Source organism: Lepidochelys olivacea (genome assembly GCF_965140295.1).
Source record: "Lepidochelys olivacea isolate rLepOli2 genome assembly, chromosome: 1".
Lineage (NCBI taxonomy): Eukaryota > Metazoa > Chordata > Testudines > Cheloniidae > Lepidochelys > Lepidochelys olivacea.
Window position 1 is genome coordinate 239,356,383 of NC_140411.1, and position 144,179 is coordinate 239,500,561.

Genomic DNA, 144,179 nt, shown 5'->3' on the forward strand with positions numbered 1-144,179 from the left:
TCATTCTTTTCTGAAACAAAATCACTTTGCTTTGGGGGTGGGTAACAGGTTTGGCAAATGTCTGGACTGGTTTTTATTTTATTTGAACTAAATGGACCATCCCTAAGTTCTAGGTTAGTGATTTAAAAGAGTATTAAAAAACAGCCAGGCCTATGGAGCCAGATCCTGAAAAGTGCTGAATGTCTCCAGGCAGGGCTGACTGCCTTCAATGCACATAATCAGTAACATTGGAAGATGAGGGTGATAAGCACCTCAGGGTCAGGCCTGTGGTCCTTGGAGCAATTCATAGCTTTCAACAACATAAGAGTTCTATGGCATTTTATTATGTGTTAAATGATGGATAGATAGTCTTCTGGTGAAGGCGTTGGACGGGGAATCATGAGCAGAGTTTGAATCTCAGCTTTGCCACACTTTTCCTATGTGACCTTGGGCAAATCACTTAATCTCTCTGTACCTCACAGTAAAATGTGCCCATCTGTAAAATGGAGATAATGATATTTCCTTTCTCCCTGGATTTTTGTCTCTTGTCTACTTAGACTCTTTGGGGCAGGGCTTTGTAACTGTGACTGTACACCACTTAGCACCCTGGGGCTCTGATCTCAGCTGTAGCCTTTCCGTGCAGTTGTAATACAAATAATTAACAGGAATAGCCAACAGTCAATGGTGTTACACCAGGGATGGATTTGGCCCAAGGCCCATATAATTTTAAATATGATCGATTTTTAATTGATTATTTGGAAAGAGACCTTTACCCAGGTTCGCTAGCTCACTTAGACTCATACACCAGGTAGCTATATTTAGGGAGGAGGAGGCAGAGTAATTCTTAAAGTGCTGTGTGTGTCTAACAACTGAGTTGACTGACAGTCCTTAAGTGCTGCCTCTTTCAAAACAAAGATGACTCAGAGCCCTCAGGCAGAGAATATGCAGGTAGGAAACGTTCCTGAACTCTCTGTATTTGAGAAACAATGAAATTCAATATAATATCAACGAATAAAGTTTCATTTCTTTTATTAAATTCAGGCTAATACAATGGGAAAAGTATAGTTATAGCTGCAAGAAGTCTACAGTAGTGAAATGCAAAAAGACTATGTGAAACTAGCGTTAAGAGTTTAGCGTAAACTGGAGAAGCAAAGCAGTATTTTCACCTCATTCCATTGTGCTCAAAACACTGCAATGTACTATCAGGGTTCCAGTGATATGGTGTGTTCTGTGTAATCTATGGTTCTCTTTGTAAGAGTAATGGTTGTAGTCCGGTTGTTGTAGCTCAAGTCTAAGACCTCAAGTGTGTCTGGCTTTGCACATGGTATCACTGGGCTTTTTCAACCCGAGTGGCTAGTAAAAATTTGGGATCTGGACTGTTGCAATTGGGGTAGAAATTGATGATGGAGTCTAGCATTTTCTTTGATGCAGTCTTATTCACAAAGAATGTACAAGACCTTGCTTCTCCAAATGCCGGAGGAACCAGAAACAATAGTTTCTTAGATTGCAGCCCCAAGCAATTTAGCTCTTTAGCCAACCCCAGACCCAAAAAACTCATTCTCTAGTTTTTGCCACAGGCATACATCATGCTCACAAGCTGTTGCTTGGGTTTCTCTCTTGTTTCTGTATCTGTACCTGAGCTTGTCCTTTTTTTTTTTACCCCCCCCCCACACACACACACAGGCATGCACGTGGTCAGAAGACTATAGTGGAACCCTCCGCCACATGGTGCTAGTTTCTGGGTAGGCTTTATTAGGCCTTGTTTTAGGTGTGGACCCTTGACCGTCTCACAACCTTCTGAAGTGAAGGGTCAGTTTTAATGAAGTTTAACTTTTAACTCATAACAAGGTTTAACCCTACTCATAACAATTTGTTGCTATTTTACCTAGAAGAGAAATGGGCAAGAGCTTGTCTCCTTTTCTTCCCTTGTACACTTTCTGTCCCAAACAACAGTTTAAGACAGGAAGTGACAAATATATTTTCCAAATGACACTGCAGGCAGAATCAATCTATTACAAAGTGTACAAGAGAGAGTGGGAATACACCCCAACCCTCTGACTTCTGAGCAAATGTTAGCACAAACACAGTCCAGTGGGGCACAGAGGAGCTGGCATCCCAGTTGGAGGGGGGACACTACACTCTGTCCAAGGGTGATGCTGATGCTCTGCTTTACTTGTGCTCCTGGAGACACTGGGCCAGGTTCATTGTCACTCTGTGCCTTGCACAGTCATTTACGTCAGCACAAAGAGGATATACAATGCTACCACTGTGATAGGAAGATTTTGCATGGAGATATATGGACTACACACATTACAGGGCAACCGTGAATTGGTCCCATTGTGACTGTCTCATACACTGTGTCCAGAAGCTGCCACTGAAGCAATATCAATGTCATAAGAGCACAGTTCAGCCCAATCCATGGTAACTACCTTAGGCCCTATCCTGAGGTTTTGTTTCAATTAATATTTCTTTAGCTCTTATTTAGGCAGATTCCCACTGAAGTCAAAGGGGCTCTGCCTAAGTGAAGACCATGGCCAATTCTGCCTACTTACATTCTTACCTCAGTTTCACTGGAAATTATATTAATCACTTCCAGTCCTAGGCTGTTGATTGCTGTTTAGCTTCATTTCAGAGGTGGCTGCATTTAGTGGAGCCTGGAGTATATACGGTAGTTTAACAATTAGTGCAACACTTTGGAATAAAAGGAACTACGTAAATGCAAGGTCATGATCTTTAACTATCTCATGGTTGTCAGAACAGTGGTGATTTCACACCATGGGTGAAATCCTGGCCTCACTGATGTCAATTGCAAAAATCCCACTGACTTCAATGGGGCCAGAATTTCACCCTATGCTTATTACAACACCTAGGAACAATGGGCTCTTCTGAAGACACAGTAGCAGCTTTAGCTCTGAATTTCTTTGGTTTTGTCACTTTACAGCAAACTCAATATTGATTTTGTATTTACCTGGTAGTCTGTTTTCAACATTTAACCCAGTGAGAGGGCTATTGTGGTAGCTGGGAATAGCACCTTCATGCTGCTAAGCATACACCCATCTCTCCTACTGGTAATAACTAACCTTCCTCATGTCCTTTAGCAAAGGAAAAGTATTGGTAGACACTCTTCAGTGTCTTTTTTTCTCTTGGGTCTCACCAGCCTAGGAATCATGGTCTTAAAATTGATCTCTTGCATATTTCCATGTGGATTAAGGGTTCCTGAGAGGTGGCCTGGCGGACCCAAGGATTGGAGATCTCTGTTATCCATGGAACAGGGAGTGGCAGCAAAAGCTTCCCAGCCAACCCTCCAGTTTGCTGCTGTGTCTTCAACCTGATCTGAGTGGGCCTCCTCTTGAGGAAGCAGGGCACTTCAATCTACAGGCTCATTTAATCCTCAGCCTCCCAGTAAATGGGTGCATAGGAATTGCCATGCTTGATGAGACTCTAGGTCAGTCTAGTCCAGCATCTGGCAGTGGCCAATACATGTTGTTTCAGAGGAAGTTATAAGATCCCCACTACACAGGAAGCAGAAATGGGACAATTTGCCCCCACAACCTAGATCACATCTAATCTCTAACAGAGATTGGCCTAAGGCCTAAAGCATGAGGTTTACATCCCTTGCAAACATTTTTGTTAGCAATCACTCTGATAACTCTGGATATTCTTGTTAGCCATATAAGAATCCAATCCCTTTTTGAATCTTGCTAAGTTGTTGGCCTCAATGCCTTCTTGTCGCAATGAGCTACACAGTCTAATTATGTGTTGTTTGAAAAAGTATTTCCTTTCATTGGTTTTGAATTTGCTACCTCTTAAGTTCATTGAATGTCCCTTTTGTTTGGTTAGGAATCAGGGAGAAGAAAACTCTACATTCCACACTATTCAAGACAATCCATTTTATTTAAGACAGTCTTATTATCCTTATCCAAGACCATTTCTACACCAGATGAAGTGGTTACTAGATCAACTGCCCCCCAATTTTGTTTTGATGTCACCTATTTTTCTCCCTCTTACTAGCTGTAAGATATTACCACATGAGTGCCATCTATGACCTCTGCCTGGCCTCACTCCATCTCTATTGAGACCTCACCCCAAAGTCCAGGAAGTCAATGGAAAGACTCCCATAGACTCCAGTGAGCTTTGAATCAGGCCCTGGTGGTCATGTACCATTAAGGGGTCAGGAATAAGCCGTGTACCCCATAACAGCTTCCACTTTAGGGAGACTTAGGACGTGCGACTTTTAACTGTCAGTACATACCTGATGTTTGCAGTGTTGTAGCTGTATTGGTCCCAGGTGGACTCTGTGGCAGCTGCCAGCACTCAGCACCTGGTGAAAAAAAAAAATCATGCTCAAGTAGCATCCCAGTTTGGGCACACACAAAAATGGAAGCACTAAAGTTAAGTGCAGCTTTTGAAATGTTGGCTTTTACCCACCCGTCTGTGTCTTATTTCCCTGTGTCTAAAATGAAGATAATCACTACCTCACAGAGACATTATGAGGTTCAGTTGATAGATGCTTGTGGAAGGGGTATGTGAGGCTGGGTAATTAGTGGTTGCGCTTGGGACAGAGGATTTGACTGAGGCACTCCCTCCTTTTATACTGTCAAAGTCAGATTCAAGACTCACTGAATTTGTCAGACCACTCTGTTTATTAGCAAAGCGCTTTGCCAATGCACCCAGATATATGTGAGCCTCCTGCAAAAGCTCAAGCTAACTTATTTATACAGATAAGCCAAAGCCAATTTAACATAGGAGACAAAAGGAAGCAGAAACTGACAAATATACATACCTATCTTATTTGCATACTAACGTTTACCAATCTCCTAGCTCAGTAGGAGCTCTAAGTTAATTAGTTTGAGGACCCATTGTCTCACACTCTTAATGTTTCTCTTCCTGACAACTATATTTAAACAAACTCTTCAAGCAGCATTTCTTTAATGAATAATTTCAATATAATTCATTCTACTTTCACAATACGCAGCATCTTGTGAATAAGTACAATTTTAATATGTTGCTTATATTCAATGTTGTGAACTGACAAGTGCTTGTGAAGCATTATCTGCATCTAAATAAAACACCTTTCATCATTTTGTCTCAAAACTGGATCTTTTGCCACAATTAAGCAAAGTAGAGCCCATCACAGGTCACCCATTGATACTGTAAATGGCTCATTCATCATGACACAGTATCTCTGGAAACCACAGAATTTACTACAGTGTCGATAGAACCACTACAGTCCATGCCCTTGTAAATATGAGGCACTTCCACTGACATGCAATGAGATTCACAAGTCTGGATCCAGCACACGCACCATGGAAGTCAACAGGAAAGCCACAGTGCATTTTTAACATGCTCTCTACATTGATCTTGATGAAGATACAATTATTATGGAACTTAGCTACTGAGTGTGACTTAAGTAAATATTTCAAATAAATTCACTAAAAAAAATAGACTAAATGTACTCACACACTATAACCACAGCACCAAGTCTTTGATTTATTACTGTTCGTATTATTGTCCTTGACTGGGGCCTCCACATCCTAGACACTAAACAAATTCTCTTCATCAACAGAATAAGTACAGCAGTGAGTGCCCTTCTCTAAGGGGGAGAAGATGGGGTAACTTACCCTCATGGCTCATTGGGGCTTTGCCACTGCCAAAAAGGTGCTAAATTAGGGCTTGATCTGGCACAGCTGAAGTCAATGGGAGCCAAGCCATTAACTTCAGTGGGAGTAGAATGAAGCCCTCATTACTCATGGCTGAATTGATGTAGTGGATGTGGACACTTGACCTCCGGAAACCCCCGAGACTCTACAAGTACCTTTCTCCTTTTTTAAGGCACTTAAGGGGGAGAATGAGTAACTGTGGTGGGCTGTCAACTGTTGTGCCAACTTTCCTCCTAATGTGATTCATAAAATAGCTAAGATAACCTCTGTGGGGAGAAAGATGCTTTGTAATGGAAATAGCAAGTAATTCTTATTCTAATGAATGCAATGCTGTCATAAGTTTAAAGTTCAAGTCTGAGGTAGAGAGGCTGAAAAAAGCAGAACCCTTAAAATAAGAATATTACAGTGTGTGTGTTCATTGTCTGCACTCTATATAAAACAAGAGAAAGAGACAAAAACTGAATTTTCCCAAGGAGGTTTACAATATTTCTTATTTCTCAGCGGGTAGATATTTCACAAAATTAGAGTTTGCTTCTGCATTCCTTGTGCAACCCTGTGTGGGGTTTGTAGGCATTTTTCCCAGCCCACTTTTTGTGCCCTGCGGTCCTTCAGCATTATAAAACACACTATCACAATTGGTGCTAATTGACCCCTGGTTGGCAGTTTCAGCCAAGAGGCCAAAGACTGAAAGGGGTATGGAGATTAAACTACCCTTTACCTCTTTGGACAGTAATACTCAGACTGAGGCAAGTGGCCCTTTAATGTATCTCCTGCAGCTCTTTGCAGCACAAAATTAAAACACTGTGTGATTTAATTATTAGCCAATTAGGATGCTTTTACTATGTTATTAACCAATTGTAGCTGATAAAATAATAACACTTGGTCAATCATTTTTCTGGGAGAATTATATCAACATTGTAAATGAAACAACGACTTCACACTACGGTGACTCTTTTGGGCAATGTTGATTGCTAATTTCATTCCTGAATGACTGAGGTCTGAGGGCTAGTCTACACTACTGCGCTACATCGACGCAGCTCCATTGGTGCAGCTGCACCGCTGTAGCGCATCTGGTGAAGACACATTATGCTGCCGGTAGAGCGCTCTCCTGTTGGCATAATTAATCCACCTGAACACGAGGCAGAAGCTATGCCGGCGGGAGAGCGTCTCCTGCCGATTTAGTGCTGGTGTGGATAGTGCTTAGGTCGATGTAACTTGCATCGCTCAGGGGGGTGACTTTTTCACACCCCGAGTGATGTAAGTTACATGGACTTAAGCAGTAGTGTAGAAAAGCCCTGAGTATCACTATCTTAGAGTATGTCTATGCTGTAATTAGACTGTGGCTGGCCTGTGCCAGCTGACTCAAGCTCTCGAGACTCAGACTAAGTGGCTGTTTAATTGTGGTATAAAGGTTTGGGCTTGGGCTGGAGTCCGAGCTCTGGGAATCTCCCACCTCACAGCATCCCAAGCCCGAACGTCCACACTGCAATTAAACACCAGCCACAAGTTTTAAATTGCAGTATAGACATACCCCTAGAGAGGAGTCTCTCCTACCTAGGGTTGAGGTGCACTAGCCAGGGCTGCAAGAGAGAGCTTGTATTGTTGCTTCTTGTTCAGTTTAAAAACAAAGGACTTTTTTGCTAGCCATCCAGCTGCTTTCACTAGCACTTAACTCATTTCAGAAATGCTTTTAATAAATAATAATAATAATTTAAAAAAATCTTTTCCAGGAAAAGTTTCAGGCAGGAAGTCGGTTACTAGTAAAGTTTATAAATCAGTGGCAGGTTAACCTGCCCCTGAACTTAGATGACACATTTCTCCTGATCATAGCTATGCCAAACTGCATGAATGCAATTTAAGTATTCAGTGAACCATGATATCTGCAGGTTTGCTGAGGCTGATAGAAAAAAAGTCAGACCAACAGTAAAAAGCTGTCCCAAGGCTAAGGGTTGCACTAAATCTTCACCATCAGCTGTCTTAGAAACTATCTAGTGTGTGGAAAATAAACTTAACAGTTTTAAAATAGTTTGTACTAAATACTATATAGTTACTAGTCTGATTTTTCTAAGGATGCACCTGATGTCAAAGCACTAGGCTAGTAAAAATGTGAGTATTTTATTGGCCTCCTCTGGATGCCTGGAAGAATCTATGAAACGTTCCAGTGGTCTTTCATGAAACTCATTTATTCAGTGCTGGTCCCCTCCTCCAAAATAAGTCTTAGAAGGGCTGGAGACAGAGTTTTAAAAAGGGAGCTTTAGTGATCAGGCCAAATTCTGTTCTGTTATACCAGTGACGCACCACTGAAGTTTGCCCTGGTGTTGCCAAGAGTAGAGTTTGGTCCACTGTATTCTTTTAAAAACATCCTGGACCAAACTCTACTCTCAGTTATTCTGGTACAAATCCCAAGTAGCCCCATATAATTCAATAAAGTCACTCAAGGTCCCCCTCACCCCCACCCTCCAATTCAACAAGATACCGAAGTATGTGTATTTTAAGCATATGAATCACTGAAGTCAATAGGATTAATCAGGTGGTTAAAGTTAAGCACATGTTTAAGTATCATGTTGAATGGGGGCCTTAATACATGTTAAGTAACTAGAGTTTCTGCTTTACTGTTATTAGGTTGTTCAACTTGTGTTTGGGAGTAAAACAGACATTTTTATGGGAGGTCTTTCAGAGCTAGATTTTGTGTCACAGCACTCTGCTTTAGATTACAGATCTTTACTGGTATTTTACTCAAACCAGTATAAAGCTTTTTATATTTATTTCTATAGCATTTTTTGCATATATTGAGAAGGAGGGAACCAACTCTAACCATTCTAAAAGTTTTTTTTAAAATGAGCATGAATGAATATGAAAAGCTGTTGGATAGTATATGTTGATGATCAATACAGAAAATAGATTATGAAATCTTTAGGGCAGGGGCCATCTTTTTGTTCAGATTCTATCTCAGTGGGGTCCAAGTCTGATTTAGGTTTTTAGAAATAATCACAACACAAATACAGTGAAATAATAATGTTCTCTAACACAACCATAATCCCCTCAGCAGAAAAGGCTAAAGAGAAACAGGCATTACTAGCCTCACAAGAGAATGATCACATAATGCAATCCCCATATTTAATCTAAACCTGTGATGGACAAAATTTGGCTCTTAGATGCACATGATGTCTGTCATTGACTCAAGTGGGAGTCACATGTTCATATTGCAGGGCAAAATTTAGTCCTGTCTCTATTTTCTTAAGCCTAAATATTAACTGATCTGATGGATAACCAAAATATCCAGATAATGGCCAGATTCCACAAAGAGGTTGGATTTTCAGAAGGCTCCTACACGATCCTGTGAACATAGGAGTATGACCAAAGCCTATTATACTTCACCAATTCCCAACAGATGGTCTCTTGGCAGAGGCTCCTTTAACCAACTCTGGAACCAGACTGGCCATAGAACCTGACTCTAGATCAGGGAGAAGCCACCAGCTTCTTTGTGGCCCCCTCCCCTGCTGCACCCAGTGAATGGGTGCAGAGAATACAGCCCAGTGTCCCTTTCAAGAATAGTTTCTTGTGAACCATGCTCACTAAAAATTTGGTTTGAAGTCTTCCAGTGTCAAGACTTGTATAGTAGAGCTGGTTGGAAAATGGGGAGGAAGACAACAATTCTGGCAAAGTTTTTTGTTTCCTTTTTGAAGCAGACTTTTGTTGTGCCTAAATAAATAAATAAAATAAAATAAATCCACCCATCGCTACACTAAATACTGAACTCTAAACTTGTATGCAGTGTTGTTGTAGCCAATATTAGAGACACAAGGTAATATCTTTTATTGAACCAACTTCTGTTGGGGTGAGAGACACAAGCTTTCGAGCTACACAGAGCTCTTCTTCAGGTCTGGGAAAGATACTCTGATGATTACAGTTAAATACTAGATGGAATTTTTGCACAGGTAGTTAGCATACGTTCTACGGGATCATTCAGGGAGTGGCCCATTAACACTGCTGTGGTCATAGGGCAAAAAAAAGAGGGGTGGAAGGGGATTGGGTTACAGATCGTAATAAGCTATATATCCAGTGTCTCTATTCAGTCCATGATTTTTAGTGGCTAGCAGAGTTATGAATTTAAGCTCCCAGGCTTGTGTTTTGAAAGTGTTGTGCAGGTTTCCTTTGAGGATGAGGACTGAGAGGTCAGATATAGAGTGATCACTTTGTGAAAAGTGCTCACCCACAGGAGATAGGGTGTTTGTCTTTTATCATTTTCCTGAGTTCTTCTGAGAGCATAGTGATTGTCTGGCTTCGCCCTCATAACTAGCTCTTGGGGCATTTAGTGCACTGGACAAGGTACAGCACATGTTGTGATAGGTGTGTGTAGGAGCTATGGATCTTGAAAGGTGTGTTGTGTTGATCTTCGTAGCAGTAGAGATATGTCTGGAGGTTTTGCATCTATCGTCCTGACAGGGTCTGGTGCCTTTTTGAGTTGATGTGCCCTTGTCTGTGGGGGAGCTTGCTTCTGATGATGAGCTTGGAGAGTTTGGGTGGTTCTTTGTAGGCCAGAAGTGGGAATTCAGGAAAAAATTCTTTCAGGATGGAGGTCTCCATCGAGTTGGGTTTTAGCTGTTTAATGATCCCCTGTATGAGTCCCAGTATGGGGTGGTAGGTGACAACTGGGCTATGCAGTCAGAGGGGTTTTTATTTCTGTATTGAAGCAGGTTGTCTCTAAATTAGATTATAAATTCACTCTAAACTTGGTATAGAAGCACTTAGAACAATGTAGAAAAGCAGCTGCTCTGTGCACTTATCTCACTGTCAGCCCTGTGAAGCTTTGTTGGATCCCTATAGATATAGGGGCTGGCAGAATGAGGTGGTGAGCAAGCAGTGCTTTGGCATCAGGTAATGGTTCATGTGTTTGTGGGGTATAACCCTTCAATGGCAGCTGCGCAGAGTGGTAAATAAGGCCTTGACTACACATAGAATTTGTATTGCTTTAAGTAAGTGGTCCAGCCCTCTAGTGTGGATGCAGTTTTATTGGTATAAGAGTTTTTTTACTATTATAGTTATCCATGGATGGGAAGAAGACTAAACATACTGATATGTCACCTTTATCCACTGTGTCCACACTAAGACTTTTACTGGCATTCCTATATCATTTAAAAAAAAATTACACTCTTAACCAAAATGCTTATACCAGTAGAACTTTTATGTGTAGACCTAAATCAAAGATTGTGAGCTTCTTAGGGCAGAAACCATAGATAGTGTCTAGCACATTATAGGTTCTACTGTAAAATAAATACATAAATCATGAATGATATAGTAAGGCAAAATAGATTCAGGCAGGGAGAACAGATTTTTATGGTAATAGCAGCAGCAGCTGAAAGAAATGAACCATAGCAGAGAAGCATTTCCCCGAGATCTAAGTGCTATTCATCCAGATTAACAGAATTAGGGAGACCTTTTCCAATAACAGCATCTGATAACTTCCAATAATGTTCTAGAGCAGCTCCTGAGAATTCAGTGGGAATTGGTGTGATCAGCACCTTTTGAAAGGCATTAAGTACTTTGCAGGCTGGTGCACAGTATTTCCCCCTCTCTCCTGTCCCAGTCTTAAATCACTATTGGAGAAAACTTCAAATCAGAGGTTTGGGATCAGGGCTCTTTATTTATATTTTTGGCTCTATAACTTAGACTATGTGACCTTAGGTAATTTCCATAACTTCCCTGCACCATAGTTTACCCATCTATAAAATGGGGAAATACTACTACTTACTTACTTACCGGTCAGGAATTTTCTAGCCTTAATTAGCAGAGGACTAAAGTTTAAAAAATGACTATAGTGATTTTGGATGTTCAACTTGAGAGACCCTCTGAAAATCAGGCCCCTTTAAGGTCTCTCAAGGTGGGCACCCCAAATACAGAGGCACCCAAAATCACTTCTCACTTTAAAAAAATTTAGGCATATATGGTCATAAAATATTTTTAAGACCCTTCGGTAAGAGTTTCTATATGTAAGGACAAAGCTATAATATTTGAGAAGGAGGAAGTTACCCATCATTTTATATTATTTATCATCACTTTGGTATAAAGAAGTTCTGAAATGGAAATCTCCCTCCCTTCATCCCTCTCACCCAATTCAACATCTAAGATTTACAACCCTAATTAGTTTTGGGAGTTTTATTCCATCTTCCTCATTGTTGCGGGGGGAGAGGGAGATGGGGAAAATCTGCCAAACCCACCCAGAGCAACCTGCAAGATCCATAGAAGAAACAAACCACAGATTGTGAGAAGAGATCAGTTTAGGGAAACTCAATTTGATCACAGTTCCCCTCAGGATATGGCAACCTCGTGAAAGTACGGTACGTGACTGCCAAAGGCAAGTGGTTTTAATTGCAAAATGCCATACATCATCGTGTCATCACAAAACTGCCAGAACTTACTTGCACAGCACACATGAATGATACAGGGCTTAGCTTTCATTATGGATCTCTTGCTTGCTGACCCAGTTTTGACTGGCATCAATTCAGCGCTGCAGTGTAAATTCTTTTTGAATGACTGGACAAAATTCCACTGAAGTGTGTGAATAAACACAAGTTTGTTAGAGGCTGAGTTAAAATCTAACATCTCCCCAGTGGACCTACATAAACTACTAATTTTTTCTTATCAGTTGTCTGCATATTAATAGATCTTGTAACTGAATTAAAAACATCTCTCTTCGGCTTCTTGCCATCTAGTAGCTTATTTCATCCTTTCCTTGGAAGGAGCCAAATAACATCATGGAATATATTAATTATTATTAAAATACAATGTAACATTCAAGCATTAATACATGTTCATTTTGAAATCATGAGCACAAAAGTGAAGAGATTGTAAAAGCTACAGTGGCTTCTACCATGTTCGCTTGGCTGTATCACACCTCCTATATTATGTCATGGAAATACATTCATAACAAACCATAATATCTTAAGGATTAGATTTAGAAAACAGAAAACATATTACTTGGGGCAATGTGGCTGTGTAACAATATGGGGCAACCTTATTTTGAAACGTCACAACTTTTTAGTGTTTGACCTTCAACCTTGCATTCACATTTTTCTGTTTTTGTTTTGTCTTTTGGCCAGGGGTGAGGTGGTTGAGAAGGGAATTGCATTTTACTCTCCCTCTTTTTTTAAATGGAAAAGTAGTTAAATGAAATAGAGAAATAAGAATTTCTTTGGCTTGGAGAGCATACCAGTGAACAGAGCCAGGCAATGGATCTAGTCAATAAAGTCTTTAAAAAGTGCCTCTGAAATTTCTCCCTTTCTGCAGAAATTAGTATTTCAGTGTCCTGAATTCTAAGGGCCCTGGTTGTACTCAATAGTTGACCAAGTTTTCTTCCAAATTAAAAATCAGACAAATGTATGCAATCTTAAAGAAAATAACATGACTTGGGGAGAAGAAATTTCAGGTGTTCAGATGGGCCTGATAAGTTACATCTGTCCCAAATCATGTTTATTATCATTATTTAATATTTATATACCGGTAGTTCTGACAGTCACAAAACAAGATCAGGATCCCATTCTCCAAGGAACTTGCAATGTAAATATGCTTGAAAGTGAACCCCTGTTCACAATACCAATAACAGTTACAGTAGGCAACAGAAGCTTTCTGATCTACTTCTAAGAAAGTCAATCGTAAAGGTGTGAAAAGGTCTAGAAAAATCTTACATGTTGCTTGGTCAACAAACTGCAGCTGTTACTCCTTTTTTACCTGATTGGGTGCGTCCTTACAAGCACCACCAAAACCATATTGTTACTGGGTTCACTGGGTCAAATCACAGCAGGCTTTTACATAGGAGCTCAGGGAGCGAGGATGCTTTCGTACAATGATAAGTGTGATGGTTACCTGCAGTCAAACTCCCTTTACTGTCAAGCAGGGTGCACCATGCAGACAACCCAATGGTGACCTAACAGCTATGAAATGTGAGTAAGTCCTCAGAATGTTTCCTTCTCTCTGTGCTATAACACAGAGTCACTCTCAATTCAAGATATCTCTGATCTGCCACATTTGTAGAGAATGGGTAGTTTAAAATGTGCTAAAAGAAAACATTCTCTGCTGCTGTCCATGCTGAACCACAGAAGAACAGAACTAGCCCACTAGATAGGATGCTCAGGGTGGATTTGTCACATAAGACTTGGGTTTAGGATTTTAATCATAGAAATGGAGGGCTTGAAGTGACCTTGAAGTCATCAGGTCCAGCCCCCTGTGCAGAGGCAGGACCCAATAAACAGACCATTCATGACAGGTGTTTGTCCAACCTGTTTTTAAAAACCTTCAAGTATTCCACAGCCGCCTTTGGAAGCCTGCTCCAGAACTTAACTGCCCTTATGGTTAGAAAGTTTGCTAATATTTAACATAAATCACCCTTGCTGCTGATTAAGCCCATTACTTCTTGTCTTACCCTCAGTGGACATGAACAATTGACCGCTATCCTCTTCATAACAGCCCTTAACATATTTGAAGACTGTTACTAAGTGCCCACTCAGTCTTCTTTTCTCCAGGTTAAACATACCAAGTTTTTTTTAACCTTTCCTCATACATCAGGTTTTCTAAACCTTTTATCAGTGCAGCTCTCTTCTGGACTCTCCAATTTATCCATATCTTTGCTAAAGTATGGCACCCAGAACTGGACACCGTACTCCAGTTGAGGTCTCACCAGTGCCAAGTAGAGCAGGACAGTTATCTCCCATGTCTTGCATAGGTCACTCCTGTTAATGCACCCAAGAACTATATTAGCCTTCTCAGGGTTATTTTTGTGAGGGTGGGGAGGTTAAAATGTTTTCTCTCTAGTAGAGCTGGTCCAGTTTGTGATTCCTGTGTTTAAGATTGCCTGGCTCTTTCCAAGCACTGTGTCTCTGGGCACTGCAATGAAGAGCATGGAGACTGTCCATCCTGGGCTCTTGTTCCTCCACACAAGCAGCACGGAGAGTAGAGCTGGGAGGACAAAGGTAATTCCATTTTGGAGAGGATTTTGATATTTCAAAATTTTGTTTCATCAGAGTTTGAAATGAAAACCAAAAATTTTCCATGTATCGGAATGGAGCCCCTGCTCTGAGACAGTCATCATGGCAGGCTGCCTCAGGTATGTGGACCCTAGAAGCCCTGGGATCCCTGATCCAAAGGTAGCCCTACAGAGGGTTGTCGAGGGCTGGCAGGAACCAAGCAGATTTCTGATGCAAACCTGCCTGAGATCCGTCAGATCTTTGTTGAAATCAAACTGTCTCTGTGAAATGGTTCAAAGTTCAACAAACTGACAAAATCTGACCAAAGAATTATTGGAATTTTTTCAACTAGCTGTACTGGAGAAGAAGAAAAAATCCTGACAAACATAAAAAGGATGAGGACGATAGGGAAAAGAGGAAGAGATGCTGGCTGACCAGGTGCCAACTCATGCAAAGGCCCCTATGTCTCACTCACCATTAAAAAATTCATAGCTGGAAACCAGTCTGACTCACCTGTGTGTTAGCATTGTTATTATAAATGTTCAGTTATAAGAATGTGTTTAGTGGTTAGGCTTTATGAAATACTGGTTAGTTGCTGCATGCATTAATCTCACTAATAATATCTGTACCCTATATTATAAGGAAATATCTGTTTGTTTTGTAACTCTAAAAATGTTTGCTAAGACTGTAAACCTCCCCGCTCAGGGAAGAAGCATTAGCAAGTGAGAAATACTAGTTTACCACAAGAGATGTCATCTTCTCCCCAAGAAAAGAAGGCCAAATAGACATCAGACTAGCTATTGTGGAATATCAATGGACAAAACAACAACATTGTAGATTGCTCTCCTCACACCCATGAAGTGGAGATGTGGACAAACCCTCATCTGATCATAAAAACATAAGAACGGCCATACTGGGTCAGACCAAGGGTCCATCTCACCCAGTATCCTGTCTTCTGACAATCTCCAATGCCAGGTGCCGTAGAGGATATGAACAGAACAGGTAATCATCAAGTGATCCATCCCCTGTCACCCATTCCCAGCTTCTGGCAAACACAGGCTAGGGACACCATCCCTGTCCATCCTGGCATGAACTTTTCTAGTTATTTTTTGAACCATGTTATAATCTTGGCCTTCACAACATCCTCTGGCAAGGCGTTCCATCCACAGTGCATTTTGTGAGGAAATACTTCCTTTTGTTTAAACCTGCTGCTTATTAATTTCATTTGGTGAACCCTAGTTCTTGTGTTATGAGAAGGAGTAAAAACACTCCCTTCTTTGCTTTCTCCATACCAGTCATGATTTTACAGACCTCTATCATATCCCCCTTTAGTCGTCTCTTTTCCAAGCTGAAAAGTCCCAATCATATTAATCTCTCCTCATATGACAGCTGTTCCATACCCCTAATCGTTTTTGTTGCCCTTTTCTGAACCTTTTCCAATTCTAATATCTTTTTTGAGATGGGGCGATCACATCTGCATGTGGGCATACCATTAATTTATATAGAAAATATCATATTGCCTCTGTCTTATTATCTATACCTTTCTTAATGATTCCTAACATTCTGTTCGCTTTTTTGACTGCCGCTGCACATTGAGTGGATGTTTTCAGAGAACTATCCACAATGACTCCAAGAGCTCTTTCTTGAGTGGTAACAGCTAATTTAGACCCCATCATTTTAGATGTATATTTGGGATTATGTTTTCCAATGTGCATTACTTTACATTTATCAACATTGAATTTCATCTGCCCTTTTGTTGCCCAGTCACCCTGTTTTGTGAGATCCTTTTGGAGCTCTTTACAGTCTGCCTGGGACTTAACTATCTTTAGTAGTTTTATATCATCTGCAAATTTTGCCACCTCACTGTTTACCCCTTTTTCCAGATCATTTATGAATATGGTGAATAGGACTGGGCCCAGTACAGACTCCTAGCGGACACCACTATTTACCTCTCTCCATTCTGAAAACTGACCATTTATTCCTACCCTTTGTTTCCTGTCTTTTAACAAGTTATCAATCCATGAGAGGACCTTCCCCCTTATCCCATGACAGCTTACTTTGCTTAAGAGCCTTTGGTGAGGGACCTTGTCAAAGGTTTTCTGAAAATCTAAGAACTCTGTATCCACTGAATCCCCCTTGTCCACATATTGTTGACCCCCTCAAAGAATTCTAGTAGATTGGTGAGGCATGATTTCCCTTTACAAAAACCATGTTGACTCTTCCCCCAACAAATTATGTTCATCAATGTGTCTGACAATTTTGTTTTTTATTATAGTTTTAACCAGTTTGTCCGGCACTGAAGTCAGGCGTACCAGCCTGTAATTTCCAGGATCACCTCTGGAGCCCTTTTTAAAAATTGGCATCACATTACCTATCTTCCAATCATTTGGTACAGAAGCTGATTTAAATGATAGGTTATAGACCGAGGTTAGTAGTTCTGCAATTTTACATTTGAGTTTCTTCAGAACTCTTGGATGAACACCGTCTGGTCCTGGTGACTTATTACTGTCTAGTTTATCAATTTGTTCCAAAACCTCAATCTGGGACAGTTCATCAGATTTGTCACCTAAAAAGAATGGCTCAGGTTTGGGAATCTCCCTCAAATCCTCAGCCATGAAGACCGATGCCAAGAATTCATTTAGTTCGGGGGTTCTCAAACTGGGGGCCAGGACCCTCAGGGGGTCAGGAGGTTATTTCATGGGGGGTTGCAAGCTGTCAGCCTCCACCCAAACGCCGCTTTGCCTCCAGCATTTATAATGGTGTTAAATATATTAAAAAGTGTTTTTAATTTACAAGGGGGGGGAGGGTTGTACTCAGAGGCTTGCTGTGTAAAAGGGGTCACCAGTACAAAAGTTTGAGAACCACAGATTTAGTTTCTCTGCAATGGCCTTATTGTCCTTGCGTGCTCCTTCAGCCTCTCAATCATCTAGCAGCCCCACTAGTTGTTTAGCAGGCTTCCTACTTCTGATGTACTTAAAAAAATTTTTTTCTATTACTTTTTGAGTCTTTGGCTAGCTGTTCTTCAAATTATTTTTGACCTTCCTAATTATATTTTTACACTTCATTAGCCAGAGTTTATGCTCCTTTCTATTTTCCTCACTAGGATTTAACTTCCACTTTTTAAAGGATGCCTTTTTGCCTCCCATTGCTTCTTTTACTTTGTTGTTTAGCCACAGTGGCACTTTTCTGGTTCTCTTACTATGTTTTTTAATTTGGGGTATACATTTAAGTTGAGCCTCTAGTATGGTGTCTTTAAAAAGTTTCCATGCCACTTGCATGAACTTTTTGTGTTGTACCTTTTAATTTCTGTTTAACTAGCTTCCTCATTTTTGTATAGTCCCCCTTTCTGAAATTAAATGCTACAGTGTTGAGCTGCTGTGGTGTTTTCCCCGCCACAGGGATGATAAATTTAATTATATTATGGTCACTATTTACCAAGTGGTCCAGCTATATTCACCTCTTGGACCAGATCCTGTGCTCCACTTAGGACTAAATCAAGAATTGTTCTCCTCCTGTGGGTTCAGAACTAGCTGCTCCAAGAAGAAGCCATTTAAGAAACTTTATCTCTGCATCCCGATCTGAGGTGACATGTACCCAGGCAACATGGGGGTAGTTTAAATCCCCCATTATTATTGAGTTTCTTATTTTAATAACCTTTCTAATCTCCCTGAGCATTTCATAGTCACTATCACCATCCTGGTCAGAGGGTCGGTAATATATCCCTACTGCTAAATTCTTTTTATTAGAGCATGGACTTACTATCTAAAGAGATTCTATGATACATAGAATTTAAAATTTGGTTCATTTAAAATTTTTGCTTCATTTGAGTCTACGCTTTCTTTCACATAAAGTGCCACTCCCCCACCAACATGACCTGTTCTCTCCTTCCGATATATTTTGTATCCTTGTATTACTGTGTCCCATTGATTATCCTCATTCCACCAAGATTCTGTGATGCCTATTATATCAATATCCTCATTTAATATGAGGCACTCTAGTTCACCCATCTTATTATTTAGACTTGGTATATAAGCACTTTAAAAACTTGTCACTTTTTAGCTGTCTGTCATTACATGATGTAATTGAATGGGACTTCGTTTCATTTGACTGTTCTCATCAGAACCTACCTGTATTTTATCATCTTCCATCCTTTCCTCCTTACTAGGACATAGAGAATCTCCATTAATAGGTCCTCCCCTAAGGGATGTCTCTGTCTGAACCACATGCTTCTCTACACCTACTGGCTTTCCCCTATCTCTTAGTTTAAAAACTGCTCTATGACCTTTTTAAGGTTAAGTGCCAGCAATCTGGTTCCATTTTGGTTTAGGTGGAGCCCATCCTTCCTGTTTAGGCTCCCCCTTTCCCAAAAGTTTCCCCAGTTCCTAATAAATCTAAACCCCTCCTTCTATAGCATCATCTCATCCATGCATTGAGACCCTGCAGTTCTGTCTGTCTAACTGGCCCTGCATGTGAAACTGGTAGCATTTCCGAGAATGCTACCATGGCGGTCCTGGACTTCAATCTCTTACCTAGCAGCCTAAATTTGGCCTCCAAGACCTCTCTCCTATCCTTCCCTATGTCACTGGTACCTACATGTACCACGACCACCGGCTTCTCCCCAGCACTACATGCAAATCTATCTAGATATCTCAAGAGATCTGCAACCTTCGCACCAGACAGGCAAGTCACCATGCAGTTCTCCCAGTTGTCGCAAACCCAGCTATCTATGTTTCTAACGATTGACACACCCATTACTAATACCTGCCTCTTCCTAATAACTGGAGTTCCCTCCCCCAGAGAGGTATCCTCAGTGCAAGAGGATACCACAACAGCGTGAGCTCTGGGGGAAGGGGATAAAAAGCCCTGTCAAGAAAAAAAAATGCTATTCCTGTGCTGCTTGGAATTCAGGGAGGGCAATATTTCTAAGCATAAACAAGAGATCCCCCAAGCTGCTTCGATTAGGTTAGCCCTAAAGGACAGGTAGCGCTTGCATATTATAGCAGCTACTGTTACCTTTTGGAACGTAAGACTGTGTCTTATTTGTGTATGTTTACACGCTTTAACCTGGTAAATAACTCATTCTTCTTAGTTAATAAGTCTGTAGTTAGTATTATAGGATTGGCTACAAGTGTTGTCTTCAGTTTGAGATCTGAGGTACAATTGAGTGGGGGTAAGTTACTGGTGCCTTGGGACTGGGTGTAACCTGAATATTGTTGTGATGTTTGTTCTAAGGGACCATCTATCACCAAGGCAGGCTTGCCTGGGTGGCATGATAGACCCAAGTGCCCGAGGGGACTGTCTGTGACTCCATGGTAAGGCTGAAATAGTGCTTTAGGAGTTCACACTTGTTACTGGGTTGGTGAAATCTAAGTATAGAACATAGAATTTGGGGGTTGTGCCCTGCTTCTTGACAATCAGTCCTGAGGTTGGCACTCAAGGTCATGAGCCACACCAGACAGCCTGACAGATGCAAAGGGGCCGGGGGGGGGAGTGATAAGAACCTGGGATGGGGTAGGTGTTAGGTGCAGGAGCTCGGAGGGAGAACAAGAGCAGAAGCAGAGGTGGTAGAAGATGGGGGAATAGGAACAAAGGGGTGGAGGAACACATGGCATGGGGGAACATCAGAGCAGAATGGGGAGAGGTAAAAAAAGAGGCAGAAATTGGGGACACGGTCAGGATCCAAGGGGGGTAGGATAGGGTCAAGGGTGGAGCTAGAAGGAAGAGAGCAGTAAGGAGCAGGGGCAGCAGTAATTGGCCAGTGAGGGTACAGGCAGGAACTGGCAAAGAGGTAGCAACAGGGAAGGGGACACGGGCAAGAGCTGCAGGGGGACAGGGAACAGGAACAGAAGGGGATGGAGGTGACCTACTCGGAGTTGGAACTGATGTCCTAGGAATCTACCCCAAGTGTGAGCCACAGACTTCAAGGTTAGAAGGGACCATTGTGATCATTTGGTCTGACCTCCTGTATGACACAGGCCACAGAACTTCCTTAAACTAATTCCTCAAACACATCTTTTAGAAAAACATCCAGTCTGGATTTTAAAATCACCAGCAATGAAGAATCCACCATGACCCTTGGTAAATTGTTCCAATGGTTAAGTCATGGGGGCCTAGGGACAGGGAGAGAGGACTCTGTAGCCTGGTGATTAGGGTACTTAACTGAGATGTGGGAGACCCCAGTTCATGTCCTTGCCCAATGATTAATTAGTTATACAAAGTGGAGCAGCTTCACCTGGAGAGATTGGGCTTTGGGGTATGCTGGGGTGGAGCTTTCCCAAGGACTAGGGTAGTTAAGTTCAAGTCCTTTCTACTCATCAGGCAGAGGGGATTGATTCAGGGTCTCCCACATCCCAGGTGAGGGCCCTAACTACTGCGCTAAAAGTTATAAAGAGGACACAACTAACAACATTAGTCCAAACATTTGAGAATAGCTTTGGGTTGACCAAAACTGCATTTTTTGGTAAATATACTACTCAGGAAAAAAATTTCATTTGTGTCCTACACATACACACACAAACACACCCATGTTCTTAACACAATGAACATATCTGTACCTATCTATAAGTGTTTCTCTGGCTTCCTCTTCCTTTTTCTCCCATGTTGCCTGCTAAATCACTTCTTTATACGTTTTAGTTTCTTTCCTCCTTCTTTAACTTCCCCAATGTGTGACTGCATCAAATCACTGTGCTCCCACTCCATTCAGCTGCTCCTGAGTCTCTTCTAGAAAGGCACACCAGGTGTCATCTCTCACCCAGGTGGTGTGCTTACCTCAGTACTGACTTCACTGTTCTGGGGTTTGCACTGACTTTGATAGGATGACATCACAGTGTACAGCTGAAGTGCTCTCCTTACGATCTTTTCTTTCTCCCAGCGTTAGGCCATATTTTACTCCCCTGCTTTGTAAGGCACTTCCACAATCCCTGCTGTCTTGAACAGGGCAGCAGAAAATGTCCCTGAGTTTTCCCATCTGTCCTCTGTCACCTTCGTTGCACACACAATCATCTCTGAGATTCCACTAGGTTTGTAGTCTCCCTTTTCTTCTTTCAGATAGTGATCACTCATTCTATAATTGTAGGGCTCAGCTTCATTCCCTGTGGAGGGAATCTCCTAATATGAAGGGGCTTGTAGCGATTGTTGCTCCTGTTGAGCTTCGTTTATTGTCCTCTAATTCTGAATAGCATTAGCATTCTGAGTGTTTCAGAATCTGTCCTACACCAGCAGCCATCCCTGTATTTGTCATGTCCTGGCTCAGCATCAGTCCCATCACCACCAGGTGCCTGGCACTCAGTCTTCTTTGAATCGTAGAATCATAGAATATCAGAGTTGGAAGGGACCTCAGGAGGTCAGCTAGTGCAACCCCCTGCTCAAAGCAGGACCAATCCCCAACTAAATCATTCCACCATCTCCCTAGGTAACGCATTCCAGTGTTTCACCAACATTGTGATAAAAATCCACATTTTGTTTTAAAAAAATGTTCCTACTGTAATCTGCCAGACACATTTTGATCTCAGAACTGGAACATCACAGGGTTAATTCATGATATTTGCTTCAGATGCTCTTGCTATGGGTAGACAAGTTGGATCTGATTTTTCTTGCATTTACACTGGTGTAAATAATTAAGCAACTCTGTGGGACTACAAGAGATTACACTGGTAACATTTATGGAAGGAAGAATCAGGTTCATAATGTTTATATTGTTCTGGGTTGGTTAAACCTCTTTGAAACTGAGGGGTGTGCTGGCTTTCATTTAAGATAGTTGTAAGATACCATTAAGCTCCTTTATGGAACCAGATAGCTGAAACAAGAGTAGCCTCCACCCAAAATAAAAGGCGCATGCAAGCAGAGGGGTTTTGCAGGCTCTTGTTTTGTGAAGGTTCTTGTGCCTGTGAAAGAGGAGGAGAAATGGCAGAGAAGCTTCCTTGCTGCCTTCTCTCTCAGCACCAAACACAGCCTGAACAAGCACTGGGTCCATGCTCTGAGAAAAGCCTAGAGAGAGCTTTTTTGGCCCAGTGCTGGCTAAAAGGAGTTTGGAGCTGTGAGCAAAGAAACGCTCTCCTATTTGATTCCTCCTGTGTTATGGTAAACAGAACTTTATGTACATTCTTTGTCAATAAATATAATTGCATCAAAGAAATACCAACCGCATCATCAATTTCTCCTTCTAATGAGGCCAAGCCACAAGACCCCAGACTTTGGGTATCCACTCACTTCAGAACAGGTGACAATATTAAAGACCTAGCATTTTATAGAAGCTGGATTACTACCAAAAAAATCAAACATATGTAGTATTACACAATAAACTACATGAAAAGAACACCATGTTTGCAAAATCAAACACTCCAAAATTAGGAAATGTTAGAATAAAGGTTTCCTGTGCAACCTTAATTTGTCCCTGTTGTCTGTATGTATTATGATAGTCTATAATTACATGATCACACGCTATATTTTCCCACAGGACCCCTCCCTCATTCGGTGCACAGGGTGGACAATGCTCACTTAATGAGCACCTATTCAATATTGTTTTCACCTTGTTGTTCAAGTGTGGCCCCAGGACTTATTTACTGCACACCTTTCAAACCTTGCTCTGAAAATGGAACTATTAATTTCCTCCTGGGCTTTTCTATGGCACATTCTTGTGTTTCCCGCATACCGCTGAAATGATACTCAAAGCCTGCCATCTATTTTCCATGCTAGGAATGGCTCTCAGTTGGCCAGTTCAGATTTGGGATCTTGGCCAGGTCCATTCCCGAGACAGCAATGAACAGCAAAGCTCAGAGTGTGAATCCAGATGCAGACTTGCTCAGATCCAGGCTTTGGGTCCACCTCTGCTGTGAAAGTGACAAAGGTTTTGCGACTGCACAAACATTTGTATAGTTATACAGTGTAAGCATCTTGTACCAGCAGATTTTTATCCTTTACTCTTTCCAGTTGTCTTCTCGTCTCCATTTATTCATACCAGTCCTGCTTCTTATGCCATTATCAATTATGTTTTGACACCGTACTGTATCCTACCTAATCTCTCTGCTATCAGGAGTCCTTTGTCCTCTCTGTTTCAATACTAACTCTTCCTCTGCTAACCAGTCAAAAGAATTTTTTATTCTTTTACCTGTTGTGGCAGTCTGTAAACAGAAATGTACATTCTTAGAACCAACAGAGAATTGCTAAGTGTATAACCATTTGTAATGCATTTGCATTAAAAGCTTTGAATTGCTATCATATATTATCTATGATTAAGCCATTTAGTTTGATTATATGATTTTGGAACTACATATTCAAGTTTGTGTATGTTTTTGAAAAGTAAATCTGTTTCAAAATGTAGTATTTCTTGAAATGTCTTGATTTTTTCCCAAATACAGTACTGTATAATTTTGAATAAGCAATGGTATTTCTGACATCAATCCCAGCTCCCAGCAATTAAGAGTGGGATTTAAAGTTCACTGATTTTATCCTTCATTTAAGGATATTGCAGACATGGGGAAGAGAAATAATCTTGAAATTGTATGCACCTTCTCCAGAAAGATCCAAAAAGGCTTTATAGATTGTATATGTAGGGATTGCTCACCCACATTTCTTGAATAGAGCACAACATGTATTTTGCACCAACAATCGTTGGCAATTTGAAAATGGAAAGTGAAGAATATCTTCTTCCAAGTGAATACAGGGGAAACTTTTAGATCGGTAAAAATGTAATCACCCCGATTGGAATTTGGTCAGGGTAGTAAAGTAATACCACCTAACCTTTCAGAAATTCTGTGGGATCTTTAAATAACCATGAATGGTCAGGGACCTGAAGCATTAGATCAGTATCTATCTCAGTACCTTAGTTATTGATGTAACACCAACTGATCTGCTAGCTGTTGAATCTTCATCATCACTTCCTGCAGCACCCTGACTTTTCTTTGGCCATTGTGCATCCAGATACTTGGCCAGACCTTGCTTAGCTTATGAGAGTTAGACCGAGACTGTGTAGCTACAGTGTTTTTTAAAAAAAAAAAAAAAAGAGAGCTGAAAAAAACCTTCAAGAAATTCATACACACAAAGGTAATCTATAAACTATCTGGTGGGGGGGAACAGGGGGAATCCATTGTGTTTTGGTATACAAACTTTGGTCAGTTTTTCCACCTACATTGTTAAGTGGAAATACATTTAGGGTAGTTAGATATAAATTGAATAGGATTAATTTTTTTAAACTCAAGAGTAATTATAGAGTGCTGTGCATATCTTGAGCTGTAAACAGAGCACTCCCAACTTCTGTCAGTGTCAATAGATGTTGATCACCTGGCATCTAACCTGGAGTACTTAGCACCTGACATGATCAGGGTCTTTTAGACTTTTAAATCATTCTTCAGGGGCCAGATTTTAAAAAGGTGTTTTAGGTGCCTAACATCCTACTTTCACTCTCTTAACTGCTAACTTGACATCTGACCCTTTTTTCAGTGATTTCAAATAAGGAGATGATCATTATTCTTATTTTTTTAAGAAGAAGCTGATAACAATGATGGAACAAAGATTAAACTGGCCTAAGCATTTGAAACATGTGACAGGCACTGATTTAACTGGCCTCTGGAATTAAAACAACAACTTGTATTGTGACTTATCATGCTGAGAGACATCCCAAGGTGCTTTATAAAAAGCTTTGCAATGGTTTAATGATGCATTCTTCAGTGCCACACTAACAAGTCAAAGCCAGAAAGAAAACAAGTGTGTCTTGGGTTTTGTTCAGTTTTTAAATAAGTGCAGGGGAATCAGTATCCCTTTCACATCTGCTTAGCAGGCTCCAGAGAGAAGCTACTAAATGGAGCCAGTGACAGCATTTCATTATGTTAGTAGCAAGGCACACAAGCCAATAACACATAAAAATTGCAATTCAGTAGGAGTTAAGTGCGGATGGCAAAAGTTAGGTATCTAAATAGGTGGCCTGATTTTCAGAGGTGCTGAGCAGCAGGCCCAGTCAGAGAGATTTGAGGCCCCAGTACATTATGTTCACTGGGGCCCCACCCCTCCCATTTCACTCTATTTACTCAGACAATACAGATGCGCTGAGCCCCCGTACAATTGTCCCCACTTTCCCTCCCTATTGTCAGTACTGTGAGCAGCCACAACTGCCCTGGGCATCAGTAAGAATTGCAGGTACTTACTACTTCTGAAAAAAAAGTCAGGTCATTCTTATTTTGGTTCCTGGGTATGGATAAAGGGAGGGATTCTCCCCTTCACTAAGACACTGGTACTAGCATAGAGCAGCTGTAAAAGCCCCTTAGTCAGTTAGGAAGAATTCCTCCAGTGCAGGCCCTGCACAGGCCCTCACATAAGCCCTGGCACAGATGAAATGCCAGGAGTGGAAGGATACATATTTGGAGCACTAGGGGAGTCTCCACAGCCATGCCACTTTAAGAATTCTGGGCTGTACCATGCTGTGGATGAGCCCAATGGTAACCCATAAGAGGCAACTATCAACTAGACCAGTCTCTAGGTGCTCAAATTTATGCGAGGGGCCTCTCTGGAATCCTAGGGCACACAGACGTCTTAAAGCCACCTTGCATGAGACATTTAAAACTAGAGATGGGCCAGACTCCTAACACTCGTGCTTCAGTTTGGGAGTATTTGGATCTAGCATTTTGGTTCAGGCCCAAGTTTACTTTAAGATTGCCTTCACACAGCCCTGAAGAAAATACTATTGGGAACAATCCTGAATTAGGTTGTGGGGAGCATCCTAAGTAGTCTTTTACTTTCTGATTTGTGTGTATTAAGACAGACCTTCACTTACGTGGTGCTCACTCTTCCTTGAGCTGGATAGGATCCTAGCAGCAGTATTTTGTACCAGCTGAAGTCTGTTAATTGTGTGTGCTGGGAGATCAGCCAAAAGGCCATTACCACAGTCTAAAGGAGATAAAATAGAGGCCTAAACATGGTTCCGTGCATTAGCAATCAAGAACTATTCCTAAGGCAGTAGAGGGATATTTTCACTCTAGCAGAGATATATAATTCATATGTTAAGCTTCAAAGCCTAAGAAGAGAATAAAGATGTGCTGGAGCCTGGAAGTTCCTATTGAGATCCAAACTTTCCCAAAGTTCAAGGGTGATCCATGATTCTGATTCAGGACTATCTCTAGAAGGAACTTCATTAGACAGTTACAAAAACAAACAAACAAACAAAACAAACAAAGAAGATGGAAGCCAGTATCTTGACTGGACAAGCAACAGCTCTGGTTTGGCTGAATTGAATTAAAGCTCTAGACATTTAAGCCTTTATATTGGATAGCCAAGCAAACAGCACAAAGATGTGAGAAATATTAGAACTATTTTAAAATTCACCCTATCATATGTATCATTAGAATAGGAATGAAATTTCAAATCCACATTGATTCATTCAATTACTGACAGTGATGTGCATACACAGATTAAAAGCAGGGATCCAAGCACACAGATCTTTGGGCACCCGACACAATTGATTTTACTGTCTGGGTAAAAGGTCAATGTTAATTATCTCAGTTTAAGTGTTACTGCATATTATAGCCCAATTAAAAAAAAAAAAAAAAGACAGAAGCTATTGACTAGAACTGTACAAAAAAGAAGGAGGAGGAGGAGGGGAACCACACACACAAATCCATACTATTGCAAGCTATCTGGGTTTGAACTAGAAAAAGATAACGGAAAGGTTGCAGGTTTGAGTAAGATTAGCTCTGCAGTTAGCAGTCTACTTTGTGGGTGTCACAGTTCAGAGCAACTGTGCCTGTATTTCCCCTCCATAGTTCAGCAAGGGTACCCACTCCAGGCTCCCGGCTCTCAGCTGTTACCTCTCTTGGGTAGAGATCCATGCTTCTTTCCCTCCAGACTGGGGTTCTTCCAAGCCACACAGCTGGGACATAAAAGGACCTATTATTTTCTGAGAACAGTAGGAACCATCTCGGATTCACAGATAATATTGTCTCAGTAGTAGACACAGCCTTAGAAGCTATTTCCAATCTCTACCTAAAAATCTATGTCAGAAAAGAATATCCTAAGTGCCATCTATAAACTATAGCGTGACATAAAAAAAGCCATCTTTCTATATGATAGAACTGGTTCTAATCTTCCCATTAGAACAAATGTCATCATAAAGAATATCTGCCAGCAATGTGATTTAAAACTGCACCATGCATCATGAAAAACAATTGCAATACAATTACTCCTGAATTATAAAAACATCAAATAGGTGCAGTAAGACAAGAGCCTGAGAACATATGAAAAACTGTTCAGCATAGATAATTATATATGTTTGAACAAAATCTCAAGAAATAAAACCTCTGCTGCTTGAAGGAACAGTGTAATTATGCCAAAATCATTCTTATTATAGCAATGGGTTTTGGATCAGCAATTTTAAAATCAGCTCCCTGCAGAGGACTTTATAGAGAAAAGTCAACTAACTTTGCCTTTTCTCTCTGATAGTTATAAACCATGTACTCAGCAGCAGAACCAGTAGCTATGTTCTCCCCTCCTTTGCTTTCTCTCAATAGTTCCATTTCAGCAAGGTAGAGTACCTATATAACTGTAAGCAGTGAGTAGTCACATTCACGTCTGTAGGACTGCTCGCACTTAAGATTACACATGTTCTGAAGTACCTGCTGGATTGGCCTGTAAGGATGGCAATAGAAAACATTCAGGTTATTTATAATACTTTGTACTTCCCAAGCTCCTTTCATCTCGGATCTCAAAGCATTGTACAAATTTTAGTGAACTTAGCCACATACCACTACGGTGAGGTAGCTAAATATTATCCCAATTCTGAAGATGGAGAAAGTAAGGCCCAGATGAGGTAAATATGACCTGCCCATGGTCACACAAGACGTTTGCAGAAGAATCATGATAGAAGTCTGGTCTCCTGACTCTTTGTTATTTAGGGCCTGACTTTACAAGGTGACAGGAACCTTCAAATTCCATTGACTCACATGACAGTTAGGAGACACAGGATTGGGTCCTTAGTTTTAGGAGGGAAAAATATAAACTGGGGCATTTTAAAATGATCAAAAATTATTCTGAGGGCAAAGGGACACAGTACTCTTTGGAAAGAAAAGTGTAGAACACAAGGGGAAAGGAAGACAAGTAAATTTATTGCTACCTTATGAAAGTTCACTTCATATATTTTCAGATTTGGGATCTAATATTTGAAGCAATCATAAAAATATCTCAACATTATCCAGACTCCACTCAAAAAGTGGGTGATACGATGTCTAACCCCCATAGGAATGCTACAGATTATTCTCATTTGAGAGTTAATATGAAACTGGTCCTGTCTGCACACTTCACTGTTGGTCTGGAGGAAAGCTCACTTCAGGGATTTGGTTCCATCTGTTGTAGTGTTTCCTTCTAGCAGAATAAGCAAGAATTGCAAGGGCTTCCCCAAAAGTCCCAATTTAATTCTGCTGGAAAGCGAAAAAATAAACAAACATTTTTGATATATATTACCCTGCCCCTGACTTAAATCAAGTACCTTTTACTGGTGCTGCACTTCTGAGGGCAGTCTTTGCTACTGTCTTTGAAAAATGAGTTATTCATATCCTGCAGTGGGGAGGGGGAGGGGGAGGGAAAATTCAGGCCTTGGGTTCTCCATTTCCTCTAAGAAGTTGAAAGTTTTTCAAGAATACACTTACCAAAGAATGAATAAAACTATGCAAATGTTATTTAGTAGCATAACCATATAACTTCTGAGGGTTTTCACAGAGCAGTTCTCTTATAATCAATAGTCTTAATAAACTGGTGATTTCATAGCTGTTATCTTCCAGCTTTCAAAGTGTACTTTTATCACATTTAATAGTTGTTTATAGCTTAGAGAACTTTGAATAGATGTGTTGGTTTTCCCACTTTCACAAATATGCTTTCTCAACTCCTTGATAATTGTATTTCAGGGTTTTAATTGGTCTTTAACACTATTTGCAAAGCATTCTGGTTTTGATATGTGTTTGCTCTTCTGCGACGTATTGTTCATAGTCCTATGGACATTATTCAACATTATTCATTGCTGCCGACAAGATTTATCAGCAGCATCAGATATACATATTAAATACAAGGAATACCAAAAAAGCACTGTTGTGTATTATGATTTATTCCAATTATTCAAAATCCAGATTCAAGGTTCTGTGCTTATAGACTACAGTGCCTAAATACCATGGGGATGAGCAAAACAGAAATCTCATAAATGGATATGTTAAGTGGAAGATTATAATTTTTTTTAACCTACATATAGCCTTTCCTCAGAGGCTTTTACAACAATCACACATTTTATTGAATCTTACCTCACTCGCAGGAGGTGTTATCATCCCTGTTTTCCAGATGGAGAAAACTGAGCTTATGAGACCTTGCCTGAGGTCACGCCACAAGCTTGAGTCAAAGCTGGACTCAAACCCAATTCTTCTGTTTCCCAGTCTGTGCTTTAACCACATGGCTATCCTATCATGCCTTTTAATTTATTTTATTTTCAGAGCCACTTCGGAGTCTTCTGAAACAACTACATAAGTAGCAGGTTATCTTCAGACTGTCAAAGACCATTGCTTCCAATAATTATTTTTGTGTCTCAGACAGACTGAAAGTTATTCTACTTTTTCCTTTCCTATCAGGGAATCAACTGCAGAGAGAACAAGAGGAGGATTCACATAAAAATTGGAAGAGTGACCCTTTCTTTGAGGTGTGGAAATAGACACTGTGCACTCCCCTAAAACAAAGTAGTTATGAACAGTGCCTGTCTAGCATCTAGCAACGGTGCCTGTCTATTCAGCTATTCTTACTAGAAAACATCTTGTAGGGAACAATGCTTCATTGGCAGGGAGATGAATTAGTCACAACTACTACCTACATTAAGTTAAACAATTCTCACACACACACAAGAAAGATTAAAGTGGTAATTTTCAAAAACAGAAGATTCTAGTCTTTGCCTCCGGTATCCCATCTCTGTTTCCCGTCACTGAAGTGGTCACCCTTTTAATTACATTGCAGTCTCTGGATCAGTATACACAGGACCAAACCCTTATCCCACAGAAGTCAACTGGAATTCTGGCATTGACTTCAAAGATGGCTAGTGTTTCAGCCATAGAATATTTCTGCTTTAACCATTGTGGTCCAGACTTTTAAAGGTATTTAGGTGTTGCTCTGCTCAGTGTTGCAAAGCCTCACTGACATAGGACTCTATGTCTAAGTTTCAAAAATTACTTAGACACTTCAGCTCCTAAGTCTCAGTGAAAGTCAATAGGATTTAGATGCCTAAGTGCCTCAAAGGTCTTTAGGTGCTTAATTTCCATTGAAAAAATCAGTGGAAGTTAGGCACCTAAATATCTTTGAGGATCTGGGCTTACATCACTTTTGAAAATGCCACTGAGAAACCTAAGTTAGCTAGGACTGGCAACACTGAGCAGAGCAACGCCTAAGTACTTTTAAAAATCTGGACCTGTGTTAAAAAAAAAATTACACTTGTACTGCCAAAGAAGTCAGTGAAATGTCCATGAAGTTTTCCCCTCAAGAAACGTGGCAAGAGCTAATTTGACTTTTCCAGCACATGAAGAGAAGTTTAGATCATTTGCCCTTTAGCCATAGAACCACATAGGCAACCAGTACTCAACCAAGTCAAAGCAGGTGGTAGGTTAGTACTAGCTGGAGTTGAGCCAAACACAAGTGCCTCAGCTACTTCCTGGCCAGATTTTACTATTTTAAATGGACTCTAGAACCAAGAGATTTCCTTTCTGGTGTTGGCCTATTCATTTGACAGATGGCCTGCCAAAATACAACTTCTACAGACAGTCAGCCCTCTGTTACAGAGACTGTGACCACTAGGAGCCCTGGAAAGAACAAGTGCTTTTATAGCAAACCCCACTGCAAGAACTACTTGTCCCATCTTCACAGAAGATACTTTCAAGGATTTCAAGATCCAGATCCACAAAGGTACTCAGGCACCTAAGCCTCAAACTTATACATCACTGTGATCCACAAAACTCCCACTTGTCTGCCATCGAACCCTGAAGGGGCCTTAATTCACTCAGTGCCTAAGTTTGTGCAGTAAAAGTTCCCCCAGTGCCTACGTTTCTGGGTGGGGGCATGCACATTGCTGCCTCCCTCTGGAAGTACACATGCTCATCTCACATATAAGCCCCAGTTCAATTTACAAACTGTGGGAAAATAGGCACTTCTCTTCCTGAGTCATGTGCAGGGCCTGATCCAGTAGGTGTGCTCAGAGGCCACATAAAACAGCCAAGGCAGAGGAGGGTAAGACTAGGCTAACCTCCAATCCAGTGGTTAGGGTGCTTACCTAGGATGTGAAAAACCCTCAGTTCAAGTCCCTATTCTACCTGCTAAGGATACCACCTTGGAACGGGGATCTACTAACTCTCAGGTGAGTGTCCCCCACCCTGGGCTGTAGGGTGAGTCTCAGTGGCCCAATTAATATTGAGTTATTCAGTTCAGTAAATTGGAACAACTTCAATAGAATATCCCATAAGCTAGTAGTCCTAGGTCCCTTTGTCAATCTGACCCAAAGCCTTTTGCTGCAGGCCAAGGTGATTTGTCGGAAGCAGGACTCCTCTTTGAGCCCACTTCAGTCCTGAGCTGGTGCTGTTGGTTTCCACTTAAAAAATCTCACCTGCTTCAAAACTGGTGTAACCCTAAATATATTATTAGGTCTACCACCACCTTTCCTCAAGCACTTTTCAGTAAGCAATCTGAGTACTATATTAAGGGGTAAACCAGTGAGCAGATTGACTAAAGGTTTTCATCAAGACCATACAGCAGGTCAGCGCTAGGTATAGAGCACATATTCCCTAGGCTCTCAGCAGCAAAGCATGCCACCATTATTAGAAGATATATATACTCAGAGTATCAAACATGTCAATCAAATGAGCCAGACCCATTTCTGAAACAATCACATAAATAGAAACCCGCTCTCACACACCTGTTTCAGCCTACCTTGAGGTGTTTATGGGGGTTAACCAACCAAGCAGTCAGTTGTTCTCCCTGCCCGACCCCAAGATAAGGCAAACTAACATCAAATAAGGAATTGTTGTCATCTAACCCAATTAGCAAACCTTCTAGCTCTACCCCTCTTCCCATGATCTCATTTGAGCTCAATCAGCAACACCTGAGAAACAGGTGCCCCTACCCCACCCCAAATCTACACTGGAGTTGGGAATATTCCCTATTAAATTGTGTGTAGGAAGCAGAGTGTATTTACTATAGTGTTTTCAATCTGGTTTTATACTACAGTTATATCTTTCAGTACAGTAAAGAAAGGGCACCCTAATGCACCAGCAGCTAGGTAAGAGATACTCCCCAGAACAGGGTAGGTGTGCACTCTTTGGTCACAGTACTTTCTCCTTCCCTGTGGCTTGGTTTGGGACAAGGTTTGTTAAACTATGAAACAGAAACCAGCTGGGGCTGCAGGTGATCTCTGTAGCTTGTTTTTCTCTAGCCATCAAACATGAATGAAACTCAGCCTAGTCTCTTTTAGAGAAGGTGGCAGACATAGATATTGGTATAATACAAAGTTCTCTCATCCTCTACAGTCTTACCCAGAGCTAAGCAAATTCTGTGATACCTCTAGCCAAGTTCTGGCTTTAGAACCCCTTTTGAATTAAAAACACTGGTTAAGAAAGGGGCTGTATGGATGCTTGGATCTGTGTTTCAGGGCTTCTGGATTTGTTATTTATAGGCCATTACAGAAAAAAGTTAGGGCAGTAACCTTTACACCTGATACCAAAGTTCAGTTAATTTTGGATCTGGGATTCTGACTTGGGCCTATGCATGTCATTTATATACTATCTTGCATCTCTATTACTTAATAATAGGTAGGTATAAGAGCTGCTAAAGGGTAGGGAGCATGTGTGCATGTAAGTATCTGTATAGTTAGGTAAAACTAAAAAAGAGTCTCTGTTCCCACAGCTTACAAAGTGAGGACTTGATAGTTCTATTTAGAAACAGTGGGTATGATTCACCATTGCCTTTAACCATGTGTAGTCATTTACACTTGTGCAAAGTGGATGCAGAACACTACCATTTGGGACAGGTATAAATGGCTATACACAGTAGTGGAGAATTATGTCTAGGAGGTTGGACACATTTTCTGTAAACTTCTTAGTAGATTGCCCACCAGGGATATTGTAGACTTGTAGAACCTTCCTAATTTCTCTTTAAGTTGACTATATAGTTTCTAATTAATACCCAGGAACCAAAGCCATTCTGATTCCCTATGACATGTTGTAGCTGTGGTACAAGGTCAGGCTAAAGAAGCTGTGCTGGTTTTGGGTGCTTTTTTATTGCTTTTTCTCTTCATTAATACTCCAGAATTACTTTCTTGTAAAACCTGCTTATTGTACTTAAATTTACTAGCATTTCTTACTTTTCTAATTAACTTTCTTATCTGAATTTCAACCAAAAATAACAAGAATTGTAATAATGATAAGATATTGTTCACCTAAAAACATGCATTCTTTCTATCTTTATCTCTTTGCTTGCAGTTTCTCACTTATTGCTTAATTAAGGTATCATAATATTAGCCCCAAATTATTTTCTTGATCTAGTACTTGAATTCTGCTGAAACAATTTAGCCTCTCTCAGTATTTAAACCTTTATCTGTAACATGCAGATACAATTTGGCATATATTGTATTGGATTCACATAATTTAATGGGTAATATTATTTGCGGGGGGGGGAGTCTTGTTCACAACCAGACAAACTAATTAAATAAACAGATTGGATTCAGCAGCTTTGTGCACTCAGAGAAGTTTAAATACTGGTGTCCCCCATGCTCCTTGATCTTGAATGTAACAGCACTAAAGTGATAGGTATCCTGAGGAATTGTGGTAGTAAGGTGTGGAATTCAAAGCAAGGGTCTTACCAGTTTGTTAATTATAGCGGAGGATAACAGAAGTGTACATACAACCTAACCCACTCAATTTAGTCTTGCTCAGAACAGCTAAGTATGCCTGTTACAGACCTTAGAGACTTACAAGAAAAACAACTTCTGAACCACACTGCTGAGAGGGAGAAAAGGAAATTCCCCGAGGAAGGCAAGCATGTTGGAAACTCATCTGGGTTCAAGTCTCAGAAGAAACTTCAGGTGGCCATTTGCCTGCTGTTGATGGAGCTGTGTGAGAGGTTCACTTTCTTTGGCATTGTCTGCAACATGATTCTCTTTTGCACTATCAAACTTGGCTATCCCAACTACCAGGCAGCCATCATAAACATGTGCTTTGTAGGTGCCTCCATGTTAGCACCTGTGTTCATGGGCTGGCTTGCTGAACATCTGGTGGGGAGAATCAAGCTGGTGTATATCTGTATGTTTCTCCACTTTCTAGGTAGGTGCTATGCCATGATTATTTCATCTACAATGTGCTTTTTGTATGCAATTCTGCTCTAATAAGTCAATTTTTTTAAAAGTATCATAGAAACATACTATTCCTCACATATGTGCAAATCCAATGATTGTCTCCAACGTGGTGGCCTCATCAAACTTCTCTAATAGCAAAGGACTTAGCTTTTCTTTAGTCTGGAGTATATGTGCTAATATACTTTAATGAAGCATTATTTTGAACACCACTACATAATGTTTGTAAAATAAGATCTAAATTTTCAAAGATGACTAGGGATTTTGGGTGCTGCAGTCTGATGAGAGCCTAAAGTGTGACCCCTTAAAGTGACTTGACTTTTTTTAGAAAGCAGGCGCTCAGCATTTTCTGAAACTGTGCCCCTTTAAGGTATCCGGTTGGGCACCCGCAATCACTAGTCACTTCTGGGAAATTCCATGATCTATCCACTCGTTAATGTCCATAATTTGCAATGCATTTCTCCAGTTGGTGCAAATTTATGGGGTTCTGCTGTATTTAAAAGCTACATGGTTGTTAATAAGACGTACATGTTGCCTCGACAAACTTTGAACTCAGAAGCCAAACTTTGATGCTTACCTTTAGGGCCTGACTCATATTAGCACTATCTGATTCCTTCCCCCACCAAATGGGCTAAAATCTTTTAAGATAAACTTCTTTAAATATTTTTCTAGGTAACTTACATGTGTGAATTTTACTGACCTATGATCTTCTGTACATTTGAAGTCCCCTCAATACACAGAAATGTAATGTATGGACACCTCCTAATAATCTTCCACATAGTGGCTGGAATGGGGGACAATCTGAAACTTTAGATCTGCAAAGCTATTAGTATGGGTTGTGAAGGAGATTGGGTGGAATAGGGGGTGGAGCCACTCCCCTTCCTAGACAAACTGAGTTTGCAAGTCTCTGCTCACTTTGTACAACTGTCATGTGGAATTTAGTAAATGTCACAGCTGACCATTGCTTTCTCAGCCTAAGCTGAGCTGATATAAAAACTGAATTATCTTTTGTCTCTAGGTCAGGGTTGAGATGAAGCAGGGACCTTAAGACTGCTGCTCAGATCAGGCAGGTACAACTAGACAGTAACAGTCACCACTGATGCTGCAGCCTGTCCTTTAAACTGCACAACTACCAGATTAACTTAATAAAATCACCAACTTTGAAGTGACCAGAACAGGCAGAAGATGAGGGCAGAACAAATTATTGCCGCTCCAGGGCCACATTACGTAGACATTGGAAATTCCCATAACTCTATACTAAAATATATATCAATTGCATAGCCACTTCATGTATAGTGGACACACAAGCTTATTCACATTTACTCATCCCAAGTGTTTTTTTTGCATGCAGGCAAATAAGCTGTTATTTAGCTAGGCATCAGAATAGCATTGGAGTAATTGAGAGAATTTCTGAATGGGTCTCTCGAGGCAACATTTCTGTCCTCTTGACCTCGATCCAGAAGTGCGGGTTTGAATTCAGTTGTGCGCAGCAGGTGCCCCGAGGTCATGTTTCAGACACCTTTGCACTGGAAACTCTAGCGCCTCCTTTAGAATGCTGCTGCAGCAGCAAATAATTCTGGATTGAAAGCACCTGCTGTGGATGACTGAAGAGAAATTGTCACAAGAATTTAGAAGAAAAAAACGACAGAGGATCAAGTGGGTCTGTGGAAAAGAGAAAGAAGGGGTCCAAGGCACTGAACGAACTACCTGAGAAGATGACCTCCTTCAGATCCCCTTCCTTACTCCATAAACTTCCTGTTTGGAATCCCCTTGCCCTTTGAGTCTAGATTACAAAAAAAAAAATAAGACATCAAAGTGGGACAAATTGACTCTAATGATAAAACGAGGATAAATCGTTGAACTGTATACTGAATATATTGCATCTGACCACTTAGCCCTCCACTGACAACTGTCAGAGGTAGTACAAAGCATTTTCCAAAGAGGAACAAATGTCACTATAGCAAGGGAAAGTTTCTTGTAAATAAATATAAAATATTAGTCAGGGATGATGATTTGGTACTAGACTTGTTAGTGTATGTACGATGCATGGGATGTGACTCTTTATCGTGGGAGCTTATTACAAATTTTGCTTCATCCATCATCCTGGGGCTGGGGTTTCAGATTTTGATGTTTAGTATCACAATCCTGGTCCCTGTTGCCATGCTCGAAGCAGACGTGTGTGCAAATATTATGTATATGATGTATTTTTCAATCTCTCTCAAAATGCACTTAGAAGGCTATGTAACTCATCAAATATGGGAGCCTCACTTTGCTTATAGGAACAATGCCGTAGATTGGAGGTGCCAAATCTTGACTGCAGAGTCCTAAAATGTGTTCTGGGGCTAACTTTTTCTGAAGCTGCAAAGGGAAGAGTAAAACTGATACAATAAGTAAAAATAACCAATTAGCATATCTGAGAATACATCATAACATTTGCCAAATTATCTGATATAGTGATAAACTACAGCTTTTGAGTTCAAGCAAGCAATTTCTATTAATCCATCTTGATAGTTAAAAGAGTAGCAGAAATTATGGTAATCTTTCTTTATTTGTAAGAGAACTTCTGTGCCACTTAACTGCAGCCCTCTAGCCCCAGGCCAGCCCTGAAAGCAGCGAAGTTCAAGTACTTCTGCCATATGTAGTCAATATTCTTGCCTAATAGTAGTATTCAGAAAAGTTCTGGACTTGTAGTTGTACCCACATCTCGCTCTAAAGGAATGAATAATTTTCTTTCTCATTGTGCATGTGGATTTTTTTTACTAATTCAGAGACTATCATTCCAATATAGCTGTTAATCTAGAAAATAAATACTGGATTCAGTGCTTCATCATTTTAACCAGTTATATATGTCCATTTTCTTCCCCATTCCAGGTACGGCCCTGCTACCTCTTGTTGCCTTCCCCTTTGAAGATTTTTATATAGACAGACGCTATATCCTTCACCCACTAGCCAAAAAGGAGCAGAAAATACTCTTCTACTTTGGGCTATTAACAGCCTGCTTTGGATCAGGAGGCATAAGAGCTGTAGTTTGTCCACTGAGTGCATACAACCTTGAGGATTATGAACCAAAGGAACTTCTTTCTTTTTTCAATTGGTGAGTTTCTTAATATTGCAATAGCACAACTGTGTGAGATGATGGAGCTTAATTAAAAACTCAAGTGCATCTCAATTTTTTAAAAACAAATTTATATAGGAAATCTCATTTTTAGCTGTAACAATTAGTTTTCAAATGGACTACCTAAATTTCCTTCCAGGCACATAGATTCATAAATCTTAAGGCCAGAAGGAACCACTCTGATCATCTAGTCTGACTTCCTGCATAACACAAGCCAGGGACTTTCACCCAGGGTGAATCAAGGTCAAGTGATTTGCTCAACTTGACACAGAATTAATGAGCTAGTTGCTGTGTAGAACCAAACTATTCTATTTAGGTTCTTACACTATGGTACCGAAAGGCCTGGCAGGGATGTGGTGAAGTTGCTTGCTGGGTCTCAATCCTTTGCTCTAAGTTGAGTAGACTCTGTAGAGATGGCAAAGTTCCTTGAACACATATAAGTACCAGCACTAAAATAAAAAAATCAAAACATCACATTTGGAACTGTCATTTACTTCAAGAGGTGGTAGTCTTCCTCATGTGAGTAGTGGTGATAGAAAGATAGGCCTCATAGATTCTCTTTCCAGCTGTGACTGACAGGTTAGGACATCAGGTAAGTCACTTGACTTCTGTTCTTCAATTTAAAGATCTATATAGTTACCAGGGCTGGCTGGAAAATGGGGCTTCACCAAAATCACAATTTTCTACAGGAAAAGAATTTTCCTTGGAAAAATTGACATGTAACATTTTGTCATCCCAAAGTGAACTGTTTTCTTTTGGTTAAAAAACTGAAATGGAACACTTTGACATTTACAGATTTTTTTCTGGACACTTTATTCCACAAAGTTTCAACAGTTCAACATGTTTCTTCTGATTTGGGACAAAATTATGATCTACTGGAATTTCCCTTGGAACAGAAATTCCTTTATTAGATACACACAAATATTTACCTACCTCAGAGGGAGTTTTGTGATACTTAATGTTTGCCAATTATCCAGAAATTCTTGATTGAGAGGTGCTATACATGTGCAAAGCATTGTTGGTAGTACCAACAATAAATCAAAGTGTATCTATTATGAACTGAAACTGATCAAATCTGAAGATTGATAATGCATCACTGATGAATCAATGAATTTATTAGGTCATATTTCTGTTCATATGGGGGTGGCTTTCAGGGCTATTCCCTTCCCCCCAGTTATGTTAATATTGCAGATCTTTGGACTAAATCCAAACTTTAGTGAATAGTGTAGCTTTACAAAGGTGGAAAAGACTGTTTGGTTCCTTAAAACAGATTCTGCCTCCTTGACCTGCCCAAAGGAGAGAGAAAAAATCCTCCTTTTCGATTCTATTCTGAGTTTTAATCCTTAATTAGCAACATCATTTTGATTAAATAAGACTCTGGAGGATTAAGACTGGAGAGCAATCAGTTGTTCTGAAAGATAGCTCTGGAGAATTTATTGTACTGTGGTTTTAGTCATACAGAGTTGTGTTTAATCAAAGTGACATTTCTCAGTGTTGATTACAAAGGAGACACAACGACAGAATGAATAAAGTATTTCCTTGGGGGAATCCAAACGGGTCAGTTTTTGGGGCTTTGGAAGTATCAGGAAAGGTGTGTGTGATTAGAAACTAATTTCTACAGTTGTCTGGCATCTGAAGCAGGAACCATATGATTTGCAATCTTAAAACTAACAAAATGGGGTTTACTTCTTCACATTGCCTAGTCTCATTACAACCTCATAAGTATATAATCATACGCTATTTTCTCTTCTTGGTAGATTCTTTATCACGAGAATAAATGTTTAAAATACATATATATATTTAATGAGACAGTTGCACACTGTTGCTTTTTAGCAAAATCTAGATTCTTATCCAACCTGCTTTACTTCAGAAATCAGGCCTAACAGCTTTTAAAAAATCAGACTTCTTGCAAAGGAGTGAATAACTATCATCTTAACCCTAGTGTGTGGTGAGGGCTGCATCACCCTTCTAGGGCCTGAATCCATTCTCTGGAACAAACTAGGTGTAAAATCATTGAAATAAATGGAATTTCACCAATGTTAAACTAAAAAGAGGAGAACTGGGCCCTGAGAGTCTGAAGCCTGGGGCAATAAGTTAAGACCATAGACTGGTACTACTTCTTGATGCATGAGAACTCCCATTGCTATGAATGGGAGCTGAGCAAAAGGGCTGGGGACAGAATATGGTCCTTAAATCCTCACCAACAACTGAGCTAGTAAAACGAAATTGCATTGAGATGTTGGAAAATTGTGGATTGTATAGGACCACTTCTATATCTGTCCTTGTCTTCTATTCCTTCTCCATCTTGCTTGGTGTTTCTCTTTTCCTTCTACTAATATTTTCTTTCCTTTTTTGTCTGCCTCAACTCAATCTCTCAATTATTTTCATCACTCCTATTTTATATTTATCTCTTTGTTCCTTTCTCCCCACGTTCGCTACCATGGCCCTTGAATAGTTATACCCTGCAAGATGTCAGAATGGCTTCCCTTTCTGCAAAGCCTCATTGTCAAATGAAGAGAAGTATGGTAAACAAATGTTTCTGCATAGGTTTGGAAATGAACCATTATCTGGTACTTGGGTGGATATTAGTCCAAACTCCATTGCCTATAGCTAGCCTAGCTTTTGTATAACATTCTTCATCGGTAGATATCAAAACACTTTACAAAGGAGGTCAGTATCATTATCTCCATTTTACAGACGGGGTAACTGATGCATGGGGTGGGCCAAGGTCACCCAGCAGATCATGGCAGAGTCAGGAATAGAATGCCGGTCTCCTAAGTCCCAGTTCAGTGCTGTATCCATTAGGCAACACTGGCTCTCCTAATCTAACTTTGTCAGAAACAGAGCTGGTCGAAAAACAGAATTTCTATTCTACAGAAAATTGAGACTGAAATTTTGTTTCAACCTGTTTCAGGATCAAAAGTCAAACTCAGAATTTTTCAAGAACTGAAACATTCCAAAGCACATCACTTTGACCCTATAGAATATAATATATACATAAAAGTCAAAACAAAACATTTGGCTAATTTATTGAAAATGTTGGCCTAAGTGGTATGGTCCTGTGAAACTTTTTGATTTTTGTCAAATTTCCCATCACTTCTAGACAGAACCTTGGGGCAGAATCTGTGCTACTTCATTTTTTAAAAAGTGGCCACCAACCCCTTTTCTCCAATAAAACTTTGTATATCTCGGAATGGAAATCAAGCTGTTACCTGGCAAGTATGAAGGCTGGAGTCGTCACTGCTGGAATGTGAACCTGTGATCTCAGGGAGTATAAGCAAACCTGAGGTTCAGACTCCTGAGACTACTGGAATATCTTTGTTAAAGGATTAAAGCTTAACACGCCAGGACTGATTTATCTGACCTGAATGTGTACCACCAAAATATCACTGGAAATCCTGTAATACTTGGTGCATGAGAAATGCTAAAGCAACTAGTAAATGGCCAAACTGCTTCAGAGTAAGAAGTTGCAGAAGCAAGTATTGTGATCAAAGGCTGAGCAGAATGGGGTTAACATTTTCTTACTCCACTCAAATGCCAGCATAAAATATCTGGCTATTCCCGGTATAATTATTTGAAGTGAAATACTTAAGATGCTGACATTTAAACTGTAATTATAAAGCTTCTAAGCTAACACCCAACTGAGATTAATAGGGTAGTTCTCATCAGAAAGAGGTTGTCTTTCTTGATGTCTGTGGACTTTATTGGACATTGTGGTAGCTATTCAAATTTGGATGGTGCTCTTCACAATAGACCTACAGCCTCGCTTAAAACTGAAAACACAAACTGGTGGGGCCAGCAGCAAAGTGCCAGTGTAACATTCCAACCAGTTTTTTCCCCTCCCCACCTTCCATCACCAATCACATGAATCATGCTGCGTCAGACTAGCCCCACCTGCCAGATAGCCCTTTTTACCCAGCATATTGTATGGGAAGAACTACTAATAAAGGAAGCAAATTTAGGTTGTTTGGAAGATGCTAGTGGAGATGTCTCACCTCCCCACTTGGCCTTGAAGAATTTCATAATTCTCCCTAAAGGCTTAGCAGGATCTCTTGGGTTATAGGTTGATTGTATTGATGGTCATTTTTGTAGAGCCAGGGGCCTTTGGATTAGGTGGCTCTTGAACCCATGCTTTGCTATAGAATAATACTCTAGCAGGAATGCTTTCTCTTCTATATACCTATATATTTCTAGTTTTCAGGGTTGTGAAGATAGTACAAATCAATGCAAAGATGTCTTCCTGAATCTGCAGGTAGTCTGAAACAATACTTGAAGAGTTGAATGAATCCATTCTTTTCAGTGATTAACTCTGAAAACTAAATATGATTTAAATGTCAACTGTTTCGGATCAAATGAGAATCAGTAAAATAAGCAGCTAATTATATTAATATTCAGATCCACTTCATTTAAAATCTCCTTTATACAATGTAATAATCATAGCAGTGTAGAACTGGAAGGGACCTCGAGAGGTCATCTAATCCCCTCACTCAAGGAAGGAGTACATAATAATTAGACCATTCCTGACAGGTGTTTGTCTAACCTGTTCTTAAACCCCCACCCCCAGTAACGGAGATTCCACAACCTCCCTAGGCAATTTGTTCCAGTGCTTAACTACCCTGACAGTTAGGAAGTTTTTCCTAATATCCAGCCTAAACCTTCCTTCCTGCAATTTAAGCCCATAGCTTCTTGTCATATTCTCAGAGGTTATCAAGAACAATTTTTCATCCTCCACCTTGTAATAACCTTTTATGTACTTGAATGCTGTTATCATGTCCATCCCCCCCTGTCTTCTCTTCTCCAGAATAAACAAACTCAATTTTTTCAATCATTTCTTATAGCCATCTTTTCTAGACATTTAATCATTTTTGTTGCTCTCCAATTTGTTCACATGTTTCCTGAAATGTGGCTCCAAAAACAGGACACAATACTCCAGCTGAGGCCTTCTCAGTGCAGAGTAGACCAGAAGAATTATTTGTGTCTGGTTTACAACACTCCTGCTAATACATTAAGAATGGTGTTTGCTTTTTTTTTGCAACAGCGTTATACCATTGACTCATATTTAGCTTGCAATCCACTGTAACTCCTAGATCCCTTTCTGCACTACTCCTTCCTAGGCAGTCATTTCCCATTTTATATGTGTGCAACCGATTGTTCCTTCCTAAATGGATTACTTTGCATTTGTCCTTGTTGAATTTTATCTGATTACTTCAGACCATTTCTCTAGTTTATTTTGAATTTTAATCCTATCTTTCAAAGCATTTGCAACCCCTCTCAGCTTGGTATCATGCACAAACTTTATAAGTATCCCGGGGTAGCCGTGTTAGTCTGTATCCACAAAAACAACAAGAAGTCCAGTGGAACCTTAAAGACTAACAGATTTATTTGAGCATTAGCTTTCATGGGTAAAAAACCCACTTCTTCAAACTTTATAAATGTACTCTCTATACCATTATCTAAATCACCAATGAAGATATAGGACAGAACCAGAATCAGGACTGATCCCTGTGGGACCCCATTTGATATGCCCTTGCAGCTTGACTATGAACCACTGATAACTACTCTCAGGGAACAATTTTCCCACCTGTTATGCACCCACCTTATAGTAGTTCCATCTAGGCTGTAATTTTCTAGTTTGTTTATGAGAAGGTTATGTGAGACAATATCAAAAGACTTACTAAAATCTAGATCTACTATATCTACTGCTTCCCCCACATCCACAGGGCTTGTTACCTTGTCAAAGAAAGCTATTAGTTTGATTTGACATGATTTGTTCTTGACAAATCCATGCTGACAGTTATTTATCACCTTATTATTTTCTAGGTGTTTGAAAATTGATTTATTTGCTCTATAAAAATGGAAATAAGGACAATCCAGGAAATTATAAACACAGGCAGCTTAACTTCTGTACCCAGCAAGATAATGGAGCAAATAATTAAGCAATCAGTTTGCAAATATCTAGAAGATAATATGATAATAAGTAACAGTCAGCATGGATTTGTCAAAAACAAATTGTGTCAAACCAACCTGATAGCTTTCTTTGACAGGGTAACAAGCCTTGTGGATGCGGGGGGAGTGGTAGACATGGTATATCTTCACTTTAGTAAGGCTTTTGATACTGTCTCTCATAGCCTTCTCATAAACAAACTAGGGAAATGCAACCTAGATGAAGCTACTATAAGGTGGGTGCAAAACTGGTTTGAAAACCGTTTCCCAGAGAGTTATCAGTGGTTCATAGTCATGCTGGAAGGCCAGAACGAGTGGGGTCCCGCAGGGATCAGTTCTGGGTCAGTTCTTTTCAAGGTCTTCATCGATGATTTAGATAACGGCATAGAGCAGGGGTGGACAAACTACGGCCTGGGGGCTACATCCAGCCCTTCAGAGGTTTTAATCTGGCCCTCGAGCTCCCAACGGGGAGCGGGGTTTGGGGCTTGCCCTGCTCTGCACGTGCCAGGGCTCTGTGCAGCTCCCGGAAGCAGCAGCATGTCCCCCCTCTGGCTCCTATGCACAGGGGCAGCCAAAGGGCTCCCCAAGCTGCCCCTGCCCGAAGTGCTGCCCTCACAACTCCCATTCGCCGGGAACCATGAGCATTCATGGCCCGCCATACAACTTTCATACCCAGATGTGGCAGTGGACCCAAAAGTTTGCCCACCCCTGGCAGAGAGAGTACACTTATAAAGTTTGTGGATGATACCAAGCTGGGAGGAGTTGCAAGTGTTTTGGAGGATAGGATTAAAATTCAAAATAATTTGGACAAACTGGAGAAATGCTCTGAAGTAAATAGGATGAAATTCAATAAGGACAAATGCAAAGCACTCCATTTAGGAAGAAACAATCAGTTGCACACGTACAAAATGGGAAATGACTGCCTAGGAAGGGGTACTGCAGAAAGGGATCTGGAGGTCATAGTGGACCACAAGCTAACTATGAGTCAATAGTGTCATGCTGTTGCAAAATAAGTGACCACCATTCAGGGATGTATTAGGAGTGTTGTAAGCAAGAAGTAATTCTTCCACTCTACTCTGCTCTTATTAGGCCTCAACTGGACTTGTGTCCAGTTCTGGGCGTCCCATTTCAGGAAGGATGTGGACAAATTGGAGAGAGTCCAGAGATGAGTAACAAAAATGATTAAAGATCTAGAAAACATGACCTCTGAGAGAAAATTGAAAAAATTGGGTCTCTTTAGTCTGGAAAAGAGAAGACTAAGAGGGAACATAACTGTTTTCAAGTACGTAAAAGGTTGTCACAAGAGGGAAGAAATAAAAATTGTTTTTCTTAATCTCTGAAGATAGGACAAGAAGCAATGGGCTTAAACTGCAGCAAACAAGGCTTAGGTTGTACATTAGGAAAAATTTCCTAACTGTCAGGAAGAAAAGGAGGACTTGTGGCACCTTAGAGACTAACCGATAGCTCACGAAAGCTTATGCTCTAATAAATCGGTTAGTCTCTAAGGTGCCACAAGTCCTCCTTTTCTTTTTGCGAATACAGACTAACACGGCTGCTACTCTGAAACCTAACTGTCAGGGTGGTTAAGCTCTGGAATAAATTGCCTAAGAAGGGTGTGGAATCTCCATCACTGGAGATTTTTAAGAGCAGGTTAGACAAACACCTGTCAGGAATGGTCTAGATAATTAATCCTGCCACAAGTGCAGAGGACTGGACTAGATGACCTCTCAAGGTCTCTTCTAGTTCTATGATTATCCCACCAAGTCTCTGTGACACCAACTATGTCATAGTTGTGTTTATTCACTAGCATTTTTAGTACTTCCTGTTTTTCCCCATCCTTCTTGCATTAGTACACAGGCATCTAAGATACTGATTTGATTTCCCCTCTATTTTCCCTCTTGTCTCTCCATTGCCCCTGCTATAATGGCCCATGCTCCAGACAGATTCTGACCGTTCTCCCAGGTCTCCATGTTTTTGACTTACCCATGGGCTTTTGTCACCTGCCCCCATCCAACCTAGTTTAGAGCCCTCCTCACTAGGTTAGCCAGTCTGCATCCAGAGATACTCTTCCCCTTCCTTAATATATGGACCCTTTTTCTGCTCAGCAGACCTTCCCAGAATAGCATCCCATGGTCAAAAAAGCTGAAGTCCTCTTGGCGACTCCATCTGCATAGCCAGGCATTCACATCTAGGCTGCATCTGTCTCTGCCTGGACCTCTATCTTTAATCAGAAGGATTAAAGAGAACACTACCTGCACCTCCAGGCCCTTCATCCCTGTAGTCACTTCTGATCTGCTCAGGGTCATACCTTGCAGTATCATTAGTGCCCACACAGATGAGTAGCATGGGATAGTAGTCAGAGGTCTGGATGATCCTCGACAATCACTCAGTAACATCTCGGATACCGGCCCCTGGCAGCATACCTCATGAGATACCGTGTCAGGCCAACAGCAGTTCAGAAGGGAGTCACCGAAACCACTACCCTATCTTTCCTTTTGGGAGTAGTAGCTATGATACTCCCAGCCTTGGGGTACTGAGCTTCTCCTCATCCACCTTTTGGGGGTGATTCCTCATCACTCATTGCCAAGGCAGCATAATCCATAGTTGGTGGGTTGTTCATAGCTAGTTCATGACGCTACCATAGAACTTCCAGTCTGCTGCATCAGAGTGCCACACAATCTGGGGCCTTGTCATAGAATTTATGTCAACTGTTCAAGGTCTTGCACGGTGACTTTTTGTTTGCTTGTTTCTGTCACTACTATCCTGACCACTTGCCCTACAGCTCCATTATAATCATCCTCAGCGGGGGAGCTATTCCACCAACACAATAACAATGTTTGAAATGTGAGGGAGCACTAAATTATTAGAGTTTTGAGCCTTTCAAACACAGCCCCAGCCAACCCCGGCAGATGTATGGTCTCCAACAGTCAGTTTGCTGCACTGGTGCCTGTAATCCAGGGCTGCTGGATCCAGGGCTTGAATCTCAAGGATCCTGCCTGTCTCTATCCCGAAGTGGTCTCCCAGGTGCTCTGAAGAATGCAGTGGAATGTCAGGAAAGGAGGTGGGGCATCAAAATCAGAAACAAGCCATAGGGTCATGTCTGTCTGTCAAGGTTCTTGTATGTAACCCATCACTGTGACATGATGATCATGTTGGTCCCTTCTGGTCTATGACATGAGCACGTCTCAGAATTTTGAAATGTGCACATCAAGATACATTTCTCTTTCTCTCTTCCCTCTAGTCATCAAAGACTGGATATTTTTTCTTTACTTATTTTGGTGGCAGTACTGTGAGAAAGCTAGATCAAGGAAGTGTGTTTTAAATTTTGATCTCAGGGCACCAAGGTTTATGGAGATCCTAATTTCTTCTGGGAATGAGTTCCAGTTGCTGAAAAAAAGTCCATCTCCTGCACATATGGGTTTCATTCTTTACGCTGCCATTTCCAGTGAAACACAATTGACATTATAGTCATCTAGAGTGAGACAGCCTGGACTGATCTCATAGCGGGCTCTGGAGACAAGGATTGAAATCTTGAACCTGGACAGCTTTTGGAGCTGTTTGTCCCTATCATGCAATTTTCAACTTAAAAACAAAATTGCCAAAGGAGGGCCAAAGCATCTGTATGCAAAACGCTTCCATAACTTTTAATATCTTTTCTCCAAAGTGGTTAAGACCAAACCCCAGACAACTGCTTTACATTTAAATAAAAAATCCCTCTAGTGGTATCGTAGCTCATGACAGAAATGGTTTAAAAGACACGGCACTAGCTAAAAAGAATTAAAGTTGAAATTCTCAGGGACTTTTTCAGATGGCTTTGGAGGATGGTTTAAGCCTGGAAGTCCCTGTTTCCCAGCATACATAGTATTCCTTGTACTCCTGACAGCTGCCAAATGCTTCTCAGCAGCACTGAGTTCATCCAAATTGGATTTGTCATTATTCTTTCTTTGGCCCCGCTGCCTGTATTCCACTAGGCTTGCTGCTCTCCTGCCCGCTGCTGCTCTAAGCCACTGCCAGATTCTCTTCTTCTCTAACAAGGCAAGAGAGAGTATTTTGTTTTGAGCTGAACAAACTTGGGTATTGTCACTCCTCCACGTCTTCAACATTATCAAGGCTTTTCTTCTTGGTTCCAGCTACCTAGGTCAATGACAGAGTGGTCAGAAGCACGACGGTAATGAACCCAACACTGTAACTTACAGTGATGCCACTGCAGTTTTTTCTGGGCCATTACAACAGACTAGCAAGGAGCCTTTTAAAGGGAAGAAGCCGAGTCAATGCAGATGGACCTTTGGTGTTTAATAGCAACTGCCCCCCCCCAAGGTTCACAGCCAAAACATTGAGCTGATCTTTAATACATGTTTTCTTATGTAGAGGCCAGTGATACTAGACAGATTTGCAGCTCCAGCTTAGCTGATAGTATGCCCTGCCCACTCGTGCTTAAGATAAAAAGTTGTAGAGCCAATAAGGGTGAGGTGAGCAAGAATAGCTAAGGTCATCTCTCCTGCTTGTTTATTTTAAGTGAATTCAAGACTAATGATTCATGCTAGATTGACAGCGCAAAAGACTCAAGTTCTTTGCTCATTGTCCGCAGGACAGGTAGAACCCAAGGCAATAGCAATACGAGCTCCTCCAGGCTTCCTCAGTGTGCCTCCATCTCAGTACACAGAGTCCATCTTTGTGTGTGGGGAGGGGGTGTGGGAAATCAGTTATTTCTATTTTTTTTTCTTTTAACAGTTTATGAATTTTATTTTTAGTAAAAATTTAGATCCGAGATGGATACAGCATCACTCTGATGCAGTGCCCAATGGCCTTGGCAGGAAGGGTGGACTGGAACTTGGCACGAACCATGCCACTGTTTCCATGGGCACGTGTTACTGTCCCCCAGATCACTCGTGTTCTGTTGGGCTTCCCACCAGAAGTCACGGTGTTGTTTTTAGCTTTGTATACATAGGTACATCTCTTGCCCAAGTACAATTCAGTCTCATCACAGGCATAAACTCCATCAATTTTCAGAAGGGCAGTGTGCTCCCTCTGGTTTCGGAGGCCATGCTTATAGCCAGCAAAAATGGCTTTGGACCACAGTCTCCCAGACATGGTGTCGTCCTGAAGTCCTGCTCCCAGCAGGCCCCTGCGCCTCCGACCCAAGTGCTCAGTCAGTCCTTGCTCTCAGTACTGTGGCTCTCAGCAAGGGTGACAACTGTGGTTTTAATACTAAAACTACTTACAAAAGAAATCTAAGCAATGTGCTCTGTAGATTGTTGAGCTCTTGCTATTTTAAAGAATATAAGCATTAGCTTTTTAAACCCTTTCAGAAGTTTGAGACCCATTTTAAAGGGGCCTGATTTTTATCATTTTCATGCTGAGCATCCACTCTCTGAAAATAATGTGTCTCAAGTTTGATACAGAGATTACTGGGTGAGATTTGTTTGTCCTGTGTTATGCAGGAAGTCAGATCAGATCAGTGGGGGGCAACCTGCGGCCCATGAAGCCCATCAGGGTAAGCTGATTGCAAGCTGCGAGACATTTTGCGATGTCTGACGTCCCTGCATCCCGCCACTTCCCACAGTTCCCATTGGCCAGGAACAGAGAACTGCAGCCATTGGGAGCTGCGGGGGACCATGCACGTGAACCGCCAATGTCTGCAAAATGTCTCACAGCCAGCCATATGCGGCCCACAGGTTGCCCACCACTGTGCTAGAGTCAGAAAGGAAACACTTTCTCCTTGTGTATAGAATTATACATCTGGCATAGGGGATTATGGGTTTTTTCATCTTCCTTTGAAATTGTGTCGCCAACCCCACACATTCACAAACCTTAGTCAGGCATCCATAAACCAAGAGATTGACTTAAAAATCATGAGTTTAAAAAAATGGGGTACTTTTTGTCTTCTTGCTTTTGAGCCTTTAGACTTCAGTATTTTTTCTACAACCATGAGGGCTAGAAACTTGGTCTCTTTTTTTATAAGTGAATGCTGAGACTCTCCCATAATCAAGTGAAAGTTCATGTTGTAGACTGTCAGGCTATGAAGGATCCTGGGGCATACCACATGGGTGTAAGTATACCCCACTCACTGTTGGCAAAGTAAGTAAACCTTTTAACTTCAGAATGCTTAAAACTGTACTTTTTGCAACATAATTGCATTCTTAATTACTTGCATCTCTTCACTGGTATCCCTCTTAGAATAACTTTTGTCTGTTTACCATAGGTTTTATTGGCTGATTAACTTAAATTCAGCAGTTGTCTTTGTTAGCATTTCTTATATCCAGCAATCTGTGGCCAAGAACCTTGGTTTTCTTATCCCATTTGTGTCTGTGCTTATGGCCCTGATCACAATTCACATGGTGCGCAGTGAAATGATTTACCAGCCCAAAAAAGGTAAGATGTAAATATCTGTCTCTTAGAAATGTTTTAAAGGTGACTTAAAAAAATTGTTCTTTCCCCAAAGCTACATCTGTTCTGTTTGCACTCATTTTGGACTTAATCCTGCTGAGTGCCTCCTGTGAAGGGCTGAGCATCTTCTACTGCCATTAACTTCAGTACTTTGCAGAATCAGGTCCACACACAACCAGTTAAAGTGGGCCTTACCGGGAGGTGGCTGCATCATGGGAGATCTGATGCTGATTTTCTATTTTAAAGCTATCATTACTGCAATGTAAGCTACTACAATAGAACTTCAGAGCTCCAAACACTGTGGGAATGGAGGTTGTTTGTAACTCTGAAATGTATAATGTCTGCTGCAGTTTCCATGGTATGCATCCGATGAAGTGAGCTGTAGCTCACGAAAGCTCATGCTCAAATAAATTGGTTAGTCTCTAAGGTGCCACAAGTACTCCTTTTCTTTTTTCTGAAATGTTCGTAACTCTGAAGAAAACGGTATGGTTCTTTCAAAAGTTTACAACTGAACATTGACTTAACACAGCTTTGAAACTTTACGATGCAGAAGAAAAATTCTGCTTTTAACCATCTTCATTTAAATGAAACAAGCACAGAAACAGTTTCCTTACCTTGTCAATTTTTTTTAACTTTCCCTTTATTTTTCTAGTAGTTTACGGTTTTTGGTTTTTTGCCTCTGCTGCTGCCTGATTGTGCACTTCTTGTTCCAAATAAGGTGTGTGGTTGACTGATCAGTTCATAACTCTGGTGTTCATAACTCTGAAGGTCTACTGTATCCGTAAAACTAAATATTAGACATGTTCAACCGTTTCTAACGTGCAGTGTTTAGGTAGGTGGAGTTTTAGCTTTGAGTACTTTACGACAGATGTACTTGTACACAGAGGTTTTTACTGCATCTCCCAGCTTGTTGCAACATTTTAACATATAGCAACTCACTTTAAAGTATTTTGATTCTGCTTTATAACTTGTAAAATGCAATTTGTATGCAGTAGGAGGAGGGGGACCCTACCAAAAGAGAGAATAGAAGCTTAAAGTTAAAATAAACCCTGATAGTTTAATCCGTGGAAAAATATAGTTAACAGAAACACATGTTAGATGGATGTTGGCAGTTTTGTTCATAGAATCATAGAATATCAGGGTTGGAAGGGACCCCAGAAGGTCATCTAGTCCAACCCCCTGCTTGAAGCAGGACCAATTCCCAGTTAAATCATCCCAGCCAGGGCTTTGTCAAGCCTGACCTTAAAAACCTTTAAGGAAGGAGATTCTACCACCTCCCTAGGTAACGCATTCCAGTGTTTCACCACCCTCTTAGTGAAAAAGTTTTTCCTAATATCCAATCTAAACCTCCCCCACTGCAACTTGAGACCATTACTCCTCGTTCTGTCATCTGCTACCATTGAGAACAGTCTAGAGCCATCCTCTTTGGAACCCCCTTTCAAGTAGTTGAAAGCACCTATCAAATCCCCCCTCATTCTTCTCTTCTGCAGGCTAAACAATCCCAGCTCCCTCAGCCTCTCCTCATAAGTCATGTGTTCTAGACCCCTAATCATTTTTGTTGCCCTTCGCTGGACTCTCTCCAATTTTTCCACATCCTTCTTGTAGTGTGGGGCCCAAAACTGGACACAGTACTCCAGATGAGGCCTCACCAATGTCGAATAGAGGGGAACGATCACGTCCCTCGATCTGCTCGCTATGCCCCTACTTATACATCCCAAAATGCCATTGGCCGCCTTGGCAACAAGGGCACACTGCTGACTCATATCCAGCTTCTTGTCCACTGTCACCCCTAGGTCCTTTTCCGCAGAACTGCTGCCTAGCCATTCGGTCCCTAGTCTGTAGCGGTGCATTGCTTTCTTCCATCCTAAGTGCAGGACCCTGCACTTATCCTTATTGAACCTCATCAGATTTCTTTTGGCCCAATCCTCCAATTTGTCTAGGTCCTTCTGTATCCTATCCCTCCCCTCCAGCGTATCTACCACTCCTCCCAGTTTAGTATCATCCAGAAATTTGCTGAGAGTGCAATCCACACCATCCTCCAGATCATTTTTGAAGATATTGAAAAAAACCGGCCCCAGGACCGACCCTTGGGGCACTCCACTTGATACCGGCTGCCAACTAGACATGGAGCCATTGATCACTATCCGTTGAGCCCGACAATCTAGCCAGCTTTCTACCCACCTTATAGTGCATTCATCCAGCCCATACTTCCTTAACTTGCTGACAAGAATACTGTGGGAGACCGTGTCAAAAGCTTTGCTAAAGTCAAGAAACAATACATCCACTGCTTTCCCTTCATCCACAGAACCCGTAATCTCATCATAAAAGGCGATTAGATTAGTCAGGCATGACCTTCCCTTGGTGAATCCATGCTGGCTGTTCCTGATCACTTTCCTCTCATGTAAGTGCTTCAGGATTGATTCTTTGAGGACCTGCTCCATGATTTTTCCAGGGACTGAGGTGAGGCTGACTGGCCTGTAGTTCCCAGGATCCTCCTTCTTCCCTTTTTTAAAGATGGGCACTACATTAGCCTTTTTCCAGTCATCCGGGACTTCCCCCGTTCGCCACATGTTGTACAACATGTTGTAGCCATGTTGGTCCCAGGATAAGAGAGAGAGTGGGTGAGGTGATATCTTTTATTGGACCAACTTCTGTTAGTGGAAGGGACAAGCTTTCAGGTTTTACGGAGCTGAGAAAGACCTTGGTGAAGCTCAAAACTTTGTCCCATCCCCCAACAGAAGTTGGTCCAATAAAAGCTATTACCTCACTCACCTTGTGTCTCTTACTTTTGAATGATGGCTATTGTTTCTGGAATTTTCAGACACATTAATTACTCACATATATGAAGCATCTTTGAGTTCCAAGGTGAGATTAAGATTCAACCCCATAATGCTGTGATCAGGTGGCTTCTCCTACCTGCTTCAAATACAATTTACCTAAGCTGAAACAAGATAAAGCTTACTGCTTCCCTGGGCTTTGTGCTATTTCCTTTTGAGTTCCATTTGTGAATAAAACTAGTCTTCCCCACAAGTCTGGCTACTGCCAGGGCTGCTCAGCCCCCATGCTGAATTCCTCTGAGAAACATTCCCTTGCCCTAAATTCTAGGTGGGATAATGTCACCTGAAACGAGTCAGCAAATCACACACCTCTTCTGAGTCTCTACTATTTTGCACTGTGGATAGTATTTTACTCCCATTTTGCACAAGTATAAGCCCTATCAAATTACATTGGTAGTGTTGCACATAATGTGTACAGGTGCAAAGAAGAGAGGATGGGATTTTCAGAGGAGCCTCAGGAAGTTAGGCACCCAAATCCCATTGATTTTTTTCAATGGACTCTTTTTAAAATTCCTGCAAGAAACTGAAGACAGTGGAGATTCTGGCTTATCACACGTTGACACCAAGGACATATCTGAATGAAAGCCGTGGATCTGAATGTACTTAGCATTAGGAAATTTGTATCTGAACTTTGCAGCTTGAGCCAGCCTGTCTGTTATGGAAAAATTATAGCACCAAGGTCACTGGCAAGGTTTACTTATGGTCACAGCAAAGAAAACAAGTGATACCAAGAACTTTTTGGTAACAAAAGTGGCCTTACAAAAATGTTAATTGCCCTACAAAGTCAGCACAGGCAGCACTAGTTTGAATATCATTGCTCAATGTTTTTCTGAACAAATGCTGTTTGGTTTAATTAATATTTTGCAAGTCTCAACAGAACTGATCATTTTTTGAGTAATATTCTGATGGCTTTGAATCCTTATTTTGGCTCCGTCCAATAAAATGATTACATTCGAAATTCTTTAGAGCCATAATTCAAATCCAGAGGTGACCTCAAATAAATGATTTTTATATATGCTCCCTTTTATTTTAAGGTAACTTTTCCAATGTGGACCATGCATTCCATTATGTTTAGCGGTCAGGCACTGACTTCATTTGCATTGCTTCCCACTGCTATAATTTTAAGAACTGGCAGGTGACCAAAGATGGGAAAAAATGTGTGTCTACCATCTAGAGTACAATGTAGGCTTTTTATTATAATTAAGTAGCATAGATATTCATGATTAGATCAAGGTCAGAGTAGCAGAACATCAGAGCCAAAGGCTGTTAAGTATAAAGAAGGGGAAAGATTGCTTTATAAAAGTTTTTATTTTAGTGTCTAAACAGATTAATATTTCCAAGGAAACATTAAAAATCTCAACATGTATAAACATGAAATGGATAATGTTGATATATGCTGAGGTACACGGTTATGTCTGTAGAACCGATATATCTGTTGCAACGATAGTGCTGCACATCATACGATTTCTGTACCGTCTCCCTTTGCCCTTCTTACCCCATACTTTCCTGAATTACTGCTTCAATTAATGTCGAAATTCGAACAGTGTATTTCTCTGAAATTACACTCCTCCTTAAAAAGGAGGGGTGAATTCTTGGCACTACTAATATCTGTGGCAAAGCTTTTATTGACATCACTGAGGTCAGAATTTCATGCAACTTGTTCATTTAAACAAAAGTGCAACTACAGATAAACAAGCTTCATACACAGGTTGAGTTCCCGATTTGTCTGTCTTGTTTACCTGGGAGGAACCAAAACCTGTCTGGAACTCTACACGTTGTTCAGAAATATCTAGTAGCTAACTAGTATATTGCAAGTAAATATATCATTGCATTCTTACTCTTGTGCAGAACAAAATATTTTCTAGATTTTCATAGGCTGTTGATTCTAGATTGTATTATGAGAGGAGGGAAATTGGTCTAATAAGAAATGTATTGACATGTCAGGGCTTGACAATAACCTGCCATCCATGTTAAATCTTCCTTCCAATGTGAATAATGGAACATAAGTCTAATTTCTTTAATGGTTGTGGTTTCCAAGGAATAAAAATGATCTTGGGTGTAATCTGCAATAAATTGGATATGCTGCAGCACAAACATTTCTTAAGGTGTAACATTTTTCTTTATTCATCCTGTCCACCTATTTAATAAGTGGGTAAAGCTGTCTAAGACCTTAATCTCCCAAAAGGATGGATTTCAAGAGGAGTCTAGGGTTCCTGACTTCTCACAGGACTAGGCTGTAACTGCACCTGCTGTAGATGAGTGCATTCTTTGTAATGACACAATGTCAACTGGGGGGCAAAAAGTTAGAGATCAGCCCTGGTGTGTTAACATCAAATAGCTAGCTACAGCCCCGAACCACAAAGGCTGGTACAAACTATGCCCTTACACTAGTTCTCTAGTGTCCACTTTCACTTCTAAAAACCCTCTTCATGCTGACCAGAGGATCCAGAATCTATACCCTCTTCCTTTTTTTTCTGATCAGTTTATCTTAATTTGAACACTACTATAAAGGTTGCTTTTTCTTCTTGGTTATGTTTTTGGACCTCAAAACTTTTTTTAAAAAAAGAGTACATAGGCCAGAAGATTTGATATTTGCTAACTTGGATCCATATTCTATATTTTCCTCTCTGTTAGGGAGATCTTATTTATCAATGCCAACAGTCCAGCTGTGGATACTAAGCAGCCAGAGAGTGGATTTAATCTTGATTAGCCAATAGCCATTGCTTTCTTAGTTCTTTCCTGACATTAAGTGAATAAATACAGTGTTTGTGATAGGTGCCAAATCAGGAGATGAACTCTACCATCAATAAAAGAAATAGTCCCCAGGCAGCAGCAGTGCAAATTTACCTCAGACCTCCCTGTCAGTATGTCTCAACCCTGGGACGACCTTTGTGGGATAAAGGCATTTAAGATCGATATATCGATCTAATCTATCTATTTTATCTAATCATCTATCTATCTATCATACTCATATTATCCCTCCTTTTCTGTAGTATCCAAGTGACTCAAACACCCCTGTGAGGTAGAGAAGTGCTATTACCCCATTTGACGTTTGGGAACTGAGGGACAGAGAGTAAGTGACTTGCCTGAGGTCTCACAGGCAGAGTAGGAATGTGACCCCAAGACTCCCAAGCCCTATGCTAGGTCCGAATGACTGAACCATCCTTCCTGTCTAAGTTTCTATACTTGTACCATTGCTGGTTTCTCTGAGACTGACAACAAGAATGGTAGTTGCAGTTGAGGTTTTTGTTGTTTTGCTCGGAACTAGATTGAGAACCCCAAATTTATTTCAGACAGCCTATCACATGGCCATCAGAAGGTAATATTTTTAATAATGACCAACCTGACCATGAAACATGACCATGACAAGTTCTCTATCCCATTAGCATTCCCCCGGGCCTTACCTCAATTCACCAGTGCCTCCCTCTCTTTTATTGACAGTATTGTTGGCTGGCATACAATAGCTCACTACTGGCTTGCATGGAAAATGACCTAGATCAAATCAATAAAAAACACATTCAAAGGAAAATATTAATACAGTATCTGCTCAGCCATAACAATAAATCATTCCAAAGTGTTAACAAGTATCATAATATCATTCTTCCTACTGAAGACAAAGGCCTTTACCTGCGTACCTTCAGTAGGGCAGTTTAGGGTGGATGCTGCCACCAAACTTGGCCCTATATGTTTAAGTTGTCTTGTCTTGTAAAGATGAATGCATTGGAACAAATCTGGTCTTCTCTACCCTTTGGAAATGACCAAGGTAAATCATATCAAGTTGTATTTTGCTACGAAAGTGACTTGGCTTGTCTTCAGTTTGGCAGCAAGTAAAACGTACTGATGCATGATGTCTCTGATCATTCACAGGTAGTTCCCAGCTGACCACCTTTGGGGTAGTTGCTAATGCACTGAAAATGTGCTGTGTAAGATACCGCCACCTTAGTGGAGATGTGACAAGCTGGTTAGATCATGCCAAGGAAAGCTATGGTGGCTGGTACAGTGAGACTCATGTGGAAAGCACGAAGTTGCTTGTCAGGCTCTTTCCACTCTTTGCCTTTCAAATTCTATATAGAATGTGCATCATGCAGGTGAGTAAAAAGCTTTTAATCCTAAATTCCCATGATTATTAAAATCTGATGAAATATATTTAATACAATTGTATATCTAGTTTCTTGGTGTGGTCCTCAACAGCTGTTTTACCAGTACAGTAGTCTGGATTTACTAAAACTAACCAGGCTGTGGTCCCATTGACTCTCATAAACTAAGGATGATTGGCTCGATCAGCACTTGGGAGAGAGCCTCGGGTGATGCAGGAAGACCAGTATGTGCTACTTTTTTCTTTGCATCATTATTGTTCTAGAGCCCAGTGCTAGGGAGCTCTGCTGCTGGAGTTGCTGTGTTTCAGGTGAGGACCTACACACTTGTGGTTATGAAAGACAGAGTACCCGTGCTTGTTAGAAATACCATTATCTCCAATTTCCTCAACAAATGGTAACTCATTTGATTTTTCCACCACAGACTTTCTCTGTAGTCCTAATGGTATGCTCTTTATACTGCGCTGGAGGGGATGTGTTTCTGGTATGGCCCACCCCAGAGGTGGGTGTATTTCAGTGGTGGACAATGTGGTCCTTTCACGGCCTGTGTATGGGTTTCTCTGCTTCTAGGGAAGAGGTGCTGAATAAATGTGAAAGTGTCATGCAGATCTACTTAGGTAGACATGATTTTTTGACTGGATGTTCCAGGTTAAGCAGAAGTTTTCAAGGTAGTTTACCCTGTGGCAACCTGCTGAGCCGTATGTTACTGAGCAGGCTTTGAGTTTCACTTCCACTGATTGGTGCTAAAATTAGTGCATAGTGCCAGGCTGCTGGAGGAAAAAAATCTTAAAATACCATATCTTAATTATACTGCTATTATTGACAGTCATTCCTGAAACAGCCTTTTCCTAAAAATAAAAAAGTTGATGTTGACACTTACCTTGTAGTGGCTAGTAATGTCAACGATGAACCTCTATTGACACTGATTATAGTCAGAATATTCAGGCATGTATTTGAAAAGGGAGTCAAATTTTGAAGGGGATTTTTGTACTTGAGGCAGAGGAAGCAAGGATTTCAAGGCTTGAGCCTTTTCTTTGATTAGGCGATAGATTAATATTGCTTCTGTAAAGATGAATAGCACACTCTCTATATTACGAACAGATTTGAGTGCCCATGATTCCTGCTGGTAATGTTATTCCTATTAATAACATCGATTTTCATGGGCAATTGGTAACAGAAATCAGAGGTCTATAAGTTGTGCGGCAGCCCTTCAGAGTTCAGCCACCGTTTCTTTGTTCACCTTAAGTTTTTGCATAGTTTATATCCTCCTGTGGAGGTGAGCAGTGGAAAATCTTTTTTTTTTTTTTTTTTTAAAGATTTAACGTTCTGAATAACCCTAAAAGTACTGAACACACTGGAATCATTTTGTCCGCCACTGACTTGCAGACACCCCAAAGGTGAAAACATGGCAATTGTTTTAGGAATGCCTAACAACACTGAGCAACAATGTAGGACAGCAATTGAATACTAGCTCTAACTGAAGCAGCAAGAGTCTTAAGTAATTGGAAAGTAATTATCAGAGCTGGAATCTCCCCAGGAAACTAAGATTAACATGATGATCTTATGGGAAACACCATGGGGTCCTCTGTGTAAGTGCTCCAGACCTCAGTTGTATGTCTCTTCTGAACGAATTATGGAAAACAAAGCTAATGTAAATAACATTAGTTTCATACATTTGTCAAATCAGAGATTATTGCTCAAATGCATTTAATTGAATTGATTTACATTGGGTTTATCAGCAGATAACTGGGTTTACTGAGAGATTCATCTTCTGGAGAATTAGCAGGATTAGAAGGCATAGACTTGTGGTAAAGATACAGGGGTAGGCGTCAAGAGATCTGGGTTCTATATCCAACTGTTCTGTGTGACCTGGGTAAGTCCCCTATCTCTCTCTCTCTCCCTATCAGTCTGTATAATCATACTTCCCTTCTGCACATAGGGATTGTGAGGCTTAATTCATCATTGTTTGTAAAGTCTGAGTCTAGAAAAGAAAGAGACTTGTTTCTTAATTTTGGTGGGAACTGCTCTGATACCATGATGATGAGTGACTTTGTAAAAATCTAGATAGACCTTCATTGTAAGATACAAAAGAAATACAAACTGTCCCCTGTTGCTGTGGGATACACCTATCGCGTCCTATAAACCTACTTTGATTTCACTGGCCTTAGGGGAATGGCACTAGTGGCCCTCTCTCTCCCTCCAATTATCAGTTTCTCTCTTCATTTACTGAACTAGAAATACAGAGAAATGTTGTTTATTCTGTTATACTTATCGATCAAGTTTTAGTCTGGTTCTAAAGAGCATGGCCAAGTATTCATCCTGTACATCGTATTGGTGCATCTGTTAGATACAACTTACTAACAAGGATATCTAAAAAATTACTGCTGTTTTTATAATGATCTATTCCTGTTTGTGTTTTTCTGTAAAATAATTTCATATCTCATGTTCCTATGAGAGGTTTGTGGCTGATCAATTCTATTAAAAAATTGTTTTGCTTCAGTATAAGGAACAATTAAAACTTCTTTCACAGAGTTACTGCTACGAGTTCAATCAATCGCTTTAACGAGGCATAGACAAAGAAGCTGATATGCAATGGTCATATTTGCTGATCCTGTTATTCTGAGGGGCAATTGAAACAGAGGTAAAAATTTTGCTCTCAGCAGAGGATCACAATGATGGCATCACAACAACAGGCAGATAATTGATTAATTTTGTTATGGTTGGGCCTTCCCTTTGAGAGTCTAGTAACAGGTCTGCAAATATTTGGTTTACTGTCATTTCAACTTGGAGAAGAGAAGATGGAAAAAGATCCATCTGGAAGAGGTTTTCAAATATATTAGAATTTTGTCCCTGCAAAAAAGCCTAAAAGTAGTATACTAATAAACAGGGTTTTTCCCCAATGCAGATTCCTTCAGGATATTATCTCCAGACCATGAATTCCAACTTGAATTTGAATGGATTTCTCTTGCCAATTGCAGCAATGAATGTGATAAGCATCATACCCTTATTAATTCTTGCTCCTGTTTTGGAATGCATCAATACTCATCTATTGAGTTCCAAGAGAGGCAGATGCTTTCCAACAGTTTACATTAGTGAGTATGAATACATATGTATATGGTCTTCATCTGCATTTCATTCCTGATTGAAATAGTAAACTAGCTGATGGATAAGAAGTGTGCACTTGCTGGATGACGTGATCAGTGTATTTGGAATTATGAACACAGAGATGGAAAGCCAACTGTTCTGAGGTTGTCCCCAAGGTGGATACCGCTTGAAGTGATTGGCTGTAACTGAGCCAAGAAAACATGCTGGTAATTAAGAAAACATCTCCACCTCCATTTAGAGATAGGTTGGGGAAAATCATTTTGCCTTGAGCCACTAAAAACTGACAAAGTTTTGAGACAAAGCACTCAAAGATGTACTAGAGGGACACTCCTGAGTCCCTGGGTGAGAATTTGCTTACCACCTAAAAGGTTTCTGCTAGTTCCAGTTTGATTTCTATATTGCCTGGTTTTCCAAGTATGAAAAGTTGTCTTGTCTTACCCTCTGTAAATATAACCATGAAACATTTACAAATTTGTAATGGTTGTGGCTGCTGAGTGCTAGAATACAACAAAGTCCTCGGGTGCCAGTTGTGTGCTTGGGGTACATAACTCAGAGGCAACCAATGTAGGTGCTTCAGCCGCTAGCCCTTGTAGGCAATAGCCCTGGTGGGGACCAATAACCACTCAGACAAATGCCTAAGTGAAAGGGTATTTTAATGGGGCTGATAGGAAAGGAAAAGTTTGCAGCTGGTCTAGGTACAGAGGCTATAACAGTTACAGTTCAAAGTGAGCAAAAGCCGTTCTTGTTTGGGTCGATGGGGCAGTCCAATTGAGAGTCAGAGCTCGTCAGGCCTAGTGTCTCGGCTACCTTCTCCAGTCTAAATCTGGATCAAAATATGAATTTCCCAATAGGCTCTATTTCTGTAAGAGGTCAAGCAATAACTATGATTCTAAATCTCTCCCTAAATGTTGGGGCATTTCACAACTAGAGACAAATTTTGCAATTTTGGGACTCATCCCTTGTCAGTTCATATCTGAGAAGAACAGTGTTCACCCATTATTTAAATCTGTCTTCAGTCAGAAGGATTTCCAGACAAAGCGAACTCTATTCCTGTTTGGTTTATCATCCACCCTGCAATATAAACTTTTCAGACAAAACTGTTCATAAACCAGTATTTCCTCTTCTGTATTAATGCAGTGCCCTGTGGCATGGAACACAGTCAGTGCTGAAACGCAGAAGTATTAATCTGACTAAAGTTAGACCAATTAAGGCTGTTATTAAGTCTTACACAAACTAGAAGCGTATAACCCAGCAGGTCGCAATTAACCCTGGTTTTAAAAAAAATCTACATTAAACCACAAAAAGTACATTCAGATAATAATGGTTTCCTTAAAACCATGGAAATTCCAAATGTGTGCTAGGGTACTATCCTATTGTGCTTTCCTGCTGCAGAATACATGAGGTAGCTTATTCTTAATGGTTCCATTTTTAAAAATAGCCTCCCGTTTTGTGCCCACAAATAACTTGAGGTGCAATTAACTGTGGGTGCAAGCAATGTCTGTTAGATATCTAACTCATGATTGCACCTGCAAATCTGCTAGAGCTGTAAGTGCCAGCATTTTGTGCCAAAAGTTAATTAGGTTCACAATTATTTGCAGGAGCAAAATTGAAAGTGTAAATAGGCTTTTGGTTTTAAGCCAGGTCCTAATGCATTCAAATGCAAATTTCATAACAGAAAAGAAACCCAATAACAGCGATATTAAAGAAACTTTTAAAAAAAATTGACAAAGTTACAATAAAACATTAACCTAGTACATTATATATTACTTATTCGTGATCAGGTTAATATCAAAGAACCTGGCTAAAGACTAAAAATCTTTAAAGATGTAACTGCATAAATAATATAAACTATGCATTATTAATCCGACAGTAACATTACCTTTGGAACTATTGTGGTTTGTCATGTAAATCCTTATATGCAGAATGTTTAAAAATTCTATTTACTCAACAGACTATATTAGATCTTCCAAAAACATTGTTTTTTTTTTATAAATTAGGGATGAATGAACTGATATGAAAAATTAGTGGCCCTAAATCTTAGCCCCAAACTTATTGTGAACCTGAACCTCTCTCTGAGACGTGTACGTATTCAGCCAATTTCTTTAAGATTATTTCTCATATATGTGGAATTCTTATATTTCTTGATTCAATAAAGTGACAAGGATTCAAAAAAGAATTGGCCATATATGTGGATAATGATAATATCCAGATGTACAATAAGGATTTTTTTTAAAAAAGTGATATTAATCCTTCTGCTGCAGGATTTAAAGGGGAGTTAGGAATAAACTTTCTCTATTCCATAATTGCTTACTGTAGGATTTCATGCATCTTCCTCTGAAGCAACTGGAATTGGCTGATGTTGCAGATAAGACTGGATTAGATGGACTACATAGTAATTCTTAGATTAGGTTGATATTTAATGCATTGCAGACTCAACTAGAGGTAGGAAATGTTGTCTCTTTGCCAGGTAATAACATACTTTAGGGCTCTTAGAGATTTTTGTTAGAGGATTCTTTAATTTTGCAGGCAAAAGTTTTCCCACCGGAAAATAGGTAAGGCAGAATCAAGATATTAGTGCAATTTGTTTACAGGATGTGCACAAGTTCTTTTCCTTTGAACAAAGATCACAAACTGCACTCAGGTGTCTTTCTCTTGGAAAAACCTCAGCTAAAGCCCTGCTCTTCTGTCCCTAAGGGCGTGGCTACACAGGGATCACACATCACATTAATTTCAGTTTATTCACCTTCAAGTGCCTTGTGTCCACACACAGCATTTTTTTTAAAGTGAATTATTCAGCATTTTAGTTCACAGTAATTAATCCCCTTTGGAACAGGAGTAACTCCACTTCAGAGTGTGTTTGTTAGCATCATGGTTCATGCTACACATTCATCAATTCTAAGGCCAGAAGGGACCACAGTGATCATCTAGTCTGACCTCCTACATAACATAGGACTGCCCTGAATGAATTTCTCTTTGAACTAGAACAGATCTTTTAGGGAAAAAACCTACTAATTTTGATTTTAAAATTGCCAGTCATGAACAATCCCCCACAACCCTTGGTAAGTTGTCCCAATACCTTGTTACCCTCACTGTTCCAGTCTGAATTTGTCTAACTACTCCATTTCTGGCAGTACTCCAACTGCTATCCCACACCTGGATTGGCCTCTTTCTATACCAGCCACTGCTTCGGGGTCATCTTGGCCAGATGTCCTCTCTGCCTTTAAATGATGGCATGCAGTCAGAAGTGTCCTGTCCCAATACCAGGTAGTGGTAAGGTCACAAACCCATTAAAGCACCCATGCTTCCCTACAGACCGCTGCAGAGCTCCTGGACTTGATTGACCTTTTCAGAGAGCTAGTCCCATTCGACAAAGTTACCGGAATGCAAACCTCTTCAGGACACAGTCAGACCAAATGAAGACCAGCATGCTCCCAAGGCTGGTTTCAGTGCCAAGTCAAAGCAAAGCAGCTCCAGCAGAGGTACCCGAAAGCAAGAAACAAGAGTGGGGCCTCCGGTAATGCTCCCACTACCCGCCCATACTACAATGACCTGGCTGGCATTTTTACAAGCAATGCTACCAGCACTCCCAAGAATGATATGGCAGATAGTTTTCCACAAAGTGTCGAAGACTATATGGAAAGGGCCCTTGACCCCATGTGTAGGAGGAGGTCTGATCAGGAAGAGATTTTTCTGGGCACCCAAGAACAGTACGACACAGCAGATTCAGAGATTATACAAGAACTCCATGTGGCTAGCCATACTGAAACTGCTGTTGAAGAGAGAGCTCTACCAGCAGCCAACCTGAAAATGCAGTGGATGAGAGTTGTACCACTAATTATTGTGTGCTGTATTATAGCACAACAATACAGAGGAATTCAAACAACTTTTTTTCTGGGTACCAGCTATCCATTGCCATGTCAGGTAACAACAGTAGCCTTTCTCTTTCTGCTGGATTTTTAACCCCTTCAAGCTGCAGCTTGCTCAATGGCATTTGTGCCACAGATTTAAAGAGAGAGTTTTATTTCCTTGGAGTATTAAATCCCACAACCATCAGCAACACTTGCTGCTTCATTTTCCCCCTTCCTGAGATGTTCTCCTTTCCTCCCCCATCATCCACAGCAGCATCCCTTGTGCTTGGCTCACACTGTCATTAATGCCCTCAGCTTTTAGCGAACTTGAAATTTTGAGGTAAATGCATGGGGAGTTTTAAGGCATTCATGGTTATCAGAACTCCTTGGAATTAGAGCAATTATTGCTGGTTTCTATTTATTTTGCAGTATACTTTATGCTGACTGGTGAGTGTCATAAAAGAGAATTTAAGTCAAAGCCAAAGCCCTATTTTGGCATGCACATTGCAAGGCAAAGTAGTTCTCTCAAGACTGCTTATACAACTAGTGTTTCCCTTCTACTCTTGCACCAGCTGGGAGGGATATCTTCCTGGTCAAGAGCAGCACTGCATATCTTCTGGGTTTGCCCATTGCCTTTCTGAACAAGTCTCTTCTATGTCTCCTGGGGACCTGCCTGAGGGTAACATCCACCAACAGAAGGACAGCCAGCAGAGGTGCACTTGTAATTAACAATCCAGCCCTTGCTGACCCCTTCACCCACCCAGCATTTTTAAAGGGGTCCTATACAAGAGGGAAGTAATTTGGAAAATGTCTTACCATCTCAAAATGAGCCAGAGTGGGAAGAGAATTCCACATTCCAAAATTGCGAGGCAAAACAACATTTTATCATTGTCAGCCTGGAGACTAGGGGTGCTACAGTATGTACTTGTGCTTTTTCTGACTTCCCTTAGCACCCGTAACACGCTGCTCCATGCATACAGGGGACTTCTCACCTGCTGAGAGGCTGACAAACCTCTGAGGGGAGGGGGGAAAGGACACAAGGATATGCTCAAGAAATGAGGGACTGCAAAGGGGGAAGTGTGGAGAAAAGGTTTCCTGGAGCAATTATAAAGGCTCAAAATGGAGTAGTTGACCCTAGAAAAGGACACAATGCAGAGGCAAACAGCTGTGATGGAGCACCTTTTGTTACAAAGGTCAAGACCACGTCCTGACCCCCACGCTTCAGAGCCAAGCTCCAGCCTGAGCCACAACTTCAAAGCGCTGTCTACACAGCTGTTTTTAGAGCACAAGCCCTACAAACCCAAGTCTGTTGACCCAGGCTGGGAAGCTCGCTTCTGTGAGCTATGTAGACCCTCAAGGATCCGAGAGGAAAACTGAGGATTATGGTCAGAGATGTTCACAAGCTTATGCAGTGGCTAGGGCTGCTTTTTCTGTTTGTGCAGTGCTGCTCTGTATTGGTTAGTGCTCATGAGACACATGCTTCTGGGCACCCCACAGTGGTGATTGTTCCTGAAGGAGGACTGCCCCATCCCATAAGATGAGGCATCAGCTGAAACTGTGGTGGTTTTATTTGGCTTACATATGTCATAAATATAAAGGGAAGGGTAAACCCCTTTGAAATCTCTCCTGGCCAGGGGAAAGCTCCTCTCACCTGTAAAGGGTTAAGAAGCTAAAGGTAACCTTGCTGGCACCTGACCAAAATGACCAATGAGGAGACAAGATACTTTCAAAAGCTGGGAGGAGGGAGAGAAACAAAGGGTCTGTGAGTCTGTCTATATTCTGTCTTTGTCGGGGATAGACCAGGAATGGAGTCTTAGAACTTTTAGTAAGTAATCTAGCTAGGTACATGTTAGATTATGAAATTCTTTAAATGGCTGAGAAAAGAACTGTGCTGAATAGAATAACTATTTCTGTCTGTGTATCTTTTTTGTAACTTAAGGTTTTGCCTAGAGGGGTTCTCTATGTTTTTGAATCTAATTACCCTGTAAGGTATCTACCATCCTGATTTTACAGGGGGGATTTCTTTATTTCTATTTACTTCTATTTTTATTAAAAGTCTTCTTGTAAGAAAACTGAATGCTTTTTCATTGTTCTCAGATCCAAGGGTTTGGGTCTGTGGTCACCTATGCAAATTGGTGAGGCTTTTTATCCAACATTTCCCAGGAAAGGGGGGGTGCAAGTGTTGGGAGGATTGTTCATTGTTCTTAAGATCCAAGGGTCTGGGTCTGTAGTCACCTAGGCAAATTGGTGAGGCTTTTTTACCAAACCTTGTCCAGGAAGTGGGGTGCAAGGTTTTGGGAAGTATTTTGTGGGGAAAGATGCGTCCAAACAGCTCTTCCCCAGTAACCAGTATTAGTTTGGTGGTGGTAGCGGCCAATCCAAGGACAATGGGTGGAATATTTTGTACCTTGGGGAAGTTTTGACCTAAGCTGGTAAAGATAAGCTTAGGAGGTTTTTCGTGCAGGTCCCCACATCTGTACCCTACAGTTCAGAGTGGGGGAGGAACCTTGACAACATAGGACCCAAACTCATGTATTGTTCAGGTCTTGCTTTGTTTCTCTGAATGTCTGACTCTGTTTAGTTCCCCAATACCAAGCATTTTGTGAATTCATGAGATCTTATAATGGCTTCAAACTCACCACCAGGTGAAGTAGAAATTTTCCGAGGAGTGTCACCATACCCAGGAATCAACAAACTTCACTGACACTTTGAGGCTCCTTTACCTGTGTAAAGCACTTTCTCTGGATCTGATCTGATCCTTGCCCATCAATGATGTGGCCTAGAAATGAGATTCTGTCTTTTTACAATTTGCATTTGTCATTAAGTGTTAGTCCTGCTTTCTCCAGTTTTTCCAGGACTGCAAACAGATGTTGGTCATGTAGGGTCGATCAGTAAATAACAAGATAAGGATCCATTTGGCAGAAAGCCCCTTCCAGGAGTTGACATTGTCCTCTGGAAGTGTTCAGGAGCAGATGGTATTCCAAATGGTAGCCTATTGAAACAAAACTTTCCAAAAGGTATCATGAAGATCATTAGCATTGCAGATTCTGCAGCAAGTGGTATCTGCCAAAACCCAGATGGAGTATCCAATTTTAAGACATCTGTTTCAGTAAGTTATCCAAGACTGTGTTCAACATATAGGAGTACATGTTGCTCTCTGCAGATATTCTTATTGATCTTGGTAAGGTTTACACAGATCCCACTCTTTGTCATTTGGCTTTGGGACCACTACCATGCCAGCACACCATTCAGGTGGAGTGTCTATTCTGGAAATTACACCCATCTGATCTATGCAGCTGAACTCTTCTTTCACCCTGGGCAGTAATGGGAGGGGGACTCTACTAGATGTCGACAGAGCAAATGGTATAAGTTTAATGTGGTTTCTCCCTCCATTTCCCCCAGTTCTTGGAATAATTTTGGGAACCTCTTCCTGATCTCAGGTTCTAGGGCTATGATTGGTAGGTGGCTAGTAGCACAGTGCATAGGCCATCTACAATGTAGACCTCTTTGGATATAGTCTTCTTTCTTTCTGAGTTTCAGTGGTCAAAAATTTTCCTTTCACATTTAATGGGGACTGTCCTAGGACTTTCAATATCTTTTTGTTAGTTCTTGACATGTTCATGGTTTCATCCTACTGAAAAAACGATTCTGGAATCACTTACATCAACTCCTGTCTATTTTGGAGTTTGCTTTATATTTTCCCAAGGCAATTCCTGATGATCAATTGTGGTTCTTTTTGGTTATCTCCTATGGCTCCAAAGTAGGAGTGTCTTCTGAGTCATGTTCTTGAAAGACAGGTGTAACCATATGTTTAGACTGGCAGACTGCTGCATAAATGTCCCTTTTTAAAAGACCTTTCCTGCATGTGGTGTTCTTGCTGGTCAAAGCTGTTTGCTGTGCGGTGGTTTGCCACACCATGGGCATTCTTTCATGCTCTTGCTGTATTCCTTTTCTTTACTCCATGTTAGCAATCGCTCTCTCTGGGTCCCTTTGTATTTGTACTGGTCTGGGTAAGTTAGGTTTCTGGGCATCCTGAGATATTTTCCTCCCAATGTCTGTGGTATCTACGGTGCATTCTTCCTCAAAGTTACTCCTGAGAAGAATCTCTTGCTTCTTTATGTATTGACTTTGCAGGACTATGTTCTTGACTTTTTCTAGTATGAGGTTAGGATCATTTTGAAGTGTTTCTGATAGTTGGCTGTCCCTCAGCCCTTGAATAAGCCTGTCTCTGATAAATTCTTCACTCATCTCCCCATAGCCACAGCACTGGATTAAGTTGTGCAGGGCTGTTTATGAAATCATTCACTGACTCCCCCTTCTCTTGCTTGTATAAGTGAAATGGTGCCTGCTCAAAATTACATTGTGGTGTGGCAAGAAATACTTCTCCAATTGTTCAACTGTATTGAACTACTTCAACTGAGCTGCTGTGAGGCTCCTGGGAAAGATAATATTCTCGTCTACAGATCCCATTGTATACAGCAGGGTATTAACTTGTTTCTCCTCTAATTGCTGATGTAAACTGGAATTCTGACCAAACGTCTGGAATCTGCTTATCCAGAGTGGCCATCCTTCAGGGTAATGAAAATCAAATTCTGCTGGGGGTGCGATTTTAAAAAATGCTGGGTAAAATGTAGCCACTTCTATTACTTTACCAGACTATCGTGTGTTTCCACCCCCACCCCCTTTATTCTTGCCTCTGTGGATTGAGGTGATGTGGCCCTTTAAGGAAGTTGTTGCTGTGTCCCTAGCTTTAGCTTCATGTTCTGACCCTCACTTACTGTTGCAGCCTGGACTCACTGTAACAGGTTTCTCTAGGTTTTGTGTTTTCAGGCTTCTTTGCCTTTTCTCCCAGCTCTGTGCAGTTTTTTGCCTGTTCTGGCTTGTCTGGAGGGCATGTTTCTCTGTTTCCTTTCCCCCGCTTTTCGTAGGGGTGTTCTGTGATCTTATGGATGTTTATTTAATCCCACTCTGACACGAGGTAGAGATTAGAGACTCACCCGTAGTTGGAGTGAATGCAAAAGAAGACTGACTTTATTTCCTACACAGTCTTACCTCCTTGTTCTATGCCCCCTAGTGGTCACACTAAATGTTGGCTACTAATACCACCCCACCAACTTCCTGGAGATGGAGAAGAACACTTTCAAACACATCATCGCTTACAGGAGATTGTGAGCACTCCATAGTTTGGCAATGTTATAGTTCCGTTGGTCTTAAATTTGTACTGTGTTCATGTTTAATTGTTGTTGTTCAATTAATATAATTTGTTACCTATGTTATTTGTTACCTCAATAAATTTTTTTGGTAAAACTGACTAAAAATTTTCATTGAGGAACAGCTCCCCATGTAAATTCCTCATAAAACTCAATACACAAACATATTTTAGTAGTCTTCTTGGTAACAATGCATTTATTACCCACAGCTAACCCCTGGCCTCATAGTAGGAGCACAACATTTCCCTGACCAGTTGGGTCATTTTTCAGAAGCATCCTCTCCAGCTGTCCATGAAAGAGCAGTATGCTAAGCCACGCTCATAGATTCATAGATATTTAGGTCAGAAGGGACCATTATGATCATCTAGTCTGACCTCCTGCACAACAGGCCACAGAATTTTACCCACCACTCCTGCAAAAAACCTCTCACCTATGTCTGTGCTATTGAAGTCCTCAAATCGTGGTTTAAAGACTTCAAGGAGCAGAGAATGCTCCAGCAAGTGACCCGTGCCCCATGCTACAGAGGAAGGCAAGAAACCTCCAGGGCCTCTTCCAATCTGCCCAGGAGGAAAATTCCTTCCCGACCCCAAATATGGCAATCAGCTAAACCCTGAGCATATGGGCAGGATTCATCAGCCAGATACACAGAAAATTCTTTCCTGGGTAACTTAGATCCCACCCCATCTAATATACCATCGGGCCTATTTACCATGAATATTTAATTACCAAAACCATGTTATCCCATCATACCATCTCCTCCATAAACTTATCGAGTTTAATCTTAAAGCCAGATAGATCTTTTGCCCCCACTGCTTCCCTTGGAAGGCTGTTCCAAAACTTCAATCCTCTGATGATTAGAAACCTTCGTCTAATTTCTAGTCTAAATTTCCTGGTGGCCAGTTTATCTCCGTGGCTTTCACTGCACTGTAGCAGTGTCTATGCAGGTTGTTTCTGCTTAGCAAGCTTGTGTGCACTACCCTACCATGTAGCCAGTCCTTGAGTGATGTATGAAGGAGGTCTCAGCCTGCCACTATGAAAACACCTTTGGAATTTCTAAGTAATTATAGATGACAATTTCCTAACTCAAGAAGTGTTGCATCCAGCACAGAGGGAATTTTATATTAGACTTTGTCTTGATAAATAAAGAGGAATTGATCACAGAACTAAATATTAGTGGTAGCTTAGGGTACTAGTGATCATGACTTTATTCTGCTTGCACATAAATTTAATCAAGTCCAAACAATTAATAAATATACTTGGTGCTTTAAAAGGTCAAATTTCATAAATCTAAAACGAACTATGAGTTAAATCAATTGGGAGAAATAATTTAAACAGAAAAATGTAAATGATAATTGGGGATTGTTTAAGAACATTTTACTAGATATCCAAAAAGTCACAATCAAGCAAAAAGGCCATACTTTTAAAAAATGGCTTAAAGGGAAAGGGAAAGCAGTTATAATAAGAACAACATATAACAAATGGAAGAAGCATTGATAGTAATGACTATAAACCAGAAGTTAGGAATTATAGAAAATTGCCAAGGGAAGCAAAAGGACACAAGGCAAACTCTCTGGCTAGCAGAGTAAGGACATTATTTTATTTTTAAGTATATTAGGAATAAGAGAAATTCTAACCATGGTACAGGTCCATTTCTAGATGAAAAAGGTAGAATTGTCAATAATAATGCAGAAAAGCAGAAGTGTTCAATAAATATTTGTTTTATATTTGGGGAAAAGCCAGATGGTTTATTACTTTCCATTCCATCAGTAACTAAGGAGGATGTAAAACAGCTGCTGCTAATGCTAAACATTTTTATAACAGCAGATCAAGATAACTTGCTTCCAGGAATTTTAAAAGAGCTGGCTGAGGAGCTCTCTGAACTATTAGCGATAATTTTCTATAACTTTTGGAACACTATAAAAGTTCCAGAGGATTGAAAGAAAGCTAATGTTCTAATAATTAAAAAGGGTAAATGGAATGACCCAGATAACAGTAAGCCTGTCAGCATGGCATCGAACCCAGGCAAATTAATGGAACAGTTGATACAGGAGTTCATTAATAAATAATTAAAGGAAGGTAACATTAATGCTAGTCAAGATGGGTTTATGGAAAACAGATCCTGTCAAACTAACTTGATATATTTTTTTAAAAATATGATTACAAGTTTGGTTGATAAAGGTTATGGTGTTGATGTGTTGTACTTATGCTTTGTAAGACATTTGACCTGAACCGCATGATATTTTGATTCAGAAATTAGAATGATGGCACACAGCAAATGGATTAAAAACTGGCTAATTCAAAGGTCAAAATATAATCATAAATGCAGAATCTTCAGGAACTAGATGTGTTTGTAGTGGTGTCCCTCATGGATTGGTTCTTGGCACTATGCTATTTAATATTTTTATCAATGACCTAGAAGGAAACAAAACGTCATCACTGAACATTTGCAGATGACAGAAAGATTGGGGGAGTGGTAAATAGTGAAGAGGATGGGTTACTGATATAGAGCTGTATCAATCACTTGGTAATTTGAGTGCAAGCAAATACTATGTGTTTTAATACTAACGAATGTACTATTGTACATCTAAGAACAAAGAACATTACCCATACTTACTGGATGGAAACTGTATCCTGGAAAGCAGTAACTTTAAAAAGGAGTTGGGGTCATGGTGGACAATCAGCTGAACATTAGCTCTCTGTGCTACACTGTAGCCAAAAAGATTAATGAGTTCTGTGGATGTATAAACAGGGGAATATGGCGTAGGAGTAAGGTGGTTATATTCTCTCTTTATTAGGCACTGGAATATAGTGCCCATTTTTGGTGTCAACAATTCAAGAAGTACTTTGAAAAATTGGAGAGGGTTCAGACAAAAATCATAAGAATGATTGAAGGGTTCAAGACAACCTGCTGTCATAAGTATTAAATCCAAGTTTTGGATAAGTATCCAAAACCTCTTCTTTGTGTGTGTGTGGTGGGGGGGGAGTTAGATATGGGAATGAGGTCCAGTGGCTAGAAGAGATGAGTGGAAGCTGGGTCTCTCTTGGTTTCTCTGTTCCTGGCTCTATCAGATTTGTGATCCTGGGCAAGTCTCTTAACTTCAGTCTTCCTGGAATACCTAACATAGTAGGGTATTCAGGTATTAAATAAGTATTTATGAAGTAGTTTGAGACCTAGGGTGAAAAACACTATATATAAAATACCAAGTAGTAATATTTGTCTGTCTGAATCCTCTGTGGCTTGCCCAGCACTAACATAGCTTTTTATTTGGGGAACTTTTGACATAATAGATTGCAAGAAGCTCCTTGAGGGCTTTATACCTATCCTTGACATGATGCATCTGCTATAAAATGCTCTCCTGTCATTGATTTTCAAGCAATAATTCATCCAGGTTCCTAATAAACACTAAAGGGGCCTTAATCAATGATAAAATCTTCCCAGAATGCAGTTTTTGTTTTTAAAAATGTGTATTATGAGTTCTAGAAATGCAGGAAAATTTCAGACTGGTGGCAGGGGTTAGAAAGGAGTTTTGCTGGGGGAAAGGAGACCACACAAGGACTTGACTTTTTGGGTCATGTGGATACCAAAACCTTCCATGTTCTATCTCTTTTTGTCTCAACTTCGGTGTAATCTTGACTTTGGTATAATTTAAACAGTCTCAGAAACAACCATCCTTTGAATATTGTACTGCAGAAGGTGAACAATTTTGGGACAGAGAACAGCATGAAGCTTCATAAACCAAGGCAAAACTTAGCACACAGCTCAGGTATTTCGGCCTGAACTGTCAAAAGTTATGATTCTAAGCCGATAAAATTTTTTGCAGCCAGCTCCGGTATTTTAGGGCTTGATTCTCAGGGATATTGAAATTTCACAATTCTAGATGAAGTCAGTTGGAGTTGCAGGTGCCCAGGACCTGTGAAATGCAGGTGTCCCAAATTGGGCACCTAAAATTAGAGGTCACTTCTGAAAATTTGGGCCTCAATATAGATTTATGGAGTTACAACAGTTTCTTTCTGTCTACACAATAGATACCCAATAGTATAAATGGGTGGCATAAGTACTGTTGCTAGTACCATCCCTCACACTTATGTTGTAGTCCATAGCATTTCAAATACCACCAGGTCAGAAGGATAGTGTTTTATAGCTACTTTGCACTTATCTTGCACTGGTGGGGAAGGTGAGTAGAGAAGCAGACCCCACTTTTAATCACTAGTACGACAGCATTTAACAGTGGTTCATGAGTCATCCAGTGACACTATTGGATGCTCAGAGGCAGCTGTAGTCATGTGATCTCTTGTGATCAAGATCTTTGAGATATGAGTGGAAACTAGAGAGCTGTGAACTTTCAAATCCATATTATAGTTTTTATGCCATTTCCTCTCTGTTCAGAACCAAACTTAAGGGGATTGCCTGGATCTGGGTTCAGATGAAAACTTCTGCTTCACTATAACAAAAATAAATACAGTTATTTAAGAATGAGATTACTTTTCTTTTCCAGTACTGCAGCCTCACCTTATCTTAAAATGTTAAACAATATAGCAAAAAGGTGTATCTCTAATAAATGTATTTTCAAAAGATTAGGTCAGTAGAATTCACCCAGATCAAGCCAAGCTCCATTAATATGTATTTGGACAGTGTGAAAAGGGTGAACTAGTTAAAGCCGCCCCCTCCCCCCCAAAAAAAAGTTATGTCCTGTAATGTTAAATAAGATATTTTAACTCTTAACTCATAAGTATGAATACAATTTTGTTGGGGTAAAACTAAGCAAAATTCATGGAACTGTTATGGGGGAAAAGGTACAAAATCAGAGTGTGGTCATGGTGGGGCTCAAGCTGAAGCCAGAGCCTGGCCACCCAGGGCTGACAGCCAGAGCTCAGCTGCCTGGGGCTAAAACTGAAGCTGAAGAAGTCACAGAGACCTGTTAAAGTCACAGAACCTGTGTGACCCGTGTGACCAAATAATATCCTCCTTCATAAGCTACTAAATAGATTTTCTGCACCCATGTGGAGCCTTACTGAAGTTGAGGGGGCTCCATGAGGATGCCAGGGGTCTGACAGTGTATATTGCAGTTCAGAATCAGGGTAAAAGGAGGTTAAAACCACCTTTACAAATTAAATTAAATGCAACCTTAACTATGGAGCCGCTAATTATACCTGTCTAATAAGAGCCTCAAAAAGCTCTGAGTGGTCCTAAGTGGGTCTTGTGCTCTTCCACATCTGATGAATGGGCTGACAAGACACAGGTCATATGGGTACATCCCTTGTACACTGGCAGTGTAAAGTGTATCCATGCTCTTTGTAGCCTTCTCACCTTACTCCCACCCTCTTCTCCTCCTGCCTTATGCCTTCACTCATGTGATCCCTTATACCTTCAAAAGTCTCCTTTTCCTCCTCCACTTACCACCTTCTCTCTCCTTTAAAATGCTTCTTTAAAAAATGCCTCCTCTTTTCTCACAGTTGGGGACCTCCAAAGCTGAACTCCCTGTGCTCAGCTGTCACCCTTTGCCATATCTTGTTTAGACTGTAAGCTCCTGTGGGCAGAGAACACTTCTTATCTATGTTCTGAAGTGCTGTGCAAATGTGTTATGCTGTATGCATGGATAATTAAGAACCCACTGAACTATATTTTGTTACCATGTTTTTTAAAAGAATACATTAAAATCATACGTCACTTGAATATACTGGAATCCTATAACTTCATTCTTGTCAAAAAGCCTCTCTCCCTATTTGCTCCATTTACCCAGTTGTAGGTCATCTCTCTGCGGCTCTGTCTGTGATGGTCGCTGGCTTTTCTGAAATACACAGGAAACGCTTCCCTCAGGTGGAACAGACTCTGTCAGGCAAGGTGCTTCCAGTTTCCTCCATGCCTTGTTTTCATCTGGCTCCTCAGTACATTTTACTTGGAGTGGCTGAAGCTTTGGTAACTCCCACCTGTAAGTACATTTTATCAACTAACAGGGAATTAAATTAACTTCACAAGAATTAAAATGACTGTCATCTGATTTCTCACCCCTGGCTCTCTTCCACGGGCTTTCTGAATAGGCTTATTCATCACCTGCACTGAAGGAGCTTAATTTCTGTTCTTTGCTGTACTGCACAGTGAACAATAATGTTCTCTGAGATTAGGAGGATTTTAGAATTTGTCAGTCCTGGTCAGACCATTGGACCATTAAATCTTGTAATCCACCCATGAGCAGTGGAGCCAATAACTACAGTAGGCAAACTCCATCCTTTCCCACTTGTATGTTGACTTTCTACCCTCTGCAAGTTGTTAATTTATAGTGAGAAGCAAGAGATTTGATTACCCTTATTTTAGCTTGCATAACTACAAATGTTGTTAGCCTTCAAAAGGTATTCAGAGCTCTTTTAAAACAGTTGTTTTACACTTACAGTAGTTGACTAAATGACCTTCTCAAGTGGTGAATTCCACAGAAAGAATAATATATTGTGTATATTTCTCTTCTTCTTGTTGTTGTTCTAAAACAATTTCAGAAGTGTTCAGATTTTACATAGGGGTAGGAAATAGCTTGAATATTTTGAGCATTTGAATTTTCATTCTTATACTCTTAGATTTCTCGGAACTGAGGGTCATGGTCTCACCCAAAGGATAATTTTTCCTGGATTTAATGCTTAGCACATACATAATGCCTCTTCATCCCTATATCTCAAGCACTTCACTGAGGCAGGTGTATGTGGTCTCTAAGTTACAGGCTAAGGCTATCAGAAAATTGTGACCTTCATTATTTAGCTTAAAAAAGAAAGGGTTAAGAGGTGACTTGATCATGGTCTATAAGTATCTGTATGAGGAGAAGATTTTTGATAGTAGAGGGCTCTTTAATCTAGCAGACAAAGGCATAACAAGGTCCAATGGCTAGAAGATTAAACTAGATAAATTCCAACTAGAAATAAGGCACAAGTTCCTAAAAATAAAGGTAATTAACCATTGGAGCAACTTACCTAGGGATGTAGTGGGTTCTCCAATACTCAGTCTTTAAATCAAGAGTGGATGGCTTTCTATAAAATATGCTCTAGCTCAACTAGGAGTGATGGATTTGATGCAGGAACTGCCTGGTAGCATTTTATGGCTTGTGATATTCGGGAGGTCAAATTCTGAAAAGATAGGAAATGGTGGAATTAAGATTGCTGGTGCATCCTGTTCGTAGGGTTGCCAAGGCTCTTGAAAGCTTGATTTTGCAACCGTCATATTCTTTATAGCTGTTCTTTTACAGTGTAATTTCCTAAGCTTTTTAAAAAAGTAACCTGAATAAACAAATTCCATCGTGTGGAACAACACGCACATATGCACGACACACCCTGCCATGAGTCATCAGCTGGGTTAAGGATCTTTAGATCCACTGCACAGACATATGCCACTTAAGCTAATGGAATAACTGGTAGTGTTAGGCTGTTATCCACTTCTTCCATCAGTTTTCTAAGAGATTCTTCTACTTCTCTGGATATTTCTAAGCCAAGCATGAATAAAGTGCAGCCCATGGAGTTCTGCTGTTTGCCACTCTCACCGCACCACTGCAGAGTGCAGACAAAACTGGTGAATTCCTCAGGTAATTTCTGTTCTGTTAAAGTTACAAACATATTATTATGGTTGCATTAAACTTAAGATCCAGTTGAAAATTTTAAATTTATCCCTGTGGTTCCAAGTATTTGGCTCACCCCTACAACTAAACAGAGGAACTTTGCTCATATGTGACCTGGATGTAGGCTGCTAGTTGAAGCAGCTACCCTCCTGTTACCAGGCCAAAGCAAATCCTGAACCTGTTCAGGAGGAACTAAATTTCTGCAACAAATCCATGGCTGCCTATGGCTTTATTCCTCAAAAACTCTTAATGCTGTTCCTTTAAAAAAATCTACAGAGAGTTGAAAGATAGGACTCCTATCATAATTTCTTGTAGGAGCACTCAGTATCTCCAAGGGGTTTTGTGGGGTGGTTTCAAGCCCAAAAAGTATACCTGTTCTTTATTAAGGAGTATTTAGTTCTTCTTACAGTACTTACAGTACTTTCATCTTTTAAAATGTGCTAAATTTAAAGCATGTTTCAAATATGTTGATTGGTAGTTATGGCTAAAGACACACACAGGCTGGGAGCAAAAAGTCAACAAAAGAGAGAGCAAGGATACAATAGAGCTAAATGAACAACCTGAACTAGTTCACACTAGCTATGTTAATCTGCCAATAGAGAATTTATATACTGTGATTGTTTTGTCAAACAAAGGGTTACCACATCTGCTATGTCTGATGCATTGCAAAAATATCTGCATTTCTAGTCCAAGTGTCTCAAAGTATTTTGTGAATGCTGAGTCTCATAACAAACAGTCTCTTAGTTAAGGAATATATAGGGGATCACTTCGCCCACCACTGAAACGGAATAGTCTCTCTAGGGTAGAATGCAGCAGCTGTTTAATAGCTCACAGAAACACTGTGGGAGAAGTGAAGAATACAGAGTGCAATTGAAACATCAGGAGTAATTTAGGTAAGCAGAATGCAATTATCAGAGCTGAATTTGGCCAGAACGTGTGCTTTACACCCCTAGTCTTGCAAAAAGAAAGCTCCATCTGCACTTAATGATTACAAGTGGTCTGGATATTGGTTTTACAACTTCTTAGGCTTTGTCTTCCCTGCTAAAATAAGTGTCTTTTTTTTTTATCTTGGGGTAACTAATGTGTGCGAGCTATCCTGAGGTTAAAAAACACACAGTGAAGACCAGGAACTTCAGTTTTACCATGAGGTAAACTCACCAATGTCCAACCCCTGGAGTGGGTATAGGGACATTTATCTCATGGTTTATCTCATGATATAATTAAACAATCCAATAGCCCTTCCATTAGTTACCCCTCATTTAAAAAAACTACACCTTTTTTTCAGCAGTGAAGACAAGGCCATAGACTGTACTGTCATACACACAGCACGCCATATGGTCACCTTCCCCTTCCCCACAAATTCTGGTTGCACTACTGAGTGAGCTAAGAGCACCACTTACTGAAATCTGGTTCAAAACCTAAATTCTTAATAAGATTTCCAAATCCTTCATTTGGACTTGAAAATCAAGGATGGGGACAGTGATTGTATTGTGTCAGTTATACTCCATGATGATTCAAGCATCCAAATGTGGAACTGGGATCTCCTATCGACAGTCTTCGCATTGTGAATTCTTTCCATGAACGTTGCTGCAATATCCACTAAGGAGGGGGAAAGGGAGAGGAGATGGAGGATTGGAGTTGATGGGAGTAGATGTAGCAGGAGCTCCAAAAGTGAGATTATGAAGACTAGAGACTTTGGCAATGGCTGAAGCTGATACCAAAGAGAACAAACAACTGTGCAAAAAACTGGGCAGAAAACATTTGTGAATCACAGCAGAAATTCTACTGAGGCAGAAGTCCATAGTTAATAATTGGCAAATAGTCTTGATGGGTCACTTTTCATGATGAAAGAAGCAGTTCTGCTCATTATCAACTGTTTTTTCTCTGATATGCTTAAAAATTGAAACCCAGGAGGAGGCAAGTTCCTTGTTCAATTTGGCTTGTTCACATAGAGACTCCTTCTGTACCTCCCTAATAATCTAGTTTAATAACTCATTTGTAATTAGGCTAAAGGCAACCAACTAGTTTGCTTCACTCTTTTTTAAGTAATTGCTAGTTTTGTACTAAAGGTGCAACTACCTAAATATCACTGTGAAGGAGTGAATACGTGGCAAATGACGAGTTACCAGTGGGAATTTACTGCTTGTTTAAGGTGCGGCATTGACAACCACAGAGACTGAGTTCTCTATTTGTTCCACAGAAGAGGTATAGCACAGAGAGGTGAATCAAGCCTACTCCATGAGAGAGGAGGCTCCTCCTTAGAGATACAAGATTGTTTCAATACTTGGTTTGGGGTCTCTCCAAGGCTGTCACAAGGTTCCCTGCCAACAGTGGTCTCCAGGCTGGTCTCTCTTCGTATAAGCAAAGAGTCTTTGGATAGTAAGGAGTGTAGGTCACTGCCATCCAGGACTGCATTTACATAGGTCACCTAAAGGTTAAAGGCTCTATTCCACATTCTAGTTTTGATCTCTAGAGCCACATAGTTTGCTTTAATAGCATTGCACAAAAATATTGTTCTACTTAAATGAAAAAAAATGGTCTTTTATTGATTATTTTTATTTTCTACTGACTCTTCTGGCCACTGAGCAAAGCCATTGCAAAGGAACAGGGTGATGATTAAATTCCCCTGCACCATTTCTGAAATGCTTGAACATCACTGTAGCATTAGGCTGTACACTAAACTTTTTTTGGGAAAGGTGCAAAAATCGCCTACTGATGCATCTCCACCCATCAGGTGGGGAGCATGAATGTAGCAAAGCTGCTGAAGCCACTAGCATTGTTAATATGTCATTAAATGCTGCTCAAAACAAATCTAAATGACACCATCTAAAAACACTGATAACCATGGCAGCCTTGTCTCCACTAGCACCCCCAATTGTTGGAAGCACTAGTGCAATTGCTGTTAGTAACGGTGGAAAACTTTTGTGTAGATAAAGCAATGTAGTGCATTAAGAAACACCTCTAATCTCTCTAAAGCCTCCCCAAGCTACCACATGTAGCGTCTGCTGTTTTTGTTTTGTTAGTAAGATCCCTCAACTAGAGATGGTCAGGCTTTTGGTTACGACATGGGCTGAAAGTTGGGATGGAGAGGCAAGATTTCTCAAAACTGACTAGTCACTTTGTGGAGGAGAGGTCCTTATGTTTTTTGGTACCTGGCATCAAATACCTTAAATTGGCAGTATGAATTTCAGAGGTACTGATCTTCCATGCTCTGAAAATCCAAGCCTCTTCAAGGTTTCTCAAGTTGGGCCCCCAAAATCACTAGTCATTCTTGAAAATCTGGGTTCTATTCCTAGCTCCACCACTTATAGTGACTTGCCTGAGGTCAGATACAGCATCTCACAACCTGCTTCCTCTTGTATAAAATGGAGAAACGAGAACTTTCCCACTTGAGGCTAAATTAAGGAATTGTAAAAGGCACTGTGATCATTGGATGGAAAGGAATACACACATGCAAAGTAGCAGTATTACTAGATGACTGATTTGGGATGGTCAACTGTATGATCATTTTAAGCAGGCTTAACTTAACCTATTGAAGTGTCACATTCTATCAGTTGTGGTTGCCTTTACAAAATGAGCCGGTTTCACTGTATATTTAAAAAGCAGTGGAATATAAGCTTCATGGTGTATCCTGTTGCAGTAGACTCTGTGCTCTTTTCTTTTTTAAATTCATTGGATTTCTAATAATTGTATCATTCACCTCACCATCCCTGAAAGGTTATTTCCTTGTGTAACTTGTAACTATCTTCTGCTTCCTTGCAAAGGTTCCTTACTAACATTCAGGCTTGTGCCGGGCAGAATTCGAGGGATCGCCATGCACTTTTTGACCATCTTCAATGGAGCTGCTTGTTTTATGGGAGCCTTTATTGTTCAGACAACATACGTAGGCTCTCAAGGTAAGAATGTGCTCATGCTGTATGTTTGAGAGATGAGTTTTCTAATCCTATTGGCTATTGATTTGGAGAAGCATGTAACAGCATAAGAGTGGCTGCCAAAGTTTATTGATTTACTTTCACAATTAAGATAGAATTAAGATAGGAAATAGACTTGCAGCTATATTCATCAAATTTTAATGAGTCCTCTTACTTTTGATAGGTGGTGTAATTAGAGAATGGCATCTGTGAGGAGCCCCGTGCTTTCTATTCTGAAATCATGGGCAATAAATTGGCTATCAAGCACCCTTCATCCTCCAGCACCCTCAGCACATGTGCATCCCCAGCCACATTTACTTGGGGATCATCTGAGCCACCAGAATGTGTGTTCAGTGCTTTACAAAAGGTGGAATAGTAGAATATATTGTAGGTACATTGTACCAGGGTCCTGAGTGTAAGGACAAGAAAAATGGGTGGAGATTTGCAAAACTGACAGGGAGATTTAGAGAGACAGCTCCTATTGAAATAACAAGAAATATGTGGCTAACTCCCTCCAGGGCCATATTTTGCCACCCTATCTCCCACAGGGTAGTATCTTACTCTGCAAATAGTCATTGACCTTAATGGGAGCATCAATGGCATAAGGTACTACTCGGTGTGAGTAAAGGTGGCACAGTCTGATGCTTAGTCAGCTATGAAAAGCTCAACCTCAAATTTCATACAGCCAGCAAAATAAGGGTGAAGTTGAACCTCATCCCAGAGCTGAAACCAAGCTCTAACTGAACCTTTCTTTTGAAGTTAAATATTTCCTTGTTCTTTCATTTTTCACACATGCCCAGGTGCTGCCAGAACCCAAAAATAAGAAAATGTTGTGACAAGATATTTTCACAGTATTTCTGTCCCACTTAGAAAAGAGCTAGCATTCCCAGAAAACTCATTCTCATGGCATTTCTAAGCCAATTCCATACATTCAACCAACTGACAGCATTTATTATAAATCTGACCTGGTTACTCTTCTGAATTGGTCATGGTAGGAATCTGGCACACCGTTCTTAAAAATACCATTTTTGTTGATGAACCTTTGTTAGATGCAGTTAGGATGTTGGAGTTATCTATTTTATAATTACCTTTAAAACGCAAGGAAGTACTTAGAACAAAAGGATAGGGTCTTTGTTTATATGCCCAAAATAGGTACCATATTTTGGTACCAGTTTTGCTGATTGCTTGACATCCATAAATTTGATCATTACCACATTTCAAGAAGCACCCTTTTAACATGCTACTGTTGCTGGCTGTAGTACAAACAGCTGCCAATTTTCAGAGCGACTCGGGTTGAACCTATGTCTCCAAGAGACATTATCCTGGGGAACAGTGCAGTTAAAAAGATTGTGAAGCATTGAAAAAGTATGTGTCAGAAAATATTAATCCATGCTTCCAAGATCTGGATGTACAAGTAGTTGGTATCTTAATCTGTTTCACTTCTGTAATGAAGTTTCTCTTATATTTGCTTAAGTTAACACTTCAACTAGATAGAATTTTATTTCAAGCCATGAGTTCCGTCTAGAAATGAAAATGGATATTAAAATGCCTAGCTCAACAAGTCACCTACAAGTCTTCAAGCAGAAGGGCCAACAGGCCTAATAGTTGAGGTTACAGCTGGTCAAAAATTTTCCAATAAAGCACATTTCCTTTTAAAATGTTGATTTCATTAAATCAGCATTTTCCCAGAATGTATCAACTTTGTCAAAATTTTCAGTGATAAAATTATAAAAATGATTTTTTTTAAAAAGTTGAAATATTTTGTTTTGTTGAGGAAAAAAGTTTTATTTTAACTATCATTTTGATGTTTGTTATAATTAAATATAACAATGTATATGATGTTATAAAAGTCAAAATGTTTAGACTCATGTCATGTCACAACATGATGTCATTTTATATTTTTTGTTATACCAATTATAATAGGAAATTACTGATTTAAAAAAATATAAAATCAAACAAAAGTCAAAACTGAAACAATTCTTTTGGCAGGAGAACAAAACACTTTGATCCAAAAGAACTTTTTTTTTAGCAATTTTTGATTCGCAAGCAATTTTGCAGTATCAACTTTTTGTTCCAATTCAGAACAAAAATATTTAAAATTGTCAGAATTTCCCATGGAAAGGAAATTTTGAGTTTCAACCAGCTGTCGCTGAGATTTTCAAAGGCAACTGGCTGATTTAGCCATTCACCTCTTACATTTTTATGGGAGTTGTGTGACTAAATCCCATAGTCATCTTTGCAAAATCTCAACCCACATCTTTATCTGCATTACTGCCTTCCTGTGAGTGAACACAGAACTGAAGACAGCTACTGAAAGCAACTTTCCACTGAGGGGGATTATTTCTGAGGTGGTTCAGTGGTTGTCTGAACTCATAAGGTTTGGGGTTTGGCCTGGGTAAGCCCCTCAAAAGACTGATTCTTATTCACACCTTGTGAGTCTGCAAACCTATAATGAGAATCAAGTGGAATATTGTTCTTAAATGGTGTCCTACTGTTCTTCCAGTGAGAACACTTATATTACTCTTTTTCATTCTCATGTGATTGATATATTTTTAGGGCCTCAGAAGTTCCATTCTAAAAATGGGTGGAGATTCCTCTGAGGTTCTTTTGCCTCGACCCTCACCAGAACCAGTTCACCTATTCCTAGCAACCATTCCTGGAATGATACTGTGATTTGGGAATATGACTGTACAATTTATGAATTCTGTGTGAGATTATGAACCTTATGTGTCTGTGTCAGGCTGCAAACACCATTTTGAATGTGCAGCTTTTTGCCTTCTGCATGGTCTCTTTACCTCTGTTGGATTGAAATTCCAAAGGATGGTGGCAAAAGAATAACAGAAGAGGGTAGCTGACTCTTAAGTACCCTATCGTTGGAGCTCATTTCACTGTAGACAAGACTAGTCCCGGTCAAGAAAAACTAGTTAAGCAGTGAGAAGGTTGCAATGAAGTCACTTGGCAAGGGTCTGTGCTCATGTGGGGAGGCTGGCAAGGGTATCACCTGACACAGTGGGACTGGAGATTTTAAAAGGACAGAAGCTGTACTGCTCAGGGGTCCTTTTTCTCCTGTCCATGAAGAAGAAGCAACCTAGCATGTAACACCTCATGAGGTAGGGACACAATGCCTGCTGGAACCCAGTTAATTCCCCACAGACTCACAAGGGGATGGTGAGCTTGAGAGTAAGGGACATTGAGGTTTAATATGTTTGTGTTATTTGTTCTGTACTCTCCTGTGCTGTACATGATTAAGTGCAAAAGAGCATAAAGGTGTTAGACTATGTGAAGTGTGTGTGTTGACTGTTTGACAACTACTGCATGACAAGTAATAAAGCAGAAGCTTCACACCTTTAGGGTGAACTTTTGGTAAAGGACTGTGTTTAAGTACTGGGGAGTCTCAAGGGTCAGCAGTGTGCCCAGGTGGATGGACAGGAGTTCCAACTCTCAGAAGGGGGTGCCAGCTAGAAGGTCTGAGAGTTTGCCTAGGGGACCCTGAATTTGGAGTAGTGGGTGAACTCTGTTCAGGCTGCAGGGGCTTAACATTCCTCAGGGGATCCAGAGACTTGGACTGCCCCTCACAATAGTCCTCATGGGTGGCCACTCACTAGCATCTCTGACAGACACACAACCTTTAAATATAATGTAAATATTTCTGTATCTCTATTGTATAACCTCTTAAATGGGAGACTTTATGAATATTGTAATACTTGGTACTTACTTCTGTCAACTTTTGATTCTGAACCATGAATTAAGCTAGGCTTGTTTGTAAAAATTCAGACCTTTTGAGCTGAGTTTAAATTATAATGAAACCAGCAGAGGTTTTCTTGCCTCATTTCCAAAGGAATGCAAGAATTCACTGCTGCTCCATCTATGTTTTGATGCCCTTTCTGGAAATAGTGTCAGACATGATGCCCTTTTCCAAATTATTCCATTATTTTTGCATGATTAAAGTGTCTGTATTAGGCTGTTACTCTCATGTCATTCTTGATTACCTTTCTTGGTGCTTGTGTTGTATTGCTACAAGTGGTATGAGTAAAGTAGTTCTTGTTGCTTTAAAAACCTTATTGTTGACTGTTGACCTCTGACCTGATCATGGAGGGTCTATAGTTTTGGGGTAAAATATCATATATCTGGTAAGCATGCTTACAGAAATAATAATGGAAGTTATTGAAACTGTAATAGGAAGTAGGTGAATATAAATAATTGTGTTAGTGTGCTTTTATTATCGTTAGTGGCCCGTTTTATTGGTATGAGGCTGAGCATGAGAGTCTAGGTTCTAATCAGGCAAAGGCAGGGGTTTTTTGTTAAAATTATATAGGCCTGAGGACATACCCAGGTAACCACTTATGCCTTCTCTTGCTGTGCAGGTAAACAGGTGACTGCAAGTTACGCAAATTAGAGGGGACTTGGGGGCCTTCTGCAATATGTTAACTAGGCAGTTTGACCCCAGTGATTTACAGGAACTAAGAAATGATTGACACAATATATTAATATTAAAGAGTAGAAGATTAATTAATGAAGTCCGCAATGCCACATATGGATAATGGATAGGTATTAATCTTGTTATGGTCATGGAATATGATCAAATATGGTTGTGGATTCAAATAGTTACATAAAGAAGGGGTATAAAAGATCCAGTCTAGTTCCCTAATTTCAGGGTTTGTTGGGTCCCTGAGACTTTGTAAACTGAATCAGGACCAACTCTTCACTCACTTTTCCTTCCATCTTTGTTTTTAATAGTCTTGTGATGAGGTATAGTAGACTCGGGGGACGCCTGTTGGAGTTCTCATGGTCTGACCACACCCCACCCCAGGAAAAAGCAGTAGGGATAAGTCCTCCAAGCTGCCAAGGAGCTGCTGGTCAAAGTTGATTCAGTTGCTGGCAGGAACTAGGGGAGCAAGGAAGGCGCTCCTGGCTGGCTGAAGAGACACAAGCAGAACTTCAGCCTTGGAGTGAAGGTGCTGGGGCTTCAGGCAAGTGGAAGGTACTATGCCAGTGGAAGGCACAATGAGCAGTGCAGAGATGAAAGAGAACAGGCACACACATAGCTGATAGAGGGCATTCACGGGAGGTGAGTGGACCCCGTCACTGGTCTCCATGATGTAAGATTGAAGGTATGAACAATGCAGGGAACCACTTTACTGTACTTATTCTCCTCAAAGGCAACACTTCTGAGAATGACACTAAGGGCCAGTACCAATTAGCCAATACTGACATCAGCTACACCCCAATCCCTCAGAAAGCTAAGTTCCATGATAAAGAGTGCTAAAAATAATCAAAAAGAACAGGAGGACTTGTGGCACCTTAGAGACTAACAAATTTATTTGAGCATAAGCTTTCGTGAGCTACAGCCCACTTCATCAGATGCACTTCATCCGATGAAGTGAGCTGTAGCTCACGAAAGCTTATACTCAAATAACTTTGTTAGTCTCTAAGGTGCCACAAGTCCTCCTATTCTATTCTTTTTGCTGATACAGACTAACACGGCTGCTACTCTGAAAAAAATAATCAATATCTGAACAACTCATGGTGCAGGAGGAAGGCAAACCAACTTCAATCGGTTGCTTTTAAGCCAGCTGAACCTGGATTAGGTTCTGAAGTCCAGGCCTCCTTCTGTGACAGTGAAGCAGGATGACACATGAATTGTGCTGTTGTGGAGCTAAATGCAACAAGGTGTGTTGTGCATTGTCCCATGATTCAGGTTTACTGGAACAAGAGCTTAAACTATTTTGCATTCTCCCACCCCTAGTTCAGTGGTACCCATGCTCTTGGGGAAGCTGTTCAGAACATACTGAATTAGTCAGTGAAAGGATAAAATTTGTGAATTACACCGCTGAGCATGAAAGGTGTTGATTAAACAACTTAAACCTTTTTTGGATCATGCTCCATATCGCTAGCTTAGGGTATTTTTTATTGGCACAGTTGATCAGCTATCAGTCACACAGAGTCTAGGCTGCATTAATCACATTTTAACTCCTCTAAGGAGGATGGTGTGAATATGATAAAATAAGACTTCTTGAAATCTGATGAGTGCAAACAGATGACGGGTGACAGTGATATTTTCAGTACAAGCTGGGAAACTGATCTCTTTCGCATCTTTTACCTCTCCTGACGTTTTAATGGAAGAGATGCAAAACTAAACCTGTCCTCCTTTGCTAATCATTTCAGAAAAAATGTATCTAAAAGTAGTAATGCAAGTATGTAAAGGGGGGGGGTCAAAGGGGAGGAAATTAGTCCAGATTGCCTCTTTCTGTTAAGATCTCTGGTACCAATATTCTTAATTTACCTGTGTGATTATCACCAAAATATGATACTGCCAAAAGATGTTTTACCGTCCAGATGGCAGTGTCCACTGATACCTGTTTAACCGATAAGGATGAGAGACAGCATGGACTTAGACTTGGGAGTGATAAGCATTAACTATATCCCATCACTTGATTGATTGATTGAGGGATATATGAGGCTCTTGAAAGATTTGAATTTAAGTGGGGTTTGTTTTTTTTTACTCCAAGTCTCAGTAGTGGGTTAAAGGTAAGTATCTGGGATTTATTCAGGATAGACTGGTCGGTGGGATGTATTCACTGTGTTCTATCTGTACCCTTTAACTATGAGTTTATGGCATTATCTATATGACAGTAAACAAACTACACTACTCATCCAGCCTGGGGCTCTGCTGTGCCTTCAAGATACAGCCCTGCAAGGGAGGTGGTGTAGCTAGAGCTCCAGGCACAGCCCTGAAGATGCAGCATCCATTTTTCTCTGTATCCAGGTGGACCTGCTAACTTGTTTGGACAAATGGTGATTTTACAGCCTTGCCTTTCCCTTCCAGCTTTGGAGAGGCTAGTGCCTGCAACAGCACTAGCCTCATGCATATGCTTTGCGCTCCATCCAAACCTGGCATAGTGTGGTCCTTGCATTCCCCATATTAGGCCAGGCTTTGCATGGAGCAAAACCCAACCCACTACCTCTTTCTTTGTATACATGTGCAAGCCAGACACCATCTGTCTTAGGCTAGGTCTACATTGCAGCTGGGAGCAAGCCTCCCAGCCTAGGTAGACAGAGATTTGCTAACACGGCTCAAGAAAGAGTGATAAAAATAGACATGTGGACATAGTGGCTCAGGCTCTGGCTCTGAAACCCGCCCAAGCTCCAGCCTGAGCCAGAATGCCCATATCGCCATTTTTAGCATGCTAGCTTGAGCCCCACTAAGGCTGTGAGGCATTTTATATTGCCACCCATCACTGTAGTATATGAGAATCTTCTGTGTAAAATTGATTGCAATGGCTCTAATTAGGTTAAGTAGCTCTTCCAATCACTCATGGAACACACACAATTCATTGACACCCAAAAGGAAAAGGATCTCAATCTATCCGTGCTTAGAAGTAGCTGATAACATTTAACAGCATGAATCAACAATGAGAATTTTCATGTTGGAATAAACTTGGAAATAGGGGAACTGTTGTGCAAGTCTAATTCCCAGTGAGCCAGTATCCACATGACAAACCATCCCCACAACTGGGACTTTTGTTGGCAATCTCAGTAGAAAAGCCAAGGACTTGACCCGGGGTGTAGAGATACTGCCAATTAAAAGCATAGACACTACAAGTCAGTGTCTGAGACACCAGCTCCTGGATTTCTGTGATTACAATAGAGTCTCAGCTTCCATTTAAGACAATGAACAATCAAAACAGACCAAGTAAAGTTCTGTGTCTCATTGTGTAGAAGAAAAACTTGAAAACATGAACAGACTTTAATCCATGCAGGGAGGCTTTGAGTCTTCAGACATCCCGAAGCAATAGCTCCTAGCAGAGATGAGCTCCCCCATGTGTCTCACCTAGCAGAGATGAGCTCCCCCATGTGTCTCAATGGAATTTTAACTTCAAGCCCTACAGCTTTGTGGAGGCCACCCCAGTAGATGACGCTGTGTGAGTGCAGGATAGAGCTGGGCAGATTTCACACCCCAACCCCCGCCAAGGAAAATTTCAACTTTTTGTTTAAAAGAAAATCATAGAATATCAGGGTTGGAAGGGACCTCAGGAGGTCATCTAGTCCAACCCCCTGCTCAAAGCAGGACCAATCCCCAACTAAATCATCCCAGCCAAGGCTTTGTCAAGCCTGACCTTAAAAACTTCTAAGGAAGGAGATTCTACCACCTCCCTAGGAAACGCGTTCCAGTGTTTCACTACCCTCCTGGTGAAAAAGTTTTTCCTAATATCCAACCTAAACCTCCCCCACTGCAACTTGAGACCACTACTCCTTGTCCTGTCCTCTTCTACCCCTGAGAATAGTCTAGAACCATCCTTTCTGGAACCACCTCTCAGATAGTTGAAAGCAGCTATCAAATCCCCCCTCCTTCTCTTCTGCAGACTAAACAATCCCAGTTCCGTCAGCCTCTCCTCATAAGTCATGTGTTCCAGACCCCTAATCATTTTTGTTGCCCTTCGCTGGACTCTCTCCAATTTATCCACATCCTTCTCGTAGTTTGGGGCCCAAAACTGGACACAGTACTCCAGATGAGGCCTCACCAATGCCGAATAGAGGGGGACGATCGCGTCCCTCGATCTGCTCACTATGCCCCTACTCATACAACCCAAAATGCCATTGGCCTTCTTGGCAACAAGGGCACACTGCTGACTCCTATCCAGCTTCTTGTCTGTCACCCCTAGGTCCTTTTCCGCAGAACTGCTGCCTAGCCATTCGGTCCCTAGTCTGTAGCGGTGCATTGCTTTCTTCTGTCCTAAGTGCAGGACCCTGCACTTATCCTTATTGAACCTCATCAGATTTCTTTTGGCCCAATCCTCCAATTTGTCTAGGTCCCTCTATATCCTATCCCTGCCCTCCAGTGTATCTACCACTCCTCCTAGTTTAGTATCATCCGCAAATTTGCTGAGAGTGCAATCCACACCATCCTCCAGATCATTTATGAAGATATTGAACAAAACTGGCCCCAGAACCTACCCCTGGGCACTCCACTTGACACTGGCTGCCAACTAGACATGGAGCCATTGATCACTACCCATGCCAACTTTCTAACCACCTTATAGTGCATTCATCCAGTCCATACGTCTTTAACTTGCTGACAAGAATACTGTGGGAGACCGTGTCAAAAGCTTTGCTAAAGTCAAGAAACAATACATCCACTGCTTTCCCTTCATCCACAGAACCGGTAATCTCATCATAGAAGGCGATTAGATTAGTCAGGCATGACCTTCCCTTGGTGAATCTATGCTGACTGTTCCTGATCACTTTCCTCTCATGTAAGTGCTTCAGGATTGATTCTTTGAGGACCTGCTCCATGATTTTTCTGGGGACTGAGGTGAGGCTGACTGGCCTGTAGTTCCCAGGATCCTCCTTCTTCCCTTTTTTAAAGATTGGCACTACATTAGCCTTTTTCCAGTCATCTGGGACTTCCCCAGTTCGCCACGAGTTTTCAAAGATAATGGCCAATGGCTCTGCAATCACAGCCGCCAATTCCTTTAGCACTCTCGGATGCAACTCGTCCGGCCCCAGAAAGTCTCAACTTTCTGTGGAACTTTTTTTTTAAACACAAGGCCAATGTTCAGTTGAAAACCAGTTTTGACTGAAAATTTTGGACCATTCCTTGTGCAGCAGGCCTGGGCCTCCCATACAAATACATGCTGGGTACTAGGTATGTGTTTAGAAGACTCCCAGTACTGCTGCCACCCCTGCCTCTCTGGAGGAGGATCTTTGCTATTACTGGGGAGAGAATGGCCCCTGCTGCCAGAACTAGTGGGGGGGAGAGGGGTAAGGAAGCCCCAGTGCTGCCTCCCACTTTGAGTGCAGTGGGGGGCATGACACAGGGACAGGGCTGTGGGAAGTGGAGCCTTGTCACGGTGTGCCTATTGTCTTACCTCTGCCCTGAAGACAGAACAACTTTCTCACCCCAAAACTATCCCTTCTGATTCAGAGGAGGGAGAGCTTGCATTGTTGCTTTCCTTGTCAATTTTCTATTACACTATTGTCTAAAGACCCCACTTCAGATCTGGGCCCCACTGGGTTAGGCGCTGTTCAAACACAAGGCAGAGAAAGAGCATGAGTGAAAATAAACCCAGAGAGAAGTGATTTGTTGAAGGTCACACAGGAGGTCAGTGGCACAGCATGAAGTAGAATCCAGGTCTCCTGATTCCTAGTCCACTGTCCTATCGACTAGATCATGCTGCTTATCACTTTTCTTGTTCTGCAGATGAAAAGAGGGCTTCCATTTCCAACATTATTAATTTGGAGTCCTTCACCAGCATTGAAAACTCAGTCTCAGGGACTCTGTTTTGGGTCCGTTTTCTTGGAAGCCACAAACTCTACAGAGCACAGGCGTGGAACTAAATTCATTTTTCTTATAATTCAGTGGTATTTTAATGACATATTTTCTATTTGGATTCCCTTGTAAACCCAGTTCCATTACGAAGCTCCTGCTGCTCACGTAGTTAGACCAACAGATGTAAATAATCCAACAGACAGTGTGAACTCTGCTTTGAAAAGCTGTAGTACAGAACCCCATGCTTGCTTTTCCTTTCATCAGATACACTCACTCTCCCTCCTTTTTCTATCGGCCACTGGGGGATGTAAAATGAAAAACTGCCTGATTGTGAATTATGACAGTAAAAGTTTATATGATACTAAAATGAAGTTATGGTACCTGGGAGCTCAGTCAACTGACAATGTTAAATGATACATTTTAAAACTAGTTCTGAGGTAATACCACAAAGGGAACCACATATGCAGAGGTGAGGTGGTGCTGTTCTCTGACAGGCGGAGAGGCATCACTGTGCAGAACAAAGTTTGGAGGAGGAGGAGGGAAAACTACTGTACTGATTACAGTTGATCCTTATTAATCCATGGAGATCTAAAGGGGACTGCTTAGTGGACCAAGAGATGTTTACAACTTTGAGGTACGGATGAAAGTGTATGAGGATAAAAGAGGAAAGCAGAGATCCTTTTTTCAGTCCGTTGACTGGTCACTCTCTCAAACTGAAGTAGTTTCCTTCTCCTCATTCTAATTAGGTTAAGTAGCTCTTGCAAACTGAGCTAAGAATGCCATCAGACAGCTTACGTCAATTAAGGCTATTAGTTTCCAATGGCACAACTGCAAAAGGAAAAGCTATGTTTTTCTTATTCCCCTTTTAGCAAAACCTTCTGGGGAAAAGGTGCTTTCTAATGCTAGAGGACTTCACACTGGAAACGGGGGAGTGAAGAAAGCTGTTGTTTTTCTTGGTGATAAGCAGGCTGAGTTCCCAGTTAGAATAAGGGCTTGATACTGCCTTGTAGAGTTTTGTTCTGATATTTTAGCTCCTCTGTCACTCTGTGGTTTCAGTTTGGTTTTGTGTGTTAACTATATTTCATCATCCTTCAAGATGATGAAATATATGATGATCTCTTGAGGTCCCTTCCAACCCTGATATTCTATGAACTCAACTTCTGGAAATCCAGGCTAACTAATGACTGGCTTCCTTCTGTGAAACCCAATCTCTACAGTTACCAAGAGCAAATCTGCTCCTGCAATTGTGATGTGCACAGCATATCTGACCGGCAGGGGGGAATTTTTAAAGTATTACAGTTACTGTCCAAAACACCTCAAGAATTTGGGGTATGTGCATATGTGCCATTGACCCCTACTTGCTGGAATTTGAAGTGCTGAAATGTGTCATAGGCTCTATACTACCAAAAGGCCAAGTGGTAAGGGTCTGTGCTTTTAGCGCATTTACAAATAGCTATGATGTGCAGCATAAAGAGGACCAGAAAGTCCTAGCTGTTGCAGATCCATGGCCAGTATGTTAAGCAACAAAAAGGCAAAGCTTCCTGTTTTTTCAGTGACTGGTGGATGGTGCTGCTGGAAGGCCTGAAGCACTTTGACTTTACCTTCTCAGATATACATTAGCACATTTCCCATTCACAGCAAATTTTGAAAAATGTGGTTTTGTTCCAAATGGTGGGGGGTGCAGAGAGAAAGAGACTGGGACTTGCTGGACAAGAAGACTGGATCTGGGTGCTGTGTTGGGGGGACTGCAAATGTCTGGGTGAACAGACTGGGACTGGGAGCCAGTAGGTGGGAGGGAGACTGAGATTGCATGAGGAGCTACAGGGAGACTTGGACTGGCTGGGCAAGGAGATGGGGACTAGGAACCCGTGTGGAGGGAAAAGAAGGGAGGAAGGAGCCGAGGCGCATCTGACAAGGAATTGGTGTTGGGGGGAGAACTGGGACTTGCTGGACAATGAGCCTGAGATAATGAGCAGCAGGTGGGGAGGAAACACACTGAGATTGAATGAAGAGTTCAGGGACAGAGACTGGGACTGGGAGCCAGTTACGACAGGAATGTGAGCAAGGGGGAGTGGCTTGGTGCCAGGGTGAGGGAAGAGACAGATTGGATGAGGAGCTGGAAGTGGGAGGTGTGGTTCTGAGACTGGCTGGACAAGGAGACTGGAGTGGAGTTAGGAGGAGACTGGGGTGAGACTAGGATTTGCTAGGCAAGGAAAGTGGGACTGGGATGAGACATCTGAGGAGTGGAAAGTGGAAGAAACTATTAATGTCTCAAGAGTAGGGTTTAATAGGGTGCCATAAATAAGGCCTGGGGGCACCTATTGCTCAATGAGGAAAAAACAAAATGTTGAATAATTTCTCACAAAGTGAACACCATTCATTCTGTGCACTCAGTGAGTGTCCTGTGGAAAAAATAGTATGTGAGCATGTAATTAAAGACTGCATCATAAGGCATATGCACAAGAGGTTTAATTAAGGTTGTATGGGCAACCTTAATTCTGCATTTCCCAACTTTAGAATACTTGACTTTGCAACTTTAATAATGTTCTCTTAATGTATATTTGTGTGTGTGTAATACAAGCATATAGAAGATGATCAGAGAGGAAGGATAGGCCAATGTTTAGGGTGCTAACTAGAGACCCAGGTTCAATTCCTTGATCCACCATAGATTCCTTTGTGACTTTGGATATGTAATTTAGTTTCCCTATGCCTAAATTACCCATCCGTAAAAGGGTATAATAGATGTGTTAAAGATTGTGAAGTGCTCAGATACTGAGGTAATGGGACTATATAAATATCTATGATAGAATTCAAATCACTCATCACTGTAGGATCTGGGTGCTTTTACAAAAGCTTATATTTCAATAACTTATATGTGACCTACCTCTTAGCCAGCTGACTAAACTAACACTGCTTCAAATATTTGCTTCACTAGGCAATTGGTTCCCAAACTTCCTAAATGAGGGTAACTTGGAGAGATTCTACTTCTTCTTGGCTTCATTAATGGTGGTGAACACCTTGGGGTTCTGGACCATTTCACATAGGTAAGTACCAGAAAATGATAATCTGACACTTCACTAGTGTGTGTAGGATTTGTTATTAAAATTACAAATAAACCTTATAACAAAACAGTGCTGACTGTTCATGAGCACTAGTTCATTGGATTACCATGCAGAGGGTCAGAGTTCAGGACTGTCTCTCTCCCCCTTGGACAGAAGGGGCTTGAAAGTACTTTGACTGGGATAAGATTAAAAACAAAATATACATCCTTTGTCCCAGCTGTTAAAGTGACCTTAAAAATCTAAAATTCTGTGAAGAATGCAAACACTAAAGATGGAAGGGAACTGTTTCGGGGAATGTAAGTATAATAGGATGGAATAGAGCAAAGGAATGCATAGGGAATGTTTCCTGCTTCTCAGCTATATACTAATGTTAGCTAGACTCCCTGCTGGAGATGGTGAAATGACTCAAGGCACTCAAATGCATAAATTCTATATTGCCAGTAGGCCATAGATTGTATAATCTGGGAGTTCCCAAACTCTGGCCAATAGGACCACCAATAATGTCTGCAAAGCTGTCTGGGGACATAGTGCTGTCTCTACCTCCTTGTTTCCAGCTGCTGAACCACGTTAAAATCCAAAAATACACTAAATACATAACTAATATTTCCCCTGTAATCAAGTTGCCATAGGGATGCTATTCAGTCACCGACACAAGGACAAGCAGCCCACACCATTGCAAATGGGAAGGGAGGGGTCCAACAGATAAACTCTCTATCAAAATGTGATTCACACTATGAAAAACATGGAGAACCCTTGAGATAAGCTAATTGAACTTTGCTAATTCTAATTTCTATGATTCATAGAAGCATAGAATATCAGGGTTGGAAGGGACCTCAGGAGGTCATCTAGTCCAACCCCCTGCTCAGAGCAGGACCAATCCGCAACTAAATCATGATTCTTCTGCTGGAAGGCTGGTAGCTTGATGTGGGCACTAAATATTCTTGAAGTCAAGTATTGGGGGTAGCCGTGTCAGTATGTATCCCCAAAAACAACAAGGAGTCCGGTGGCACCTTTAAAGACTAACAGATTTATTTGGGCATAAGCTTTCATAGGTAAAAAACCACTTCTTCAGATGCATGAAGTGAAAATTACAGATGCAAGCATTATATAATGACACATAAAGAGAAGGGAGTTACGTCACAAGTGGAGAACCAGTGTATGTTGTCTGATTTGTGTCCATTTTTATTCTTTTATGAGGGACTGTCCGGTTTGGCCAATGTACATGGCAGAGGGGCATTGCTGGCACCTGATGCCATATATAACATTAGTAGATGTGCAGGTGAATGAGCCTTTGATGGTGTGGCTGATGTGGTTGGGTCCTCTGATGGTGCCGCTAGAGTAGACATGGGGACAGAGTAGGGAACGAGGTTTGCTACGGGGATTGGTTCCTCGGTTAGTGTTTCTGTGGTGTGGTGTGTAGTTACTGGTGAGTATTTGCTTCAGGTTGGGGGGCTGTCTGTAAGCAAGGATTGGCCTGCCTCCCAAGATCTGTGAGAGAGAGGGATCAATTTCCAGTATAGGTTGTAGATCATTGATAATGTGCTGGAGAGGTTTTAGCTGGGGGCTGTACACGATGGCCAGTGGTGTTCTGTTATTTTCCTTGTTGGGCCTGTCCTGTAGTAGGTGATTCCTGGGTACCCGTCTTTCTCTGTCAGTCTGTTTCCTCACTTCACCAGGTGGGTATTGTAGTTTTACGAAAGCTTGATAAAGATCTTGTAGGTGTTTGTCTCTGTCTGAGGGATTGGAGCAAATTCAGTTGTATCTTAGGGCTTGGCTGTAGACAATGGATCGTGTGATGTGTCCTGGATGGAAGCTGGAGGCATGTAAGTAAGTATAGCGGTCAGTAGGTTTCCGGTATAGGGTGGTGTTTATGTGACCATCACTTATTAGCACTGTAGTGTCCAGGAAGTGGATCTCTTGTGTGGACTGGTCCAGGCTGAGGTTGATGGTGGGGTGGAAATTGTTGAAATCCAGGTGGAATTCTTCAAGGGCCTCCTTTCCATGGGTCCATATGATGAAGATGTCCTCAATGTAGCGCAAGTAGAGGAGAGGTGCTAGGGGAGGAGAGCTGAGGAAACGTTGTTCTAAGTCAGCCATAAAAATGTTGGCATACCGTGGGGCCATGCGGGTACCCATAGCAGTGCCACTGACTTGAAGGTGTAAGTTGTCCCCAAATCTGAAATGGTTGTGGGTGAGGACAAAGTCACAAAGCTCAGCCACCAGGTGTGCCATGGCCTCGTCAGGGGTACTGTTCTTGACCACTTGTAGTCCATCCTCATGTGGAATACTGGTGTAAAGAGCTTCTACATCCATAGTGGCTAGGATGGTGTTTTCAGGAAGATCACCAATGCATTGTAGTTTCCTCAGGAAGTCGGTGGTGTCTCGAAGATAGCTGGGAGTGCTGGTAGCATAGGGTCTGAGGAGAGAGTCCAAATAGCCAGATAATCCTGCTGTAAGAGTGCCGATGCCTGAGATGATGGGGCATCCAGGGTTTCCAGGTTTATGGATCTTGGGTAGCAGATAGAATACCCCTGTTTGGGGCTCTGGGGGTGTGTCCATGTAGATTTGTTCCTGTGCTGTAGCAGGAAGTTTCTTGAGTAGCTTGTGTTGTTTCTTTTGGCACTCCTCAGTGGGATCAGAGGATATTGGCCTGTAGAATGTGGTGTTGGAGAGTTGCCTGGCAGCCTCCTGTTCATAATCTGACCTGTTCATTATGACTACAGCATCTCCTTTGTCAGCCCCTTTGATTATAATGTCAGAGTTGTTTCTGAAGCTGTGGATGGCGTTGCATTCTGTACGGCTGAGGTTATGGGGCAACTGATGCTGTTTGTTCACAATTTCAGCCTGTGCACATCTGCGGAAGCACTCTATGTAGAAGTCCAGTCTGTCATTTCGACCATCAGGAGAAGTCCACACACAATTATTCTTCTTGTAGTGTTGGTAGGAGGGTTCCTGTGGATCAGTGCAGTGTTCAGTGGTATGTTGAAAATATTCCTTGAGTGGGAGATGATGAGAGTAGACTTCCAGATCACCACAGAACTGTATCATGTTCATGGGGGTGGTGGGGCAGAAAGAGTGTCCGCAAAATAGGACAGATTCTTCCACTGAGCTAAGTATGTGGTTGGATAGATTAACAATATTGTTAGGTGAGTTGAGGGTACCCCTGCTGCAGCCCCCTATGGCGTGTAGGAGTTTAGACAGTTTACTGTCCTTTTCAAAAGTAGCTATACTTGAACAAAAAAACTTCAGAAACAGACTTCAAAGAGAAACAGCAGAACTAAAATTCATTTGCAAATTTAACATCATTAATTTGCTCTTGAATAGGGACTGGTAGTGGCTGGCTCATTACAAAAGCAGCTTTGCCTCTCCTGGAATTGACACCTCTGCATCTATTATTGGGAGTGTACTACGTCCACCTTGATCGAACTGGCCCTATCAACACTGGTTCTCCTCTTGTGAGGTAACTCCCATCTCTTCGTGTGTCATTATATATAGTACCTGCATCTGTAATTTTCACTCCATGCATCTGAAGAAGTGGTTTTTTCCCCACGAAAGCTTATGCCCAAATAAATCTGTTAGTCTTATAAGGTGCCACTGGACTCCTTGTTGTTCTTGAAGTGAATACCTCTGAGGGAAATGTGCTTCTAGTAACAGGGCCTGATTAAAAATCTGACTTGTTTTATTACAGATTTCCCTAACTTGGCAACACCAAGGACCACGCAGGCATCTTGCCAACCACATAAATGCCATGCCTAATCCAAATCTGAATTTATACCAGGAGGCAGCAATGTCTAGTTGCTAATCTAGAGGGTTAGCTCTGGACTATATTTTTGACTCCGATTCTTTCAATGGATAGATCAATTTCTTCTCTGTGTATCTCAGTTTCCCCCATATAAAGTGGAATATCATTATCCACAAGTTCAGTAAAGTGCTTTGAGGCCCATTGCTGAAAAATACAAGTATGAATTATTCATAAAGTACTGTATTTCCCTAATTTTTAATTTATTTCATGCCTGTTCCTTTAAATTATCACGACTATAGACTACTACCTAATTTTTCTACAGCACTTTCATCAGTAGATCTCAAAATGCTATTATCCACATTTTACAGATGGGGAGAACTGAGGCACGGGGAGGGAAGTGACTAGCCCAAGGTCACACAGCAAAACCCCAGAAGAGCAAATCCTTAAAAGGAGGGTCATATTGCTTTGTTTGTTTGTTTGTTTTCATTTGCAGATACAGCAATCTGAATCAAGAATATGACCAAGGGTTCAGAGGAAGCATCCTTGACAAGAAACTTCTGCAGCATGAAAAGTCTCCCAAGTTTTATGACAGTGTCCTAGAATATTCTTCCACTTTCTCTCCTATGGAGACAGCCCTATAAAATTTTACCCTTAATTGACAGACCTGGCATCAGAGAACAGTCTACAGGCTTTGTTGCAGTCAGTCATCTGGCATATTTTAATGAAATTCATATGTATTTATGAATGGCCTTAGCAATAATACCAATGAGTTGTTATATTTTTTTTACCAAGTACCACAAACAATTGCAAGCTTAGGGTCTGTCCCTGTAGCTGCTCAAGCAGCATAATTCCAGTTGCTGTCAATGAGAGCTCCACAAGCAAAATGGCTACAGAGCAGAGCCTTTTAAATGGTGAGGGGAAATGTATAAGGTGTTAACGTGTATTTAATTATGGCTTAAACTTAATAAAGTCGCTTAGAAATTTGTTTAGCAAATCATTGCATCACACATTTACATATAAACAATTTTAAAATATCTTGTTTGGAGACAGAGTTGCCTAGTAGACAGAACAGTGGACTGGAACTCAGGAGATTTGTGTTCTATTCCTGGTCATCTGCTGGATGACCTGGGGCCATCGTTTCACCTCTCTGGACCTTGATTTCCCCCTCTGTAAAATGGGGATAATACTGACCTCTTTTGTAAAGCACTTTAAGAGCTACTAATGAAAAGCACTCTGTGAGAGAGTTAGGTGGTACTATTATAATTATTTAAATAACCCAGTTATTTTGCTCATCAAATGCATTTACAGAAATCACTTCACTCATCACCTCTGGAATACAGCAGCTCTTTAACAACTTCACCTGGCAAAAATACAATGGAGTTTTTAAATGTAAAAATACTATATCCAAAACATACCCAACAGATAGGGAAATAACTTCCTATTTTGGCATTTGACATGTTGACATAACTCCAGTGTCAACATGTCAAATTCCAAAATAGGGAGTTATTTCCCTTGTCAGCAGTGTCATGGGATTTTAATGAGTACAAGTAGGTGAGGTCCTTTTAAAGTCTCACTGGGAACATGGAACAGTTAGCTTCACAGTTCTCTTCCCTTAAACAGTGTGCTGGGGGATTTGCTGTACAGGGTACATCTACACGCAAAAAGCAAAACAAAAACCACAGCAGTGAGGCTGAGATGCCCCGGTCAACTAATTCAGGCCTGTGATAAGAGATAAAATTAGCCATGTAGTCATTCAGGCTTGGGATGGAGTCTGAAATCCCATGAGGGGGAAGGACTTGGAGCCCAGGCTTCAGCCCACTCCTGAAAATCTACACTGCTATGTTTTGCTGCGTGGCGCAAACCTGAGTCAGTTGACCCGAGCTCTGAGACTCACTGTTGCAGTATTTTTTGCTGTGTAGATGTATGTACCCATAGTGGTTTGGAGGGAAGAGAACTGCTGTCTATAAAAGTGACAGGTTCTTTTGCAATAGGGCTTCCATCCAAATACTGACTAGATCTGTCACTGTTAAGCTTGTGGGATCTGATTAAATCCCTCAGAAAATCTACAGTGTTGTCAACTCTCAAGACTTATTATGTAGTATTTCTATTGCAGTAGAGCCTAGGAGTCACACCAGGACCCCACTGTGCTCGGGAAAAAGAACAAAAAGACAGTCCCTGCCCCAAAGAGCTTATTGCAGTGTCACCATATTTGGTGTGTGACCCGGTGTGCCTGGGGCAGCCCTCAGTGAAAATGCCAAAGTCAGGGTAGGCTGCAAAAGGGAGAGCAGATACTCCCAAAACTGGTGGCTAACACTGAAGTATGATGGGATAAAATGATTTTGGCAATTAATTGATCTTTAAATATTCATGGTAAATAGGCCCAATGGCCTGTGATGGGATGTTAGATGGGGTGGGATCTGAGTTACTACAAAAAATTCTTTCCTGGATATCTGGCTGGTGAATCTTGCCCATATGCTCAGGGTTTAGCTGATCACCATATTTGGGATCAGGAAGGAATTTTCCTCCAGGGCAGATTGGAAGAGGCCCTGGAGGTTTTTCGTCTTCCTCTGTAGCATGGGGCATGGGTAACTTTCTGGAGGATTCTCTGCACCTTGAAGTCTTTAAACCATGATTTGAGGACTTCAATAGCTCAGACATAGGTGAGAGGTTTTACGCAGGAGTGGGTGTGTGAGATTCTGTGGCCTGCGTAGTGCAGGAGGTCGGACTAGATGATCATAATGGTACCTTCTGACCTTAATATCTGTGAAACTCACCAACCTGCCACAGACTGTACTTCTGATTTCTCACACTAATTACAAGAAGTTGAAAAAAGAAATCACACAGCCCCCTTATTGCATTCCAGTTCCCTGGGTCCCAATCAGTACCTAGACCCAGTACAGTGAGAAGTTATTTTAAAACTCTGCTCACATTTGCAAAATGTTCTTCTGAACCCCAAAGAGCCAGTCATATTGCCAGGTCAATATTAGGTTGGATCTTACCCAAAATACCATTCTGCCAGCCAATCATTTAGTGTCTAAAACTAAAGGTTTATTGTGAAGAAAAAAGAAAGAATAAGAAGAGAGCTGTTAAATAGTCAAGCAATCAGATACATACAGAGACTACAAAGTCCATATATCAGGTTCTTAGCAGTACTGGTAAGTTTGCTGGCTTGAAAGTCCCTCTGCAACATATCCACAACTTGACTGGGTCATTCAGTCCTTTGTTCAGAGCTTCAGGTTGTAGAAAAGTTATTCCAGAAGTCAGAAGCAGAAATGAAGACAAAATGGAGAAGATGCAGCTGCCTTTTACATTCTTTTGCCATGTGATTGGTACTTCCTGTGTCCCAGACACAAGCTTCACAGCACATGGCAATCCTGGCACGAAAATGCCTTAGAGTTCTGTCCATAGACGTACCCCTACATATCTTGCTGACTCGTAAGGTGTAGTCCCTGGTCTTTCAATGGGTTTATTGTACAGTTGATGGGTCATCGAACAGGCTAGGCAATGCTGATGCCGATCTATCTGGAGTGTTATCCAGAAACGCAGCATACGTTTGTAAATATATATATTCCCTACATATCTATTACCCACAATACAAAGGTGATACAAACAAACAAACATTATCGTATTGAGTGAATTAGAACTTCTCCACTGATACCTTACAAGGTATATTTGGTAAGATTCACTGCACTTTTACAATGTTGGTTTCAACAATATCATAAAGTATCTCCCATATTCCATACAGCATCACATGGTGTTTTTACAAAGGTACCAGCTGCTGGAATTGTTATCTGAAATTTTCAGAGAATTTCATTCTTTAAAAAGTAAGTTTCTAGTCTTCAGGGTTGCGGAGAGAAGCTTGAAAAATTAAAACATGCAGCAGAGACCCCAAAATGTATTTTTTTTAATCTCATGGCATTTACATAAATCTCATGATGTTTGTGGCCTGACTCATAATTTTTAAAGGTTGAGGTTGGTAATACCAAATCAGCATAATATGGATGGTAGGGAAATAGAAAAATGAATGTAGATTGCAAAGTATAGTCTTTGTACATCTCAAGGGAAAATGAATCTTGAAAGTCTCTGGCATTTGACACCACATTTCTCTGTGGAAAATGAAACCATTGCCTTGGAAAACAACTTTCAAAAACACAAGACTTCCTTTAATTCAATGCAATTTATTTCCTGTGTACTACAGTTTTTGAGTCACTCAAAGAAATAAAGATGGATGAAATTTTTCAGCTGAATAGTTTATTCTTTGGAAAATGCAGTTTTAGATCAACCAAAACTATTTGCCAGCCTGGGTCAAATTCAGCTAATAGTTTTGGTGAAAAAAAAAATACTTTTTTGGACAATCTTTCTGACTTTTCCTTTTGATACATTTCATTAGATTTATTTTTAAAGGTTAAAAACACTCAGCAACTAAATTAAATGGGTAATTTTGAGATAAGTGAAATATTTAATTTGACCCAAAACTAATTTTTTCCAATTTTTTAAATCTGCTCAGCTCTACCTAGAAAGATATAACATGCAAATACTTTTATTGACTGATTACTGTACTAAATGGACTCTTCTGATGATGTAATGGAAGAAAAATAAATTAACCTGGCCTTGTATTTAGAATGGAGTGACTAACTGATCTTCTTGGTTTGGCCTGCAAACTGAAAAATCAGAGGAAATATTTGGTTTGTTTCCAAAAATATTCAGCATTTGTCAGCAATTGGAAAAATCTATTTTGTGCCAGCAAACTGTGTGCGTCCCTCCCTTTATAATCCTTAGTCCAGGGGCTAGGGCATTTGCCTGGGATGTGAGAGAGCTGGGTTTGAATTCCAGCTCTGGAGTGGGCACTTGACCTCATATCCCTCTTGAGCCCTCGCCTTTCCTCCCTTCCCCCCGATGCACCCCCAACCACCAGCCTGCAGTCTATGCTGGAGTGGGTTGCTCTCAGTCTCTCCTGTTGAAGCTGTTCTGTTTTGTATAAATACTTAAATATTCACTGGATGAGGCAGAGAGAAAATTTGAATCCACTTCTCCTACCTCGTAACTAAGTGCCTTAATCATCAGCTACAGAGCCATTCTCTCTCTGTTGACCTATGAATATTTAGATATTTATACAAAGTGTAACAGTTTAATAGATGAGCTTGAGTTCTATTCAGAGTAGCCTATAGCTTAGTGGTTGGGGCACTGGATGCAGGAGAGATCTGAGTTCAAGTCCCTGTGCCAGAACAGTCATTAAACCTTGGATCTCCCCGTTCTATGTAAGTGCCCTAACTCCTGAGCTGAAGATTATAAAGTCCTACACACCAACAACTGTGCATGCTTTGTTACTCCTGAAAAAAATTTCCCTAGTCAAAACTATTGGGTCAAATTTGCAGATAGTTTCAGGTCAACCAAAACTGCATTTTTCAGTGAACAAACGTTCACCTAGCTCTACTTGTAAAGTGATAACCTACCGTTGCCAACTGTGCCCACATATCTATGCAGGGGATACCATCATAGGGCCTGATCACATCAGCCACACTATCAGAGGCTCGTTCACCTGTTCCTCTACCAATGTGATATATGCCATCATGTGCCAGCAATGCCCCTCTGCCATGTACACTGGTCAAACTGGACAGTCTCTACGTAAAAGAATAAATGGACACAAATCAGACGTCAAGAATTATAACATTCAAAAACCAGTCGGAGAACACTTCAATCTCTCTGGTCACTCGATTACAGACCTAAAATGGCAATTCTTCAACAAAAAAACTTCAAAAACAGACTCCAACGAGAGACTGCTGAATTGGAATTAATTTGCAAACTGGATACAATTAACTTAGGCTTGAATAAAGACTGGGAGTGGATGTGTCATTACACAAAGTAAAACTATTTCCCCATGTTTATTTCCTCCCCCTACCCCCCACTGTTCCTCAGAAGTTCTTGTCAACTGCTGGAAATGGCCTACCTTAATTATCACTACAAAAGGGTTTTTTTCCTCCGCTCTCCTGCTGGTAGTAGCTCACCTTAAGTGATCACTCTGGTTACAGTGTGTATGGTAACACCCATTGTTTCATGTTCTCTATGTATATAAATCTCCCCACTGTATTTTCCACTGAATGCATCCGATGAAGTGAGCTGTAGCTCACAAAAGCTTATGCTCAAATAAATTTGTTAGTCTCTAAGGTGCCACAAGTCCTCCTTTTCTTTTTGTTTCCCACTATTGACTGGTCCCAGCAACTATTCAGCTTTCTATTACCATAGGTTAAGGTGATCTCCCTTTTGGTCAAGGGGTGGAGACCTGGGTTCAGTTCCCTCTGATGAACACGATGGCTGTGTACGTATATATCTACAGTCTCTTATATACCCATACTGATGGGCTTCAAACTTTATGAGAACAGTTCATATCAGAAGGAAAAGTCTGACACCTGGTGGCAGTATAGAATGCGTTCCAACTACAAATATCAAACTATCTGCTGTGATGGTGGATGTACCTTATCCCCTTCCCCTCAGAAGGGGAAGAAAGAGTTAACTAATCCCCTGCAAAGGAAAGAAATGCTGCCACAGATTGAAGGCTTTCAGTCATGAAGGGAGGAGCAAGCAGCTCGACCTCATTGAGGGGGGGATGTGAAAGGAGGAGTGTGGGCTTTGGGAGGTGCCTTTCCACGCAGCAGAATCTCACTTGCATCCTGAACCTGGGCTGAAGAGGACCCTGTTTCTAGGATTGGGTAGGCAGCAGTAGTAGATTTGCTTTTGGCTAGAGGGCTAAAGAAGTAAACTACCAAAAAATAGAGGTTCCCTCCCTCCAGAGGAAGGACTTTAAGGCAGTGGCCATGCACCTGATGGAGAGGTAGGATAGGTGTAAGGTATTTTTTACCCCTTCTTAGCCCAAGTGGTGATAAAAATTTGTGTTCTAGTGGATTCTTTACATTAGGAGGATGGAATCAGATGTTTCTATGATTCAGTCCTGTTACTTATCATGAATATACCTCAAGTCCTGTTTCCCCGAATGCAGCAGGGATCAAACAGGAGACAAGTTCTTTGCTCACAGAAGTTCACAACTCCAAGCCTCTTTCCAGCCAAGCAGCACTTAGCCCAAAAGCTCTTTCCAGCTTTTTTTTTTTCCCTTGGGATCACACTAGCAATTCTTCTGTGGTTGTTTTTGGCTTCCTGCTGCTTCTCTTTCACCTCCTCTGGTGCTTCTCACTGCCTATATCTCACAGACACACAGCCCCACCAGACAGTGCCCTAACCCCTGCATTGTCTATATCAGTCCATAGAAACCCCATGGGCCACATGGTTCAGTTTCTACTCAAGCCTTGTCATGTGCCTGTGCTGTGTTTTGGCTGGTGGCTCCTGTTTCAGCTATTTTGTTCCATAAAGGAGCTCAATTGCTTTTTACACTTACCCTGAGAAAAAGACACCCACCCGTAACAGTATTTATACCATGCTGAGCATGATACCTGACAAACTAGTAGACAAGCTCCTAGGTGGCTGGGAGCTCATTAAACCAGAATACTGAGACTCTAAATCACCAAGAGTTATTGATCAGGGTCTCCACTGCATGTGTAATTGCACAGCACTCTTCCAATGTTTTGTCCCAGCATGCACTGGGATCAGTGTAAATGATTCTGTTGATTCAGTCTCCTCTTTGGAAGAAGCCAAGTACTCTTCATGGAGCTGGGCCGGTTAGTTACAAAGGCCAAGGGGGCAATGTAGGGGCGAGAGAGGTGAATGAGTGTGTAGAGTAACTTAAAGAGAAGCTCTGGAATGTCAACAAAGCCTCTCCTTGTCCAGGATATTATCAATCTATGATAGTTGTGGTAGGAAAAAACAAATGTTAAGGCCCCAATTGCCTATGCTTGTTGTCTTATTTGATATTTGTACTGTACTGTGAGAAGTAAATCCAGGAATACGTACTCTAATTCTTCAATACAAGAGTTCCAGTCTGAAGCACGTTGTGAATGAACAACCACCTAGCAGAGGTTGTGCACTTAAGGGGATGCATCATTCCAGAAGTCTTGATTTAAGGGGTATGGTGTCTAGCAACCCAGAGCCTGGCTACTCAAATAGCTGCTGTGTACACAGTAAGTAATATACCTAAATTCCATTTTAATATTCATGGCTGTTGCTGGTTATCAAGTGTTCATCTAAAAGGTTAACTGTATATGGTGCAAAACACAAAAAAGAGACCGGTTCTGTTCCAAACAGTTTCCTGGGCACCACAGTTAAGACAAAATGTGTGGGACAACATTTCAGGTAAGGGAGGGTGGAGAGGATTAAGATATCCATCTGTTAACTTTACATTGATGATAGAACACATGCTCCCAATTGGAACAAGATGCATTAAAAGAGCAATTTCACTTCCAAAGCCTAGCAACAATGTCATTGAGCACCTGCAATAGTTTAAACATTAAGTGTAATTGGCTTTGCTTGACACAAATCTGTAGTTTTGTAAATAAGACCAGTTCAGTTTTCACATAATACCAATTAGCTGAAAGGAATGCTTTGTTTGCTGAAGTCTGCAGCTTTGCAGAGAAAAGATAGAGTTGTTAAGGCTCAGCACTAGACTCAGAAGATGTGGGTCCTATGCCCTGACTCTGTCACAGATTTCATGTGTGTCCTTGGGTAAGTCACTTAATCTGTTTGACTCGCTTTCCCAATCTGTAAAATGAAGAATAATGTTCCTGGGGGTCTTGGGAGCTCTCTCCAATGATCTTTACAAAGAAACTTAAGGTCTTCAGGTGACAATACTTTGCCTTTGTGGAACACCTGCTCTTTGTCTGCTGTACGCTTACAATAATAAGTGGCACAAAGACAAGCAAAGTTCTCTGGTTCTTTAATGGGGTGATTTTTTTTTTAATTGCACCTACTACTGGAGCTTGAAATCCTCATGAATGAGGGATGTGAACTATCTGACCAGAAAATGGGTCTTGTTCTGCTTCTAGGCTCTGGAGGAGAGGTTATTTAGAAGAAAGCTTTGCTTGCATGCTTAGAAGAGAACTGTATGTGTTTTAAACTTGTTTGTATTTCCTTTATCTTCAATGTCTGGAAAGCCAAAAGCATCAACTTTCTAGAAACTACAACATTCACTGTAAGTTTGCCTTACATTCTTGCTTCACAAGAGGCACTTTCTGGGGGAATGTTTCCATTAGCATGGTTTCTCTTTTGTCACTAATGTAAGTCCACTTTAAAACCAATGTAAGGCACCTCACCAGGCCTCTTTTGTCATTAATCGAATGGAAATTATCACTTCTCTTCTACTCTCCTGTCTATATCAACTTTTGATTTGGAATGACTATTCCAGTTGCCCAGCCCCTTTAATCCTTTAGATTTTAAAAATCCGATTCCACCTGTGACTGCTTCTCTAAATATAGCTTTCCTTGATTCAAAGAAGTTTTCTATTTCTATTGCACGATTTACACAATATGTTTGTACTGGCACATGGTAAAGCCTTAAAGACGACCTGCACATTTTTACTGTACACAATTCTCTCAGCTTTACCAATATATGGTAGTTAAACTAAAAAACATTCAACTAATTAAGCTTTTTTTGGCGGGGAAGATCCTGAGGTTTCTAGGCCTACTGAGATTGCAGGCTGCTCCATGCTATAGTGTGGGGTGGGAGCACTGTATTGGAGCACCATAACTATCATGTTATACATCCACCATATAGGTTGCACAAAAAGGTCTTTCTTTTTAAAAACCATGTGGCCTGGTGGCTTTTATTTATGTCCTGTTGAGATTAAAACATGTTGTAATATATTAAATTCCAAAGTGACTAGTGATTGCTGGAGCTGGTTCTAAACTCTTTCTAAAGTTGAAGGTTTTGGGTAGAACTTTTTGCTGAAATTTGAAATATAGATTCACAGATATTAAGGTCAGAAGGGACCATTATGATCATCTAGTCTGACCTTCTGCACAATGCAGGCCACAGAATCTCACCCACCCGCTCCTGCGATAAACCTCTCACCTATGTCTGAGCTATTGAAGTCCTCAGATCATGGTTTAAAGACTTCAAGGTGCAGAGAATCCTCCAGCAAGTGACCTGTGCCCCATGCTACAGAGGAAGGCGAAAAACCTCCAGGGCCTCTTCCAATTTGTCCTGGAGGAAAATTCCTTCCCGACCCCAAATATGGCGATCACCTGAACCCTGACCATGTGGGCAAGATTCACCTGTCAGATACCCAAGAAAGAATTTTCTGTAGTAACTCAGATCCCACCCCATCTAACATCCCATTGCAGGCCATTGGGCCTATTTACCATGAATAGTTTAAGATCAATTACTTGCCAAAATCATGTTATCCCATCATATCATCTCCTCCATAAACTTATCAAGTTTAATCTTGAAGCCAGATAGGTCTTTTGCCCCCACTACTTCCCTTGGAAGGCTATTCCAGAACTTAACTCCTCTGATGGTTAGAAACCTTCGTCTAATTTCAAGTCTAAACTTCCCGATGGCCAGTTTATATCCATTTGTTCTTGTGTCCACATTGGTACTGAGCTTAAATAATTCCTCTCCCTCTCTGATATTTATCCCTCTGATATATTTATAGAGAGCAATCATATCTCCCCTCAACCTTCTTTCGGTGAGGGTAAACAAGCCAAGCTCCTTGAGTCTCCTTTCGTAAGACAGGTTTTCCATTCCTCGGATCATCCTAGTAGCCCTTCTCTGTACCTGTTCCAGTTTGAATTCATCCTTCTTAAACATGGGAGACCAGAACTGCACACAGTATTCCAGGTGAGGTCTCACCAGTGCGTTGTATAACGGTACGAACACCTCCTTATCTCTACTGGAAATACCTCTCCTGATGCATCCCAAAACCACATTAGCTTTTTTTCACGGCCATATCACATTGGCAGCTCGTAGTCATTCTGTGATCAACCAATACTTCAAGGTCCTTCTCCTCTTCCATTACTTTTAATTGATGCGTCCCCAGCTTATAACTAAAATTCTTGTTATTAATCCCTAAATGCATGACCTTACATTTCTCGCTATTAAATTTCATCCTATTACTATTACTCCAGTTTACAAGGTCATCCAGATCCTCCTGTGTGATATCCCGGTCCTTCTCTAAATTGGCAATACCTCCCAGCTTTGGATCATCTGCAAGCTTTATTAGCACACTCCCATTTTTGTGCCAAGGTCAGTAATAGAAAGATTAAATAAGATTGGTCCCAAAACCGATCCCTGAGGAACTCCACTGGTAACCTCCCTCCAGCCTGACAGTTCACCTTTCAGTATGACCCGCTGTAGTCTCCCTTTTAACCAATTCCTTATCCACCTTTCAATTTTCATATTGATCCCCATCTTTTCCAATTTAACTAATAATTCCCCATGTGGCAATTCCCCATGTATCAAACGCCTTACTGAAATCTAGTTAAATTAGATCGACTGCGTTTCCTTTGTCGTTTCACAGAAAAGTACTGGTTTCCACTTAACTTTTTTTTACGAAGGTTTTCAGGAGAGAGCAAGAGACAGATACTGTAGCCTGGGAGTTGGGGTACTGGTTTGAGATGTGGGAGATCCTGGTTTAAGTGCCTGTTCTTTCTAATTTGTCATGATCTAGGAGGAAAAGCTCTCCCCTGAATCAGGCAGAGCTGAGATTTGAACCTGGGTTATCTGCATCCCAGACCCAGATAAACACACAAAGGCCTCTCTCAGAAGAGAAACGCTGTGTTTTTTTTTGTGAAAACATTTTAAAGGTTTTGGTTTTGTTCCAATGTAGAATGAAAACAAATCTCAAAATCTTAAAAGTTGCCATCAAATGGAATTGTTATCCTTTGGTTAGTTCTAGTTTTGGGTCTATATGACACCTTGTAAAAACAAATTCCTATGGGGTGCCTTCATGTGTTTGGCAATACACTTCTCTTGCTGATATTACGTCACCAGCATTGCATTAGCAGTACCAGCAGTGAGGTAGCGACAAGAGGACTGCAGAAGAGTTTATGTAAAAAATGCATTGTAGTCTCTTTCAGCCTAGCTATTGGGGTGGAGGAGAAGGTAGGGTTATGTCACTTATTGCAGTGAAATTGGCCTTCTGGAAATAATGTGGCTAAAGTAATAACCAACCTCCAAGAAAGAAGGCAGTTTGCCTTAGTGTGGTTGAAAAGAGGAGGAAGCAAACTGAATCACAAATTCATTTACAAAGCAAAACACTCGATTGTACATAAACTGAAAATTTGAACAGACCAGGGCAAAAATTCTGTTTTTTAAACTCGCTTGTTCAATTGAAATCAAAAAATTCTGGTGATTCCAAAATTCACTGTATCAGTCTGTGGAGCTCTTTCCTACTGTCCTTGAATCATTTGTTTTGAAGTATTTGATACATATGATGCAAAACACATCCCCAATGGTGGAGACATGTAAGATGCTGAGTAATAGCAAATGGTGCTTGTGTCCTGAAAATGGGAACACAGAATACAACGGAATAAGAAGACTTCAATGGGAAACTTCACTGAAGAAATCCCAAAGGTGCAGATTATGTAGATATTGCAAAAGGAAAAGGTAGTTTCCACAAAAGGGAAATCACAATTTATTCCCCTCCCTCTCCTTTCAAATGACTTTGCTGAGAAAGTGGTACCTTGTTAAAAATATTATTGTTTCATTGTAGAAAAATTTGCTGTTTTGTATTTTGGCATTTTTCAGGCATTATAGCATTTTACAGCAGCACATCCAACACTTATCTCTGTAACTGAGGGCATGGCTACACTTGCAGATGTAGAGCACTTTGAGTTAAACCCGCCTTCAGAGAGCACAGTAGGGAAAGCGCTGCAGTCTGTCCACACTGACAGCTTCAAGCGCACTGGCGTGGCCACATCTGCAGCACTTGCAGCAGCACTGGGAATGGTGCATTATGGGCAGCTATCCCAGAGAGCACCTCTTCCCATTCTGGTGCTGTGGCTAGTGCGAAGGGGGTGGGAGATGAAGGGTATTCTGGGTCCTGTCACAACGCCCTGTGGTGTATCGCTTCGCATCCCAGCAATCCCTGTGCTTCTGTCCACATTTGGAGCCATCTTTCAACATTTTTTGTACTGCGCGCTCTGTCTTCCCTTTCTGTCTGTGGGAATGAAGCCTGAACTGCTGAGAAGTGTGCTGAAGAGTCTTGCCAGCACGTCACATTTGGCAGTCGAGTTATTCCTTATGATCCAAAGTGACAGTGAGGGCTCCGATGATGATATCGATTCGAGTAACTCATATGACAGGAGTTTGCTTGTGGCATTCACGGACATGCTCACCACCGTGGAACGCCACTTTTGAGCTCAGGAAACAAGCACTGAGTGGTGGGATCACATCATCATGCAGGTCTGGGATCAGGAGCAGTGGCTGCAGAACTTTCGGATGAGAAAAGCCACTTTCATGGGACCGTGTAAGGAGCTTGCCTCCACCCTGCGGTGCAAGGACACGAGATTGAGAGCCACCTTGAGGTGGAGAAGTGGGTGGCTATTGCAATCTGGAAGCTGGCAACTCCAGACAGCTACTGATCGGTAGTGATCAATGGCTCCATGTCTAGTTGGCAGCCAGTATCAAGTGGAGTGCCCCAAGGGTCGGTCCTCGGGCCGGTTTTGTTCAATATCTTCATAAATGATCTGGAGGATGGTGTGGATTGCACCCTCAGCAAGTTTGCAGATGACACTAAATTGGGAGGAGAGGTAGATACGCTGGAGGGTAGGGATAGGATACAGAGGGACCTAGACAAATTAGAGGATTCGGCCAAAAGAAATCTGATGAGGTTCAACAAGGACAAGTGCAGAGTCCTGCACTTAGGACGGAAGAATCCCATGCACCGCTACAGACTAGGGACCAAATGGCTCGGCAGCAGTTCTGCAGAAAAGGACCTAGGGGTTACCTTGGATGAGAAGCTGGATATGAGTCAACAGTGTGCCCTTGTTGCCAAGAAGGCCAATGGCATTTTGGGATGATTATGTAGAGGCATTGCCAGCAGATCGAGGGACGTGATCGTTCCCCTCTATTCGACATTGGTGAGGCCTCATCTGGAGTACTGTGTCCAGTTTTGGGCCCCACACTATAAGAAGGATGTGGAAAAATTGGAAAGAGTCCAGTGGAGGGCAACAAAAATGATTAGGGGTCTGGAACACATGACTTATGAGGAGAGGCTGAGGGAACTGGGATTGTTTAGTCTGCAGAAGAGAAGAATGAGGGGGGATTTGATAGCTGCTTTCAACTACCTGAAAGGGGGTTCCAAAGAGGATGGATCTAGACTGTTCTCAGTGGTGGCAGATGACAGAACAAGGAGTAAAGGTCTCAAGTTGCAGTGGGGGAGGTTTAGGTTGGATATTAGGAAAAACTTTTTCACTATGAGGGTGGTGAAACACTGGAATGCGTTACCTAGGGAGGTGGTGGAATCTCCTTCCTTAGATATTTTTAAGGTCAGGCTTGACAAAGCCCTGGCTGGGATGATTTAGTTGGGGATTGGTCCTGCTTTGAGCAGGGGGTTGGACTAAATGACCTCCTGAGGTTCCTTCCAACCCTGAGATTCTACGATTCTAACCAGTCTGGAGTGGGGAAGTCGACCGTTGGAAACGTGTTGATGCAAGTTTGCAGGGCCATTAATCACATCCTGCTCAGAAGAACCATGACTCTGGGTAACGTGCATGACATTGTAGATGGCTTTGCAAAAATGGGTTTCCCTAACTGTGGAGGGGTGATAGATGGCACACATATTCCAATTCTGGCACCAGCCCACCTAACCTCCGAGTACGTTAATCAGAAGGGGTATTTCTCAATGGTTGTCCAGGCACTTGTGGATCACCATGGGTGTTTCACTGACATTAATGCAGGCTGACCCGGAAAGGTGCATGATGCACACATCTTTCGGAACACTGGTCTGTTCAGGAAGCTGCAAGCCGGGACTTTTTTTCCAGACCAGAAGATCACCGTAGGGGAAGTTGAAATGCCCTTTGTGATCCTTGGAGACCCTGCTTACTCTTTAATGCCATGGCTCATGAAACCCTACACAGGGAGCCTTGACAGCAGCAAGGAGCGGTTCAACAACAGGGTGAGCCGGTGCAGAATAATTGTGGAGCGTGCTTTTGGCTGTTTAAAGGGCCGCTGGTGCTCTCTGTATGGGAAGTTGGACCTGGCCGATGACAGCATCCCCGCAGTTATATCCGCATGCTGTACCCTCCATAACATTTGTGAAGGAAAGGGTGAAAGATTCACTCAGGCATGGAACTCGGAGGTTCAACACCTGGAGGCTGAATTTGAACATCCAGAGAGCAGGGCTATTAGAGGGGCCCAGCACGGGGCTGCAAAGATTAGGGATGCCTTAGGGGAGCAATTGGAGGCTGAAAGCCACCAGTAATATCTGGTGCCCTGCACAGGAGTGAAGAGCAGTAGTTCCAATGTTAGTAGGAACTGCTACACTGACTTGCAGTGCCCGTTTCTTTCCTGGGCTAAGGGATCTTTTTCTTTATGCAATAATAAAGAATGTTTTCAAAGCCAAAAAATCCATTTATTGAAAAGAAACACAACTGCTTGGGAAACAGAAAGGGCAAGGGGGTGGGGTGGGGAACGGTATGATCACAGATTTGCATATGTCCTGTTATCATACTCAGCCTTCCTGTCTGGAGTGCTGTGCAATGAGTGCTGCACTTCAGGATGTCTATACTGCATGGTGATGGGGATTGAGTGCAGAGGGTGAGGGTCGTAGTTTTCAGGGGTGGGTGGTGAAGCTACAGGTGTTGGAGGCAGTTGGTGGCAGTAAGAACCCGGATGCTGGGGAAAGTGGGTTGGAGGTGACATGGGGGCACAAGGGAAAGAGTTTTGGGACAAGGGCTGCAGGGGGGGTCGGGCATGGTAGTGTTCCGCCTGCGTGGCTACGAGCGCCTGGATCGAATCCGCTTGGTGCTCCATGATGCTTATCAGCCGATCCGTGCTTTGCTCCTGGAACACCATGCTTTTGTGCCAGTGCTCCTCATTCTACTGGCGGATCCTCCTTTCACTGTCCCGCCACTCCTGCACGTTTCGATTTTCATTACTTGAATGCTGCGTTACTTCATGCAATATGTCTTCCTTGCTTCTACGTGGCCTCTTTCTGATTCTTTGGAGTCTTTCAGCCAGTGATAACACGGATGGCTGAGATCTCAAGGTTGCATCTGTAAAGGCAAATGCAACACCTAACAGAGGCAGCATTGTTCACACCAGTCAGAGCAATGATTCCCTTGTACTTAAGGGCAAGCACAGTCTACACAAGAGCATAATTTGCCCATCCCAAAGCGAGCGCACATAACCCACAGGAGCCCCAAAATGGTGAGTAAGCTCAGGGTCAAGCAAGACCGATTCGCAAAAAGAAAAGGAGTACTTGTGGCACCTTAGAGACTAACCAATTTATTTGAGCTACGAAAGCTTATGCTCAGATAAATTGGTTAGTCTCTAAGGTGCCACAAGTACTCCTTGTCTTTTTGCGAATACAGACTAACACGGCTGTTACTCTGAAACATGACTGATAGTTTCACGACTGCACTGTCCTCTGGGTTTCTGTGCCTTGGGAAGAGCCAACAGCAGCAGGGGGCCCCTATACCGAACACTGTCCCCACATTTTCCACAGGAGTTCATCCTGGAAGATATCTCGCTGCTGAGGGTGACCTGGGAAGCAAGGGAGGGTCTTCTACTGCAATGCGGATTCCGCTCTCGCCCATATGCAGCTCGCCTGTGTGCAGCAATGGTCCTCCCGTCCCTCACGGCACAGTGGTGTGGACAAGTTAGCCTGATTGGGACAAGGAACACAGTGGCTCACCTGAGAAACCTGCATAGGCCTATTGCCCAAGTTCTGGATGAGACCTTTGAAAAGATCACTGAGGCCGAATACCATGATGTGAGAGAGCACATCAACACCCTATTCTGCATCTAGGCATGCATGCAGCCCTAACCCTCCCCACCCCAAAAGCCTGCACTGAACAACTTCCTTCCCAAAATAAAAGCCACTTACCGGGAACCTCCTCTGGTGTTTGTCCTTCCCCAAGCACCGGCTGCCGCGACTGGCTACCTTCCTCCTGGCTCGAAAACAGCTCCTGTGTTCCATTCTTTGGAACAGGACAGTCAAGTTAGCTGACAGTCTGAATTGCATCTATTAGGGTTAAGATCTATTAATGGGAGAGTGTGAACATGTAATGGATGAATGTCTCATATCTGAAATATATAATAGGAAGAGGGTTCTACAGATAACGCTGGCTGAAGTATTCATAGTGAATTCAGCACATTTTTCTATCTGTGAATTACCTTTTAACCTTTGCATATTTGTTCATGATTTGATTGTTGCATCCGATGAAGTGAGCTGTAGCTCACGAAAGCTTATGCTCAAATAAATTGGTTAGTCTCTAAGGTACCACAAGTCCTCCTTTTCTTTTTGCGAATACAGACTAACACGGCTGTTACTCTGAAACCTGTCATTTGATTAATGGTTTATGTAAACCATTCTCTGCCATTATTACTTTGAATACATACTATTCATAGTGTGTGATTGGTCAGCTAAGTCACATGATATTGCTATTCCTTTCTGACCTGTGCAGTTCGCCAAAATTTGGAGTTCTGCAGGTTTTCTGTTAGGAGGGGAGAAAATGATGATGGAGTCAGGTATTTCCTTGCAATCCTGTTGTTTACAAAGAATGCACTTAAAATCCGGTTTCCCTGAACACTGCAGGAATCAGATGGGGCACAGCTCCAAGCCCCTTTCCAGCCGGCACTTAAACCAAAAGCTTTCCCTCTGTTTTTTTTCCCCCCTCAGAGCATGTTCCCAGTGCTAGTTTTAACTGTGTCCATGACTTTCTGCTGGTGCTGTCTCTGATTCTCTGGTGTTTCTCTTTGACTCTCTTACATTTTTTTTCTGTCACGCACACCTTTCTAGTAAAACAATACCCAGTGAAACACCTCTGCCCACATGGATCTGTTTCAGCTTCCATAAATGGACTTAATGGTTTCTTACAACTATGTTAAATAAAAGGTGGTGATTACCCCACCAGCTTTGAGGAGCTTTAACCCAACCTGTAACAATATCCTTTCTGCTCTCCAGTTTTGAATGGCTTCCAAAATCACAAAGAGCTTTCAAGCTAGCAACATACATACTTGAGTACATTCATATACTCACTAGCATGCGTGACACATGCCCTTTCCACAAACATTTGCACATCCTGGAACATTCATGGAGAGCGATATAAGGGTCCCAAATAATCAGCAAAGCAAATTCATGGTTTAGTCAAACGTTTGTGAATACCTTTCTGAGGTATTCACAGAACGCTGGTAATGAATGAAGCATGTGGATCCTTTACAAATACTTAGAGACAGTGGCCCAATTTAAATTATTTATTGAACACTGAAACACAAATTGCACATTAAATCCCCAAGCTGCAGGGGGCGGGGGGAAGAGTGGCTCTCTGGCAGGTCACATAACACCAGTCACTCAAATGTGTAGTCAGTGCTACCCCTGCACATACGTAAGTAAGGCTGCTTGACACCTCTGAGAATATTCCTCATGTTAGATCTGTGGTAAATGAGCACATGGTCCAGAATAATTAATGGTAACACTTCAGTCCCTTTTTGACAGAGTTGTGTTGCTTGTGCAATTTGCGCTGGTCTGTCTATTTAACTTCAATCAGCCATGCCTGAAAGACAGGAAAGAACAAGATGGACAAGTGTGTCAGTGAGTGAACCTCTTTGCCGTAATTAGAAATGCACAGGGAATAAATTATCCTCTAATTCAAGCTGTCCAGCTCACGCTAATAATAACAACCCAAGAAGCAATCTGTTTATAAAAATCAAACTAAATTTGTGAGAATGTTTCCTGCAGCATGAATCTCATCATGTAGCATTACGTCAGTTTATCATGCATAAATGTCTTTATCAGTGCAGTTTGTCTGGAAGACATGTTGATTTTGTAGATGACTTTGTTATTGATTACTTAGATCTAGTCAAAACTACCCTGCCCAGAGGATTCAGAGCTAAACATTGATCCTCTGAGCCAGATTCTCTCCTGGTCTAATTTAATTGAGTTAATTGACATTAGATCAGGGATAAATTGAATAAAATTAGAGCACGGGTGACTTGGCCTAGGAAGTTTGTGCTCAGTAGACTCCTTTAGACTTCGTTCTTCTTTGTTCCAACAACTGAGAGGAAGGGTCATTTCTGTGGAGGATGGGAGAGAAGTCTGTTGTTTTTATGTATCCCTTCAAAGCACTTTTCATGTGAGTTTCTCTTGTGCTTTAGAAATATTGGTAGACTTAACCTGGTAGCACCCCTGTGAGATCAGTTGGTATTATCACCATTTTACAGCAGTGGAGATTTAAGTTAATTACCCAGGCTATTTTGTGTCCGAGCTGGTGGCAGAAACCAGACTCCTTGTCTTCCAATTCCTTGCTTCAGCCCCAGGACCAGCTTTCCTCCACCGAATCAGATGGAACTGCATAGACTTTTGGCACAGTCTATAGACATCATCCTGATGCAACCGTGTTTGGTTCACAGGGAGCTACATTAGTGAAAATGCTAGAGGTAAACTGAACCAAAACTCTACATTAGGAGCATGCCTGAACTTCGGGGAAGTTAGCCTTTGAATCTTAACATTCAGGCTCAATCTCATCTCTAAAGGGAAGAGATATAATAGCCTAGAAATAGATTATAAGGCCAGAAGGGATCATTGTGATCATCTAACTTGACCTCCTGTATAACATAGGCCAAAGGACTTCCCTGAATTAAAGCCTGTTTGAACTAGAGCATGTCTTTCAGAAAAACATCCAATCTTGATTTTAAAATTGCCCATGGCGAAGAATCCACCACAACCCTTAATAAATTGTTTACCTTTACTGTTAAAAATTTGCTCCTTATTTCCAGTCTGAATTTGTCTGGCTTCCAGCCATTGAATCTTGTTAGACCTTTGTCTGCTAGACTAATGAGACCTTTATTATCAAATTTTGTTCCCGAGGTAGGTACTTTTAGACTGTGATCAAGTCACCATTTAGCCTTTTCCTTATTAAGGTAAACAGATTCAGGGAGCTCTAGCACTATAAGGCAGATTATCAAATTTTTTTCGTCATTCTTTTAGCTCTTCTCTGAACCATCTCCAGTTTATCAATATCCTTCTTGAACTGTTGAGAGCAGACCTGAACACACTATTCCAGTAGCGGTCACACCAGTGCCAAATACAGAGGCAATATAACTTCTGTACCCCTACTCGCTATTCCCCCTGTTTATTCATGCAAGATTGTGTTGGTTCTTTTGGCCACAGAGCTGCACTGGGAGCTCACGTTCAGTTTATTGTCCACCATGGTTGCCAAGTTTTTTATAAAGTCCCCCATCCTGCAAGTATGGCCTACATTCTTTGTTCCTAGATATATAATTTTAAGACTGGCTGTATTAAAATGCATATTGTGTCCAATTTACCAAGCAATCCAGGTTGCTCTGTATCAGTGACCTGTCTTTCATTATTTACCACTTCCCCAATTTTTGTGTTCTCTGCAAACTTTAGTGGTAATAACTTTGTTTTCTTCCAGGTCATCGATAAAAATGTTAACTAGCACAGGGCCAAGAGCTCATCCTGAGAACAGGGCCAAGAATTGATCCCATTAGACTGATCAGGGTTAGGTTCCAAGATACTGGAAAGTGGGAAATTAGGTTATGGCTGACATGTTCATCCTAGTCAGTATTGCAACTATAAAAATAACACCTAAATTTCTTCCTCCTTTGAGTTCAGTGCCAGAGAGGGAAACTGAGGACAGGTCTACACTACAGAATTAATTTGGTATAACTATGTCACTCAGGAGTGTGGATTATCCACACCCCTGAGCGATGTAGTTTTACCAGCACTGTTGCCCGTGCAATTTAGGGCACCCTGTCTATACCCTACCGAGGGCTCAAGACGAGACCCAATCAATTTAGGCACCCCCACCCTTTCCCTTCCGAAGGCTCAGGATGTAAGGCTCCTATCCTTATCCACGGGACTCAGGAAGAAACATGGTCAATTTAAGTACCTGTCCTTTCCCACGGTCTCAGGGGTCTGCAGAACCTTTTCCCAGTGAAAGAGCCTTACAAGGTTGTGCTTTAATCATCTATTTATTAGCACCACACATAGAATAAATATACCAAGCAAATCTCTTATGCTCACCACTCCAATATACAGACAAATTTCACCCTATAGCCCGTCAGGATCCGCTCATCTGGGGGTTCCAGGCGATGCCTCTGCACATCATGGTCGTGCAGAGGGTCAGAGTTCCAGCAGCTTGATGTTGAACTGCAGCCTGGAAATGGTTCCCAAAGAGCATTGTTTTTCATTTACATTATATAGGTAAAACTAGCTCCCTCCTTCAAATTTACTAAACCTATCACATTATCCCATACTCCTACATAACAAAAATTTTAACCTGTTACACGCTGGCACCTGTGTGTCCTCCTTCCTGCCCAAGTTCTTTACATTTTATCTTTCATTCCCAAATTGTAACTGTGTTGTGACCTTCTGTTTATGCAGATGGTCAGCATAAAAATGCTGGTCTGAGCTTATTTTACCATTTGTTGAGTCTCTTTCTGTATCCTCCCTAATTTCCCAGCGCCTGGATGTCTCCACTTTACAACCTTGGTGGTTATAACACTCGTTAGGGACATTCCTGAGGTGGGGGTGCTTTATCAGCAGCAGAACATTGTTTTTTCAATTTTAGTGGTAAATTCCCCAAGTTTCACCCAAGGCTGCCTTAATATGGGGGTAGGAGGGTTGATCAGGTCTCAGGCCTACAGTGCTATGTCAGCAGGAGAGCTTCTCCTGCAGACATGGGTACTGCCTCTCACACAGGGGACTGAACCACGCCGACCAGAGAGCTCTCTCCCATCAGCTTAAGTGTCTTCATTAAAGCGCTAAAGTGGCACAGCTGCATCAGTGCAGCTGTGCTGATGTAGCATTTTAAGTGTAGACCTGCCCTGAATTCAGAGATCGCTTGAAACTGCTGAGCCCCAGAAGCATCTAGCCCAGGTGGTGAATTGTTTTTGCTCCTGAGCTGGGCCCATGAGTCTGGTCAGGTGATTGTTCCAACACAGTATCTTGTAATAGACTGTATGGGCCTGATCCTGCAAGGTGCTGAGTGATCTCAATTGATTTCAGAGGGAGCTGAGAGTGTGTAGAGGCCCACAAGAAGGTACTCAACACCCAGAAGACCCTTCCAGAGTTACAGTAAGAGTGAGCAAATTAGCTTCATAACATGGAGTCTATAATGTGAATGCACTGTACACATTTTTAAAATTGGGAAAGTAGTCAGGGCCTGGGATTAGATTTGTTACTTATTGTCCTTTAGAGCCAAAAAACATAAAGAAACTGCTCAGAATTGGAACAGCTGTCATAAAGCATCCCTGACATTTTTAAGCAATCTGGGATCTTTGGATGAAGAGTCATGATAGTAACTGTTTTTCTGGAATGCTCAAATATACACGTGAATTTTCTGTGTTGGACAATGTACCTGAAAAGAGAATACTAAATACAAGCAGTCACCCTAAAAAGTACTAATCGTTGCCTTGGCTAATAGCTCTCTAGCAGTAGTATTCCTTACACTAAGTGTGTGTAGCAAGACCAGATTCTGATCAGGAAATTTGCAGAGGCACAGGTTAAGCAACCAAATGCTCTTTCCAGGGCTTCTGGTTTATTTACAGGTGTCTCTTCAAACAAAATAGTACAAATTAGAAAAGTCACTGGCCATTAATTCAGAGCAAATCATTTATTCAAGTGCAAGACATGAAATTGACAAATTAATTCACCATTCCAATTTATTCATGTTTATTTGCCCCCCTCCAAAAAAAACCCTCCACCTTTCTCTGAACAACTCAGTTTGACTGTCTGAAATATGACACTTGTACTGTGTCAGTTACCATCCATAAGTCATGTTTCTGTTCCCTGATTGGTAATAGCACAAATTGCAAATTTAGAACATAACAATCAAATGCTCAATTAGATGTTTGTTTTCCATCGCTAATCAAGCTTCAAATCCATCCTCGCTTGTATTTGTGCTACTACAGGTTTTCACACTCTGGCTCTCTGATACCTGAAGGGAATTCCTGACCTTACTGAAGGCAATGGCAAAACTCCCATTGACTTCAGTGGGGCCAGGATTTGCTGTTGGGGCTTGTCTTCACTTTGGGCTAAATTGGCGCCGCTGCTATCGATGCAGCGGCATTGATTTAACTGGTCTGGTGAAGACACGATAAGTTGATGAAAGCGCTCTCCCATCAACTTCATTACTCCACCTCAACAAGAGACGGTAGCTATGTCAATAGGCTAGCATCTCCTGCCGACATAGTGTGGTGTAGACACCGCCTTAAGTCGACGTACTTTACATCGACTTAAGTTGGGTAACTGACATCGACTTAAACTAGTGTAGCTAAGGCCTTCGTCACTTAGGGTATGTCCACACTTTGAGCAGAGAGTATAATTTCCATCTAGAAAAGACGTATCCAAGTTTTGAGCTAGCGCACTAAAAACAGAGTATAGCAGGAGAGGCTAGTTGCCCCTAGTAGGTGCCTGTCCAAGATGCTGGGCGTCTCACTAGCCCCCTCCCAAGGCTCATGCCGCTGTGACTACACTCTATTTTTAGAGAGCTAGCTCAGTCAGCTCGAAAGTAAACATGCCTCCTTGAGCTGGACTCTCGCCTCCAGCTCACAGTATCCGCGTCCCCTTAAGGTCCATCTATGCTGCTGCAATCAAAGGTGTGAGCTCTGCTCAGGTAGGCATACCTATGGTAGCTTTAATCTAGCTGATACAGGTAAGAATAGCAATGATGCTGTGGAGGCAATGGCTTCTGTGAGGACTGTACAAGCCCTCCTAGCTACGTATGCGTGTTGCTAACCTGCACTGGGGTTCATGCCACCACATCTTCACTGCTATTTTTAGCTAGAGTAAAGCTACCAAGGGTACGCCTGCCCAAGCTGCAGTCACACTTTTGATTGCAGTATAGACGTACTCTCAGTAGTGGCTCTTTCTCTCTTTCCTCTTTGTTTTCAGATACAAGCAGGAGACTAAGGGCAAGTCTACATTACTGTGCTACATCGGCTGCTGTAACACCTCTGGTGAACACATGTTATGCTGACAGGAGAGAGCTCTCTCCTATCAGCATAATTATTCCACCTCAATGGGAGGCAGAAGCTATGTCGGCAGGAGACACCGCTTTAAGTTGATGGAACTTACGTTGCTCAGGGGGGGTGGCCTTTTCATACCCCTGAGCAATGTAACTTACATCGACTTAAGCCAGAGGTGGGCAAACTACGGCCCGTGGGCCACATCCGGCCCACTGGACCCTCCTGCCCAGCCCCTGAGCTCCAGGCCTGGGATTCTAGACCCCTTCCCCGCTGCCTGCCCTCCCCCACAGCCTCAGCACTCCACGCCGCCGGGGCAATGGTCTGGGCGGCCGGGCAGCGCAGTTGCAGAGCCACGGCCTGACCCGGTGTTCTGGATGGCGCGGCTGTAGCACCACCAGCCACCGGTGCTCCAGGCAGCACGGTAAGGGGGCAGGGAGCGGGGGGTGGATAGAGGGCAGGGGAGTTGGGGGGGTTGTCAGGGGGCAGGGGTGTGGATAGGGGGTAGGGCGGGGAACAGTGGGGTTGGTTGGGGGCTGGATGGGGTGGCGGGGGGCAGCCAGAGGCAGGGGTTCTGGGGGTGGTCAGGGGACAGGGAGAAGGGGTGGTTGGATGGGTCAGGGGTCCCGGGGGCAAGTCAGGAATGAGAAGGGGAGTTGGATGGGGCAGCAGGGGGCAGTCAGGGGGTGGTGGATGGGGAAGGAGTCCCGGGAGGGGACAGGGGGGGTTGGATGGGGCAGGAGTCCCGGGGGAGCCATCAGGGGGCAAGAAGCAGGGGCTGGTCAGATAGGAGGTGGGGGCCAGGCCACACCTGGCTGTTTGGGGAGACACAGCCTCCCCTAACTGGCCCTCCATACAATTTTGGAAACCCGATGTGGCCCTCAGGCGAAAAAGTTTGCCTGCCTCTAACTTAAGCAATAGTGTAGACAAATGAAGAGCAAAAGTCAACAGAAGTAACTAAGCATTTAGTGCTACTTTGGACATTAAGAATACTTTTTTGTGTGAGCAATTGCTGCAGTTGCCACAAGGATATTATTCAACCCCTAGCAGCTGAGAGGTAGTTTCCATGATACTGAGTGAGAGAGAAGGTAGTCAATCCTGTTATTAAGATATGGTCCATACTTTGAAAAAATCTGATATGCTGGTGCTAACAGAGCATGGCAATGTACACAAGGGAACATAATTGAATTGAAATTTGCTTTTGAATGACCATTAGTGGGAAATTCTGCCCCCTCTCCTCCAAACACACTCATGTTGTTCTCTCAGCTCTTCTTATAACCATAGATAAAGTACTAACTTTCTTCACTTTTGACAAAACAATCCTTGGTCTTTTTTTTTTTTTTTTGTCATATGGCAACATAAATCAAAACCTCAGATCCCTACATCCCCACAATGTGAGGGTTTATTTTAACACTGTCCTGTGAGTCTTTTTTTCCAGAAATGATATAAAAACTCCTATTATCTTTGCGTTGTAATAATAATTTTTATCCTTACCACACAGCCCCCCCCCCATCATTTTGTCCCTGAGGTCAGAACTGCACCAATACAATCGTTTCCCTGTGTGCTGATCTCCCCTGGCATTCCTTACCTCAGAGATCCCCTACAACATCACCGGAATACCCTGTGTTCCCATCTTCCCTTCCCCTATGCATCATTATAATATGTCCCATTTTGCCCCCACTCTGTTCTTCTCTCCAACCCAAACATTCGTGAGAGCACTTGCTTTCCCAACTCTTTCACATACTCTGTTACCCAGACTTGTTCTGCACTGTAATATTACAGGAATTCACAAACTCTGAGCACTGGAGAAGGACTAGAAAAATAAGCAAGCATTATTTGTAGGATTTGGTATAGAAGAGCATCTTTTCAGTGATTGTAGTTTTCAGGTCTCTTCTATCTGGAGGAGGTGACCAAAGCAATGTTTCCAACACAACCCAATGCAGTGGCATGCTCTCACTACTCTTTGTCCTACCGCTTCTTTCTGTCACTGCCAGTTAAGTGATGCCTCAGCTGCATTTGAGGAACAGTGGGGACATCCAGTGGTCACATGGGTTAATTATCAGAGGGGTGGCCATGTTAGTCTGGATCTGTAAAAGTGGCAGAGTCCTGTGGCACCTTATAGACTAACAGACATATTGGAGCATTAATTAATTGCAGCTGAATCCCTCACAAGCTTAGGGTTTCCAAGTGTTCTTATCTTCCTAAGAATGCATTTGACTTGTTTTCACCACAGATGATTCTGCTGTAAACTGGCTGACAGAAATTGCTTTGGGGGTTGATTTCTTTCTTTGTGGAAGTGTGTGCGTGTTGTAAGTTATTTTGTTTCATACCTACCAGCGTTTGAAACCAATAAACTGGGTCATTTGCAGAAGAAAAGGGGACATCTTTTAATTGCAGTCTAAATCCATGAGGTGCATTCTGGGGAGGGAGTGGGGAAAAACTATAGCTATTTTGTTAAATGTAAAATATAGGAGCATTTGGTATGCATGTTACTTCTGGCTGGCTATTGGATGGCTCATGGGGAATGAGTCAGTGTCTAATGTATACTTCACAAAAGCGACCGTAAAAATTGGCACTAATTGACTCACTCATTAGCAGTCTCAGCAGAGAAAAAATTGATGATTGCCCTGTCACAGCATTGCCAACTCTTACCATTTTTATGCACTCTAAAACTACAAGATTTGCAATGAGAATCTCAGCTTCTTCTTTTTTTTTTCAAGGAAAAAAGTACATATTTAGCTCTTATGGTTGCAGACAACAGCTTGAAAACAAGAAAGGGAATGCAACTTAAATGCTCAGAAACAAGGAGACAAACAAAAAGACCCCTGCCCATTTTTTTTAATATCATGATTTTTAAGCCATTTTCATTATTTTTAGGACTGGACTTGTGATTTTTTTTTTCAGGCTTGAAGCCGAAAATACATCTGTCCTCTCACCTTTAGAGCTGGTTTTCCCTTGTCAGGGTGGTGACACTCGGCTGGAGCAATATGTGGGGGAAGCTTGTATGGCTTTTGTTTCTTGTCTAAACTGCTTCAATTTCCAGAGCGGTTGAGCTGACACGACTAGAGAGGAAGGGAAATTCCCATGGTTAGGGCGCTAGCCTCAGCATCAGGAGACCAGCGTTCAAGTTCTGGCTCTGCCACAGACTTCCTCCATGACCTTGGGCAAATCACTGAGTCTCTCTCTCTGCCTCGGTTCCCCATTTTTCCTCAGTAGAAAGGGGATAATAGCACTTCCCCACCTCTCAGGATTGTTGTGGGGACAATTATATTAAAGATTGTGAAGTGCTCAATACTATGGTAATGAGGACCATGAAAATCACATTACAAAGATTTTTCACAAGAAATATCATTTCTTTGAAATACTATATATGTAATAAGAGAGATGGAGAGAGATGACAGTGGGGTATAAAAATTTTATCGACATGAGTTTGTGACAGCTTCGATAGGAGAGGCCCACGAGATCTTCCTGCCTTCCATATGAGGCAGAGAGGGCATTTATATAAAACTACCCACCACTAGGGTATCGAGAGGCTGTTACAAGATGAGTTGCTGTGAGTTCTGGCCAATGAAGTACCAAAGTCCTCCAGTCTTTCCTTGTTTTAATTATCGTCTTCTATATCAGTGCTGCTGCTAAGCTCTTTGCATACCCCACTATATGGGGGGAGGCCTTCTGTGAAAAGACTAAAATGCATTGTGTACCGAACATGGCAAGGATTCAGCAAATCTTGTACCCTGTTAGGGAGTTCCACAGCATGGGAATGTAAGCCAAAAAAGCCCTGTGCCATTGGCTTCTGACTTTTACCCTGTCAGTAACACTGTGTCAGTTGATTGTCGGGCTCCATACTACCTCCACCGTCGTCCTCTGAGCAATTCCTCCTTTGAGTCCAATGTCCGCAGGAGAGACCAAATTCCCAAATTGGACTCTCCTGCTTCCTTTTCAGAGGAAGGATAATCTTTGGCTCCAGTCTTGGCTTCTTGGGCTGTGAGTCTTCAGATGTTGGAGAACTTCTAGCACAGAGGGTCATCTCAGCCTGTGCAGGGACTGCAGCTGGAGCTGGCATCGATTTTGCAGAAGGCAGTGGGTAGAAGTGCATGGTCACAGGTGAGGCGGGAACAAGACTAGTCCTCAGAGGTGTTACAGATACAGCCCCACAAAATCCAGAATTGGTCCTGGTCACTCCCACCCAATTTCCCCCCGTTTCCTCCCTCTTCCTCTCCTCTCACAGCTCCTAAGCCCTAGTCTAGTCACTCTCCAAGCCCTGAAGCATCTCTCCCCACAGCTGCCAGAGATTCTCCTGCTGCTTTCTCATACTGCGCAGCTGCTGCCCCTGTCCCACCTTCAAACATGTCCTGCTTTGTTACTGCTGGTTCCTAGACTGAGGGAGGAGTTGGGAGCCAAAGCTGGGCAAACTAGGACCAACAATGGGAGGAACTGTGGTGTCTGAGGGAATGGGAGAGCATAACCTGTCAGGCAGGTTGGATCTTTCTTTTTTTAAGAGCCCCATTCCCCCAATGACCAGAAACTTTCCCTCCTCTCTAGTGTATTTCCCTGCCCTTCAGTGGCCTGTGGAAAACTCTGAAAATTGGATAGTTTGAGTGATATCCACCTAAGAATTAGCCAGTTTCCAAAGGATGAATGAGTTACGAGCACACCTCTAGGGAAAGAGATACTGTAGATTGCAAGGAAGCCATGAGCACTCTCACTATTTTCCCCTTAGAAAATCAAATCAAATCCCTGAGGTACCCCTAATTAGCGGTCACTTTTGAAAATTTGGGCCTAAGTGACTCAGTGGCACAATTAGGAGTATAACCATGTCTCCTGGCTCCTGCTCCACTGTTCTAGTAACTAGGCCACACTCCTTCCCCATAGGAGTTGCTTCTGATATTGTGTGTTTTGAAACAGCTTACAATAATATGCATTTGAAGTTCTTTCTATTCCAATCCTGCCAACAGAGAAGTCTAACAACTATCATCAGTAGTGGATATTGTAAAGATTTTTTTCTTTTCTTGAGCTGAGCGTTTCCATTTTTTTGCTTGAAGTTTAACTTGATTATGCATTCATTAAAGAGGAGTGATGGCAATGATTAAACAAAAACATCTTTAAAATGCAGAGTTCATTTCAACCCATTTGGTTTTGTTACACACAAATTGGATTTGCATTGCATCCCGCACAGCAGGTACTCCACTTGAAATCAAAGACAGATGCTTTTATGGGATTAGAAAGAATATCTTGAGGAGTTCGGGGGGAGGGCAGTGGAGATTGAGAGTTTGGGGTTGTTTTTTTTTGTTTTACTTTTTGTGTAATAATAACATTAAAATGAATAATGATGATATTGCTGTTTTATCTGTCTTGAGTATTATTAATATTATTGTTCACTTACAATTAAAAGGAAATGAGAGCCGCATTGTAAGTTGAGTTGTTGACAAAACAAAAATATTTAATTTTGGATTCCTTTTCTCATAAATATCTAACGATACCTGAAACTATTTGAATTTTAATTGTAAATGGCTTAGAATGAAAATATTTGACTGTTAACGGAATCATATCAAGTGGGAACGTTGAAAGTTTAGCTTGAAATTAAGCATTAATTCAAATGTCTCCCCAAGAACTGACATTAGAACTTTAACCCATTCTCTGTAGACACGAGAGGGAAGGTCTGTTTATTTTGCATCTTGTGAAGACATGTTCCTGGCTATATCACCTGAGACTGGGATCTTGTGTGATAAATAGGATCAAGATAATTCGTTCTCTCTCATGGGTGATCTCAAAGGAAAACTGAGATGTTCCAGGAAGTGACGCCAATGATTCAAAAGGTGCCATAGTGTGGATGAGACTAAAACCAAGATCCTGACCACTTCCTGAAAGCTCTTTCTGCACTTTTTACCAGAGTATAGCTATTAACCCTGATGCTGGCAATTGCATTCTACTTACTTCATTGGATAATGGATTCTTTTCTTTGCGTGGTATAGAGCTGTTATGCACTGCTAAGTAGCTGCCATATTTAACCCCTTCAAAATAGTGATTCATTCATGAAAAGTTGATCTGGCAGGCACTCTGAACAGACATCCTTTTGACTTTAATGGCATTTCTGTGGGTGGTGCACTTGCAGGATCAGGCCCTTCTGGCCTGATTTTTCTAAAGTAACTAGTAATTCTGGATGATTTAATTTTTGAGTCTCTAATTTGAGACACCTTAAAGAGGCCTGACTTTCAGAGAGTTGGTGTTAACACTTTCTGAAAATCAGGTTTATTTAAGGTGTCTCAGACTTGGCACCCAAAGCCACCAGTTAAGTAGAAAACTTTGGCTGTAGTTTGTGAAGTGCTTTGGGAATCCTTTGGGATGAAAGATGCTATATAAATGCAGGTTGATTAGACCAAATACGTTCCTGGTGTAACTACTGTGATATATAGTGATTTGCATTATTCTGGATACTCTGGCTTACTGTCACTTACTAATAACAACCTCAGTTACGGTGGTTGCTAAACAACTTCCATAATAACCCCCTGATTTCATATGTTCTTAACTTTCTGAAAGTCACTTTTTGGATTGAAATATTTTATGTTTAGTCCTTGACTAAAGGTGTAATTTAAAAAAAAATTCCTTCAGACAATTTTGAGTCATGAGAGTGTGGGGAAAAAATATCCTTCCATTATAAAAACAAAACAAAAACTCCCCTAGCTACACTTACTAGAATAGGGTCAAAATGGGAAACTTCACATGACTATAGTTCAAGGAGGAAGAGAATGGAGGTAGAGGGAAGAAAAAATTTTAATTATTATTTGAATTGCAGTTGTGCCAAAAGGCTCTGTTTAGGTTGAGGTTCAAACACATACGAAGACATTGTCCTTACCCCAAAAGACTTCATAATGTATTTTGAAACCTGACACAAGATATAACAATAGGAGAGATGATTCAAGGGGGGGCTGGTGAACAGGGTAACAGTAAAATCACACAATTATCTATAATTTTTTGTGCACAATTTGGTGGTTCCAAGCAGTTTGGATTCTGAGTAAGTTAATAAATAATTTTTTTATCAATATCAGCTCATCTGGCTTGGCCCTCAAACTAGCTATCGTCTGATAGACTCAACCATTGAACTCAGTCCATTGAACTCAATGGAGAGATTCCAACTGATTTCATTGGACTTTGTATCAGGTCCTGATTTCTTGTAGGTCTTGCATCACTGACTGACTTGACCAGATAGTTAGGCAGGATCAGGGAATGCTGTTCAGAACAATTTGCATGATGATGATTGAAACACACACAGCAAAACTGCCAATACAAAATTGCTTTGATATTGAGGTCAGGAGAGTTTGGGGTGTTCATAAAATTGCAGATCCCATAATTTAAAGTTTCCTGAAAATTTTGAATCCAAAATTCTACCATATTATGTACGTTTTCAATAAATGATTACAGAAATAAGGTCCTGCATGAGACTGCATTCTGGCCACACCCATTTACCTCAGTGAGGTGTGGGCATCAAAGCCTACGTGTGTATGCTAAATTAGTCACAGACAGCCAATCAAAAAGACAACCCTAGGAAATGAAATAGAAATATATTCTTTATTGCAACATTAGGGTTCCATAGTTTAAAAAAAAATCTCAAAAAGGCTGAAAGGGATGTTAACTCAGCCACATTACACATCCATCTAGTACTTCCTCTTCCTGTTTTCTGGTCAAATATGTAACTTGACCTATTACTTTTTATATTATAATATATCTACTATAAAATATATAAGATTGTTAAAGAAACAGCCCAAAAATGCAAAATTGGTATTTGACTTCAACTATTCAGCTTCTATATAGTGCAATAAAGCAGGATTTTCTATTTAATATATAATGGTTGTTGGCCTGGTTGCTAACTGCTTTGGACAATGTGTTAAATTCTGGTTCCTTTTTGTTGTTGCCTTGCAATGCTGGGTCAAGTTGCTCATTCTGGTCTATTTTTAGTTATTTTCTCCTATGGAACTGTGTCTTAGCACTTCTTGTAGAGCTGGTGGCAGTTTTGATAACATCCAGTTCAGGAAACACGTTCTGATATTTTTTCATGCTTTGTGTGTATATAAAAAGATCTTCTACACTTTCCATAGTATGCATCCGATGAAGTGAGCTGTAGCTCACGAAAGCTTATGCTCGAATAAATTGGTTAGTCTGTAAGGTGCCACAAGTACTCCTTTTCTTTTTACGAATACAGACTAACACGGCTGTTACTCTGAAACGTTCTGATATGTTGTTGTTGTCCTTTGCCTGGATATTTTCGTTAAGTATTAGCATAAACAGTGGTGAGTGAACCTCAAAACAAGGTTCTGAGTGTGGCTCAGAACTAGATGCAAAATCCAGATGTTTATCAGACTATTTCAGAACTTCTATGTTCTAGAAAATGGGCTGGAAATATCATGAGCTCAAGCTTGCTTATAAGATGCTTCCTAGTTTCAGCCATATTGGAAGTATTTTGAAATATTCTTTGCTGTAAAGTATTTAGGACTTGCAAATTGAGTAATGACGGAAACCAGGAAGTACAAAAGGAGCATGACAGCAGGGCAGAGGTAGGCAAACTACGGCTCGGGGGACCTTCCTGCCCAGCCCCTGAGCTCCTGGCCCAGGGGGCTAGTCCCCGGCTCCTCCCCCGCAGCCTCAGCGCACCGCACCGCAGGTGCAATCCTCTGTGCAGTCGGGCTGGGCAGTTGCAGAGGCATGGCCTGACTCGGTGCTCCAGGCAGCGCAGTAAGGGGGCAGGGAGCAGGGGAGGTTGGATAGAGGGCAGGGGAGTTGTGGGGGGAGTGGTCAGGGGACAGGGAGAAGGGGTGGTTGGATGGGGCAGGAGTCCCAGGGGGCAAGTCAGGAATGAGAGGGGGGTTCAGGTGATCAGGGGACAGGGAGCAGAGGGAGGTGGATGGGGTAGGAGTCCCGGGAGGGCCATCGGGGACAGGGGGGTTGGATGGGGCAGGAGTCCTGGGGGAGTCATCAGGGGGCAAGAAGCAGGGGAGGGGGTCAGATAGGAGGCGGGGGCCAGGCCACATCTGGCCATTTTGTGGGAGACAGCCTCCCCTAACTGGCCCTCCATAAAATTTTGGAAACCCGATGTGGCCCTCAGGCCAAAAAGTTTGCCCACCCCTGCAGTAGGGCATCTGAGACCATACCTACGTAAGTTCCCCTGACAATCTATTTCAGCCTGTTAAATGCTGCTTTCTTCTTGTTGAGCTCTCCTGGTAGAGGGGAAAAAGAAAGGAGACAAAATTAGAAAATGGCAAAGATAGTAAAAGGCATGATGTTTATATGGGGGGAGATACTTATCTCCTCTGTTATCCATTAACCACGTGTTGTAAGGCTGAGATTTTCAAGAAGGACCTTTTGATAGATGTTTGCTTTTCATTGAACTTTTAGAGAGAGAAATTTAAGGTTCCACCTTTCAATTTATCATTCCAATATCTCAATGAGTTTGTTTTGCTTATTGAAGAAAAATATCACTACCAGCAAACAACATTTTGATATTCAATTACCAAATGATCACTGAAAGGCCTTCTACTCTGAAGTTAAGTTTCTTGTGAGGTTTTTTTGAAGGTCTTATGACTTTTTTTTTTTTTTTACATTCTTAGCAGTATAGAATTTTCTGTTAGTGCTAGAATTTATTAATCCTGGATGTAGATTCCCACGTCCAAGGGAGGGATCTTGCTATGCATTGTATATGTGTTAATGTGATATGGGCCATATATTGTATGTTAATATTTGACATAGAAAAGCTGTTTATATGGGAAGTCTTTCTACTTCGTGTCTGATAAAAGCTCTCAGTAGCTATGAGCCTGAACCTGGGAGATGCTGAGCACCCTAAATTCTCATGGAAATCAAAGGGAATTGGAAGAGACACAGAATTTCACAGGATTTGGACCCATCTGCTTCATTACTTGACATGATGGTTCAGTCAATCTTCTTTCTCTCGGTTCTTTAATAGACTACTTCACATCCATGACTGAGAGTAATAATAAAAACAACTGAATGGATATTTGAATGCTTTTTACTCTTTAAAGTATTGTGCTGAGTTCTCAGATTTTTGGAGCTATTTGTGTTTGCAAGGTCTCTTTTTCTGCTCACTCTTTCAGCCGCTACCCTATGTAAGATCCAAGGTGTTCCTCCTCAAAAATTGGTCTGGTGCTTACAATTAGGCTAAGATTGGTCTGCAGTTAGGCTAAGACTGTATGTCCACACTGCAGAGTGGTCCTGTTTGCAGCTTGAGTGTAAGCAGCACTCAGGCTTTAGCCTACCATCCAGAATGGCACAAATAGCCCAGGAGGAAAGCACCACCACACTTGGAAGAAAGAGGGGTGGGTGTGTGTGTGTGTGAGTGTCTCTCTCTCTCTCTCTTTCTGAATTGTGGGAGTGTTTGGGAATGAGGCTAAGAGTGGGTGTACTTTGCTGTTCTCTCTGTATTTCTTTCAGCTGTGGGAATGGGGTTTTGGTTTTTTGTTTGTTTAGTTTTGTGGTTGTTGTGGGATTTCTTTTGTTTTAGCAGGCTTTTGTCTGTCTTCAGGGCCAGAATGGCCAGCCAAGGGAGACAGAGACCTGTTTGTTGTGGATTCTGAGGGTTTGACTTGTAACTGGGTGCCTGAAATGGGCCTGCTGAGAATGCCATACTCAGGGCAGACTGCAAGAAATAGGGCAGAGAAACCCCAAGCTGGTGGTTTATTCTATAATTAGATTCACCAAACCAGTAACAAAAGAGCTTCTGAGGTACTCCACTAGTTAACCAGAAGCCAAACACAGTTCCCCTTAGGCATTCCTGCCCTTGGCTCCCAACCAGATAAACAGCTTTAGTATGGTGAGGGGTTATTGAAAACCTAATTCACCATATGTGAGGTTCTTACTAATCCCAGAGGATCAGACACATACCCTCAGGTCAATTTGTATTTCAGATCTTACCCGAATATCATGCCATCAGCCAATCCTTAGTAAACTAAGTAAAGATTTATTAAGAAAAGAAGAGAGTCAGAATTTGGTTAATAGATTATATACATACAAATGATTGCAAAGTCCTTATATCAGGTTTGTAGCAGTGATGGAATAGGCTGCTGGCTTGTAAAGTCTCTGATAACCTCCAAAAGATTGGAAGATCCTCAGTCTATAGTTCAAGATGCTCCTTTTAGTTGTAAATCTACAGTCCAGAGAATTAGGACAAGGAAAGAGGCAAAATGGAGATGTCTCAGGGTGTCTTTTTATATCCTCTGCTGTGTGCATGGAAAATTACTGTCCCAAGAAAAGCCCGCAACCTCCGTTTGTGGAAAGTTACTGGTGCAAGATGGAGTCCAGGCTTACATGAGCATATCACATGGTCTGTTGAATCACAGGGTGTGGCCATTGGCCCCTGGCTGGCTGAAACATCCTCAGGAAGGTCTAGCTGGGGCAGGATGAGTTTCTTCTCTGGCCCATTGTGAATGCTGCGGGTCCTTGATGGGCCACCACCACATAGCTGTCTAGCCTTGATGTAAATTTATCTGGAGGGTGTTATCCAGGAATACAACACAGGTTTAAGATACAAGCACATAGCCAATATTCATAACTTCAGTTACAAAGATGATACATGCATATAAACGGTATAATCCTACTTGGCAAATCATAACTTTTCCATGGACACCTTACATGACCTACTTTGTACAAGATTTATAGTAATTGTATAACAGTGGTTATACCAATTCTATAAATGCTTACCTTTTAATCCTACAGCATCACATAACCCATGGCCATGGCTTGCGGATTTTGCCTCCAGGTTCTAATCTGCCTGTGTGAGAAGTGTGTTCTAGCTATGCGGGGGATGGGGGGCGGTGAATGCCATCTTTACAACCTTGGGGACATGGCATTACTGGCTCTTGACTCTATGGCCTCTCGGCCTGAGCCCCACTGTGAAATGGAGGCTGTGCTATGGATTCCGCAGCCTTGGCTGTGGATTGTGGCTTGCTGGCAAAGCCCCAAAGCAAAAAATGGCCATTGAAGGTGGAGGCAGCTCCAGTTTCTGAGGGTGCTGCGAAGCAGGCTAGTTTGGTCAGTGCCGTTGGAAAGCACGCTGTTGAGGGTGATTCTTTGGTTGGGGGCATGGAGAATTCTCAGATATTAGTTTTGCTCCCTTAAATTCAATAGTGACTGACTCGGAGAGTGTGAGCGATGACAAATCCATCGATTCTTTGCATCCTGAATTCCCTGAGGGGATATATACTCCAGATGCTATTGGTAGATTTCTGGGTGAAACTAAAGGGAAACGTGGAGTAGAGGTGGCAGATTGGTTACTTGATTTTTATTTGACTTTGTTGTCTGCTCAGTATACAAAGAGACGTGTCTCTGTGTCTGAGTTTGACAAACAGAAGCAGTACAGATTGAAAAAACTGATGACCAAAGTGCATGTCTCTTTGACCAGTGAAAATGTTGGGAATGAATGGATCTAGGAGAATATGATGTTTTTGTTTGGGGGAGGGGGACTCTGTGTCTGTCTATTTCCTATTTTTTCTGGTGAATGCTGGTCTGATGGATAACTTTGTATGTGGCTCTCTGAATGGATGCAGGGACATCAGAAAACATATGACTCTTTTTGAAGCGTGTGTCCCAGAGAAAGGTGGACATTCCAATTTTTCAAGAGACTCACACAGATGCAGGCAACCAAACCGATGGTCTCCCTAGTTGGAGAGGGGAGTTTTTTCAGTGTCATGGTTCCATGGCAAGCACAGGGGTTGTCCTTCTCTCTGCAGACAGAGTGAAGCCTGATTCAGTGGTTGTTCAGGAAGTTGTTCCAGGACATTCATTAACGGGTTGAGCTACTTTTGAGCAATATCTTCTTTTTTGATTACAATAGGGAAAGACAGGGCGTGTTGCTGGGGAGGGTGGTTGTTTGTTTTTTTTCCAGAGGTTGGGTGCACTTTTGGCACATTGTTTGACAAATGACATTTTATTTTGAGGGGCAATTTTAATCGTACTCTTAATGAGAAATTGGATAGGAATCATTTGGAACCATATCCTCTGTCTGCTCAGAGACTTGCAACTCTTTTACAGGATTCTGACATATTGATGTGTGATGACATTTTCATCCTTATGCACAGCAATATGCCTGGTTGTGTGCAGTGCCAGGTCTTTCTCTATGGCCCATTTGGACCATCTTTATGTTTTTACTCATCATTTGTCTTGTTTGCTTTCTAGCCGTATTGTCCCTATTGGGATTTCAGATTGTGGTTTAGTCTTATGTGTGTTGTCTCTTCCTTCTATTCAAGACTGTTGTCCATACTCAAGACTGTTGTCCATATTCGCATTTTAACACATTTTAACATTTTTATAAGATGTTCACTCAATTATTTTTGGGGTGCCTAGGTTGCCTCAAAGGATGTTTTTCCCCTCCCTGAGGCAATGGTGGGAGGTGAGTAAAGTTAAATGTTTTTATCACCAATACTTGCAGCAGACAACCCTGAGCCTTCACCGGAGTATGAGTTGGGGATTGTGGAACTTGAAAAAGCCTTTCATGGCACTAATGATGTTGGGTTGCCTGAGAGCTTGAAATATAAAAAAACATCTCGTGCAATACCTATTGGATAGCAAAGCTCAGGGAGCACTAGTTAGGGCCCGATTTCAGGGCCTCTCTCAAATGGATGCACCTACTCCTTTTTTCTTTAGCCTGGAAAAGAAACATGTGGAACAGAAGATAATTGGCCACTTCAAGATGTTATTGGGCCAAGTGCTTTTTGATCCTGTGGGGATTAGAAACTTTTTGCTGCGATTATTTTTTTTCTCAGACCTCTATGCTGCAGAGTGTGTGTGTCTATCTGAGACTCGACAACTCCTTGAGGATCTTCCTAGGATCTCAGCATTGGACATGGACAGACTTGAACAGGACCTGACCTCTCAAAATTAACTTCTGTCCTAAATGGCTTTGCTCCAGAGCAGGCAGCTGGTATCGATGGTTTGCCTGTTGAGTTTTATAAGGCCCTTTGGGCCTGACTTGCTCCAGATTTTTTCAGGAGAACATCAGAGAGAAGATTTGCCACTCACTTGTCATTGAGCAATTCTTACTCTGTTGCCTAAGAATGGGGACCTTAAGAAGGTGAAGAATTGGAGACTTGTGTTCCTGCTTTGCTCAATGTATAAACTTTTTTCAAAGGCCTTGGTAAATACACTGGAAACTGTGATTGGTTTGATCATGCCCACTGATCAGACCTATTGCATCCCCAGCAAGTCCATTTTTGATAAACTTGTCCTATTATGGGATGTAATTTTGTCCTAAAAAATGTTTGATTTGCACATTGGGTTCTTTTGGACTTTTTCTGGACCGGCCATCATTGGCTGAGGCAGAATATTTTGTAGCTGCCCATTGTGGAAGGGGGTCCAGGTCTCATTGATCTTTTGAGCAGAGTTGCTACTTTTTGGTTACAGTCTCTACAACAGCTGTTTGGAGATGAGCCTGTTCCTTGGAAATAACTGGTTTTTGCTTTTCTTTGGCAGTTGGAGGGTTTGGGTTTTGATCAGGACATTTTTGTGTTGGACCCTGGGTTCCTCAATTTTTGAGGTGCTACCCAGTTTTTATCAAAGCCTTTTTAACAGTTGGAGATTTTTATTTTTTAAGCTGAGGCCACACGATAGGCGACTGGGGTCCCCAGGTCTACTTGCCATGAGGTTTCCTAGGTTTGTTTTTAGGAGTCTTCTCTTCCCTTATTGCAGCAGGTGTAACAAAACTGGTTCATTTAATTGATTTTACTAATTTTACGTGGGTCTCAGCAGGTATCTTGGCTGTCAAGCTTGGCTTTTATTCAATTCACTGGGTTTCTCAGTTTTTATCAGCCCTTCTTAAAGGCAGTTTTGCCAGTCTGCACATTTGCCTCCTTAAGCAAGCCATGCCTGGTTGTACTAATGTTTCTATTTTCTTGCCTGTTGCTCCTGCTGTGGATTGAGATGTTGACAAGCCTGGAAGCTTTGCCTTCAATGGGTCTTCTGAATTCACTTTTAATAGCTTAGGCCATATATAAAATAATATGCTAGTGGTAGAGATTTGTCCTTTTCGAGCGTTCGTTGATTATCCCGATCTGATACGGAGAAGACCTCTTCTGTAACGGACTCTGGCCAGCTAGCCTGGTGAACAGTATACAAGTCTCCAATTGCAAAAAGGATGGTTGATCTCCAACAGCAAATTCTTCACAGAGCTGTTGCCACAAATACGTTTGTGCATCGTGTGACTCTGGAGGTGTCCATGTAATGTCCTTTTGTGATATGGAGGAGACTGTTTTTTACTTGTTCTTACTTTTTTCTGTTAAATATAGGTTCTCAAATAGATCTGTGGTACGCTTTGCAACTTTATTTTGGATCAAGCAAAGAGGTCCATTTTAAAAAGAAGACAAAGTAAATTATTTGGCACTGCCAATGTTCTTTGGGTTTTTTTAGATTTTTAGTGGCTTGATGCCTTCATTTGGTGTTTAGATATTATATTCTTATAAGCAATTTGGATCGATTTATTCTGCATTGGCTATTGGAAATGCAACTTGTACTGCTGGGGCTGGGCAATCATTTTTGAGTTTGTAGTTCAGTTTTCAGTTTTTACTGTGTTTCTGTACTGACTATATTAAGTCTCTTTAAACATCAAAATCTCTATCAGGTTAGGGGCAACACCCAAGAAAGAACTTGTGTTAACTTTGCTGAAGACAAACCCTTAGTCTCCAAAGGGTTAAGATTACCAAAGGCAATTTTGATGGTTTATTCTTTAAAGAAACTGGCTGCTGGTATGGATGTGGTGGTGGAGTGTGTGCATATAAACATAAATAGATGCTAATTATAGAATAGTTCTAGAAAACGTTAGTGGGAAAGCAGCCTATTAAATCCAATAAATGCATTACCAGGTCCCCTCCCTGTCTGTTATCCAACTTTGGTAATGCCATCATCAATCCACAAAGTAATTCTCTGCTTAAAAGCTGTGTTGTGGTCTCAATTTTTCTTTTCCTCGTGTTACTGCTCATCTCCTTCCTAGCACAACACCCTGTTTAAACAGACTGTGAAAATATAGATTGGGTGATCTGTCTCTCTTAGCCCATCCTGTGATGAAATTTCTACTGTACTATTTTATTGTGACATTACCTGACTAGATAAAGACGTTTTCTGTCTGAGAAGCAAAAGGAGCTAACAGTGTCTACATAAATCGTGTTACTCATCTCATGCTGAGACAAGAGTTCCCAGAGGGAGATCCTTTGGGACAATTCCCTACTCAGTAGAAAAACAAACAGAGGCATAATCTGCTTTTCAAGAACAGGGTTTATCAGTTTTATAATGTTGCTGTTATTACAATAAACGTGTTTTGTCCAGCTATCACATTTTATTTTAACAAATATGGTTATTAAAGTCTCAAGCAAAAATGAAGGAAAAATCCCTTTTTTTTCCTAAAGCATGTGACCTTGCTGTTTGTCTATAATATTGTTGAGCTGTATCGATGTCTCAGAATAAATGTTGCCCTTATGACCCTGAAGTTAGGAGCCATATCACCCTAAGATTGCTACTTTGAATCTTACCCAGCATTGGCTTATTACTACCTGATGGTGATTTGGTAGCCTGTGTTAAATCAGGTAGTAGAAGCAGCTCACTTCTAATAACACCTAGTTTTTATATCGCACTCTTCATGCATACATTTTAAATTGCTTTACAAAAGATAAGTTTCCTTAGCCCCATTTATAGCTGGGGAAACTGAGGCATGGAGAGGTGAGTGACTAGACAGTGTCAAAGGCAAGTCAGTAGCAGAACCTGGACTAGAACCCAGGTATCTTCATTTCCAGTGCACTCAGACACTGGACAATGCTGCTTACTGCCTGTAGAATAGTTTATTATTCCTAATAGATCAATGGCACAAAAGCCACTGTCGTAATTAGCACTGCTTGTTGATGGTTTCATCCGAGAGGCCCAGAAGTGCGTGGCCCTAGAGAGTGAACGACTAGAGGCTAGCCTTTTAACTCAGGACTGGAGGGTAGTATAGGAGTGCTTGCAGAGCTGCTGGTTTGTGGATACGCTGAGAATTGGGTTTCCACGCCACGTCCCTCCTCAGAATCCATCATTTGGATGCTGTACTCTTCACCCTGACCCCATGGGGGAAGAGGGTTGGGTTTGGGGTTGTTTTTTGTTTTGTTCCCTGCCGTCTATTGACTTCTGGGTTCTCTGCCCCCCCCCTTGAAGGGGCAGGCCTTCAATTTTTGGGGGGACTCTGCCTACCAATTTCAGTGATCAAATGCATAGGTGACAGCTCTAAAATAAAATCTAAAGCAATGTGAATTAAATCGTCAAAACTTGGATATACTAATTCTATGTTGGCAGGAACAACAATATATATTACCTACCTATGGTTCCTGGGGGCAGCCACCAGCAACCATATACTAGAAAATCAAAAACAATATGCATGCACGGTATTTTTGGTGGTTGTTTCTGTACTGCTGTTCAGAATCCCTAGCAAAAAGGTTTCTGCTCTGTAGGAGTCTGTGTAATGTACAATAAACAACCGAACAGTAATAATACTTTACACTTCTATAGTACCTTAACTCAAACCACTTTGCAAACATTGAACAATTAAACATCCTAGCATTCCTGTGCAGGAGGCGAGTCTTGTCTCCATCTTCTAGTTGGGGGATACTGAGGCACCAAGAGATTAAGTGACACGCTGTCATGGGATTCCGGGGTACAATCCAGACCAATGAGGGTTTGTCATCTCTTACCCTGTAAACCTAGGTGTCTAAAATGCCCTGATGCTGTGTCTCATAACCTGCACACCAGCAGAAAAGCATGCAGCTCATGCCCTGAGGGTCTGAGTGCTCTGCAGCCTGTTGTGGTTGAGTTTCTAATTTTCCAGTACCATGTGCTCTGCCATATCCAGCCCTTTCCTAGACAGTTCAAAGAAAGGTTTGTTTGTTCCTTTAAAGAGATAAAAGTACATTTCAGCTGATTAATTGGGGTAAATACACCCTACCCTTTAAACACAACACTGAGTTAGTTTACAATAAAAATAAAACAAATTTATTAACAAAATATACGTAGGATTAAATGTATTCAAGTATAAGGAATGAAGACAAGAGTTAAAAGAAAAAAAACAAAAATACACTTCTAAAAGTCTAAAACTTGATCTAGCAAAGTACTGGCTTTGTTCAAGATTTTTTTTCTCTCAAAAATCAACCATCTTCCTTCTTCCCAGCCATGGCTGACTTTCTCTTAATCAGGACCTTCCACAAAAAGCATCAGGGGCTTGTTTCTCTTGTCTTCCTACGTGAAAGATCTTTGCCTATGCAGGTTTCTCATCTATACTCAGTTTCCAGAGACTTCAGGCCCCACTTGGTTGAAGGACCCATCTTTCTCAGCTTGCAAGAGCTCTGTTCCCTTGCATCTAGTGATGGAGTCAAAGACGGCTTCTGTCTTTGCTTATGTCCTCCAAAGCTCAACGACCTTGTTTCAAGAGGCAGGATGCTCTCATGCTGTTCTTCTCTTCTTGTGGGCTTCCCATGCTCTTGATGATTTCTGTGTAAACGGAGCTTCCATTGTGTTTGGTGACACCTTGCTTAATCTCATTGAAGACACACTGCCTTCTCTCCCATTTGGGGGAGAACCTGTTTAAAGGATAATATCTTTAAGTATCCATATTTCCTCATGTAATGTTAATACATACATTTCAGAATTATATTGATCACCAGTGTCATTAGTTTTCAGAAGAGACATCACTCTATACACTTTTATGATATAGCAGTGTAGTATGCAATCAGTTGATTCAATTGCTTATCACTAAGGCTGTGAGTTTGTCATGGAGGTCACGAATTCCATGACTTTCTGAGACCTCCCTGACTTATAGTGCGGCTGGCTCCGGGGCTGCCCGAGCAGCTCAGGCAGCCCCTTGGCCAGTTGCACTGACCGCTGCTGGGGCAGTCTTGGGCCACCGCCCCCTCCCCCACTCCAGCAGCAGCAGGAGACGTTTGGGTGTGGAAGGGGGCTCAGGGCTGGGAGTTGGGGCACTGGAGGGGATGAGGGCTCTGGTTGGCGCTTGCCTTGTGGGGGGCTCCCCGGAAGCAGCAACGTGTCCTTCCCTCCCTCAGTTCCTAGCTCCGCACGCTGCCTCCACCCGCAGGCACCACCCCCTGCAGCTCCCGTTGGCCGCGGCTCCCGACCAGTGGGAGCTGCGGAGCTGTCAGCACGCGGAGCTAGGAGCTCGGGGAAGACGGGATAAATCGCTGCTTCTGAGAAGCTGGGTAGGGAGCCTGCCAGCCCTGCCAACTCCCCCCTCCCCCAGCACCAGCAGAGGTTCTGGGCTGCTCCCACCCAAACACCCATGGCACCCCCGGACCACCCTCCCCACAGCACCCGCAACATGCCTCAGACTGCCCCCCAATGCCTGCAGGGTCGCCCTGCACACCTGCAGTGCCCCCCCAGGCATCCTCCCCCCAGCACCCGCAGGCCCCCCATGAGCACCCGCAGCACTCCCAAGATTTAGTCAGAGGTACATTATAAGTCATGGACAGGTCACGGGCTGTGAATTTTTGTTTATTGCTCATGACCTGTCCATGACTTTTACTAAAAATACCTCTGACTAAAACATAGCCTTACTTATCACTTGACATTCAGCCACCCTGTCTTTTTAGACCAGTAAACCTTTGCAATGTGTTCTTTGAAAAGTAAAACCCAGACCAGCTTTTCTTACCTGCTGGGGCATAGACATCATGCTGTCTCCTCTCCCACTTGTTAGCTTGATATCATTGTTCACCTGATATGTAAATGTACCTGTACCTTCATTCTCTCTGCCTAATGACCAGGCTGCTAGTTAGAGAAGCAAACATATTCCTTTGTCCAGGGCAGACCTGTTTACTAACTCCCCCGATATACCTAGTTTAAACACCCATGAGTCATAATTATAGCATATATCCATAATTCTTAATAGGCACCATGTACATACATCACACAAGAATATTAGTCAGTAAGTTATCAGTTTTCTGATGACACATTACATGACACTTTTTTAGATAAGTATCATGTCACTGGTGTGTGAGATATAGTCATGCCTGACAAGAGTTGCTGACCCACAATAAGGAACCACAAATGGGCCTCTGTGTCACATGCCCACAGTCTTTAGCAAACTCAAGAATAGAACCAAGGAGTCTGCTTCTTATTCAGTTGTGTGCCCTTGTCTCCACAGAGAGTTGAGAGCTCATTGCATCACAGGATGCATCTAGCAACTTGTAGCATCATACCACAGGTCTCCTGACATCTACTCCTGTGTCTTAACCACAGGACCAATTTTCCCTCTCTAAAAGTACAGTGGCTTCAGAAATACATTAAAAATTAGATATACACTGCCTTCAATTCATATTTCTTTTGCCCAGGCTTTTGTTGAACACTCTGTTTTCCTTTATCATGCTTATTTTTGAATAACTTAATTTTCCAGCTTAATTCTGAATTCTTAATTCTTAAGCTCCATTCTGAAATACTGGAGACATCTTAGTTAGCTGATTGATCTCATCTGAGGTCCTGTTCCTCCTTTTGATAAAGTATTGCTGGCTATTCTGTATGTGCTAGATTGCATTCCTTCCCCAGCCCTCACCCTCATATAGAGCTACCTGTATCACAGGAAGGATCAAACATTTTTGATTTTTCCCAGTGTAACTGAGAAATGCAATATTTATCACAGGTTACTCAGAAAGAAGAAGAGAGGAGACTCTAAGAATGTTGCCCTCAGCTGTGTATCAGTCAAGGTACAGTGCATGTCCCAGTCCGCTTCTGTTTTGCTCAGCAAGTTTGCTGTTCTCACTACAGGGTATAATGCAATAAGACTGATGAAGTCAGTTGTCCACTGGCCATGTGAAGAAAAAACCAACCAAACCTGGTTGTTAATTATTGCTACTAAAGTGTTAAATCTCCCAGCAGCTAAACTCCCTTCCCTTTTTATTACTTACAATACCTTGTAAATTAAATATTTATTAACAGAAAACAGCTTTGCTCACGGATCTTGCAAATATGGGACAAATCCACCACACTTGGCCAGTAGCCAGTTGGTTATTCAGGCTGCTAAAGGAAATCGGCCTCATGGAAAGACAAACTCCATATGATTTTTATTTCACAAGAACAAACTGTTAACAAACCTGCTTTTCCAGCTGTATTCAGCTGTCATAAAAATGAACACTCCTGAGCAGGGTAGTCACTCTTCTTTTGAGGAAGACTTTATTTTGTTTGATAGTACCTATCTTGAAATGCACCCAAGACCTTTCAAATTCAAGTAAATCTAGACAGTCGTCATTCCAATTAATGTGCCAGGCCCGAGCTTTGTGAAATGAAAAGATTTTTAAAGCAGCTGTTTCTATGATTGCTCTGTTTGGAATGGAAGGCTGTAGATGTGAAGATGGGGACATAACCTTTGTGCCCCTGCAAGGTCCAACTCCAGCAAGACCCCCACTTGGATCTCAGGACATAATGGTATATAAAAAATTGGGGGGAGGGGGAAGCATCTGAGACCCAGTCCATTAAAGGCCTTAAAATGTAAAACCAAGATCTTCACCTCATTCTACACCTGCACATGTGGGTGAACATCGCAACCTGTCAGCTGTGGTAGGATATCCCTTTTGATACAGATGTTGACAGTAACAAAGTATAATTAGTCACAAAAATCACTAATACAGTAAGAAAAAATTGGGATTATAGTTATTAGACAACCAAGTACTTGGAAACAAACAGGTACTGAGCACCGTGTCCACCCTCCGTTACATACACTGAACTGCAAAAGGAACACTCCTCTCAATATCTCCACCAATGCATCTTGCCAATGAGACAATATTCTCTTTGTCACCACAAAGGCCCATCCTGTAGGGCCCCAGATTCCTATCCCCTAAAGTTTCCTGTGATGGGCCATTCACCCACTCTAGCCCTGGAGGCGCTAATATAGGCAAGAGAGGGTAATTAGCCGTAGGCTGCACCTGGAGAGGCACTAGATACAATGAAGCTTAACAAGAGATGAAGCTCATCTGGGCAGAAACAGGTGGGGCTTCTATAAAGCCAGGGAGCTGGCAACAGAGGGGTGGCCTGTGGTCATTCTCCCTGATATGGGAGTGGGGGAAGAGTAGGCACCTATAATAGG

At 41.6% G+C, this 144,179-nt stretch overlaps 1 protein-coding gene and 1 pseudogene across 2 annotated transcripts; one reads left to right on the top strand and one right to left on the bottom strand.

Annotated features, from left to right (window-relative positions):
- Window positions 1-32,854: 32,854 nt before the first annotated feature.
- On the top strand, window positions 32,855-98,694 carry SLC15A5 (solute carrier family 15 member 5; the record flags this gene model as incomplete). Its single annotated transcript, XM_084618028.1, has 10 exons — window positions 32,855-32,894; window positions 34,546-34,908; window positions 37,809-38,031; window positions 50,198-50,367; window positions 57,087-57,307; window positions 60,219-60,405; window positions 75,218-75,406; window positions 80,833-80,964; window positions 94,185-94,293; window positions 98,547-98,694. 10 exons carry the CDS (start codon window positions 32,855-32,857, stop codon window positions 98,692-98,694), a joined length of 1,782 nt encoding a protein of 593 aa, XP_084474154.1.
- Window positions 48,737-49,132, bottom strand: LOC311515140 (large ribosomal subunit protein eL33 pseudogene; annotated as a pseudogene). The gene has a single exon. The product of its transcript is annotated as a large ribosomal subunit protein eL33 pseudogene (transcript).
- Window positions 98,695-144,179: the final 45,485 nt, after the last annotated feature.